General features: G+C 37.7%; 1 protein-coding gene across 17 annotated transcripts; it reads left to right on the forward strand.

The window, feature by feature from the left end:
* Window positions 1-16243: 16243 nt before the first annotated feature.
* Window positions 16244-111155, forward strand: ELF2 (E74 like ETS transcription factor 2). 17 transcript variants are annotated; one of them, XM_042983876.1, is made up of 11 exons: window positions 16244-16469; window positions 45504-45591; window positions 46986-47225; window positions 58087-58252; window positions 97971-98084; window positions 99943-100116; window positions 102639-102677; window positions 103031-103117; window positions 107369-107561; window positions 108179-108526; window positions 108903-111155. In XM_042983876.1, exons 3-11 carry the CDS (start codon window positions 47154-47156, stop codon window positions 109528-109530), a joined length of 1821 nt encoding a protein of 606 aa, XP_042839810.1. In that variant the 5' UTR covers window positions 16244-16469; window positions 45504-45591; window positions 46986-47153; the 3' UTR covers window positions 109531-111155. The 17 variants fall into 17 exon arrangements, with proteins under 17 accessions (XP_042839810.1, XP_042839815.1, XP_042839819.1 ...); XM_042983881.1 differs by having other exon boundaries at window positions 99979-100116; XM_042983879.1 differs by lacking the exon at window positions 16244-16469 and adding an exon at window positions 17775-17887.
* Window positions 111156-115759: the final 4604 nt, after the last annotated feature.

Consider the following 115759-nt stretch of genomic DNA (forward strand, 5'->3'; position numbering starts at 1 on the left):
CTCCCTCTCTCTCTGTTCCTCCCCTGCTCTCACTCTGTCTCACTCTCTCTCTCTCAAAAATAAATAAAGAATAAAAAACATTTTTTTAAATAAAAAAGTCATCACTTGAAAGCTGCACCAGTTGCACCCTATAAATTCATAATCCTACCCATTCACCTAGCACATTTAGAGACATATAGAGCCTTAGTAGTTAGTGCCCTCTCTCTACAAAGCTCCCTTCAATTCAATGCTCTGAGTCCACAAAAGACTTGCTATCCCTCTCCAGGAAGAAGTGGCCTATGCTCTGTGTGTTGTTTTTTCCATTTTCCCTCTCTTTTGAACATCGCTTTGGAAGGAATGTTTATCTTATTTTTTATTTAGGGTCATCAAAGATATTCAGATTTATTGTTTATTTGTAGGTTGTAAGGAAACGAGAAGCTTCAACATCCTGATCAGGAACTGACATGACATAAAGATCCCTTAGCTGGGATCTTGTGTAGTGGTTAGGCAAGGACACTTTTGGAATTGTCTGTATAGGAAGGGTATGTTATGTGTATGAGTGTGTGTGGTGGGGTAGGCAGTAGCCAAAGAATGAACGATACTGAAATTTTTTTTCTCCCAACATTTTTCTATTCTTACGGAAATAGCACTCCTATTTTTGGTAAGAATTAGTCCATTATGCCCAGGGACACTGAGGATGTGAGCCTGAAGGCTATAATATCTCTAATGTAGCAAGCTGGCTTAGAGAATAAACCCAAACCACTAAAAGAAGCAGAGAAGAAAGATGGGGAGTGGGCAACCTGCAAGTGAGAGACTTTGTTACAATCGTCCTTGCCTGTCTCATAGGTTGCATATGTGAGCCAATAAATGTATTGCCATATTTGGCTTAGCTGGCTCAAGTCGGTTTTTGTTGTTAACCTTGAATATAAAAACTACCAGTTATTTTACCAGCAAAAATGGGCTTATGCACAAATAAAAGAGGATTGCGATGCAGGCCAAAAACCTGCTGGCCAAACCATATAGGTGAGTCTGGAGAATGAAGGAGAGGTATGCCTTTTTTAATGGAGAAAAGGAGCAAGTTGGGAAGACTGTTATAAACAGTCCACTGGAATAAACTGGGAGTTCCAAGTGTAATGGCTTCTCATTGGCTGAGCTGTGGAGGTGAGGGGGGATAGCCATATAGGATCAACTTGCAAGGTCAAGTCTGTGTAAGGTCAAATCCATCTGTTCCCGTTGTGTGTGCAATTGAGTAGGAATGGTAGGGCAGGAGAGCTCCCCCTGCTGAAACCTCCCAGCTCCATTTTAGTGAGGTTTCTTATAATGATTTTCACATTGTCACATGCCATCAAGAGTCCTGATAATTCAATGGGTAAAACCCAAAATTCTTTCTCCTTTTATCCCAAAGATGCAATGTCAGTTGTATAACTTTCACCACGAATTCACTCTCAGCATATGCCATTTACTTCAGAGATACTACTGAGGATGATCTTTGCATTCCAGGGAGGCTAGAGATCAATCTACTTTATAATTTAAAAAGGCATGGGGGTGCCCGGTTGGCTCAGTTAGTGAAGCATGTCACCCTTGATCTCGGGATCATGAGTTTGAGCTCCACACAGAGATTACTTGAAAACTAAACTGAAATAATTTATTTTAAAAATAATTTATTTTTTATTATTTTATTTTATTATTTAAAATTTTTTTTAATGTTTATTTACTTTTGAGAGAGAGAGAGAGAGAGGGAGCGCACATGCGTGCACGAGCGGGGGAGGGGCAGAGAGAGAGACAGACACAGAACCCGAAACAGGCTCCAGGCTCCAAGCTGTCAGCACAGAGCCTGACACAGGTCTTGAACTCACAAGTGGGGCTTGAACTCACAAACCGTGAGATCATGACCTGAGCCGAAGCCAGGTGCTCAACCGACTGAGCCACCCAGGCGCCCCTAAAATAAGTTTTTTTTAAAGGCATTGATTTAGTCTCTTAAAATTTTTAAAAATTCATTTTGAGAGAGAGAGGGAGAGTGCACATGTGCGAGCAAGCAGGGGAAGAGCAGAGGGACCGGGAGAGAATCCCAAGTAGGCTCTGGGCATTTAGAAAGGATCCTGACTGGGCTGAAAGTCATGAACCATGAGATCATAGCCTGAGCCTAAATCAAGAGACAGACACTTAACCAACTGAGCCATCCAGGTGCTCCTACTCTTTCAAATTTTAAAACTTTCCAAAATGGCCGCATGATGCTTTTATAATGAGAAGAAAAGGCCAACTTTATTCTTAAAAAGTTAAATCTTCAGGGGGCACCTGGGTGGCTCAGTTGGTTAACTGTCTGAATCTTGATTTTGGCTCAGGTCATGATCCCATGGTTCATGGGATAAAGCCCTACAGTCAAATTGCACTTCGTGTTGGGGATGGGAGGTTTGTTGGGAAATTAGGGAAAAGTATACGAAGGAGAGGATATTTGAGATAGACTCTGAAGGATATGTAGCTCTGACAGCCAGAGCAAGAGAGGGAGTTATATGTAGGAGGAGAATCCTGAGCAAAGGCACATGGGTGGGAAAGCTCAGGGCATGATGAGTGAGAGCTACCATGGCTGTTGTCACGACTCCATTAAGGCAAGTGGTGGAAAGTAAGCCTGGAAAGATAGGCAGTGGGCCACTTTACAGAGGCCTTTGTTGTTGTTGCTGCTGTTTTTATGTTTGTTTATTTATTTATTTTGATAGGGAGAGAGAGAGAAAGAGCAGGGAGGGGCAGACGGAGAGGGAGAGACAGAATCTCAAGCAGGCTCCACGCTGTCAGCACAGAGCCCGATGCGGGGCTCAATCTCATGAATCATGAGATCATGACCTGAGCTGAAATCCAAGACGCTTAACCAACTGAGCCACCCAGGCGCCCCTTACAGAGGCCTTTGTAGGGGAGGAAAAAGTTTTCCTTTATCCTCTTAGGGTTCCTAGCTGTATCTGAAAAGTAAACTGACAAAGACTGATTAGCAGGAGAAAAGCATAAACATTTATTTAATATAAGTTTTATATGACATGGGAATCTTCGTGCAGAAGTGAAGATCCAAAGAAACAGACCTATGATCTTTTATGCTAGCATTGATGAAGAGAGGACAGTCATGGAAGAATATGATAGGTTAAGGATTATGATGTAATTGTAATAAACTGGGGGAAACTTTGCAAGGCCTGTTCATTAGGATTCTTCTTGGTGTTCCTTTGTCTTCAGAGGTAAGGATGCTCCTTTCCTCTGGGTATAGAGAGGACGCTTCTCATAGGAGCATTTTATGGGACAGGGGGTAGGAGGTCAGAGTGACCCTCCTGCTTCTGCTGTTTTATCAAACTCCTTCAGCTTAAAATATTTAAGGTGTCAAGATGCCATATTTTGGTGCAGTGTGTCCTAAACCCCATCACTTTCATTTATTTATTTATTTATTTATTTATTTAAGTTTATTTATTTATTTTGAGAGAGAGAGAGTGTGTGCACGCATGCATATGCATGAGCCCGGAGGGGCAGAAAGAGGGGGAGAGAGAGAATCCCAGACAGGCTCTGCACTCTGTGCTGAGCTTGAGGAGGACTTGGGGCTGGATCCCACCACCGTGATATCATGACCTGAGCTGAAACCAAGAGTGGGATGCTCAACCAACTGAGCCACTCAGGCGTCCCCCTGAAATCCCATTACTTTTAACGCCAAGTTGGGGAGTATGTACTCAGAGATTCTGAGGAATGACATCATCAGAGTTAAGCTTTAGGAAGATTAATCTGGCAGGGATGTATGAAACTGGAATCGGGAACAGTGTGATGCATACCAATTACAGGGGCACCTGGCTGGCTCAGTTGGTGTAGCATGGGACTCTCGATCTCGGGGTCCTGAGTTTGAGCCCCCATGTTGAATACAGAACTTACTTTAAAAAAAAAAAAAAAAAGAAAGCATACCAGCTACAGGTCTAATGTAGTGGTCTGAGAAAAATATAATAGAGTCTTGTACGAGACACTGGTTTGCAAAACATGGGAACCAACCTGATGTAGCCTAAGTCAAAAAGGAGAGTATTTTTATAGGGGAACTGAGGTGATTCAGAAAGCCCTAGGGCAGGTTGGGCCCCAGGTTAATAAAATTTAACTTCAGGGTTTCTTGCTTAAGCTGATTGCTGTAGAGTACCTGGGATGGGCCCCACCAATATATACTTACAGTGGTGAAGTGTTTTTGTAAAATTTGTAAAAGTGAGACATTTTAACCACAGTTGGTTAAGATCACCTCTCCATTCACTTATTCTTGGAGTCTGTGCCACCACTGGCTGTTTTTCCTGTTTGGAAGGGATTGGAACTGGGGAAAGCTGTCTCCACAATGCCCCTATTTGTAGACTACTTCAGTATTTTGCAGCAGTTACATGTTTTCTTTTTAGATCATGGTTTAGATGAAGCATTTCCAATTTTTAGTTGCAGCATTTAAACACACCTGCCAATTTGTATTTCTCTGTAGGGCCTACAAATAACAAGATGGTCTGTCCATTGTAAAACTATCCTATCCTTGGAGTGCCTGGATAGCTCAGTCGAAGAACATGTGACTCTTGATCTCATGGTCATGAGTTTGAGCCCGATGTTGACAGTAGTAGAGATTACTAGACTAAATAAATTAAAAAAAAAAAAAAAAAAACTGTTCAAGCTTTGCTACATGGGTACAATGACAAATTGAAGATTCTCAATCTTTTGGAGATTCAGAAGAGAAACTAATAAAAGCAAGATGCAAAATATTTACTCAAAAAGTTGATAAACCTTGAACGTGCATTTTAACTGTAATTTTAAAGACATTTTGATGGGCACCTGGGTGGCTCAGTTGGTTGAGCATCCAACTCTTGACTTTGTCTCAGGTTGTGGTCTCACTCATGGTCATGGGATCAAGCCCTGCACCTGACTCTGTGCTGAGTGTGGAGCCTGCTTAGGATTCTCTCTCTCTCTCTCTCTCTCTCTCTCTCTCCCTCTGCCCCTCTCCTCTGCTCATGCTCTCTCTCTCTCAAAAATAAAAAATAAGTTAAAAAAAAAGACACTTTAGAACATTTCAAGAAAACAAAGAACTAGACTTCTGATTTGGAAGGATATGAGGAGTACCTTCTTTTATCATTTAAAAAGTTATTTATTTTTGAACATATATTTAAAATTTCATTAAAATTGAAATTTAGATGGGAATGCAAGCTGGTGCAGCCACTCTGGAAAACAGTATGGAGGTTCCTCAAAAAACTAAAAATAGAACTACCCTACGACCCAGCAATTGCACTGCTAGGCATTTATCCAAGGGATACAGGTGTGCTGTTTTGAAGGGGCACATGCACCCCCATGTTTATAGCAGGACTGTCAACAATAGCCAAAGTATGGAAAGACCCCAAATGTCCATCGATGGATGAATGGATAAAGATGTGGTGTACATATACAATGGAGTATTACTCGGCAATCATAAAGAATGAAATTTTGCCATTTGCAACTACGTGGATGGAACTGGAGGGTATTATGCTAAGAGATAACATAAAACTCATACTCACTACTCACTGAACATCAAATAGCAATTTAGTAAGTGTTTTCAGTTCAAAGAATATTTAAGATTAGTTACTGCTATGTGTTACTGGAATGTGGTAAAATCCTACTTCTACATGAAAAATATGTAATGGAAATTTCCTTAAATTGAGAACAATCTTTTTGTTTTTTAAGATTTATTTATTTTTGAGAGAGAAAGAGAGCAAGCAGGGAAGGGGTAGAGAGAGAGGGAGACAGAGGATCTGAAGCAGGCTCCATGCTGACCGTGGCAAGTCTAATGAGGAGCTGGAATCCATGAACAGTGAGATCATGACCTGAGCCAAAGTTGGACGCTCAACTAACTGAGCCACCCAGGCACCCCAAATTGAGAACAATCTTAAAAACTTACATGACATTATCAACCACAAGATATGAGGCTTTTAGAAACTTTTCTAAATTATCAGTAATAAAAACCAAATTTAATCAAGCTACACAAAAAATTTAATTATCTTTCTATTCTTTCCATTGAAAATAATATTTGCAAACTCATCACAGTCAGAAGCAATGAAAGAATATGTAGCCAGTGTATATCATACAATTACTTTAGAGGTATGTCAGGCAGTTGATTAATAAAAATTAATAAATATATCATATAATTCACTTTTCTGGGGTTTTATAATATTTGGGATACTGCTCAGCTTTTAAAAATATGTCATTTTTTTGTGATTTATTTTTCATTCTAAATAATATGCTTGGCCACACCTAATTCTGTATTCATAATTTTCTATTTTTTTCAAAGAGGACTCCCAAATTATAGGCCCCACAAAAGTTGGATTCACCCCCAGCCACTGGAATGGAGTGGATCCAGACCAGGAACCCACACACTTCTCTGTTGCTGTCTCTTGTCTGCTTCTGCTTGTGGCTGAGCCACAGCTGAAGGCTTTCCCTGCTCTGAGTTTTCATATGGGAGACTATGGCTCTCCCACAGCTACTAACATACATATACACGAGGTTCCAGACACGTTAAGAGACTGTAAATGGCTTTTTGGTCCCAGTTCTAAATTCCTGAAAGAACCCTCTCTCTCTCTCTCTGCCCCTCCCTGGCTTGTGCTCTCTCGCTCAAAAATAAATAAACATTAAAAAACAAAAATAAAGAGTTGGATGCTTACCAACTGAGCCACCCAGGTGCCCCAACCGTGAGGACATTTTTAAAGAAACATTTCATCTCTTTATAGCTCATCAGGAAGATTTTCATACACTACTCTTATAATAATCATTTCAGATTGATGTTAATTTTAGAAGTTCTAACATTAAAGAAAAAAAAGAACATGAAGTGTTTGTCACCTAGCATACTGAATGACCTTAGGTCCTGGATTTACCATAATTTCTTTTCTCTCTTTTTTTTTTTTTTAATTTTTTAATATTTATTCATTTTTGAGAGACAGAGACAGAGCACAAGTGGGGGAGGGGCAGAGAGAGAGGGAGACACAGAATCCGAAGCAGCCTCCAGGTTCTGAGCTGTCAGCACAGAGCCCGATGTGGGGCTCGAACTCACAAACCTCGACATCATGACCTGAGCGGAAGTCGAACGCTTACCCGACTGAGCCACCCAGGTGCCCCTCTTTTCTCTTTTTTTCTTGCATTTGTTTTTAATCTTTATTTTTGAGAGAGAGACAGCTTGTGAGCAGGGAGTAGCAGAGAGAGAGGGAGACACAGAATCCAAAGCACGTTCCAGGCTCTGAGCTGTCAGCACAGAGTCTGCTGTGGGGCTCAAACTCATGAACTGTGAGATCATGACCTGAGCCAAAGTCAGACGCTTAACCGACTGAGCCACACAGGCGCCCCATCTTGCATTTTTTTAATTTAAAAATTTTTAAAATTTTAATTATGATTAAAAAATGTTTTAAGAGAGAGAGAGAGAGTGCACGAACTGGGGAGAGGGCAGAGGTAGAGAGAGAGAGAATTTTAAGCAGGTTTCATGCTCATCAAGGAGCACAATGCAGGGCTTGATCTCATGACCCTGGGATCATGACCTGAGCTGAAATCAAGAGTCAGATGCTCCACCGACTGAGCCACTCATGAGCCCCACCCCCAATCGCTTTTTTTGAATAAGATTTTATTTTTATGTAATCTTACACCCAACTTGAGGCTCAAACTTCACCACAAGAGCAAGAGTCACATACTGTACCAACTGAGCCAGCCAGGTGCCCCTCTTGCATTAGATCTTTGAAACATTTTTCCTACAAGAATAGAAACAACTAGTATACCTGGAGTACACAAAAGACTCTTGATTTCTTATATTACTTTTCATACCTTTACCCCGTTCATTTATCTCACCCCAAAAAACCTGCTATGGGAAAACAGGGTTCCAGCGAATTTATTTTTGTTGGGGGAGGGTTTCACAAAGTCAATCACATGCACCATTGTCCTGTGGACTACTCATTAATCCCCTTTCAAGATATCTAGACCATTTACAGAAGCACCTGCTGTTGCCATTTTAAAATTTTACACTCAACGGGCACCTGGGTGGCTCAGTTGGTTAAGTGTCCGACTTCAGCTCAGGTCATGATCTCACGGTTTGTGAGTTCGAGCCCTGCATTGGGCTGTGTGCTGACAGCTCAGAGCCTGGAGCCTGCTTTGGATTCTGTGTCTCCCTCTCTCTGTTCCTACCCTGCTCACGCTCGGTCTCAAAAATAAATAAAGATTAAAAAAAAATTAAAAAATTTTACACTTAAAAAAGACTCAGTGCTACTCATTTGGTCTAAAAACCAGATGTGTAACTCACTTCAATACAAATTTGTCCCTTGCTTTTCTCAACCACTGTTATTTGGAAGTTCAGTATATCTAGTTCCTGTCTAATTCAAAAAGGACTATATGAGTGATTGAAGGGCTTTTTGGGTTAATGGTAAATAAGAAATACTAAAGACTGAAATATCACATGTGTATATGTGTATATGTGAACAATATACACATGATTAAGCTTTCCATCATATGTGTTGGGAAAAACACCAAAATTGGCTTATAATAAATGTGGACCACCTGAATAAAAATATACAGGACACCCTGAGGAAAACTGAAAAGCAAAATAATTTTGAACAAAAGGGTATGGCTAGCTATGGACACAACTGTAAAATAGATAACTGTCTACATGTGAGTCCACAGTTTACTTAATCAATTTCGTTCTTTCCTGAGATTTGCCTTGGCTCCTTAATTTCCCAACTCTTTCCCGGTGCCTCACCAGATTGAAGCCTGTCTCTGTCATTCTACACTTGACTTTTATTCCGTCCCTCCCTTTCTTGCTCAGCCGGACAAAGTCAGTGAGAGGGAGGTTATTATTGCTAAACTTCCCCCATTAGGCTCAAGGGCATCATTTCCAAAGACCTTCCTGTTCTTCAACTTTCACTTCAGTGATCTCAAAAAGGGAGTTTGTAAAAATAAGAAAACCTGGATTCAAATTCCAACTCTGCTCACCTGTGTTAACAAAAGTAAGTAACTTATTTTTAGGCCGTAGTGTTCTCAACATAGAATGATTGGCTCAGAGTAAATATATAATAGTTCTCACAGATATAGAAGACTAAAAGCTGGAGGTTGGAGACTCCAACCTTGTCTCTTCTACCTGTCAAAACTTACTTCTCTAGCTTATACTGATCACAAAGGGATGTACTTGCTCCTCAGACACACCGGGTAGTAATATAATTAGTCCTTGTTAACATATTAATTTTCTTTCTCCACCCAGGTAACCAAATAAAAACGCAGACTTAGTAAGTGGGCTCTGAAAATATTCTGCTGGTAGAATATAATCCACTTTGAGGCTTGCTGAATTGTGAACTGGGCCCCTTCACCAGTCAAATCACATGTCAGAGCAGAGGTATTGGCTTATTCTTCAGGAGAAGCTGGACAGGATAGGGAGAAGCTGGCCTGGTCTCTCCTTCAACCCTGGAGAGGACAATGCAGAGGAGGAGGAAGCTGAGCAGAGTGCTGGGAGCATGGAGTCTGGAGCCAGCCTGCTTGGATTTCTTGCCTGGCACCATTACTCACTTGCTGGTGGTCTTGAGAAAGTTGCTCACTCCTTCAGTCACGTCAGTGTCATAATCTGCAAAATGATAACAGTACTTTTCTAATTCGGTTGTTAAGAGGTTTAAAAGAAAAGATTAAAAACATTTTTTTAACGTTTATTTATTTTTGAGACAGAGAGAGACAGAGCATGAATGGGGGAGAGTCAGAGAGAGAGGGAGACACAGAATCTGAAGCAGGCTCCAGGCTCTGAGCTGTCAGCACAGAGCACAACGCGGGTCTCGGACTCATGGACCGCGAGATCATGACCTGAGCCGAAGTCGGATGCTCAACCGACTGAGCCACCCAGGCGCCCCTAAAAGATTAAAAGAAAGTACACATTCAATCAAAACTGTTAAGATGATGCAAAATTTCAAAAGTATTTTGTTGGTATTTAGGACTCTGACCATATATAAGTACAGATATTATCAATTACTATACCTATCACGAACTTTTGAATATCAATGATAGAATTATTCTTATTTTCCTCTTCTCCTTCACATTACGGGAATTTCCAGTCATTCATATAGATTCACGGTATTTTAAAACTCTCAACCCATCTTCCCATTTACTCCATTTTCTTCTGTCTGGCATTCACAGTTTAATTATAGTTCTTCTGAATTATAGTGACCCTTCCATCCTCCAGATTGATTGGCTTCTTATCCTGACCCTAATTTCTCTTTTTGCCTAGCAGTCAGTGTCATCAGCAGATACGGGAGACACAATGAAGCAGACAGGAAGAACAGGAAACAGGAGCTGGAGTAGAGGTAATATATTGGCAACCAGCGGAGGAAGGAGTGTCTGGAGAGAGGGAAATAGGGAAGACGGCCAGAAACACTCAACCATCTGCAGTAGTATCTGCTATGTTAGGCAGAACAGGGCCCCAAGCAGAGGTGAGTAGGACTGCAAGGTGGTATCCAAGCCCAGGGAATTTGGGGACTAGGGCTTGAGGCTGGTGTCAAAGCTGAAACAGAGGGCAATACCTTTTGTCCTTGATGTTTGGTCATGAACAGTTAAAATATGCCTGCACTTCAGAAGTGCTAGTGGTTAAGAGGACAGGCTCTGGAGGATTCAATAGCCAACTCTATTGTCAACTGTGTGTAACTTTGAATGAGTGGCTTAACCTTTCTTGCCTTCAGTGTGAATTGTGACATGGAGATGCCCCTAAGAGCATGTAAGGTACCTAGCAGTATACTAACGGTGGCCAATATTATTGTTATTATTGTTTGTTTAATGTTCATTTATTTTTGTGAGAGAAAAGGGGGAGGGGCAGTCGGAGAGGGACAGACCATCTGAAGCAGGCTCTGCACTGACAGCAGAGAGCCTGATGCAGGGCTCAAACTCACAAACCGTGAGATCGGGTCTTGAGATGAAGTCAGACGCTTAACCAACTGAGCCACCCAGGAGCCCCTGTTATTGTTGTTATTATTTACTATTGCTAAAATAGTGTCACTCACTCTGACTCGCTGGCCAGTAGGAAAAAAACTGCAGAGAAGAGAGCAAATAAATGGTGGAAAAAACAAAGCTTTTGGTTTGCTTTTCTATTCTTTAGAGTGATCCAGGAAATGAATGGAAAGGAAAATTTCTATTAATCCATTTTAACTTAGTATCATGGAGGAAACAGTTAAATGCCCTTGAAAACTAGTCAGCTCACAAATATGGAAATTTATTTCAGAACTTTCCCCATGGAATATATTTATCTTTGTGTTTTAATTAACTACTATGGCATTTATCCTGAATTTTATTAAGAAACCAATTTCATTCAGAGATTAATATGATCTTAAATCACTAATAAAATGTCTTCATGTACATTTCATTTGGATTTTTAATTTTTATAATAAAGTAGGCAAATCTGCTTACAAAAATTGGTTTTATCATGGAAAATATTAGAAATTCTAACTAGAATAAAATATAATCCATCTTCAAAACTTCAGATATTTTTTAATGTTTATTTTTTTGAGAGAGAGAAAGAGAGAGAGAGAGAGAGAGAGAGAGACAGAGCATAAGTGGGGGAGGGGCAGAGAGAGACAGAGACACAGAATCCAAAGCAGGCTCCAGGCTCTGAGCTGTCAGCACAGAGCCCCCCCACCCCGTGGGGCTCGAACTCATGATCATGACCTGAGGTGAGATCATGACCTGAGGTGAAGTTGAATCCTCAACCGACTGAGCCACCTTGGTGCCCTGACACTTCAAATTATTTTAATAAAGCAATAAAATGTATGCTAAAAGTAATTTATTTGTTAATAGAATTAATAAAATGCTTCCAAGTAAAGTACTATCTTAAAGAGAAGGCTGCTTTAAAAATATATCAAGAACTCAAAGTATGAAATGACTGTAAGTACTTATTTTATTAGAAAACATTCCATGGTAAAATTATATGTGCAACTCATGTAGATTTAACCTCTCTTCCATATTCAAAACTTGGTACTTTCTGATGGCATTTGATGATGCAAATTTCATTTTCAAGAATTGTTTCATTGGATTCTGGAAACTTAACATGTCCCCCCTGAAATTATTTTGTTTTTGACCATTCTCTGAAGAAAGCCTCTTATAACTTGTTTAACATATGACGTCTAAGAGATTCTGATTCATACAAGGCAAAATGATACCTCAAACAAAAGTGAGTCTGGAGACGGAGTCCCTTTCAGAACCAGAGTATGGGAGAGTTATGAATAATATTTTCGTAGAAGCCCAGAAAGGGGTGGTGGGAGGGATGGATATAGTGGCTTATAAATAAGGTAGGCTAATACCAGAATACAACTTGGACAATAGCGCCCAGACCACTCATTCTTTAGGGAGAAGCAAAAGAAGAGATTTTTCTGGTTGTTCTTGAAAGTCTACATAATTGGTGGTAACCTGGGGATTTGCCCATCTGTAAAGAGGGAATCCAACAGGTTTAAAGGCTGTACCAGTAATTCAAAATTTACTACTGCAGAATGCCCTTGTAGTAGCTCACTTCCAACGTGGCCCCAGGGATCTTCACTGGTGGTAAGGCACAGGTGTGCACGTGCGTGTGTGTGACTCCTGAGGCTAGGTCAGAAAACATAGCACAGAATCCCCTTCTCTTGGACTACTCACTTCGAAATGTTGTAAGAGAATATAACATTATTTAATCAGCTGTAACGCAAAGTGTCCAAGGATTATCTCAAGAAAGAGAATTTCCAGTTTGGGAAGGGCAATGATTTACTGGCTACCAGTAGGAGAATTTAGTTTTCTTCGGTGTTCCTCATGATACCACTCCCATCCCTAAACTGGCCCTAAAAGGTCCTTTTCCCATTTAACATTCTGATATAAAAGGGGGAAAACCTCTTCTCTTGGTTAATCTACCATACTAAAGCCAGGCTGGAACTTTAAAAATACTTTCTTAGGTAAATAAGAGAGAATAAAGGGTAAATAAACAGAAAAGAAGTACAGAAGCATTCTATCTAATACACATATTATACCATTTGATTTATAGTTAGTCTACATAATTGCATGTATATGTATATAAATGCATGGAAAATGTCAGGAAGCTGAAATGCTAAACTATCATTTATGGTTACCTGTGGAAGGGTAGAGGTGTGTAATGACTGGTATGTGTGAAGGGTGAGGAGTAGAAAGGGAAATCGAGAAGGAAATGAGGAGACTTGGTTTTTAAAAAGTCTGTTTTGTATTATTTGAAAATTGATGATGAGAATGTATTAATGAGACACTTGCATAATTAAAAAATAAATTGTATAATAAAAAAAAAAAACAGAGGCAAGAGCAATTGAGTTATAACCTGGAGACCTCTTATTCTATGATCATTAACTAGGACTACTGACCACATCACCCCTTTCCTACTGAACCTGAGGTCTTCAGAATGCTTTGCTACAAACTTTTTCAGTTTCTTACTTGGCTAGCTTCCATAAAGGATGTGTCTTTCCAAGACCCACTCTCAAAGAGCTAACCCCAAAGACCTAAGTTTGGCACCTTCAAGGCCAGTACTAAGAAAGCAGATTGCTCCATCTCCTATTCCACTAGTCAATGATTGGAAAACTAATTCTGGGTAAAAAAAACCACTCCAAAACACAGTGTTTAAAACAAGGCTTTTTTTTCGGCAGGTCACTGGCTCCAAGTTGGGGATGGTTCTAGACCACCTCATGTCTCTCATTCTTCTTGTCCCAGCAGACTACCATGACTATGTTCTTCACATTGTGAAAGGCAAGTGTGGGAGGGAGGCAAGCAGAAACATGCAAAATCTCCTAAGAACAGGCTCAGAACTGTTATGCTGTCACTTCTGCCCATATTCCTTCAGCCAAAAGCAAGTGGAATAATCTAAGCCCGACATCAGTGGGGTGGAGAAACTTTCTATCTCCAATCAGAAGAAATGCAAAGCCACATTTCAAAGAACATGCATGGAAGGAGCATTGAAGAATTGGAAACAATGATGTTATTTACCATTGTTATCTGCCTGGGACTTTCCAGTTTACTTCCAATTGGCAATTGGAGAGATAACGTTTCTTCTCATGGTAGCTGAAAACTGGAATGATTTCACCCAGCAGGTGAGATCTGTTCCTAACTATAGGAATTAGGCTTTGTCCTTGCATGCTCCTTATATGACATGTTAATGTCATAGACATTCAGTAGTATTATTAGTTCCTTACAAATATCCAGTGGACAACGGTTCCCTAATTTTGGAAATAGAAGATTAGAAATACTGCCCTAGGAAGGGTGCTAGGTTTGTAGTATTCTGTTGTTTTGTGTGTGTGTGTGTGTGTGTTAAAGTTTTGAATTCTTTAGTTCAAAAGAATGCTGAGTCGCCATGTTTTAGAACTCAGGAATTCATAAAACTTCATCAGAGTTCAGAAGATCTCTTTGACTAACCCTATTTGCTATCCAGTCTCCCCCTACATTTCAAAGTAAAGATCTATGAAGGAGTCACCAGAGTTGCTTTTTCAGATAGGAAAGGAAGAATCCCACTCCCACCTCCGCACCCCCAGTAAATAAAAAGGCATTAATAGCTTTAAAAAAGAAAGAGATCATTAAATTCTTAGGTTCTTCAAAGACAAATGAGTGGGGCCTCCTGTGGTCCTCTGACATTTGAGACCTGCTTTAAGGTTATTTCCATGGTTCCCACGTTACTTTCAAGAACAGCTATCACTTGTATTCCTCAGGGTTTTTTTTTTTTTTTTTTTTTCTCTCCTGACTGGTTCTGGAACTGCAAAAAGACTAAGGGTGGAGCCCAGAAATGAACCTGGCGAATACTGCGCCAGGTCTATCGGAGTGGGGCTGCAGGAGCCCGAGAGAGGGCTAGAATTAGTCCCTCCGCGCACCGGGACAGTCATCACTCTTTGTTAAAGAAACAAATACAAGAAAATGCGGCGGCGGCGGCGGCGAAGCGTGGTGGTGGGGGAATAGATTGTGCCACAACTTTGCGTTTGTAGGCTTAACTGTGCGTAAGAAAGATCATTAGTGAGGCGCTCCAAACGCAGGACAGTCCAGGACACCGTGTCATTGGCTTTTATGCATTTGAAGGCGCGTGAGTGCCCTGCTCAGAGGTTCCCCTTTGTGTGAAAGTGGGGAAACCAGAAGCGTGCAGCTACTGCTGGGTTTTCATTTTCGAATTCGTTAGGCATTGCGACCAAAATACCCCCGCACCAACACACTCCCGCATTCTCGCACCAACAATACTCGGACTTGAGTTACTCAACCGAGCTGACCGAGCGAGGAGCGACAATGGCTTGGTGCGGGCGCCCGCAGCTCGGGGGGCAGCGCCAAGGGGCCGCCCGCCGCGCTCCGCAGCTGCGCGCTGAGCCCCGCCACCCGACCGTCAGCAAACGCGGGCACCAACCGCCGCGCGGCCCGGCCGTTGGGCGGGTGGTAATTTCTGGGAATGGGGCGGGGTCGCGGGTGTACAAGGCCGGGCGCCTGCGAGCGAGGAGGAGGAGCGGGCGGCGCCGAGGGCGCGAGGTTGGAGGGGCGGTGCGCCACAAGCGTCACTGACCGAGGAGGGGCCGGGGCGGGGCTGGCGGCGCGCTCGCGCCCCCACCTTTTACTTAGCCCAGGCTGAGTGGAGAGTGGAAAGGGCTAGGAGTTTCTCCAGCCCCCGGCCCCCGGTAACTGTCAGACTGCCCGAGTGCGGAACAGTCCCTGGAGAAGGGCGGGAGTCCAGGGCTGGGGATGGAGTGACAGCCAGGGCCCGCGGAGGCTTCTGAGAGTGGCGAGGGTGTGTGCGTGCGGTCCCGGCCAGCTGGGAGAAGCGGGCGGGCGCTGCAGGTGCACGCGCGGCCCCGCCACCCCCACGCGCCTGCCCGCGTCTTGGGGCTCCGGCACCAGTCCGGGGTTGGAGAGTGGGATGGGGGAGCCCAGAGCAGGGCGCGGGACAAGTGCCCAGAGTCTTTACCTGAGAAGGCGGGTTTGGTAGAAGTTGGGGGATAAGGGGCGGGCGAGAGTCGAGACAGCCACCGAAGCAGGTTGGCCGGCTAGGGGGCCGGTGGGGCCCTGCCGGGTATAAATAGCCAGCCCTGGTTTGACAGACGCAGCGGTGACTGGCTGTGCTGCCCCCCCCCTCCCTCGCCGCGTGGGGAGGGGAGGAGCGCTCGGAGCGGGCGGGGTGGGGGAGGCGGACTCGAGTGTCCTGGTGGCGGCGGTAGGAGGCCGAGGGGGAGGAGCTGAAGCGGGGGGTGGAGGGAGGGGGCCGGGAGCGGGGCGAGGGCGGGGGCCACCATTGCTCCCCGCGCCGGGCTCTGTGTCGCCGCCGTCGCCTCGGCGGTTGGGGATCCGTGGGGCGGCGCGGGCGGGGGGCGCTGCGCGGGCCGGCTCGCCGCTGTTTTGTTTCCTCTTCTCCCACTGGAGCGGCTCGGGCTGCCGGGGAGGCCCCGGCTCCCTCGGGACGCCCGGCCAGCGGCGGCGGCGGTGCTAGTCCTCGGCCCTGCCGGGAGGGAAAGCGACGCCGTGGTCTTCCCGGGCGACGCGGAGAGCAGGTAAGAGCGCGGGCAGCCGAGGCTGGTGGGAGGGAGCGCGGAGGGCGCGGCGATAAAGCCTCGCCGTCCCGAGTGCCGCCTCCTCCCTCCGCACCCCCGCCCCGCGCCTGTGTTGTTTGCTCCGGGGTTTGCCGAGGGTTTTCCGGAGGCTGTGGCGGTGACAACGGCTAGGAACTGGGGAAGGGGGCTCAGTGCCCCCAGGCAACGGTCGGGAAGCGGGACTTGGAGAAAGGGGAAGGCGCGCTGCGCGCCTGCCCGCGGGGAGCACAGGGCGCGGGGCAGGGCTGAGGGAAGAGGTTACGGACCCCGGCGGAGGGGGGGGGGGGATGGGCCGAGCGCAGCTGGTCTCGCTGTGTTTACATCTCCGCGCGAGTCACCTCTGCCGAGAAGCGGACTGAACTGACCCGCCTTATCCCGCGGGGAGGCCAGGGCGGGGGTCCGGCTCCGGAGGAAGCGCGTCCTGGGAGGGTCGGGTAGGGCGGGAGGCTGCGGCCGGCGCCGGGGCAGGGCAGCGAGATCGGGGCGGGTCCTGGAAGGCTCGGGCCGCTCGGGGTGGCGTGGAGGGCTGGAAACCAGTTTCCTTCCCCGTCCGGCCTTATCGCCGCCTCTTACCTTTCCTTCTCTCCGCGGCTAGCTTGCCTGGCAGGTTGTACTCTGTTCTTCTTTTATTCTCACTTTCCACTCCGGCCCCCTGCTGCCACTTCCCCCAATTCCCCTGGGGGTAGGGAGGTTTGGCTGTGATAGGAATCTGTTTTTTAAACCAAACAAAAACGGGCTCGGTAACACGCGCGTCCAATGACCGCCTTCTGGATCCTCTGTTGGGGAAGCTGTCCCCTTGGGACCGTGCTACTGGATGTTTGGGGGCGCGGGAAAGGAACGGTTAGGGCTCTGCTAGGGTTGGTGCTGACTGACGGAGCAGCTTTGAGAGCAGGGTAGCCTAGGCGCCCCCCCCCCCCCCCGACCTCCGACCCCCGACCCCGCTCCATTGGGCATTTTTATTCCACGTCGATAAAGGACAGAGAAAATATTCCATAAGGCCAAGAGTAATCCCGATTGCAGTTTCTTATGTGCCAGCATCCTGGGCTCTCTTTCTAGGAGCTAGATTAGCTGCAGAACAGCCTTTAAGTTCTTAGTACTTGTTTAAATGCGGGGGGGGGGGGGGGACTCTTCATTCTAAAACTAAAATTTCCCCCGTTCATGAACATTTTACTTTAGCTGTGTGGCTTTAATTTTAATCCAGTGATGATAAAACAGTAATCTTGCCTTTGGTAATCAGATTTGCTTTTCTTTTTACCAATGAGTCAGTATGGAGAGGCAAATTATGCACTTTCTATAGTGCCAGAATCACAGAAGAATGTACAGTTTACCAACGTAGAATTGGATATTTTCGTATCAGAGTTTCTTCCTCTCTTCGAAAGGTAGAATGATTTTATATAAGCCTGGAAATTATTGAATTTCATTTAAGGAATTAAGGAATGATTGAACTTTACATATATATGTGTATACATACACATATATAGGTAGGGCAATCCAGTTTATGCAGGGCATTCATATGACTGTCAATGAACTATCTCCTAGGAAACACATGAAGTAGAAAATTGAAGTATCTTGGGCATTTGAAATCTGAATATTTAAGGTCAAATTTATTTTTTAAGGTTAGTAACTTAACTAATTACTTTGATTAATCATTGCTTCTTATTTCAGATATATACTCATTTACAAAATAATCAGTATGATTGGAAGGTATTTGTAACTTTGAGATTTTTTTGTCCTAAATAAATAGATTGGTAACTTTGGCTGTGGTAGTCCTACCAGTGTTGATGGCTTTACCTACTCATAGATTGTACACCAAGTGGGTTTTTTTTTTTTTGTAGCAGTTTTATTGAGATATAATTCATATACCATTCAGTTCACCAATTTAAAGTGTACAGTAATTTTGAATATATTCACAGAGTTGTGCAACCATCACCATAATCAGTTTTGGAACATTTTCATTATGGGAAAAGGAGCTCTGTACCGTTCAGTGGTTACTCCCCCCACCCCCAAGATTCCCAGCTCTAGGCAACCACTCATCTGTCTCTATAGGTTTGCTTATTCTGAGCATTTTATATAAATGGAGTCATACAATATGTGATTTTTCATGACTGGTTTCTTTCACTTAGCATAAAGTTTTCAAAGTTCACATGTTGTAGCATGTGTCATTATTTTTATTGCTGAGTAATAGTATTATATGGATGTACCACATTATTAATCTATTAGTTGGACATTTGAGTTTCCACTTTTTAGCTGTTATAAACAATGCCACTGTGAACATTTTTGTATTAGTTTTTGTGTGGCTGTGTTTTCATTTCTCTTAGGTATGTACACAGCATAGAAAATTAATATGCACAAGTCTGTTGCATTTCCATACACTAATAATGAACTATCAGAAAGAGAGATTAAGAAAACAATCCCATTCACAATTGCATCAAAAAGATTAAGATACTGGGGTGCCTGGTTGGCTCAGTCAGTTGAGCGACTGAGTCAGGTCATGATCTTGTGGTTTGTGAATTCGAGCCCTGTGTCAGGCTCTGTGCTGACTGTGGAGCCTGGAGCCTGCTTCAGATTCTGTGTCTTCCTCTCTCTTTGCCCCTCCCCCATGCATGCACACTCTCTTTGTCTCTCTCCCTCTCTCTCAAAAATAAACATTAAAAAAAAATTTTTTTTAAAAGAATAAAATACCAAGGAGTAAATTTAACCAAGGAGTTAAAAGACATTACTCTGGAAACCGTAAAACATTGATGAAAGAAATTAAAGATAATACAGACAAATGGAAAGATAAACCATACTCATGGATTATAAGAATTAATATTGTTAAAATGTCCATATTATCCAAAGCAATCTACAGATTCAGTGTAATCTCTATCAAAATTCCAATGGCATTTTTTTGTAGAAGTAGAACAGATAATCCTAAAATTTGTATAGAACCACAAAAGACCCCATATAGCCCAAGCAGTCTTGTGAAAGAAGAACAAACCTAAAGATACCAGGCTCCCTGATTTCAAACTATACTACAAAGCTATAGTAGTCAAAATGGTATGGTACTTGCACAAAAACAGACACCTAGATCAATAGAACAGAGTAGAGTCCAGAAACAAACCCATGCTTATAAAGTTAATTAATCTTCAGCAGAGGAGGCCAGAAGCTACCACAGGGAAAAGACAGTCTCTTCAATACATGGTGCTGGGAAAACTGGACAACTACATGGCAAAAGAATGAAACTGGACCACTTTATTATTTTATTGCTTATTTAATTTAAAATTTTTTAAATGTTTTATTTTTGAGAGAGAGAGACAGAGACAGTGTGAGCAGGAAAGGGGCAGAGAGAGAGGGAAACACAGAATCTGAAGCAGGCTTCAGGCTCTGAGCTGTCAGCACAGAGCCTGACAGGGGGCCTGAGCTCACAAACTGTGAGATCATGACCTGAGCTGCAGTCGGATGCTTAACCGACTGAGGCACCCCGGTGCTCTATTTTTTATTTTTTAAGTAAGTTCTACATCCAGTGTGAAGCCTGAACTCATTACCCTGAGATCAAGAGCTGAATCCTCCACAGATTGAGCCATCCAGGTGCCCCTGGACCACTTTCTTATATAGGAAAATAAACTCAAAGTGGATTAAAGACTTAAACGTAAAACCAAAAACCATAAAAATCCTGGAAGCAAACATAAACAGTAAGCTTTTGGACATGTGCCTGAGCAGTATTTTTTTGCATCTATCTCCTCAGGTAAGGGCAGCAAAAGAAAAGTAAGTAGGACTACATCAGACTGAAAAGCTGATGAAGGGGCACCTGGGTGGCTCAGTCGGTTGAGCGTCTGACTTTGGCTCAGGTCACGATCTCACGGCTGACAGGTTCGAGCCCCACGTCGGGCTCTGTGCTGACAACTCAGAGCCCGGAGCCTGCTTTGGATTCTGTGTCTCCCTCTCTCTCTGCCCCTCCCTCATTCATGCTCTGTCTCAAAAATAAATAAACATTAAAAAACATTTTTTTAAATAAAAAAAAAAGCTGATGAAACTATTAGTGAAGGAGACCATCAACAGAATGAAAAGGCAACCTCCTGAATGGGAGATGATACTTGTAAATGATGTAACTGATAAGGGGTCAATATTCCGAAATATAGAAAGAACTTACAACTCAATATATTAAAAAGTCCAATTATAAAATGGGCAGAGGACCCAAATAGACATTTCTCCAAAAAGACGTACAGGTGGCAAACAGGCACACGAAAAGGTGCTCAACATCCCTAATCATCAAGGAAATGCAGGTCAAAACAACAATGAGATATCACTTCACACATGTTAGAATGGCTACTATCAAAAAGACAAGAAATAACAAGGGTTGGCAAGGATGTGGAGGAAAGAGAGCTCTTGTGTAGTGTTCATGGGAATGCAAAATGGTGTAGCTACTATGGAAAACACTATGGAGTTTCTGCAAAATAAAAGTAGGACTATCGTACAGTCCGGCAAATCCACTTCTGGTTATTTGAAGAAAATGAAAATACTAATTTTAAAAGATATACGCACCCTGTGTTCATAGCAGCATTACTTAGTATGGGCAAGATATGGAAGCAACCTGAGTGTCCATCGATACATGGATGGATAAAGATGTGGTATATAGACAGTAGAATATTACTTAACCATAAAAAAGAGTGAAATCTTGCCATTTGCAACAACGTGAATGGATCTAGGAGGTATTATACTATGTGAAATAAGTCAGAGGCAAATACTGTATGATATTATATCAAATGAACAGCAAAACAAATGAACAACAAAATGGAAACAGGCCCATAGATACACAGAACAATTTGGTGGTTGCCAGAGGGGAGGGGGGACAAGGGGATGGAAAAAATAGGGGAAGGAGTTAAAAGGTACCAACTTCCAGTTGTAAAATAAATTAAGACATAAATATTCAATGTAGAGCACAAGAAATATAATTAATCTGTAACAACCTTGTATGGTGGTGATAGATGGTAGCTAGATTTATTGTGATGATTGCTCTGTAATCTGTATAAATGTTAAATTTCTATGTCATACACTTGAAACTAATATGTCAACTACACTTCAATTTAAAAAATTAGTATCTTGAGTTATTTAATGCCCAAAATGAATCCATTTTGAGTGCACAATTCAGTTAATTTTATTTTTATTTTTATTTGTTTTTCCCAAACTAGAATGATATACTACCTTACACCTGTCAGAATGGCTAAAATTAACAACACAGGAAACAACAGATGTTGGTGAGGATGCAGAGAAAGAGGAACCCTCTTTTGCTGTTGGTGGGAATGCAAACTGGTACAGCCACTCTGGAAAACTTTTTGAGGTTCCTCAAAAAGTTAAAAATAGAACTACCCTACTACCCAGCAATTGCACTAGTAGGTATTTACCCAAAGGATACAAAAATACTGATTCGAAGGGGTACATGTACCCCAATGTTTATAGCAGCAGTATCAACAATAGCCACATTATGGAAAGAGGCCAAATTTCCATCGACTGATGAATAGATAAAGAATATGTGGTATAGGGGTGCCTGGGTGGCTCAGTCAGTCAGACGCCCGACTCTTGATTTCAGCTCAAGTTTTCATCTCACGGTTCTTGAGATTGAGCCCTGCATCGGGCTCTCGGCTGACAGCACGGACCTGCTTTGTATTCTCTGTCTCCCTCTCTCTTTGCCCTTCCGTCTCTTGTGTGTGCACGTGCGCTCTCTCTCAAAATAAATAAACATTAAAAAAAGAAAATGCAGTGTATAAATATATATACACAATGCAATATTATTCAGCCATAAAAACAATTCAGTTATTTTTAGTAAACATATAGAATTGTTATACTGTCATTATAAGCCAGTTTTCTTTTCTTTTATTCTTTCTCTCTTTCTTTCTTTCTTTCTTTCTTTCTTTCTTTCTTTCTTTCTTTCTTTCTTTCTTTCTTTCTTTCTTCTTACAGACTTTAATTCAGCAAAGAAAGGTCTGTAAGAGAGGACTGGGGAGATGACACTCCCCTGGGACTCCCCAGAATCAGGGGAGGGAGCCTGGTGGCCCAGCCAGCCAGGGGGAGGGCCCAGGGTCTTCTCAGGCCACCAGGTCCTGCTTGGTGATCAGGGACAGAGCTTTATGTGTGTGAAGTTGCTGGACTCAGCACTGGGCCAATGGGAGGCCAGGGAGGCCAGCTCCAGGTGGTCTATCCTAGGGATGGAGAAGTGGAGCTCATCTTCAACATGGTGGGAGACAGTGATGGCAGAGACTGAGTGGGGTGCACAGTATCTGACTCCCACAGACTGACAGCAGGACTGGTTTAAGCTTACAAGCCAGTTTCAGAACATTTTTGTCCCCTCCCCAAAATTACCTCTAGTCTGTTTGCATTTACCCTCAATCCCCCACCCCCATCCCAGGCAACCACTGACTTGTGTTTTGTCTCTATAGATTTGCCTTTTCTGGGTAGTTCATAGGAATGGAATCACACAAGAAACACTGGGCTTCTTTCACTTAGCATAATGTTTTTTGGGGTTTATCAATATTGTAGCATGTACCAGTATTTTGTTCCTTTTTATTGCTGAATAGTATTCTACTGTATGGATATACCACATCTTGTTTATTATTGACCAGTTGATAGGCATTTGGATGGTTTCCAGTTTTGACTGTGGCAAATAATGCAGCTTGAACATTTGAATACAAGTCTTTACGTGAATATATGCTTTCATTCTCTTGGGTAGATGCTAGGAATAGAATTGCTGGCTTATCTATTTAACTGTTAAAGAACCTGCCAAACTGTTTTCTAAAGTGGCCATATGTTTACGTTTCTAACAGCAGTGTAAGAGAGTTCCAGTTTCTTCACATCCTTGTCAACACTAGTTATTGTCTGTCTTTTTTGTTATAGCTATTCTAGTAGGTATGAAGTGGTTAACTTATTGTGGTTTAAATTCACATTTTCTTAAAGACTCAAGGCATTGAGCATTTCATGTAATTATTCATTCATATATCCCTTTTGTTGAAATAGCCATTCAAATCTTTTGCCTGTTTTTAAAAAATTTTATTATAGAGTTGTAAAAGTTATATATTCTGGATGCAAGTCCTTTATTAGGTACATGATTTGCACATATTTTCTCCTCATCTTTTCATTTTTTTATTGGAGGCCTTTGAAGTGCAATAATTAAACTTTTTTTTTAGAGTTTTAATTTTTTCAGATTTTTAATGTTCATTTTTGAGAGAGAGAGAGCAGGACAGGGGCAGAAAGAGATGGAGACAGAGAATCTGAAGCAGGCTCCATACTGTCAGCACAAAGCCTGACATGGGGCTCCAACCCACAAACCGCGAGATGATAAACTGAGCTGAAGTCAGACACTCAACTGACTGAGCCACCCAGGTACCCCTAGAGTTTTTATTCTTTAAGTAAGCTCTAGGCCCAGTGTGGGGCTTGAACTCATGACCTCACAGTCAAGAGTCATATGCTCTACTGACTGAGCCAGCCAGGAGCCCCCTTCCCCCAAATTTTAATTTTGATGGGAGTTTAATTTCCCACTTTTTTTCTTTTATAGATCATTAAAAAATTTTTTTTAATGTTTATTAGTTTTTTGAGAGAGAGAGAGAGAGAGAGAGAGAGAGAGAGGCAGAGAGAGAGGGAGACACAGAGTCCGAAGCAGGCTCCATCCAGTCTCTGAGCTATCAGCACAGAGTGCGACATGGGGCTCAAACCCACAAGCTGTGAGATCATGACCTGAGCTGAAGTCAGACACTTAACTGACTGAGCCACCCACATGCCCCTATAGATCATTCTTTTGTTGTAAGAACTCTTTGCCTAATCCAAGATATTGAGGATTTTCTCTTTTGTTTTCTTCTAGATCTTTTATAATTTTTGCTCTTAGATTTTGGATCTATTTTCAGTTAATTTTTATGTATGGCATGAAGGGTCTAAATTCATCTGTTGTATATGGATTCTCTTAGCACAGTTTGTTGAAAAGACAACGTATCTATGTTGAAAAAATATCATTTCTCCACTGATTATAAATGTGGCACTCAATTCGGTTCCATTATCTATGTCTGTCTTTTTTTTAAATTCATTTTTAAATTTTTACAGCCTTTTAAGTTTATTTATTTTTGAGAGAGAGAGAGAGAGCATGAGTTGGGGAGGAACAGAAAGAAAGGGAGAAAGAGAGAATCCCAAACAGACTCCACACTGTCAGCACAGAGCCTGATGCGGGGCTCAAACCCACACACCATGAGACCATGACCTGAGCCAAAACCAAGAGTAGGATGCTCAACCAACTGAGCCACCCACGCTCCCCTCTATATGTCTATCTTTATGTTTTTACTACTGTGACTTGATTTTTGTGCTCTATGGTAACTTATGAAACCAGGTAATATAAGCCCTCCAATTTTGTTCTTCTTTTCTTCTTTTTATTTTTATTTTTTAAAAATTTTTGTTTTTAACGTTTATTTATTTTTGAGACAGAGAGAGACAGAGCATGAACGGGGGAGGGTCAGAGAGAGGGAGACACAGAATCCGAAACAGGCTCCAGGCTCTGAGCTGTCAGCACAGAACCCGACCCGAGGCTTGAACTCACTGACCGTGAGATCATGACCTGAGCCAAAGTCGGCCGCTTAACCGACTGAGCCACCCAGGCGCCCCCTTTTCTTCTTTTTAAAAGTTATGGCTCTTCTAGGCCCTATATACAAATTTTAGGATCATATTGTGGAAAGAGCCCAAATGTCCATATAACTGATGAATGGATAAAGAAGATGTGGTACACACACACACACACACACACACACACACATACACACACACACACACACACACACAGTGGAATATTACTCAGCAATCAAAAAGAATGAAATCTTGCCATTTTCAACAACACTGATGGAACTGGAGGGTATTATGCTAAGTGAAATAAGTCAGTCAGAGAAAGACAGATATCATATGATTTAATTTGTATGTGGAATTTAAGAAATAAAAGAACATAAGGGGAAGGGAAGGAACAATAAGATAAAACAGAGGGAGGCAAACTCTAAGAGAACTCTTACATACAGAGAACAAATTAAGCGTTGCTGGAGAGGAGGTGGTTGGGGGGATGGGCTAAATGGGGATGGGTACTAAGGAAGGCACTTGGGATGAGCACTGCATGTTAATATGTAAGTGATGAATCACTAAATTCTGATCCTGAAATTGTTATTACACTATACGGTAACTAACTTTGACTTAAATAAAATTAAAAAAAATTTTAGAATCAGCTTGTTAATGTCTGCAAAACAGGCTTGGAATTTTGATGAGAATGCACTGGATCTGTGGATCAGTTGGAGGAGAGTTGCAAATCTTGTAATAATTGAGTTTTCTAGTATATGAACTTGAAAATTTCTCTTGATTTAATGATCTTTAATTTTTCTCAGTGATATTTTATAATATCAGTGCATAAATCTTATACTTAAATTTTTATTTCATTTTGGTAAGAACACTTAACATGAGATCTATTTTCTAAACTTTTTAAGTGTACAGTACAGTATTGTTTACTGTAGGCACAATGTTGTATAGCAGATCTCTACATTTGGTAAGGGATTCCTTTTTAATCCCAGTTTGTTCCTGAGTTTTTATCATGAATGGTTATGGGATTTTGTCAAATGCTTTTTCTTCATCTGTTAGCATGACCAACTGTCACCTTTTGCCTAAGACCGTTCTGGTTTTAGCACTGAAATTCCTTCATCTTGGGAAACCCCTCTGTTCTGGACAAACTAGTATGGTTGGTCACCTTAGTGTCTGAGATGATCATGTGGTTTCTGTCTTTTATTCCATTAATATGGTGTATTATATTAATTGATTCTCAGATACTACAGCAGCCTTAGTCCTAGGATAAATCTCACTTTGTCATGGTATATAATTCTTACTATATGTTGCTGGCTTTGGTTTGCTAATGTTTAGTTGAACATTTTTGTGTCTATATTTATGGAAGATACTGGTCTGTAGTTTTTTTTCCTTGGGATGTCTTTGGATTTTGTGACATAGTAGTACTAGCCTCATAGAATGAATTGAGAGGTGTTTGTTCTTTGATTTTCTGTAAGAGTGTGTGCATGATTGGTTATTATTACCCCCTTGAATACATTTGATAGAATTGACCAGTGAAAGCATCTGGGCCTGGATTTTTTTCCTTTGGAAAAATTTTAAACTGTTAATTCAATTTATTTATTTGTTATAGGTCTCTTCAGATGTTTTGCTTATTCTTGAGTTAGTTTCAGTAATTGTATTCCTTATGATTTGTCCATTTCATCTAAGCTATTTAATATTTTTGGCATATAGTTCATAGTATTCCTATATGTGCTTTTAATTTTACTAGTGTAGTTTGTGGTGTTCCTCTTTCATTATTAATTTTAGTAGCATGTGTATTCTCTCTTTTTTACTTGGTCATTCTAGCTAAATGTCAATTTTGTTGCTACTTTCAAAAAAAAGTTTTAGTTTAATTGATTTTTTTTTCCATTTTCTGCTTTCTGTTTCACTGCTTTCTATTTAATTTTTATAATTTTCATCATTCTGCTTATTTTGGGCTTAGTGTGCCTTTTTCTAGCTTCTTAAGGTAGAAGTGTAGGTTATTGATTTGAGGTCTTTTTTTTTTTTTTTTTTTTAAATAAGCAGCAACTTTAATGTGGGTACAGCTTTTTTTTTTTTTTTTTTTTTTTAATCCTATAACTGGGTGGGTGTAAGCAGATCAGTAGTTCTTTTTTTTTAAATGTTTATTTACTTTTGAGACAGAGAGAGACACTGCATGAGCAGGGAAGGGACAGAGAGAGAGGGAGACACAGAATGTGAAGCAGGCTCCAGGCTCTAAGCTGTCAGCACAGTGCCCGACGCGGGGCTTGAACTCACGAACTGTGAGATCATGACCTGAGCTGAAGTCGGACGCTTAACCGACTGAGCCACCCAGGCGCCCCTTGATTTGAGGTCTTTACTGAGCAGGCATTTAAAGCTCTAAATTTCCTTTCAAACACTGGGGTAGCTGCATCCTGTACATTTTTAAATTTCTGCGTTTTAAAATTTGTATTCACTTCTAAATATTTTTAAATTTCTTGTGATGTCTTGACTTCTGGGTTATTTAGAAATGTATTATTTGATTTCCAATTATTTGGGGATTCCCCAAATTACATTGTTCTTGATTTTTTATTTAATTCCCCTGTAGTAGTAGAACATACTTTGTATGATTTTCTCATTTTAAATTTTTTGAGACATTTTTATGGCCTAGTATGTAATCCTTTCTGAAAAATGTTCCCTGTGTGCTAGAAAAGAATATGTGTTCTGCTGTTGTTGGGAGGAATGTTTTGTAGGTGACAGGTCAAGTTGGGTGATAGTTTTCAAGCCTTCAATGTCTGTGCTGATTTTCTGTCTAGCCATACTATCAATTATTGAGAGATTAAAAGCCCTATTATTACTGGAGTGTCTATTTTTCCTTTCAGTTCTGTCAATTTTTGCTTCATGTTTTGGGGGCACTGCTATTAAGAAGACCTTTTATCATTATGAAAGATTCCTCTTTGTCTAGTTGTATTTCATCTGGTATTGGTGGAGCCACTCCAGCTCTCTTATACTTACTGTTTGTGTTGCAGATTTTTTTCTATACTTCGGTTTTCAACCCATTTGTGTTTTGAGTCTAAAGTGTATCTTACAGACAGCATGTAGTTAAAATGCTTTGTTTTTTTAAGTAGTGTGATCATTTCTGCTTTTGTCTTTTTCATTTCTGCCTTTTGATTGGAGGGTTTACTCTGTCCACATTTTATATAATCATTGATAGTCAGATTTATATCTGCAATCATATGTCTCATTTCTTTTTTATTTCTTTGTTCATCTTTTTCTTCTGGAGTTAGTGGATATTTTCCAGAGTATCATTTGAATTCCTTTGTTAGTGTTTTAACTAGATTTTTGGGATATTTTCTTTGCTCTAGGGAATACAGTATGTATCTTTGTCACATTGTACTTCAGATTAACCAGTTTAATTATGGTAAAATATAGAAACTTTGCTCCATTTCCTCCCCTAGCCTATCTGGTGGTATTATCATACATATTAAGTTTTTATATGTTAGGAGCCCAACAGGACCATTTTATATTCTTTATGCAATTGTATGTGTTTTACAACAAGTACAAGAGGAAAAAAATGCTTACGCAGTCTTTTATACTTAACACATATGTTGACCTTTTATGGTGCTCCTTATTTCTTTTTGTGTAGTTGGGTTATGGGCTGGTTATTTTCTTTCAGTCGGATGGACTTTTAGGATTTCTCATAAGCAGGTTTGTCATAAATGAATTATTTTAATCTTTGTTTTTTGGGATTGTTTTTATTTTGCCTTTATTTTATTATTATTATTAGTTTAATGCTTATTTTTGAGAGAGAGAGAGAGAGAGAGAGAGAGAGAGAACGAGCAGGGGAGAAGGGGTAGGGAGAGAGAAGGGGACACAGAATCTGAAGTCGGCTACAGGCTCTGAGTTGTCAGCACAGAGCCTGATGCAGGGCTCGAACCCACAGACTGTGAGATCATGACCTGAGCTGAGGTCGACCACTTAACCAACTGAGCCTCCCAGATGCCCCTGTTTTTGCCCTTATTTTTGAGGAATAGTTTTGCTGGACATAGAATTCTTTGTTACAGAAATTTTTTCATTCAGCACCTTGAATATGTTGTCTCTTGCTTTCTGACCTCAATTGTTTACAATGAGTTATTCTTTGTGCTGTCAAGACTTTCTCTGTCGTTGGCTTTCAATAATGGTACATCTAAGTGTGGATCTCTTTGTGTTTATTCTGCTTTGGATTCATTAAACTTGAATCTATGGATGAATATTTTTTCAAAAGTTTCGTAAGTTTTGACCATAATTTCTTCAAATATTTTTTCTGTTCTCCTTCTCTGTTCCTTTTTGGACCTCGCATTACACGTAGATTGGATGCTTGATGGTGTCCCATAAATCTCGGAGGCTCTGTTCATTTTTTTTAAATTCTTTTTTTCTGTTCTTCAGAATTGGTAATTTCTATTAATATATCTCCAAGTTCACGGACTCTTCTGTCATCTCAAATCTGCTATTGAGCTCTGTTAGTGAATTTTTAATTTTGGTTGTAGTTTCCAACTCTTGAATTATACTTTTCATCTCCAGAATTTCCATATTTTCCTATTTTTTAAAATAGTGCCTGTATCTTTATTGAGATTGCTCATTTTTTGAGTTACAGTTGTCATACTCTCCTTTAATTCTTTAAACTTGGTTTCTTTAATTGCAGATAAAATTAAATTTTAGATAGAAGATGATATCTAAACTGTGTGTTAAATCCTAAAATGATATTTGTTGTATTTCTAAATTATGTTCAATAATTCTCATCTATATTTCATGATGTGCGTGAATGTAATTGCTCATAAATGCTAAATTTCATCTGATAGTTTTTATTTAAACATAACTAACAATTTACTTAAAATTACTAATGTTTATTGATACATAGGATCAGTGTACAATTGGAAAGATATGCCGTTATCTGAAACCTTGGCTCAGTTTCTGAACTGATTATACAGTATAACATATATTTGCTTGTCCATATTTTTTATAGTTAACCAGTTCTCTCATGGTTAAGTACTAATGGGTAGAAAAAAATGGAAGAAGCCTAAAAGAGCGATATGTGTGAGAATGGTTACAAAATATCAAAATGTTCCTATCAGCCAGCACATTTAATAATAATAATATTAATTCATTTTAGGTCCTTGAAAGATTGCAGTAAACAAGATAAATGCAGTACTTGTTCTTATGGAACTTACATTTTAGTGGAGGAGACAAGCATTAAACATACAAACAAAAAAAGGGGGGCACCTGGGTGGCTCAGTTGGTTAAGCATCTAACTCTTGATTTGGGCTCAGGTCATGATCTCAGAGTTGTAACGTAGAGCCCCATGTTGGGCACCGTGCTGGGCACGGGGCCTGCTTAAGATTCTCTCTCTCCCTCTCACTGTGCCCCTTCCTTGCTCGTGTGCACGCTGTTTCTCTCAAAAAAATAAGAAGCAAAGACATATAAACGAGTAGGATAATTTTAGGATAATTTTTATAAATATAATGAAGAAACAAAATAGGGTAATGTGATATCAAATAGAGACTGATAGGGAAGCTACATGGAATTGGAATATAATTGGAAGGGGGGGAATCATGATGGAAATGTCTTTGTGAAGGGGTGGGACTTGAGGTGATATCTGCATGATAAGTGAGGAAGATTCTGTCTGTGGATGATCTGAAAGAACCTGTGATCTGAGAATAGGAGGTGCATAAGCTTAGTGTGTTATAGGAACAGGGCCACTGTAGTTGGAGCTCAGCAAGCCAGTGAAGAAGAGATGAGAGATGAATGAGGTCAGAGAATTGGGGTGGGCTAGCCCTGGGTTGATCTTTACATAGACCATGTTGAGTTTAGATTTTTTCCTTTTTTTTTTTTTTAAGTTTATTTATTTATTTATTTATTTATTTATTTTTTTTTAAATTTTTTTTTTAATGTTTATCCATTTTTGAGAGACAGAGCACAGGCAGGGGTGGGGCGGAGAGAGAGGAGGACGCAGAATCTGAAGCCATCTCCAGGCTCCGAGCTGTCAGCACAGAGCCTGATGTGGGGCTCGAACTCACGAGCTGGGAGATCATGACCTGAGCCAAAGTCAGACGCTCAACCGACTGAGCCACCCAGGCGCCCCTATTTATTTATTTTGAGAGAGAGAGAGCAAGCTGGTTATCGGGGAAGGGTCAGAGAGAGAGGGAAAGAGAGAGAATCCCAAGCACTGGCAGTGCAGAGTCCGACCCAGGGCTCGAACTCACAAACCGTGAAATCATGACCTGAGCCAAAACCCAAAGTCAGACGTTTAACTAACTGAGCCACACAGGTACCCCTAGGTTTTTTTTTTTCTACATGTGGTGGGAACCCACTGGAGAAATACTTCAGTGACCTTCATTCTGGATGAAGGAGTTAATTGACAGCCCGGTTGTAACTTTATTCTTTAACAGTTTTTGACTGTGAGTAAACATATGCAGAATTTTTTCTAAATGATTTTAGCTTCATAAAGAACAGCAGGGAAAATAGCTTTCCAGATGTTTCTTAGTTGAAATTTAGCTACCTAAAACTAAAATAAAATACCATACTATGAAACTTTAAATTTGTAATACAATTATAACAATGGCAGGCATTCTTATAACAATTTTAATTAATTCATGTTAGTATTATAAAATTAGATTTTCAACTGTTCATAATTATAGGCAAAAAATATACAGATAACATGATGTAGTTAGTTGTTTGATGACTGACTTTCTAAATAATTCGGTATATAACTTTTACCCCCCTACTTCACTAGCAAAAACAGTCGATTATTTTTGTTTGGCTAACTAATATTAACACAAAATAATTATGACCTCAAATTACTTCAGATTAAACAGTGTGGAGTATAGTCCTCCAAAGTTTTATGTGAATGACATTTTTGAAGATAAACTACCTCTTCAAAGTACCACTATTTGTTATTAAAAAAAAGTGAGCTATAGTTTTTATAAAGTGAATAGTAACCTTCAATATCTCTAATATTTCCCTTTATAATTGTCATGTATTTTTTGATATTTAAAATGCACTTTTCTGTAATATTTAAGATATACATTTTTAGTACAGTAAAACTTTAGATTTTGAGTAACTTGTTCTGCGAGTGTTCTGCAAGATGAACAAATATTTCTGATAAATTTTAACTTGATAAACAAGCGATGTCTTGCAATAGGAGTAGTACGGGACGCCGAACATCACGTGATCACAACTGAGCCAATGTTTCTTCTCTCTCTTTCTCTCCCTCTCTCTCTCTGTGTCCCTCCCTTGCTTGCTCTCTCTCTCTCTCTCTCTTTCACTGCAGAATTGTGGGTGATTGTCTGCCATGTTCAGATGCTTCAGTCTCAGGCCATGGTGTTTGGTAGAAATCAGTGATTTTTCAGAATGTTGGAAGGTGCCCACAACTGGCACTAGTGTATTTTTTTGTCATTTCAAAGCACCTATGGACAGTCCTTTGCTTTCCCATACAAGAGTAAGCTTGGGAATACTTTGCTTCATTCTAGGTCAGGCTGCCTGCAGATATAGAACCTGTCCTCTGCTGCCTTATTGCTAGTTACATTAAATACAGTGTATGACCAGGGTTTATTAATACTGCACCGTAGTCAACATCCATGTGAGTGTATATAAGGGCCCCTATGCAGAAAAAGATTCCACTGAGCCAATAGAGAGCAGTGATTCCATTAGTGATAGCAGTGAAAGTTGTCCTACACAGTAGCCCTCCTCTCTCGTCTCCCTTGCACCAGCCACAAAGATTTTCAAGGGTAAGTGCAGGTTAATCTGTTTATTATTTTTTTTATGTTTTATGTTTTCTTTATTGTTTTATATTACAGTATCATCGTCATTTTTATATGAATAGTTTTGGGTTATGGAACGAATCATCTGAATTTCCATTATTTCTTATGGGAAATTTGCTTTGGTATACAAGTGCTTTGGATTACAAGCGCGTTTCCAGAATGAATTATGCTCCAAACCAAGGTTTTACTGTATTGAAAATGTATTGAAAATATATTTCAAATAAGCTAACTATATAAAAAAAACCTCAGATATGCCATAATTTGGAAGGTATTTTTAAATTACTCTAATTTTGTGTTAATAATTGACTTATAGTGTGTATCTGAATGTTTATTTCTTCGCCCCTTTAATCACTATCCACTTACTCTGACTATATTCAGTATTGTATATATAGTTGTTAAAAGGTGCTCACTTTTTTCCCAAAATGATTTAAAGTGGCTTAACAAAGGACACATGTGTGTATGTATTAGAGATAGTAAAATAGAAAAAGGAAGCCAAGAACAAGAAAAGTTGAGTTGGGAGTTAAAATTGTTGTCTGTTATGTGCTACGCACTATTTCTGAGAGATATATATGCAATGCTGATTAAAATAGCTATGGCTCAGCTCTAATGGAGCTTTTATTCTAGTTTGTGTTGGTAAGGTGGGTAGAAAGATTTACAATAAGCATGTAAGAAAATACCTTCACCTTTTACTTCATTATAGGGAGGTGACAAAAAGATGACTTGGGACAGGATAAAATCCGGACAATTAGAAAACATTCTTTAGTATCCTTGATATGATTCATTTAAAATAGAATAAAGTGGGTGTGCCTGGGTGGCTCAGTCGGTTGAGTGTCCCACTTTGGCTCAGGTCATGATCTCGCAGTTTGTGGGTTCAAGCCCCGCGTGGGGCTTTGTGCTGACAGCCTAGAGCCTGGAGCCTGCTTTGGATTCTTTGTCTCCTTCTCTCTGTGCTCCTCCACTCACGCTCTGTCTCTCTCTCTCTCTCTCACAAATAAGTAAGCACTAAAAATTTAAAAAAATAAAATAGAATAAAGCTAATTTGTTTTGGTTCCCAAGTTAGCATATGCTAATTTGCATTATTTTGGGGATTATAAATTTGGCCAAAGAACAGAACCAAAAAATTTCTCTAATCCAGTAATTTATAATGGTCTATAGTTTTCTACTTAGCCATAATTAGCGATAATAAGAAAACTTAGAGGGACATTGTGGTAGATTGATTATAGGGTTAAACTTGATAAATAATGTAAGACAAGGGATGCCTGGGCATCTCAGCCAGTTGAGTGTTGGACGCTGGCTCAGGTCATGATCTTGCGGTTCGTGCTTTTGAGTCCCTGCTTCAGGCTCTATGCTGACAGCTCAGAGCCTGGAGTCTGCTTCAGATTCTGTGTCTCCCTCTCTCTCTGCCCCTCCCCCACTTGCACTCTGTCTCTCTCTCTCTCTCTCAAAAATTAAAAAAAAATTTTTTTTAGGGGCGCCTGGGTGGCTCAGTTGATTGACTGTCTGACTTCGGCTCAGGTCATGATATCACAGTTCATGAGTTCGAGCCCTGTGTCAGGCTCTGTGCTGACAGCTCAGAGCCTGGAGCCTGCTTCAGATTCTGTGTCTCCCTCTCTCTGCCCCTCTCCTGCTCATGCTCTGTCTCTCTCTTTCTGAAAACTGAACATTAAAAAATAATTAAAAATGTAAGAAAAAAGTTAAATTCATGAATTAGGGATAAAACAAGCAAATAATATAGTGATTTCAGAATAAATATTAAACCTCAGAATCTTTTGGATTCTTATCTATACTTGAAGGCCAAAGTTTCAATGTTTTCATGAACAAACTGCCCGATTTGAGTAATGTTATATATAATCTTGCAGTGGATACCATTTAGATACATGAATTAAAAAATAGGTTTTCTTTATAAATCTCAATTCTATGTTAAACATATACCATTCTAAATCTAAATTTAATGATTATCTTAATTTTAGGTGATAATTAGTAAGAAACAGTATATTCATTTTAAAAGGATTAGTGAATTGTTTCCTCTTTCTTTTTCGTTCTCTAATAGTGTGCTTTAAATAAACTTCCAGGGCAAGCTCATGTTTTATTTCATAATCTGGATGAGTTGAGAATGTTCCAGGAACTCTGCCTTCATGAATTTTTACTTAATTTTTGGAAGTGGAGATGCTATTCTATGTCCTATCCAAGCATTTAAACTCATTCATAATATCATTCTATAATAAAATAATCCTCCCATATCTTTTACAGGAGAAAGGTGGGGTTTATGTCCTCTTCATTCCAGATCATTATGGTTTTTATCCTCCTCTAAAAGTTGCTGCTGGGTTAAAGATTAAGTTTTAAGTTGAAGTTTTACATTACTATAACTTTCTGTAGTCCTCCTCATCATTATCAAGTGATCTTTATGAAGTCTTGCCATCATACTGGAGACTAATACCACTGTAATAATCATGTTAGCCGTGAAGTAGTTTCTGTTATTTTTTTCCTTTTTACAGATGAGTCTGAGACTTTAAGAAGTTAAATAACTTTAACATAGTAGGTCTGAGACTACTCTCCTTAGAAAGATCTGTTTGCAAGGTTGGCTCATAGCTGACATCTGGGAACTTGACTCTCAGAGCGTTTCCAGTAACTGATAAGGATGATTCACTGTGCCTAGACTGTTTGTGCAAACAATATGGTTTATGTTGAACATCTGCTTTCCTCCTAGGCGTCTAGAATTTGAGTATACCTGAGGTAGAGGGTGCCCATGTGAGCAACCCTCAATAAAACTTTGGGTGCTGAGTCTCTGATGGGCTTCTCTGGACAGAAACATTGCGTATGTACATTGGTGTATTTAGTATATCCATGAATACAACTATATGCTGAGATATGTGAGACTCCTGATATACCTCTGCAAGAGTAAAAGAAATTCTCTGCAGAATCTAAAGATTTGTGTTTTAACCTCTGGGGATGAAGTGTATTTACCTTTGCTTGGTGATTAGAGTCCTAGGTACAATGGAAGAGATGATATTTAGTCCTTCAAATAAAAATAAGCATGCATTTGTTCATAACATCCATGCATTATGCATCCTATAGGCCCATATGTACCCATGTTCCAGGCCCTGAGGAGGGAGCTGTAAACCTTACTTAGCATAATTAGGTAACCTTGTAAATAGTTTAGGCCTCAAAGTGAGAGTAGGTGTACTTTTTCCCCTAGTTGCATCTGCAGGCAGCTTATTGATTGATTTATAAAATTTTATTTTTAAATAACCTCTACACCCAGCATGGGGTTCAAATTTATAACCCTGAGATCAAGAGTCACATGCTCCACCTGCTGAGCCAGCCAGGTGCCCTTGCAGGGGCCTTATTATTTAGCATTACGAAAATGTTTATACTTTGGTTCCAGGTTCTTTTACTTGAAATATGGGTAAACTTGAATCAGCATATAAGGCTTATATCTGAGAATCTTTGTTTGCTGATAATTCAGAATTCCAGGCCAACATTTCTTTCTAAAAACAAACTCAACCCTGAAGAGAGCAAAGTAGAAAAAATTTCTAATGCTGTCACTTTCTCCCTAAGGCCTATAGAATTTATATGAGAGGATTTATGAGTTAAAGAATTCATCTTCCTGCCCTCCCCCCCGCCCCCACTTTTTTGGAAAAGAGAAAAAAAAAATCTATCTACTTATGTAGACAAGATATGTGTAACATCCACTTAACGTGTTTTAAGCCTTTTAATTAGCCCATGTTATAAGCCAATTAAGAAAGTAGATAGAAAAATCTCCCAGGGTGGGGTGGGAAAGATGCTCTGTGATTCTTTCATAGTTTTAGTAAAACAAAACCAAAAATACTTGTATAATCATAAGGCAGAAAAACTTAAGATTCTGGAGCCCTACTACTTAGGTTGATATTGTGACTCACTTGCCTCTTGCTTGACCTTGGATAAGTTATTTGAATTTCCTCATGTCTCAAGTCTTCCCCAATATAAAATGGGACTGATAATACCTGTTTTGTAGGATTGTATCGATTAAATCAATTGATAATATAATGAATTTAAAATAATGCCTGGCATGATGTAAGTGCTGTATGAATGTTACCTGTAATTATCCCATTATTGTTTGGAAAATGAAGGAAAAAATACCCTAAACTAAGCTAGTTGTTGACTTTCGTCCAGGATAAATTCACTTTAATGGATTCATATCCTATCAAATCAGAATATTAAAAAGATTCTTGTATAAGGCAGTTTTATTTCCTTTTTAAATCATGAAAGTGCAGAAGTTGGCTAAGGTTTTAGAATTATTTGCACTAAGTTAGGATCGCAGTTGCTAGGCTGGCAATTTGTCCCTCCTTAAAAAAGGAAAATTCCTTTTTTGCTTTCTGGAATAGAACCTAACTAGATTTTAGGCTTTCTTTGCACAAAGCCCGACGCGGGGCTCGAACTCACGAACCGTGAGATCATGACCTTAGCCGAAGTTGGAGGCTTAACTGACTGAGCCACGCAGGTGCCCCTGAAACAAGTCTTTTAAGACTTTTATGTATCTCTTTTTGATATACAAGGGGCTATTGTGACCAGACTTGAGACTTTTCAAACATCTGAGCAAAGTCAGGACATAAGCCATGACTTTGATTGTTACTTTTTCCCTAACTAAACGTCCTAGTACCTGTCCTTTTTTCTGGTTCTTACTTGATTTGGAAATTGGCTAAACACATTTATTCCCACAATTTACTATTTCTTACAAATAGTTCATGAAGTAAATCTGGGAATGAATAGTCATATAAGTTTAAGGTTATTGATAAATAATCAGATCTTTGTTGCTTATCTTCAGCCTCAAGATAGGTTGGGTTGTAAAAGGTGCTTCCTTCGTATACTTATTCTGACCCTTATTATTGCTGCCCTAGAATTTGAGCATTATGCAAAATGGTAGCAGATTAGGAGGATAATAATATTAAAGGAGTGTAGCTAGGCAGCAATATCATTTTTATTTCCAGTGGTGACTGTAGGCAGCTAAGTCAGGTTGATTTTGTCTTGTCTCTTTACTCACCAATTCTTTAAATAACTGTGAAGTTTGATTATTCAGAGTATGTTTATTTTTTTTATTAAGATATCTGTATTCAGAGTGGTTTTAGATGATACTTCTCTGTTAGAGTTTAATCATCATAAAATAGGTTGAACAAGTTAACATTAATTAGGTTATGTCCAGGAATCTGGCCATTGTAATTATTTTGTTGAAGAAACCAACAAAACATGCTTGTAAGAAAAGCATCAAAATATCTTATATGGAATTTAGATGAAGTCACAGATTATCGAAATTCACTCCTTATCTATATATCATTCATATATAGTTCACATGAGAATCTATAAGATTAAGAACATGTGTCTTAATTGGATAACAATGTCAGGGCCATGAGTAAATGAGGATGTTAAGATACTGTTATCCATGGTGTGGGACTCTTGAAATGCAAAACTGCTTTTATGGTTGGCAAGTTATTTCACTGGGTTTTTCAATTAGCGTCTTCCGTGTGTTTTTTCTTCTGTAAAATGAGCACTAAGATCTCTTCCAGATTAAAAGGGCTTTTCTGCAATTTCTTTTATCCTATAAATTTCTAACATCCAATTTTAAATATCTGGATCTATCACCTTGCCCTAAAGTAGGTCCCATGACATGAACTGTTGCTGCCAAAATTATTTCTGGTTCTGACTTACGGGCCCGAATATTTCTAAACTGTATACTCCTTAGACTTAGTTCCCTCCAAATGATCTCATTCCCATTTTCACAAGGGAATCTTTTTAAAAGATTCATTAGTTTATTTTTTATCCCTTTATTTTTAAGAGTTTGTTTGTTTTTGAGTAATCTCTATACCCAACATGGTGCTCAAACTCGCAACCCCAAGGCCAAGAGTTGCATGCTCTTCCAACTGAGCCACGCAGGTGCCTCTACTTTTTATCCCTTTAAAATGTTGTACTAAGAAAAAAAAATGCTGTACTATTTTTTTGTTTTGTTTTTTAAAGTTAATTTCTTTATTTTAAGAGAGAGAGCAAGCCAAGGAGGGGCAGAGAGAGAGGGTAAGAGAGAATTGCAAGCAGGTTCCCCACTTTCAGAGCAGAGTCTGACACGGGGTTCAGACTCAGGAACTGTGAGATCATAACCTGAGCCAAAACCAAGAGTTGGATACTCAACTGACTGAGCCACCCAGGCGCCCCCTAATTTTTGTTTTAACAAATTATAAAAATGAACATCCCCGTTTTGCGTGAGGAACAATTAGGTTTTAGGAATTATCATCTATTCTGCTACTGCTTTATTCTTACGTGAAGCTTTAGCAATGTGATTCAGTTCTGACAGATTCTACAAAGACATAATAATAAATTGACATTCAATGTTCATAGTGTGCCAGACACTATATGTAAAGAATGAAAATATGGGCACCTGGGTTGCTCAGTGGGTTAAGCCTCTGACTCTTAATTTCAGCTCAGGTCATGATCTCAGGGTTTGTGAGTTTGAGCCCTGCACTGTGCTTGGGATTCTCTCTCTTCTCTCTCTCTGCCCCTCTTCCCGCTCACATGTATGCTCATGCACACTCACTCTCCTTCTCTCTCAAAGTAAATAAATAAACTGGGGCGCCTGGGTGGCTCAGTCGGTTGAGCGTCCGACTTCAGCTCAGGTCGCGATCTCACGCACCGTGAGTTTGAGTCCCGCGTGGGGCTCTGGGCTGATGGCTCAGCGCCTGGAGCCTGCTTCCAGTTCTGTGTCTCCCTCTCTCTCTGCCCCTCCCCCGTTCATGCTCTGTCACTCTCTGTCTCAAAAATAAATAAACGTTAAAAAAAAAAAAAGTAAATAAATAAACATTAAAAAAAAAAAGCAATTAGATCAGAAGCAATTAACATAACCTGTTAAAATGAAAAAAAAGAGAATTTGCCAGAGGATTAGTAAATATTTTTTCAAATTGCATGACATATTTAAAGGGAACCAGTTGAGTTTTTCACACTTTGGATGGGAAACTAATAAAATTAATATGGTTTTAAACCCCCTTCCTTGGACCCCAGTTATATAAAATCATATGAATCATAGTCCTTGATTCACGACATACTTAAATAATTAGCCCAAGCATAACTTTTTGTTTATGAAACACACAAGAATCCATAATTCAACATGAAAACTGGAACCTTAACAAGAATTCACATCACATTTACTCATGTGTATATTAATGTAGATTGTATAAAAATCTTTAATAGAATTTTTAAAGTTTATTTATTTTGAGAGAGAATGAGAGTGAGAGTGTGAGTGGGGGAGGGGCAGAGAGAGAGGGAAAGAGAGAATCCCAAGCAGGATCCATGCTGTCAGCCCAGAGCTTGACAGGGGCTTGATCTCCTGAACCATGAGATCATGTCCTGAGCCAAAACCCCGAGTGGGATGCTCAACCAACTGAGCCACCCAGGCGCCCCTAAAGGCCATCTTTATATCTGTTTTTGTAAATTGTATATTTATGTGTTTTCTTTATTTTTTCTTTGTTTTTTTGGTCCTTTATTCCTCTATTTTAAGCATTCTTTGTATATTAGTTATACTAGCCTGTTGTAATATAGTATCCTATTTCTAATATTATAGTTGTAGTGTTCCTTGTTTTTGTACTTTATATGAAGTCATACACTTAAACAATTTTTTGATGAGAGTGTGATTTGTACTCTAAGGAACTAAATTATAGTTTGAGCAGAGATTTCCTGAGTGATACTTAAATTTTTATCATTTTTCACAGTTTCTTTTCAATCCTGAGACTAGCATTTATTATTCAAAGTTCTTTCTCTTCTTATTGCTGTGCCAATATCTATCTGGCTTAAAGTATCAGAGCAAATGGTGGTTCCTTTCTGAAGTCTCTCCAGAACTCTCCAAGGTCGACTTGGATTTTTTTTTTTTTTTTTTTATGTTTCCACTATACTTTGTAGTTTCTTTAATGGCATTTACATGATTGTAATTGTTTCTGTATTATTGAAAGAACTGGTGTAGTAAGAGATAAGAAAGAGGTTACTGAGTTGTGGGGAAAAAGTTGTCCTTGAGGGATAGGTGGAATTTGAATAACCAAAGAAGAGGACCTTCCTGGTAAGAGAAGAGTACTAGCAGAGGGATAGGGATGGGGATGAGCATGGTATGTGAACAGTGAAGATACTTGTTTCATTGGAACGTGTTTGTTTATTCTTGTATTCATCACATCTTTACTGTGTATCTACTGTATGAAAGGCCCTGGTTAGGTGATATAAACCACAGATTTTTAAAACTTGTTACTTCGGGGGAAAGTAGTTCCAAGTAAGACTAGGAAGGTAAAGAGGAGCAGGGTTTTAGAGGGCACTGAGACAAAGGCATAGGTGTTGGGCTTGATACAGATGATAGGAGGTGGCAAGTGAAGGATCTACTGGAAGCTGTTATTTCCCTGATGTTTTTGTGAAGGAGGCACATGGTGTGGACGGGGAAGGAGAGTCCTAGAAAATGATATTGAGCCTATCATGATTTCATGCGTATGTGGAATTTAAGAAACAAAACAGATAAACATAGGGGAAGAGGAGGAAACATAAGGTAAAAAGAGAGAGGGAGGTAGACCGTAAGAGAATCTTAAATACAGAGAACAAACTGGGGGTTGCTGGAGGGGTGTTGGGTGGGGGGATGGGCTAAATGAGTGATGGGCATTAAGGAAGGCACTTGTTGGGATGAGCACTGGGTGTTATATGTAAGTGATGAATCACTAAATTTACTCCTGGAACCATTATTACACTATATGTTAACTAACTTGGATTTAAATAATATTTAAAAATTAAAAAAAAAATGATATTGAGCCTGAGGGGATGAGGGTACTTACAACTTGAGACCTGTACGACAGCTAGGAATTGGCCAGATGGGCAAGCAAAAGGAAGGATGTTCACAGAAAGAGAGAAAAGAATATAGAGAACTATAAACAATTGTGGTTTAAGGTTAGATAAAGGGAGAAATGGAAGATGAGACTGGACAAGTGAGTGTGGATTAGATTTGTGATTTTCATACCTGAGCATATCAGAATGAACATTTCATAACTTCTGAGAAATAGACCTATACCCCTTGCTTGTTCCTATTAAATTAGGATGTTTCCAAAGAAGCTGAGAGTTTCTCCCGTGATGAGAAACTATTGAAGAATTTTGAGAGGGGCTTAACATTATTCCATCTTGGATCATCCTGATATTGCAGTAGATGGAGTTGAAGGGTGGGAAAATTAGAGATGAGGAGGCAAATTCTGAGGCCATTAAAACAATACAGAGAAATGATAATAAGACCTCAGCTGTGGCAGAGGATATGAGATTATAGAAATGGGGTGAAGAGTGAGAAACTATGATAGTGTCGATGGAACTCTGTTTTTCAGGAACTCTGAACTTCAGGCACTCTTCATGTTAGATTGTTTGTGTGGGCGTTAGGGTAGCTTACTTAGCTAAGCATAGTTTCCTCTGTCAGGAAAACGTGTTTAGTTTGGGACATGTACTTCTCCTGCTGCACTTTTCCCTATCCCATTTAATGGCTATTCCTGTGTACTCTGACTGCTATCTTTGGATTCATTCTTGATTCTTTATCTCACATCCACATCCAAATTGCTATTAAATCTTGTCCATTTACCTTTAGAATATATCCAACAGTTGGCCACTTTTCACTCTCTCCAGAACCTACCACTTTGGTCCTAACCACTATCATTTCTCACCTAAGTATTATAGTAGCTTCCTAACTGATCTCCCTGTTTCTGCCCTTGTCCCCTTGTCTGTTCTCAACCCAGCTTCTTTTTTTTTTTTTAATTTTCTTTTTTCTTTTTTAAAATTTACATCCAAATTAGTTAGCATATCGTGCAAGAATGATTTCAGGAGTAGATTTCTTAGTGCCCCTTACCCATTTATCCCATCCCTCCTCCCACAACCCCTCCCGTAACCCTCAGTTTGTTCTCCATATTTATGAGTCTCTTCTGTTTTGTCCCCCTCCCTGTTTTTATATTATTTTTGTTTCCCTTCCCTTATGTTCATCTGTTTTGCCTCTTAAAGTCCTCATATGAACAAAGTCATATGATTTTTGTCTTTCTCTGACTAATTTCACTTAGCATAATATCCTCCAGTTCCATCCATGTAGTTGCAAATGGCAATCAACCCAGCTTCTTAATGATTCTTGTAATAATCAAGTCATCTCTCTGTATAAAACTCTCCTTCTCCCTGGAGTAAAAGTCACAGTCCTCAAAGAGGGCCTACATAGCCCCCTCCCCTTAACTCTCTATCATCTTCTGTTCTTTCTTCCTCTTGCTCATTTCACTCCAGCCATATTGGCCTCCTTGAACTAGTGAGGCATACTCCGCCCTGAAGATACTGCATTTCCCTTTCCTTCAACTACAGGACTCTTCCCCCAGTCATTGTCACAGCTTACTTCCTACTTTCAGGTCTTTATTCATGTCAGTTTTCTAGTGAATTCTTTTTTGACCACCTAACTTGGAATTATAGTTCTCTTCCCTGCTGAATATTCTTTCTCTTTGGTTCATTTGTCTCCTTAGCCTTTATCACTATCTATGTGCATGCTAAACATATTTTGTTTATTTTCATCTTTTCCTGCTGGAATTTAAGACCCATAAGAATGAGGACTTTTCCTTTATTCACCGCTACACCTCTAACCCTGAAAACTGATAATATAATAGGTGCTCAGTATTTACTGAACGACTGGATCAATTAATGGAGTGCCTGGGATATCCTGGAACAGATGCTTACTGTTTATTTACACCCTACTTAATTTCACAAAGAAGTAGAGGCAAGGAAGTGTCTAGTAGACAAACTGGAGCCCATAAAATAGTTTAGATTGGAAGAGAGATTTTCGTGAAGTCATAGCAGTATATGAGGTAGTAAGAAAGAGTATAAAGAATCAGAAGAAAATTAGGGATGAGATCCTGAAAACACCTCCACGTAAGGGCTGACCAGAGAAGTAACACTGTTGTTTGACTTCACAAAGCAGGAACCCTGCTCCAGGCCCTGTGCTTTAGAGGTCCAAATCTAGCCTTTGTCCAGCTATAACCCTTCTGGTAGAATGAGGATTTGGTGGGCAGGGGTGGGGGAGGGGGAACGCGCAAGGGAACTAGTCCATCTGGTACCCATTTCTAGATTAAGCTCTGAGTATTTGAACCCCAGAATTCCCTGCCCATGTGGCCCTTCAGAAGCTTCTTTCCTGATTCTCTCCTCTCTTGACTGAACACATGTATGGGGTTCTTTAGGCCCAAGGGATGACCAAGCTGCAGCTGTTTGCAGGCATGTGGCCAGAATTTGGACATGTGGGATGGGATGTCTACATGTGTGTGTATGTATATATGTATGTGTACATATATACATATATATATACATACACATACATATATACATATATATATGTACACATACATATATATGTATATATATGTATATATATATATATGTATATGTATATATGTGTATATATATATATGAATGAGTGATTCCCATGCTCCTGTAGAACTTCAGGGAGAATTCCAAATCAGAATTCCAAATCAACCTTTTAGGTTGTTATAGAAGTATTTATGTAAATATAGGAGGATAGAATAATAATTTACCAGCTTGTTAGCTTGATTTATAACTTTAAAATATTTAGGCATGTGGACTATAGGCTTCCATTTGTACTCTTGCTCCGAGCCCCTTGAAAATTAGGGGTGGGCCTACAGAAGGGAATTGAAAAAGAGTAGCTAGAGAGGGAGAAGATAAATTCCAGATGGAGTTTCAAGGATGGAATGATCAATAGTATCAAATACTTCAGAGACATTAAGTCCTATGAAAACAGAAATGTATCCATTGGATTTGAATGACAATTAGAGTTTAGAGTAAAACTTTCAGTTGGTGGTGATGGATGCCAAACCTCCATAAAAGGAGGAATACCTGAGGAATTAGGAAGTAGAGACAGAAGATAGATGTTTTTTTCTAGAACCGTCTCTGAGAAAAGAAGGAACTAGAATAGTAGGTGGAGGGGTATGCAGAGTCATGGAGGAGGACTTTTCTATGTTTAAGATGAAAGAGTCTTACAGATGTTTAGATATTGAGGGAAAGGACCCAAAGTTAAGTAAGAGAAGGTTAAGGAAAAGGAGGGAATAATCGATGGAGCAAGGCCTAACATCTAGTGCATAGGTCCAGAGATTAGCCTTTGAAGGGAAGAGGGCTATTTGAGAAGGCTTGGGTTGTTTGGAAGTGTATGCAAGCTAAATTTGGAGGGTGAGAGAACAGGAAAGTGACTTATTAGGCAATATGATATATCATTAGTGTTGTTTTACAGTAGTTTTCTGGGTTAGTCTTTTTAAACTTGATTTTAAACTCCTGGGCATCAAGGGTTATACCTGCAGCCATGTGTTAAAATCCTATTGGTTTATTGAAATATAGCCCATAATATGAGGCATAGGCCACACATGTTGGATCTGTCATTATTCAGTAATTTGACACTTTAGTGGTGAATTAAAATTTTAAGTTTGATAAACACTTTTGATTCTCAATAGCCTAGAAATAACTTCTTTATTATGTCCATTATATAATGTGTGTTATCAGGATTTGCAGATGGTTTGTTGTAATAAGTACATATTGTCTGAATCATACCTGTTTTGAGCAAAATATTTTTAAATAGAATTATATTAATACTGTCTTCTTTCCCCCCAAATAGTAGTTCCAAAGAACTGCTGGTTTGTATTTTAGCTCTTGCCAAGTTGTGAAAATAGTGAAGGATGCTTAGACTACTTAACATTCAAATTGTAAGTAAACTTTATTTCTGCCAATATTACCTATATGTTAAGAAAAAAGAAATTGAAAATAGTTGTTACCTTATAATAATGAGCTTTAGTGTGATGTATACTGTGGATTTTTACTAATTTTTGTTAAGATACATATATGTCCTATCCCATTTTCTGTTGATAAGATCAAAAAGAATACTCATAGTCCTGAATGAATCTTAGGAGGTAGGGTGAAATTTTTTTCCAGGTATTTCTTTTATTGTATAAATTTATAGAAATTCTTTATTATTTTATTTCCATATCTGTATGGTAGCAGTAGTCAAAATTAATGTAGGACATAATATTAATGGAATGATTTATTAGAAATATATGTTCATTTCTCTTTAAATATGCTTAATTTCTCTGAATTATTTAATTGTTATGTGAAAAAATTCTTTAAGAAGTAAATCTTACAAGGTGCCTGGGTGGTTCAGTTGGTTAAGCATCAGACTCTTGATCTCAGCTCAGGTCTTGATTTTAGGGTCTTGAGTTTGAGCCCTGCGTTGGGCTTCACCTGGGCATGGAGTCTACTTAAAAAAAAAAAAAAAAAAAAAAAAAAAGCTTTAATTTAACATACATAAAATCAAGTAAAATATAAGCTTTTAGAAATAATCTAAAGCATAAATCTGGATGATGTATATATTGACAGTCATCTCTACTAGGGGAAAAAAAGCTTGGATTATGTGTCCTTGAAACCATTTGCTATATTGAATATTTAACCAGTAGCAAAAAAAAATATTGATGAAAGAATGATAGAATGATAAAGTAATACTAAAGGCATTATAAGTGATTTACTACTTTATTTTTAAACTATTTGAAAGTATAAACAACTCAAATTAATCTGTTTTTAGTCCTAGTATTCAAAATGTGAACACAGAATAAGATTGCTACGATAAGCAAAAGACAAGTCTAATTATATTATTTAGGTAAATAAACCAAATGAGCCAAAGAAGAAGAATGAAATATTTGCAAACCAGTAAATCTTTTAATTTGTTAAACAGGAATATAATTTTACTTTATTTTGTATATTTTGTTACCAACGCATAAAAGGTTTTAAAAATGTCTACTAAAATATTTCAGGAATAAAAGTACATCTTCATAAAAGGAGAAAGTTATAACATTTTCTCTCTTAAAATAAGAAACAAATATCATAAGGTCATCCATGTGCAATAGCTTGGTTGTAATAGATTGCTTATGAGCTTGACATTTCTGAGAAGTAGAATGCTCATTACTGCCCTCTTTTGACACAGGGCTGTATAAGCCAAGTTCCTTTTTCTTAGTTTACAAAAATGTCAAAGATTAGATTGTAAAATAGGTTGTGCTTTATATCCTTCCTGTGTATTTTTAATAATTTTTCAAATTCTTCCTCTTTTTAGGCTCTCTGGTTAATCATCTTTAGAAGACTGGATTTCTGGATATCTACTTCACTCCATGTTTATTGACTTTTAAAACATGATAATGCAAATCTATAACATTGGCAATCATCCATGAACCTTTACATTATATTGGTTAATAGCGTTTGAAGCTTCCTCAGGGAATAAACAATGACATCAGCAGTGGTTGACAGTGGAGGTTCTGTTTTGGAGCTTTCCAGCAATGGAGTAGAAAATCAAGAGGTTAGGCATCCAATGTATATTACATTTCTGTTTTGTTCATAGAAATCAATACGTGAAATAATTTTGAAATTAATGGGAAACAGGTATTTGAGGGTATAAATGTACAATGCATGAAACTGTACATGTATGTGTCATGTGCCCTTATATAATTTAGGTAATAGAAGGTTGAGATAATTACTGCCAGGCTCACCTCAGTTGTTGGAACATGCATATATTGGAATGAACTGTGAGGAAGAAATTGAAAGGAAGAACACAAAGTATTAGAGATAGCTTTTAATTCCTGATAAAATCCATTGTTTTGGATTACAGAATTTATAGATATATAATGTACCTAAATACATAAATTAAATTCATCTTAAATTAGAATTTTGTATTTCCTTTAGTTGTCATCTTTGCTTCCTTTGTTATTCTATCATTTCTAATTCAGCAGGGGGATCTATTATATTTTAATCCTATATGTATACTTAAGAATTTGGATGATTTGTAAATCAGAAAAGAAAGGTTTTGAAATTTTATACATATAGAACTCTGTAGCATATTTGGTTATTTTCTTGTTATGATAACATTAAAGAATAGGAGATAGGAGTAGAAAAATTACAGTACCAGAAACATATGGACTTCCATGGCCTGGCTTCTGGTCCCGCCATTCAGTAAAGACTGAATACTGAAAAGGATCTAAATTATAATTTGTCACAATATTTGGTCAGAGATGAGGTGGACAAATGGAGAGTTGACTGTCTTTAAAAAATCTGTTTTCTCTGTATTCTATGAAAGATATTGCTGTTACTGGTCCTTAGTAGCAGCATAGTGGTGTAGTGATGGGACCAAGAAACAAGTTAGGATATCAGGCTGTGTGTTCTAGAGTCTGCCTCTTTTTCTTGCTTGTTTGTGTCTGTTTAGTCTTCCAAGGTAGCTATGGTTAAATTCAGTGGGAAGGGGATAAAATGAAGGTACTGCTTTTCCTTTGTTCTCAGTGGACTTGGTAACCAGAATGTTCCTGTTATATTTGAATCTAAAACTGGTTCAAAGCCCATTAAGAGAAGCCCCAGCTACAGAACAATCGATGTCTACTTCTTCCTTGAAGATTCACTTTCTGTATGATCACTTCTAGGTGTGATTCACCAAAGAGTTCAGGGACTCGGGGGACTTCTATCCCCTCCACATCACCCAGGCCAACTATTGCTTCTTTTTACAATGCTTTCCCTTTGTTGTATAGTCTTCCTTTGTTATGTTTAACCCTAAGAAGGGAGCCACCAAGAACAATAGGCAGAATATATTTACCTTGTGTTGGTTTGGTATCATTATTATTTGGGAAAAAGAATACAACAGTTTGTTTCTGGAAGACTCTTTATTTTTCTTCTTTTATGTGGAACCCAGGCGTTCATGGCCTGGAGAACTGATTATTATGGAAGAAAGAATCTGATAAGTGAAATCATTTTGCCAAGGCATTACTAATGATTTATGTGGTAGCGTTATGGGTAGTCACAGGCATTTTAGGTAATATGGCACCAGAAAGGGGGAAATTATTCTTGGGGAACTTTTTCTTCAAATTATGCTATGTAGAAACCCACTTACTTTCATTCATTTGTTCCTTCAGCAAATATTAATTGACCACTTACTGCCAATTGTCAAGTACGTTTCTAGGCACTGGGAATAAATTATGTCAGAATGGCTATAAAGAATAAGTCAGGGCTGGATTTTAGTAAACAAAGAGATGTGCTTTGTACTTGGATAGGAGAATGGAAAGAGTCAATATTGTGGAGGATGTCAGTTTCTTCCAGTTAATCTATATATTCCACCTCTATAAAATGTTAGGGCAAGTTTGGGGGGAAATTGATTATATGACCTAAAGATTGTATGGAAGAGTATACATTCAGGAATAGCCAGAGCAGTTTTCTGAAACAGAAATGTAGAACAGGTAAGTCTCATAGAAATGAGAATTAATGCAGGAAAAAATTAAAAGAGGATTTAAATAGAGTTTAAAAAAAATTGTTTTTTGATGTTTATTTATTTTTGAAGGAGAGAGAGAGCGTGAGCATGGGAGGGGAGCAGAGAGAGGGAGACACAGAATCCGAAGCAGGCTCCAGGCTCTGAGCTGTCAGCACAGAGCCCGACGCGGGGCTCAAATCCATAAACCATGGGATCATGACCTGAGCCGAAGTTGGAGGCTTAACCGACTCAGCCACCCAGGAGCCCCTAAATAGAGTTTTTAAAACACAGCAAATACGGTTTTAGAGAGCATCTTCTTTCAGACAAACAAAGTTAGGAGTTCTTCTACTTCAGATTGTGATGGGATAACTGAGACCAGATTTTTAAAAAAAATTTTTTTAAGTTTATTTATTTTTGAGAGAGAGAGAGAGAGACAGAGCATGAGAAGGGGAGAGACAGAGAGAGAGAGAGAGAGAGAGAGAGAGAGGGAGACACAGAATCTGAAGCAGGTTCCAGGCTGAGCTGTCATCACAGACCCTGATGTGGGGCTTGCACCCATGAAGCATAAGATCATGACCTGAGCTGAAGTCGGATGCTCAACAGACTGAGCTAGTCAGGTGTGCCTATACATCTCAATACTTTTTAAAGGATTGAAATCATACAGAGAAAGCTGTGTGACAAAAGCAGAAATATGTTAGAAATTAACAACAAAAAACACTTTCAGAATCCTCAAACATTTGGATATTAAACAGCTCATTTTATATAACTCATGGATTAAAAAGAAATCACAAGAGAAATTAGAGAATATCCTAACTGAATGAAAATGAAAATACAATATATCAAAATTTGAAGGATGCAGCTAAAACAGTGCTTAAAGGTAAATTTATAGTTTCAAATACTTATGTTAGAAAAGTCTAAAATCATTTGAGCTTTCAATAAACTAGAATATGAAGATCAAATTAAATCCAAAGTAGAAGGAAGGAAGTAAAAAAAATAAGTCAGTGAAGTAAAAAGTAGACAAATAGAAATTATCTGCTAGCTGGTCCTTTGAAAAGATTAAGAAAATTGATAAATCTCTCAGTAGACTGCACAAGAAAAAAAACCACAGAAGGCAAAAATTACTAATATAAGGAATGAAAGGGTTGAACAACTTTATGCCAATAAGTTGGCAACTCAGATGAAGTGGACAAAATCCTTGAAAGTCATTCTAAGAGGAATAGAAAATCTGAATAGCACTGTATCTTAAAATAAATTGAATTCCTAGTCAAAATCTTTTCCACAAAGAAACCTCCAGGGCTAAGTGGCATTATTGATGATCTAACAAACATTGAGGAAAGAAATAATACTAATTTTACATAACTCTTTCAGAAAATAGACAAGGTAGCATGTCCTAACTCATTTTGAGGCCAGCATTATCTTGATACCAAGACCAGACAGAGATATGTAGGAAAAGAAATCCTCAAACAATATCCTTCACGGGCATAGGTAAAAACATTCTTGATTAAATACTAGCAATTAAATCCAGTAATGTATAAAAGGGATCATATGACCCAAATAAGGTTTATCCCAGGAAGGTAGGTTTAATCAATCAATGTAATTCATCACAGTAACAAAATAAAAAGAAAAAAAATCATTTGATCCTATCAATGACTACAGAAAACCCATTTGCCAAAATTCAACACCTATTTATTATACAAGTTCCCTAAATTAGGAATAAGGGCATCTTCTTCAACCTAATAAGTACATCTGTGAAAAACTCACAGGCAACATCATGTTTAAAGGTGACAAAGGGAATGTTTTCCTTTCAAGGTTGGTAGTAAAGCAAAGATGTCTGCTCTAACCACTTCTGTTCAACATTGCACTGGAAACATTGCTACAGGGTAAGAAAAATAAAAAGACGTATGGATTGGAAAAGAGGTCGTAAAACTATTTCTAAATGATACAATCATGTTTATAGAAATTCCCAAGAAATCTACACAACTGTTAGAACTAACAAATTTAGAACAAGTGACTATGTAAAAATTAGTTGTATTTATATATCTTAGCAAAATAGGAAATTTAGCAAAATAGGAAATTTAAAAAGCAGTACTGTTGAGCAGCATCAAAATGACACAGGGGTATGTTTAATGAAGTAAATAAAAGATGTATATGCAAACACAGCATCTTATGAGAAATTAAAGACCTGAATAAATGAAGAGTTATACCATGTTTATGGATTAGAGAATTTATGTTAAAACAGAGTTGGAGGGCCTACGCACCTGATTTAAAGACTTACCGTGAAGTTCCAGTAATTAAGACAGTGTGGAATTGATATGCCAACAGACATGTAGATCAGTGGAACATAATATAGATCCATCTGAGGCTAATTAATTTTCTTTTTTAACGTTTATTTTGAGAGAGAAAGCACTCGTGCATGCACACAAGTGCGGGGGGGGGGGGGGCGGGGAGAAGAGAGAATCCCAAGCAGGCTCCATGCTGTCAGCACGGAGCCCAACGCAGAGCTCAATCTCATGACTGTGAGATCATGACCTGAGCCAAAATCAAGAGTTGGACACTTAACCAATTGAGCCACCCAGGCACCCCAAGGCTGATTAATTTTCAGTAATGGTGGTAATGTAATTCGGTGGAGAAAGGATAGTCTTTTAAACAAATAATGGTGGAATAACTGGATATCATATGCAAATGAACTCAGTCCTTTCTCACATCATACATAATGAATAACTCAAAATTGATCATAGAAAATTTTTCAATCTTAAAATAGGCCATGGTTTCTTAGATTGAACACAAAAGCATGACAACACTTTAAAAGAAAAAAAATGATGAATTGAAGTTCATTTAAATTAAAAACTGTTCTTGAAAAAAAATTCCATTAAGAAAATGAAAAGATGAAGCAAAGATTGGAAAAAAACCTTTACAATACATATACTGACAAAGAATTTATATCCAGAATATATAAAATAATAAATTGGAGATAATCCATTAAAATAGGAAAAAGATTTGAACAGATAATAAAATGAATGGCCAATAAGTGCATATAAAAATGCCCAACGGGGCACCTGGGTGGCTCAGTCGGTTAGCGTCTGACTCTTGGTTTTGGCTCGGGTCACGATCTCCGGGTTGGTGAGTTTGAGCCCTGCATGGGGTTCTGTGCTGATGATGTGAAGCCTGCTTGGGATTTTCTCTCTCTCTGCCCACCAAATAAATCAGTGAACTTTAAAAAATGCCCACTATTACTCACCATCAGGGAAACACAAAACCACAGAGAGATACTACTACATACTTACGCAGAATGGCAAATAAGAGGGATACCATGTGTTGGAAAGGATGCAGAGCAGTGGAACTCTCATACACTTATAGTGGGAATGTAAAATAATATAATTTGATAGTCCTTTTAAGATGAAGTGCACAGTTACTGGGTGTTCTGGTAAATTGACTCCTAGGCAAACATGGAATAGAATAGAACAGAAGGGGGAGGAAGAGCAGGGACAGTAACAGGAATATTATAGCCTAGTTTATGAGTTTATGATAATTTGTGACAGCAGCTCCAAGAAATTAATATACCACCTTTGCAGCCTTATTTCCTACATTACCTCACATAGCTCTTAATTGCTTTGCCCCTCATTCCCAAATGTGAGAGTCTCCATGAGTTTTGTTCATGTTCATTTTGTACCTGAAATTGCCTTCCACATCTGTCCAAATCCTTTTCATCCATTCAGGGCCCAGTTCTAGGAAGTCTTCTGTAGTTCCTCAGTCTGAATCAATTCAATACCTAACAGGGTTGAGGGTTATATTTCAAAGAGTCTTAAAAATCATTGTTTAGTATGTTCAGTTTTCCTTTTAGACAAATGGGGAGTCATGAAAGCTTTTTGTACAAAGAAGTAATACAGATAATTCTGATTGTAGTGTGAAGACATGCCCTCCTCACTCACTGAGTATTTACTCCTTTCTAAACACTGTACTAAGTAACTCCGTTACTCATTGAGTATTTACTTCATTCTAAACACTGTACTAAGTACTTTGTGGATATTTAATTTTCAAGGGAATTTGAGAGATATAAACATTTATAATCTCTCTTTTTTTGTTAAATATGAAGACACGTGTAGAGAAGAACACAGGGTGAGGGCACAGGGAAAGATGTTAATAATTTGTTCCATTTAAACACGTTAAGCTCAGAGTATTAGCTGATTATTCCTGTAGTGATGTTAAATTGGTAGTTTAAAAGTTGGTTCTGGAGTTCAGAAGGTGCTCGGAGAAGAAGGCAAATATTTAGTAATCATCAGCATAGAGGTGCTGTTTTTAACCATAACAATGGGTGGCATTGCCAGGGAAGGTAATATAGAGTAAAAAGGAAATGCTGAGAACAGAACCTTAGTAGGTTGGCTATATTTCTGACACTGGAGATGGAGGAAGAGTCAAAGGATATACTTAAAAGTAGATTGGTAGAAAGAGAAAAAAAAGATTGAAGAAGCAATTTTTTAAATGAGGGAACTGTGTGTAAGTATATGAGTCTGCAGAAGGATAAAGGAGGAAGAAAACTGAAATAGAGTTTAATCCTTACTGACATTTAAGAGAATAGTTTCATTGGAGTGGTAGAATCCAGATTACAAGGTATATGTAGATAATGAGTCAAAGAGTTAGACTATCTTTTGAGAATGTATACAGGTATAAGATGCAAAGATCTGGAGTTCACTTGAAAGAAGAGTTGAATTTTTTAAATAAAGATTTTGGCTTTTTTATAGTTAATAAGAAGGAGCCGTTGAAATATTAAAACTCAGCTAAGGTATACAAGAGAGAAGAGTGGGTCGAGAATCCTAATTGGTGGGGGGAAGAGACTATAGATGGGGGAATTGGCCTTGTCCAGAATTCTACATCTAAAGTATTTCATAGTTTAGAAAATTTGAATTATTTCCTACTGGTAAGATGGAGGTGGAGAGTTCACAGTATAAAATAATTTCAGGTTAATGTTACTATTAAAGATACTATTAGATTTCAGAGGAATGAAAGAAGTTATCAGTCCTTTGGGTTCTGTATAAATAAGGTATTTACTGCTTGGGTCAGTACCAGCTCAAATGCCACTTACGATGTTGCTTTCTTAATTTATGAGTGGGGACCTCATCAGTCTTTACCTATCGCATGCTTCTCATTAACATCTATTTTATAGCTAGGTGATGTTGCCTGTAGGTTGTGGTTATAAAGCTGAGCAAGAAGAATGGAGATTCAACTGTTAGTATATCTAATTTGTGGGGAAGGATTTTTTTTTTTCTTCACGCATGCAGAGAGGGAGGAAGAGAGGATCCCAAGCAGGGCTCCATGTGCAGTTGGAGCCGGCCAGGGTGCTCAATCCCATAACTGTGAGATCATGACCCCAGCCGAAATCAAAAGTCAGCCACCCAACTGACAGCCACCCACGTGGCCCAAGGATATTTTTTTTTAACGTTAAAAATGTTTTGCCTTATACAGAGTAGGAAATTCAGTGTTACTGTTCAGCATGTGCTTGCTTGTTTTCCTTTTCTTTTTCTTTTTTTTAATTTTAATTTTTTTTTTTTTTTAATTTAGAGAGAGTGTGTGTGTGTGAGCAGGGGAAAGGGGCAGAGGGAGAGAGAATGTTAAGTAGTCTCCACTCTCAGCCCGATGAAGGGATCCATCCCACGACCCTGGGATCACGACCTGAGCTGAAATCAAGAATCAGAGGCTCAACTGACTGAGCCACCCAGACACCCTTATGCTTTCTTATTTTTAATTTATCATGCCTTTGTTTTGTAATTTATTTAAAGGGCTTTTTTTGTGCAGTATTTGATACAATATGAAGACTGCGTTTATATATATGTGTGTACATATGTGTGTATATATATATATATATACACATATATATTAGTTTAAGAACAACAAAAAGAATAAATATTACCTATGAACCAGGTTAAAAAATATAAATTACTAGTATTTTACAATATTAACTGTGCCCCTCTCTTACTACCCCAGAGGTGCCATTATCCTGACTTATGGGGTAATATTTCTTTACTTTTCTTTATTGTTTTATTGTTTGTGGATATATTCATAAACAACACGGTGTTTACTTTGAAAATATGAATAATGTCCCAAGCTAACTGAGTTAGGGAAGGATAGCATTACCATAGTTAGATTAAAGCTTCCAGGAAAAGGAGGACTAGTTTGGCATCAAGTTCACTGCATTTCAAGAAGTTCTACTCAGGCAATCAATAAGCAATGTCATGAGTTGGTTCTTGGAAACATAGGGCCATCTTGGTCAGGTTTCAGGCAGTGGTATGACCTGGTGATGCAGGTTTGTTCAGCAGGTACATATATATATATATACAGTCCCATGGAGAGAATGCTGTTCTTCTTGTTTTTGTTTCTTAACTTTTTGTGGTTTTCTTTCAACACTTGAGAGTAGATCAAAGCAGAACACATCTGGGAGGTGAAAGGAGTGTTCTTAGCTAATCCAGGTAGCAAGGCAAGGTGGAGTGAATAGGTACATCAAAGCAAGCCAGATATCAGATATGAATAAAAACCTGGAATAGGCTTATCTGGACACTCTGTCCTTAGGAACCATGCCAGGGGTTGTCTTGGTGACAGTTTATCGTGCTGTCTCAGGAGTCCTGGTCGTATAATCCAGACTGGTTGCCCTTTAAATCCAGTGTGTAGCTGGCATCCTGGAATCTCTCTTGCCAATCCTCCCAAAGATTACTATTGTCTCTTTCCCATGGTGGGTCTCCTATATTCTGTATCCTAAGTTGTGGTCTTTATTAAAATTTTACTTTTGATGAAATCAAAATTTGCTTCTTGAGAAAGGATGTATGCAAAGTAAATGTTTTGAGATCTTTCATATCTGAGAAAACTCCTTATTTTCTTAAGTTGATTTGACTAGCTAAAGCATTCTAGGTTAGAAATGATGTTCCTTTATAATTTGAAGAAATGGCTCCCTTGTCATTTTCCTTCTAATGTGACTGTTGAGAAGACTGAAGTCTGAATCCATTTCTTTGTATGTGACCTGTATTTTCTCTCTAGAAACTTGCAGAATCTTCCGTTTTATCTCCAGTATTGTGATATTTCACAATGGTGTGCCTCAGCTTAGGTCTCCCTTAATTTTTTATATTAAATATCTGGTAGGTCCTTTCAAATGGGCAGCTCATATCCTTCAACTCTAGAAAATTTTCTGGAACTCTTTCATTTCTTTCCAATCTGTTTTTTCCCCCTCCCCTATTTTGTTCTTCTGGAACTTTATTATTCAGATGTTGGACCTCCTGGACTGGTTCTCTAGTATTATTCTATTTTCTCTCCTATTTTTTATAACCTCATCTTTTTTTCTCTGGTTTCTGGAAGACTGCCTCAATTTTATCTTCCAAGCCTCTTTTTTTTTTTTTTTTTTTTTTTTTAATTTCAGCTATCATGTTTTTAACTTTTTTTTTTCCTCTTTTTTTTCTTTTTTTTCTTTTAATTTTTTTTTTAACGTTTATTTATTTTTGAGACAGAGAGAGACAGAGCATGAACAGGGGAGGGGCAGAGAGAGAGGGAGACACAGAATCTGAAACAGGCTCCAGGCTTTGAGCTGTCAGCAGAGAGCCCGACGCGGGGCTCAAACTCACGGACCGTGAGATCATGACCTGAGCCGAAGTCGGACGCTTAACCGACCAAGCCACTCAGGCGCCCCACATGTTTTTAACTTCTAAGAACTCTTTATTTTTAAATGTCTTTATTAAATTGTATTCTGTTCTTGTTATGGATATAATATCCCTGAGGAATAGGACTATAGATGTATGTATGTATGTATGTATGTGTGTATATGTATGTATTCTGTGTTAAAGGCTTTTCTGTAAATTATTAGTAATACTTGACTGTTAGCTTATGATTAAAAGTGGAGGACTAAAAAGCTGATTGAACAATCTATTTTGGGGCGGTGCCTCGGTGGCTCAGTTGGTTAAGCCACCGCTCTTGATTTTGGTTCAGGTTATGATCTCATAGTTGTAGGATCAGGCTCCATGTCGGGCTCTGCACTGAGTGTGGAACCTGCTTGGAATTCTCTCTCTCTCTCTCTCTCTCTCTCTTTCTCTTTCTGCCCCTCCCCTGCTTGTGCATGCTCTCTCTCAAAATAAATAAATGTTAAAAAAAAAACCCTCTATTTTTGGTACATTATCAATACTAACAAATATGCCTAATATACCTTGAAAATGCTCCTGTTATTCCCTCACCAGAAAGTTAATTCTCCAGTCTTCTGCTGAAATGAGGGCCAGTTGCTTAACATAATGGAGGAGGAACAGGTCTAGGAATCAGAGTGCTTTTCAAACAGCTTTGATGGAATTTTCCTGTTTGAACCCCTCCTCTTTCTGTACCACCTGCTACTCCATTTTCAGGGGTAATGGGTACTGCCTTCTGTGGGTTTTCCAGTGTAAGGTGTGTTGTTTCTCAGCTTCTTTTTGCTGCCAGGTTGATTTGGCTTTCCTGGATCTCCTTAACAACTTCATAACACTTACCCATCCACTTTTAATCTTCTAAGATTTTGTTGCTCTTATCTCTTCTCCTTTGTTGCACTTATCTCTTCTCCTTATGGGTTTGTGTTGAAAAGTCTTTTACTTCGGTTTAGTGGGTTTCATGAGATAGTGCAATTATATGCATGGTTTTAATTTGTCATTTTAATCCTGAAGCCGATTATTTAAAAAGTTTAATCTAAGACTCACTTCCTGAGACTTGAAAACATTATTAAAGTTCCCTTTTCATCTCTTGTTTTAGTTTTTATGTTCATATTTATATGTAATCCATGAAACTCATTATGTAATATACATAAAACTCATTGTGTAATATGTGAAACTCATTGTGTAATACATGAAACCCCTTGAGACTATGTGAACTCAAGTATTTAGGAGTAAATCCAGAATTTGTGAATAAAAAAGTTGATTGTTTTCTAAATTTTCTCTTGCAGGAAAGTGAAAAGGTTTCTGAGTATCCAGCAGTGATTGTGGAGCCGGTCCCAAGTGCCAGATTAGAGCAGGGCTATGCAGCCCAGGTTCTGGTGTATGATGATGAGACTTACATGATGCACGATGTGGCAGAGGAACAAGAAGTTGAGACCGAGAATGTGGAAACAGGTAGACATCTCACAAAATGTTCATTATTTGTGACTTTCTCATTTTATAAGTGTCAATGTTACTATTGCCAACTGAATGATACATACGAAAGAACCTCTTTTTGCTTAGAAACCAGTGAAACATCTCTTATTTACGGGACTTTAGTATATATATACTATATATATATATATATATATATAGTATATATATACACAAAGTCCTACATCACAGTTCTTTGAAGTATAACAGGTCTCATACAATGGACCCTAAGGACAAAATTACAGGCCTGCAATAATAGAATTATCTTTAGCATTTTTTTTTTTTTTTGAGAGTGTGACTAGTTATTTAGATATAGAAGTCCATAGGCTAGTATATGAGGGTAACTTTTTAATTCAAAAATCTGTAGAGTACTCTCATTTTATAACAGATTCAGAGTTTCTTTGAATCAATATTGGTGGAGCAGTATGATTCCTTTTTTCTTAGGTCAGACGCGTCTTTGTAGCAGTCGGTCAGCATCTTCTTCCCTTTTTGTCTTCTGAGGAATTTTGGTGTTTGAGTCTGTCTGCATTTAATTGGAGATTAATAATATGCAATCCTTGGAAACCTTTTCATTTTTGCCATTGACCATAAAGAGAATAGAGTATTTCACCAGAAAGATGGTATGACTGTTGTGTAATAATAAACGTTAAAATTTATCTTTAGCTCTTAATGGAGAAAAAAATCCTTATACTTGGCTTGCAATTCTCATAAACTTTCTTACATATTTAGATAAATTTCTACAAATGTAGTTACATCTCATGATTAACATTTTTGAATATTCTGTTGAGGCCCACTAGCACCCCTCAGACCACTAGCTCCTTCTAGCTTAAGGCTGTTCTTCCTCCAGTTTTATTTCTTACTGAGCCGAAGGATTAAAAGTTACCTTGCTCTTCAGAGCAGTGATGGCAACAAGGCCAGCAAACTCTGCTTGAAGTGATAATTCCTTCTCTCAAAATAGGTAGTTAAGCACTTCATACAGGCTTCGTGACCTTGGACTGAAGTCGTACTTGATTTACACAGTAGATAATGCAAGTGGCAGGAAGATACATGTGTGGTTTTTTGAGGGTTTTGGAGAATTTTCCAGTCTGAAGCGAGACGCATGGGGGCAGAGATTAATTTTCTTCTTGAGAAAAAGAATAGGCAGAACAGCAGGATGATAGTTTGAAGTAGATATTGTAACTGATTTTATTACAGGAGCATAACTAAGCAGAAAACTAATGGCACAAGAAAAAAAGTATGATAGCTTAAGTTGAATGGAAAAAAACAAAAAAAAGAACCTGTTTGAAATTCCTGGAAATTGTTTTGATCAAAAAAATAAGGAAGACACACTATCTGCTAACTAATTTGGATGTAAATTTAAAAAATAAAAAATAAAATTAAAAAAATAAGGAAGACTATGATTTTGGTAGCAAATCGGAAACTTTGTAAACTATGAAAACTACAGTGCCAAATTTGCATAAGTAGAAAATTATGGATATTTATCACATTAAAATACCACAGCAGATCAGCCAGATCTTATTGGTTGTATAATTGATGATTGCTGCTTCATTAATTTCAATTACTCAGGTAAAAACAATTCCAAATAGGAAGTGGATATAATCTGTTCAAGGGATTTTATTTTCTTAGTCATCTTAAACTCTGAGGGTGATGATAATCATTTATAGGGCAGAGATATGAACGATCGTGATATTGGAAAAGGGAATATACATAGTCTGGGTAAAAGAACATTTATTTTTGTGATATTTTGAAAGCAGTTTTTGACTAGCTGATAATATTTTTTAGATTTTTTTTTTCTTCAACATGAAAAGGAAGTATTAGTAAATAACTTGTATTATCCTAAAATAGTCTAAAAGTACCAGAGAAGTTCATCTTAAACATTTTTAATTCTATTCTGGCTCATGTTTCTGTTTTTTTTTTAAATCTATGCTTGCTCTATTACTTCAAAAAATAAAGAATAGTATCATATAGCTATTTTTGTCTCTCACAGAATAACACAGTAAAACTTAGAATTCATTTATAACTCTTTTAAAGGCAATGCCAAATTGAGACTGAAAACTGCTGGCTCATACATCTTATACATCTATAATTAGAACAATTTAAAACACTCCAATTTATTCATCATAAGGCATGCAGAACTTGAAACTACAACATACTAAGTTATTTGAAAATACTATGGCTCATGGGTTTTTAATGTAACTTTATAAGAATTGTTAATATATATACATTAGTTTAGAATCAGCTAATCCAAACCTAATTTTGTTTTTATTTAAGGAATAAAACGCATTGTTAAAAAGATTTTATTTTTAAGTAATCCCTACACCCAACATGGGGCTCGAACTTAAAACCCTGAGATCAAGAGTCCCATGCTTTACCTACTGAGCCAGCCAGGTGCCCCAATAAAGAATAAAATGCATTTTTTTAAGTTTATTTATTTATTTTGAGAGAGAGAGAAAGAGAGCAGGGGAGGGGCCGAGAGAGAGGAAGAGAGAGAAAGAGAAAGAGACAGAGTCCCAAGCAGGCTCCTCACTGTGAGCACAGAGCCTGACGTTAACCAAGAGATCGTGTGTGACCTGAGCCAAAATCAAGAGTCGGACGCTTAATTGACTGAGCCACCCAGGTGCCCCAAGAATAAAATGCATTTTTAAACAAGTAAAAATATGAATAAATTTTCATTCTTCTGATACCTAGAACATATACAGATAAATAAAGTTGTTATGACTTATCCTAATGTATGTTTCCTTTTAGGTAGTGGATTAAGATCAGGTTCATTTTGTAGTGCTATAAATTTTTAACTTAAATTCCAGAAATGTGTAGGTTTTGGAGAAGAAGTTGGGAAAAAAGGGAAAGGAATATTTATGTCTACAGAGGTTTTCATTTGGTGAATTGGTGGAAATGAGATCTGTATAGAATAAGATTTCCTTTTGTACATCTAGGAAATACTTTCTGGAATGCTCCTATGTTATAACTTAGGTTATATTCATAATTCATAATTCAGTATTCATATATTCATATTCATATATTCATAATTCAATATTCATAATTATTCATATTTATTGACCTGATATAGCAATTCTCTGCATGTGTACATTAAAGTTTTTCTTTTATTGCTATATAACCATATGTATATGTTTATACCAGAAACCATGTTCATGATGAAATCTAGGCAGGAGTACTAAAATTATATAGTGAAGTACAGTTAGCCATCTTAATTATTTTGTGTATAAAATGATTTCTCATTTTGTTAGTAGTAACCATAGGCTATTTTGCTTCACCTTTTTATAGACAAAAAAAGTCTACATTTCTCTCAAAGAGCTTATGTGCAATAGTAATCCTCTCTTAAATTTTATAGGAAAAGCCAAATATATGTTTTGAGACTTTAAAAATAGGCATATTCATCTAAACCTATAAATTGCCTTTTGATGATAACTGGAGATCAGTAATCATAAGGAGTCTTTGGGGAATAGTAATGAAGTATGAGTGCCGTCTTGAGTCTGGCAGGCTGGAAATACCGTTGCCAGTGGCTGCAGACTCCACTCCACTCCAGTTCTGGGGGCCTGCTAGGTAGACTGATGTGGCACATTGGGGATGGAAAGGGGTCTCTGGGATTCCCTACTGAGATTTGAGGTAGATAGATAGATAGGTAGATAGAGAACACATGAATTTTAAAAGGTTATTACAGATTACCATTTAAAAAGTAACAAGTTTATACCAATACAATCAATAGCAGATAAGTTTTGATAGAAATCTTTTAAGGCTCGGCTGAGAAGATTGAACTGTTTAGGATCTGCTTCTTCATCTTGCACCTTAACTCTATTTATCCTCTTAACCTTCCACTTTAATTTATGAGAATATATTACAGATACTTTGCATTTCTTACGTGCAAAGGTACTGCTTTCAACATGTTTCTTTCCCTCAAGGGGTTAATCATTTAGTTTTAACATATATAATATATACTGTATTGGAAATGTAAAGCAGTATAGAATCAATTGGGTGCTGCTTACAAGTTCAAAGAGATTTTCAGAAGAACGTTCAATTTACAGGATTAGGGAATGTTTAGAGAAAGTAAAGAAGGAGGACAGATGGTAGGATTTGGATGGGCAGATAGGAGGTAAGTGAAAGACACTGTAGACTGAGGACAATATAATTAATAATGGGTAGAATATTGAAGTTCAAGGCATGTTTAGAAGATATTGTGAGTAAACGAGACCTTGACAGGAGGTCCCATTAAGAGTTGTGACTATATTATGATTTGAACCCGAGAGTGAGTGATAAGGCTTGTAAGAAGCAGAAAAATTTGGAAGGTTTTGAGTAGAAAGTACTATGTAATTAGTATCTCAGGATCTGATGTTTGTAGAGGAAGGGATGAGGCAGGCAGACTCGTTGTTGTGGTTATGAGTTAAGGGTTGACTTGAGAACTATTAAAACAAGGTAGAAGCAACAGGAACAGAAGGGGCTTATGTAAGCAATACTACTATGCAAGATCTAACAATACTTGACATGGCAAATTAGGGGGAGAGGCATAGTTAGGGAAGATATTACTCGGTTTTTTTGACCCTAACTTGATGGCCGTAATATACAAGAATTCGAAGAAGGCAAGACTGTTTTGGGAAACAGGTAAGTTTGGTAGTAGGTGTGTTGATTTTGAGTTGAAGCAGAGCAGATCTGAAGAGAAATATTTGGGTATTTAAAGATGTACAAATGTGTAGTCAGGGTCCCACTGCAAAAGTGATGGCATATTCAAATTAGGATAATTTTTAGAATGTTTTAATAAATGGCTAGTTACAAATGTGTGGGCAAGCATAGGGTGCCCATAAGAAATAGGGCAGTAGTCCAGAGGTGGCAGCAGCAGAGCTCCTTCTGTCCTTTGGTCTGAGGCCCAAAGGGAGGGCATGGTTACTGGAACCCAGAAGAAGAGAGCCCTGGAAAGAGGGTCACCTTGGGAGAATCTGGGACCTTTGGTCAAAGGATGCAGCTGGCTTGAGGGTGATGCTACAGGGAAGGAGCCAGGGAATAAGGACCCTGATTTTGTTCTCCTTCTTCCCTCTAATTCCCTGCCAAGGCTCTCCACTGATCAAATGCAATCTAAAGCTATGGGAGTCCTGTTGAAGTCAGCCTTCTGGGACAGAGAGCAGCATTAAGAAGGGTGGAGAATAGACCTGGAGGGGCAAAGGGAACATATCTAGTACAGTTGAAGCTTATAAAAGAAAGATCAAGGAGAGACTGATTTGGGAATCATCATCATCGATGCCATGGAAACATATGGAATCTCCAGAAGGAAAGGTGTTTGAGAGATTTCTCTAAGGGAGAAGGTATTTATATTCTGTGTTTGTCTTCCTGTGATCAAGAACAAAGGACACAGAATTAAAGAATTGACCTTAGGGAATGTTTACATTAAAAAAACTTTTTTTCTAATGTTTATTCATTTTTGAGAGATGGAGAGAGACAGAGCATGAGTGGGGGAGGGACAGAGAGAGAGGGAGACACAGAATTAGAAGCAGGCTCCAGGCTGGGAGCTGTCAGCACAGAGCCTTCGGGGCTCGAAACCATGGACCGTGAGATCATGACCTGAGTTGAAGTCGGATGCTCAACTGACTGAGCAACTCAGGTGCCCCCGGGGAATGTTTACATTTTGAGAAACCTGAAGAAGAGCCAAGAGTAATCAATTAATGATAGAAAATCCTATTCCTGAGATTAATATTTTTTTTCTTCTAGCCTTTTAAGTAGTTCTCTTTAGTAGAAAAAGGAAGAATATTGATTGGGTTAGTTAGTCTTGGTTTCAGACTTCTAATTTATCACTTACTTATCAGTATTTAACTTTTTGGGGGCCTGTTTCACTGTCATGAAATAGTAATGTGAGGACTACATAAAATAAATATATAAAACACAGTGCTTGTGATGTAGTAAGTGCTCCGTAAGTATCCCTTTAACTTCATTAGGTCCTTTCCCGTGCCTTCAAATATATAGAAGGTCTTTTATACATTAAAACAACATTTGTTTACTTTTCCATTGTGTTTTTCTCTTTCCTTTCACTTCACTTTTTGTAAAAAAACAAGTGCTCTATACCTTCAGTGTGTACTTTTTCCTTGTCATTCCTTCCTTAGCTTACTGTGCTTTGGCACCTACCTTTATCATTCTCCAGAAGCTCTTTGTTTATCAGATTTCAAAAGACACTTCTCTGCGAAATTCAGTGACCCACAGAATCATCCAGAAGTAGGTCCTTCCTGTTCTGTCCTTCTTATCTACTGAAACATTATACTCTAGCTGTTTTCCTTATTGCCCCTTGCATGGACTGTTTATGCTTCTGAACTTTTGCTCAAATACATTTTTCTATCAACCTGTGTTCAGGTATTATCCATTTTTTTAAGGCCCAGCTACACGAAACTTTCCTCAGTGATTCTGGCCTGCATTAAATGCTCCCTTTCCTGATCTTCTGTTAGACCATCTGGACTTAGGCACTTGATCATTGCTTTCTTATACTGTTCTTGTGTGTATACATATTCCTTTTGTTTTCAAAGTAAACATTAGAAGTCCCTTGAAGACATACTTTTTTATTTTGTTGAATACAGTGTACAATATAGTATTTAACACATAACTGTTAGGAAATACAGATTGAAACAAATTGAGTTTTGACTTAGTATTGCAGTGTAATCAAGAACCATCTATGTAAAATCTTAAATATATTTTCTTTTTTTGGTACCGAATTAAATGTTGAATACCTTAGGGTTATTTAAAATATAAAAAGGTAGTCATCCAAAAACATAAATATGGCTATCCAAAATATATCAAAGCCCATAATGTTGTCATACTAGATTAACTTCATCTTAAAATCACAGTAGGTTTTATGTGATTACACCTAAATTTGATTTTTTTTACAATAAAATCAATACATTCCCATTGGAGAAATTGGGAAGTATTGCAAAGAGAAACAGTGAAAATCACTCATAATCTTACCAGCAAGGGAACAGTAACTATTGCTTTTTATATATCCTGCTGGCCTTGTTTAAATGTTATGTAATACAAGTGGATTTATTAATCTTTACTAACAAACTGGCTGAAAGCAGTCTGGTAGCTTCTTACTCCTCTCTTCTGATCATTGGGAGCAGGACTTTGGTTTTTAACTAGGTATCAAAACATAAAAATTTTGTGTTAATAAAGAAATGATCAGGAAAAATTAGAAAACTTAGGCATCTACATTTATGAACAAAATTGTGTTTAGGGGTTAGTTGAAAAGATAGACGAATGATCAGAATTTTTACATAACTCAACAAGAAAGCGCTGCTTTTAAAAAAAATACATGGAAGTTTAGCTTTTTTAAATGCAGTTTAAAAGAAGAAATGAGATTTCTGTCTTGAAAAATAAGTTCAGGAGCCAAATTTCTTTTCTTGAAAAGTCTCAAGACTAGGTTGACTTCATGATGAGCTGTGATAACTTTTGTATTTGTTATACCATCAGAAATCCTCCCTGTGGCACAAAAGGACTCTTTTAATTAGAAAATATTGTTGCCACAGGGAGGTAGAAGATCGACATGAAAAACTGGGGATCTGAAAAGGAGCCCCTATCCTAGGATTACCTGAAGGTGAAACAGATTGAGCCAGAAGGAAGACAATGCTGGTAGGTTGGTTTTTCATTTACTAAGAATGTTTACAATTTTCCATTTAATTACAATTATTTCAATATACCTATACCATATTTTTGTTTCAAGAGTGACAATGATTTCTCCTTAAGGAGGGAGAAATAATGTAACAGTATCTTTCCTCCTAAACAATTTGTTACCTGTGCTAACCCCTGCCATGTTCCTAATATTTGTTTCTTTTTATAGATTAAGCTCTAGGGCTGTTTCATGCCTCCACTTACTTAGATGCTACTACTGATCAACATCTTCCAGTCCTTTTTTCTGCATTTCTGTTATTTCTGTTGCTTCTAATCTAGACTTTTCCTATATTTTTTTAAAGAAGTGTTTTCTTCCAGTTATCCATTTTGTTGAGTTTAGCCTAGTCACTAGTTTTCTAAAAAGGTAAAATGTGAATCTGAAGTTCCTTTCGTTTTTATTCTAGAACTGTTTGAATTATAATTGTACTGTGATTTGGATCAGTTAGAAAGCATTATTAGAGAAAAGTTTTTAATATTTTAGTAAGTATATTTCATTTAGCCTAAGATGCCATCTATTGTAAGAAACATTTTTAGATCACTAAAAGAAAAAAACGCTGCCAATTATAAATTTTAGGATACCATCAATTGTAAGATACATCCTAGTTTCAGAGATGTTAAAATGTGAAAAAGCGTACATCTTAGAATTAATGAAATATGGTATCATGCAATTATTAATCTTCCTGAAATTCCCATTTACTGGGCATTGGACATTAAAATATCAGGTTTTTAAAAACTGGAGGTGAGTTGTGGTTGTGGAAGTCCCTAAATGTGTTGAGTAAGGTCTCTAAGTAGAGGGTGTTTAAGTGGAAAATCATTTAACTGTATTGTTTAAAAGTATACAAAGTAGCTAGAAGGTATTAAATTATGAAGAGTATAGAAGATGAAAAGTTTTAATATGACACATTTACTTAAATCAATAAATAGAGTTTTATCATAATTGTTACTTTATAATTGGACTTTATGATCCAAAAGGAAAATGAAGTGAAGCTTCTGCTTTCTAAACTGTTATTTTATTTTTTTAATGTTTATTTTATTTTCGCGCGCGCGTGCGCGAGAGAGAGCGAGAGAGAGAGAGAGAGAGAGAGTGTCCACATAGGGGAGGGGCAGAGTGAGAGAGGGAGACACAGAATCCGAAGCAGGCTCCAGGCTCTGAGCTGTCAGCACAGAGCCCAATGTGGGGCTCGAACCCACGTACCATGAGATCATGACCGGAGCCAAAGTTGGTTGCTTAATGACTGAGCCACCCAGGTGTCCCTTTAAGGGCTCTTTAAAATATCTGCCAATTTTTAGTTCGCTCGAATGTATGTTTTACAGATTATTACGTGAAGGAAAAAATAGTGGCCAAAAGTAAAGAACTACCCTGTCAGTTAATAAAGGAGAAATGAAAAGGAATGATTTTAAATGGTATTTGTATGCTGTAAGAAACATTTTATATAAACAGAAAGAGAAGTATATCTAGAAAGTAGATCATTAAAGGATGCTTACTTTTGGAAACTAGTAGCATTCATTCCTTTGCACTCAAACTTTTTACGTTTTAATTTTTAATTTTCAAACTTTTATTATTTTTTTATAAGTTTTTAAATGCTTATTTATTTTGAGAAAGAGCAGAGGAGGGGCAGACAGTGAGAGAGAGAATCTTAAGCAGGCTCTGCACTATCAGCATGGACATGACCACAAGGTCATGACCTGAGCTGAAATCCAGAGTTGGATGCACTTAACCGACTGAACCGTCCAGGTGCCTCCAAATTTTTAATTTTTTAAAGCACTAGTTAACTTTCAATTTTGCTGTATAACAATGTGTCTGAGTAATAAATTTTTTAATTTTTATTTTGTAATAGTTTTTTATTTTTTTATGTTAGCAAGAGAGAAGGAGAACATGAGCAGGGGAGAGGGGCAGAGAGAGAGAGAATCTTAAGCAAGCCACATACTCAGTGCAGAGCCTGATGTGGGACTCGATCTCACCATCATGGGATCATGACCTGAGCCAAAATCAAGAGTCAGATGCTCAAAAGAACTGAGCCACTCAGGCACCCCAGTAATAAATTTTAGACTGAGGAGAGGGCTAAATTTGGATTGTATAGAATTTTAAATGAGTGAGGCACCTGGGTGGCTCAGTTGGTTAAGTGTCCAATTTCAGCTCAGGTCATGATCTCACAGCTTGTGAGTTCGAGCCCTGTGTCGGGCGCTGTGCTGACAGCTCAGAGCCTGGAGCCTGCTTAGGATTCTGTCTTTCTCCCCTCCCGCACTTATGTTCTGTCTCTCTGTTCTCAAAAACAAAAAAAAAAACATTAAAAAAAAAAAAAAGAATTTTAAATGAGTAGCACACAAGGTTATGAATGTTGCCAAGTAGGGATAGCTGAAGGTTCTTAACTGTAGGAATGCTTTAAAACATCTCTGGATAAATTCATCCTCTACCAGCTCTTCCTAAGGGCTGATGCATGTTGGGCTCAGAGCCGAGTATCTTGTGGTAAACAAGACCTTGTCTTTGCTCTCACCATGCTTTCAGCTTTGTGGGCAATGAACAGTTAAACATATTATTATAACTAACTGTGATGGCTGTTATGATAGGATTAATGAAAAGTTTAGGGAGTATACAGCTAGGGAATGCCTAGGAGGACAGAGAATGCCTCCCTGAGAAGTGACATCTGAACAGATTTGAAGGGTTTGAAGTAATTAGCCAGGCAGAGAATAGCGTGGTTGAAAGTCTGGGAGGAAGGAGAACATAGCCTATTTGAGTTGCAGAAGGGAATTCAGTATGGCTAGAATATGGATTATGAAAGGGAAAGGGAATTAAAATGAAGCTAATGAGGTAAAAAAAATCTTATTGCTGAGGACTTTGTAAAGACTGTATCTTGTAAGGCTGAGGACTTTGTAAGATTTGTATCTGTTTGTTGGGCCTTACCTAAAGCCCAATAGGAAGCCTTTTAAGACTTTTTTAAAAAGTATGTTTTTTTATACAAATTTAGTTGTTTCCCAAACAGTACTGTAAATGAGAAGTAAAACAAGACAATCAAAGCATTACCGAAAATGACGAAAATGACGTCTGAACTCCGTAGCTTCTCATTCGGAGCTCCCTAATAGTTAGCTATTTTTATTCACCTGCCACTAAATTGTCTGCCTCTGTAGATTTGAGCTTTAGGTGTGCTCATCGCCTATACTAAGCTAAAAATTACAGAGATTAAAGTAGTTGCACATCTAGCCTTTCTTTTTGGAATTCAAAGCTGGGTGCTTTGGTACAATGCTGTTTCAGGAGGAGGAATCATTGTCCCTTGTGCATCCTCCATGACCATTTGTAAACTGGGAAAGAGACCCATGAGTTTTCTCAGGTTCATGAAGGCGCCCATCATTGAAAGGAGGTCAAGAACATTTTCAACGCAACTATTAACTTTTATAGAGTTGTTTCATCTTGTGTCATATACCTCTTTGATCACATGGTAAATTCAGCCTGTGGACCTTCTCACGGAACAACTTTTTAAAATATATAAAATACAATAACTAGGATTACAAAGGAAACAAATATATTAAAATATAGCTTTTGAACTATTTTTAATTGTGATATATTAATGCATATGGTTCTTTAATAATGAATCATAAAATGAGATCTGGTGGCAGATCTAATTTATGTCGATAGATAGTTTTGACCATAAATTACATTTTGAGATATCTGTAACAACTATAATATGAAAATATTTATGATATTTATTGGCCATGAAGTCACAAAACTGCCCAAACTATTGTGATTTGTGCCATTATTTAAAATTAAAATGCTTAATTTCAGTTAAAATCTAAAAAACAGTTTTTCTAGGTTTCATCCATATATTATTATTTTAGCTGTCATCTACCTTTTTCTCATCCTTTCTTGCCTATATTCTGCCCTACTGCTATTCTCTTTTTCCTAACAAGTCATAGTGGGGATCTGGAAGCCATTTTATTATTTTTTTTAATATTTTTTGTAAATTTTTTTAATGTTTATTTATTTTTGAGAGAGAGAGAGAAGGAGAACGGGGGAGGGACAGAGAAAGAGGGAGACACAGAATTAAGATCAGGCTCCAGGCTCTGAGACGTCAGCACAGAGCCCAACGCAGGGGTCAAACTCACGAACCATGAGATCATGAGCTGAGTTGAAGTCGGACACTTAATCGACTGGGCTACCCAGGCACCCCTGAAAGCCATTGAATACACTTTTATGATCCTTGTTAAGAAAAAAAAAAAAGCCTCTCAACTATGTAGTGGTTGATTGATTGACCTAATTTAACTTATTCTAAAACATTCTAATATTTGAGCATTTAGTATATTTCTTTAAAGGCTCATTTAATATTTTATGACCTATTTGTCAGTTTGAGATCCATCTATTTCTGTGACAAAAATTTCTGTGGCCAGTGGTTCTCAAACTTGACCATACATCAGAATCATCTGAAGCACTTGTTAAAATACAGATTGCTAGGCCCACCTCCAGAATTTCTGATTCAGTGGATCAGGGATGGGACTTGAGAATTTGCATGTTTCACAAGTTCACAGGTGATGCTGATGCTGATGCTGTTGGCCCAGGGATCATACTTTGAGAACCATTATCTAAACTATTGGGAATGACAGCACTGAAGGAGAGCTTCTGCCATTGTGAAAACCCAGTTAATACAGTAGCTTCTTACCATGTTGTGTTATTTCCATCACAGAAGATTGATATTGGGGGTGAAAAGATACCAAAATTCTTTCAGGTCTATATGAGATGATGTAATGAATTACTATTAATTAATTCATCAATAAATATTCATGGAGCACCTACCATATGCCAGGCACTATTTTAGGCATGGGCTAGCCGGGTAGACAAGACAGGCAATGTATCTACATTCCTAGTGCTTAGAATTTAGTGAAGAAAGCATGTAAGTTTGCCGTACTGTAAAACTGTTTTGTCACAAATCAGATTATACAAATTAACATCTCCCAAACTGGTTTTTTGTAGATTTAATATTTGCAATTAAGCTAAGATCATTTCTTTTCAAGCATTTGAAGCAGCAGATAAATTCTCCCTCTTCCACCTTCATGTGACAGTTATTAAATACAGGTGAGATACTGGTAAACTTAACATTTATCATGCACAAAGTACCTATTATATACAAACAACATCATGGCTCCTAGGGAGTAAGTGATTCAAAGTCGAAAAAGACATGGTGCCTGGCCTTAAGGAAGCTTACCACCTAAATTGAGGAAAACTAGCATTCAAGGAAATAATACCGTGGTGTAGGTACAGTTGCGGAAAGGTGAGGAAGCACAAAGAATTGCCAAGTATGGTAGCTAATCTAAAAGTTCCAGATTGCATTATAGCTATATGGTGGTTCATTTTAAATTTCATCATAAAGGCATAGCTGACAGTTAAGGCCTCTGGCTTTAGGGGCAGAGGAGCAGGTCAAATGGAATTAAGCATTCCTAAATCTCACCATTTTAATTTTTTTATGTGTGGAAATAGTACCACAAAACACGAGTGACTTCTTTTTTCCCATTTTTATTTTTCCCATTCATAAATCAGGGGACATTGAAAGAACCCAGCCTGTTTGCTTAGCTACAATTTAGGAATGGGATTAGGAAATGGGATGGTACTAATTGTTATTTAAAAAAATTTTGTATGTTTCTATAATTTTTTTCATCAATATACCAGGGAAGAAAGAATGTAGCCCATTTCCTCTCTTTTGCTTAGGCATTATTAAGATGTAATGCCAGTTTTTATAAGAGATAACCCATATTCTCCTAATTTAAGGTCGGTGTTTGATCATAACCGGATGTTTGATTTCTTTTCACTTTGTAAATCAGTCAAAATACATATCCTACTTGAATGAACAGTTAAATTTTAAAATTTAACTGAAAATATTTTTCATATGTTTTATATTAGGTGGGTGGTGATCATAGGTAGTTATTCTCCAGGATAACTTATTTATTATTTTCTTCTTATTATTTATTTAAGAATATATTCAAACAAAACAAATTACTTGTTAGAACTTGGGAGAGATTTTCTTAAAACTAGACGACCTTGCAAAAGATCACTCTAGGAAGTTTTACATCAAAAAGGAAAGAGTTATAGCTCTAATTTAGTTAGTGAAAAGGTACTTCTTATACATGATGTTTGACAAGACTTTTAGGAAAACCAGAATTCTTTTGCTTCTTCTATATTACCTTTTTTTTTTACAACTTAATTCTCAGAAAATAGATAGAATAATAAGTTAGAATGAAAAAATTCTTTTCAAAGGAAACCAAGAATTCGTCTAAGAGGAAAAATAAATGGAAAGGTGCTGATTTCTTCCTGAGACATTTGCTTGCTTTTTTTTTTAAAAATTTTTAATGTTTATTTATTTTAAAGACAGAGAGAGAGCGTGAGTGAGGTAGGGGCAGAGAGAGAGAGAGAGAGGAAGACACAGAATCTGAAGCAGGCTCCAGGCTCTGAGCTGTCAGCCCAGAGCCTGATATGGGGCTCAAACCCACAAACTGTGAAATCATGACCTGAGCCGAAATTGGACGCTTAACCGACAGCCACCCAGGCGCCCCCAGGCTGAATTCTTATACCTCCTAAAGGAAGTAAAAGAGCATGAGGACCTGAGACCATTTGTGGAGTTATCTGAGATGGCCTGTTGTACACAGAGCATATTTGTGTGTGTGTGTGTGTGTGTGTGTGTGTGTGTGTGTGTGTGTGTGTTTGTTTGTGTGTTTGTGTGTGTGTGGCTAGAATAAGAAATTAGATATGGCCCTAACTGTAAAGGATGTTGCTTTTTATTGGGGAAAATATATAAGAAAACAACTCTTTAGGAGTGCCTGGGTGGCTTAGTCAGCTAAGCGGCCGCCTTTGGCTCAGGTCATGATCTCATGGTCTATGAGTTTGAGCCTTGTGTCAGGCTCTGTGCTGACAGCTCAGAGCCTGGAGCCTGCTTCTGTTTCTGTGTCTCCCTCTCTCTCTGCCCCTCCCCCACTCGCACTCTGTCTCTGTTTCTGTCTCTGTCTTTCAAAAATAAACATTTAAAAAAGAAAAGAAAAGAAAAGAAAACTCTTTATAACCGAAGGTTCAAAGAAAATCTGTGTTGTAAGAATGAGAGAGAGAGCTATTATTTATTTTGATGGAAAGTTCATATTTTAGCTGAGCCTGGGAGAATAAAATTTCATTTGAGAAATGTTAAAGAAAAAAAATCAATGATACTTGTTAAAGCACCATAAGGAAGACTTTATTCAAGAGGGGGGTACTATTATGATAAGGATAGAGACCACTGTTACATGATTTTGCAGTGAGGGAGAGAGAGAGTGGGCTCAACTCTGAATACAGCGTAAGCAAGTGGTAATTTATAGCCAAGGAGCAGAGTCATTGGATGGAAAATTTCTAAGAGAAAAGATCAGGAATGGAGGGGTGGGGGTTCTGGTTAAACAGATTCTTGCTAAAGACAGGCCAGGATGATCACACATTACCTGGGGATTTGGGAAGGATGAGGAACCCGATTAGATATGGAGAGTAATCAGATATGGAGGATGGGGGATTCTAAACAGACTAGCTAAACTGACTTAGAGTTCTTGTTAGAATGGGATTTTACAAGGAAGTACACAGACAGGCCTAGGAGAAGGTTCAGGAAGGAGCCTGACTAAAGAAAGTTTGGTAGACAAAGAATCTTTGTTCAGCAGCAAAAGATTTTCTGGTTGAGAAGTCATCATTTATACCTTCTTCTACCTTACCTCCTAGCCCAAAACCAGATCATGTCAGTTTTCAATTTTGCCTCCAAAATGTATCTTGAATCTACCAATTTCTTTCCATCGTCATTGCTCCTAGCCTAGACTAATCTGTAGTTATTTTATGTGAGTTATGACCATGGCCATTGGCCTTCTAACTGGTGTTCTTATTTTCACTCTTGGCCCTTCTCCCTTTTACTCCAAAGAATCCATTCTTTATATAGTAACCAAAGTGATTTAAAATATATATTTATAAATTTAATCATTACATTCCCTTCCCTAAAACCTTGTAGTGGGTTCTAATTGCACTTAGGATAATATTCATAATTTTTAACATGGCCTTCAAGACACTGAATATTTTGTCTGCTCTCATCCATCTAGAAACAATAACAACAATAAGAGCAACAAAAACAAAACCATAACATTTAAAATGTATTTGCCATATTGCCAGGAATAGTTCTTAGGTCTTTACATATTAATATATTTAATACTTTCAACAACCCTAGGCTGAATAACTTTTCCAAGGTTGGACAGCTATTTAAGTGGTGGAGCAAGGATTTAAATTCAGATTGTAAGCCCAAGCTCTGAAGCATTTATACTCTGATGAATTATATACATCCCCCTCCCCCCATTCGCACACTGTTGTCTTTTATATATATACACACATATATACACTGTTGTCTTTTTGCATTTCCATTAATCTAAAATTTACCTTCACATGGTACTCACATACACCATTTGCTTTCTGGGACAGAGTGCTTTCCATTTTTCAGTTTCTTACTCCTGGTCATCCTTTAGATCTCAGTTTATTTATTTATTTATTTATTTTTAATTTTTTTTTTAACGTTTTTATTTATTTTTGAGACAGAGAGAGACAGAGCATGAAGGGGGGAGGGGCAGAGAGAGAAGGAGACACAGAATTGGAAGCAGGCTCCAGGCTCTGAGCCATCAGCCCAGAGCCCGACGCGGGGCTCGAACTCACGGACCGCGAGATTGTGACCTGAGCTGAAGTCGGACGCTTAACCCACTGCGCCACCCAGGCGCCCCTAGATCTCAGTTTAAATGTCACTTTCTAAGAGAAATAATTGCGTTTAGCTGATAAAAAGTCAATCTCAATTAGGACTGTTCTGTTATTTTTGTCATAGCCCCCCATTTTTCTTTTTTGGTTAGCACCTACAACTTTGATACAGTAAACTCCCACAATGTGAGGGTAAATAATTCCCAAAACCTCAAATTGCATGGAACATGGCATTATTGTGAGTTTAATAAAATGGCCCGAGACAAGCTGTGTGGAGAAAGACGTGTGTGAAAGGGGTTCCAGGACTCAGACTATGGCATCCAGATCAGTCTAAGGTCCGGCTGTGGTTTGGTGCCACCTGGTGGGTAGTTGTGTACTCCAGTGACGGTTGTTTGAGGGTAGAGTGGAAGATGGGAGCCAATTACCATGTATTCATTATTCAGTACATTACCATGTATTCATGTATTCATTAAGTTCTGTTCTATTTATATTTACTTGTTTAATGTTTCCACATGATGCTTCATAAAACCAGAGGGCTTATCCTTTGTGTTTACTGGTATTGCTCAGAGCTAGGCACCAAATAGGTTTTCAATAAATTATTTATTGATGGGTGAGTGAATGAGAAACATCATGAACCAGAACAATGCCAGGAATTTTGGATTTTATTTAGATTAGGCTTTGTAGTGGCATATGGTAGAGAGAGAGATAAGGCTAGAAAGATAGAGTGGAACCAGATTATGGTAGCCCTTGAATAAAATAGTTAGGAACTGGGTGAAACGTGAGCTGGAGAAATTGAGAAGTGAAAAGAAGGACATTTATTTTAAGCAACTAGAACATACTGAAATAATAGAAATAGAAGGTATGGCTTCCAGAATACTAAGTTGGGGGTAGGAAATAAACTAAACGTGATGAAATCTAACAAAAGGCAACAAAGGAGAAAAAATGGAAATACAAATAATAAATCAAGATAGTAGAAGTAAGTCCAAAACATCAGAAATCATATTAAAATAACCTGTTGTGATCTTAACATGAGCCTGTGTTATTTTTAACAGATAACACAAAACAAAATGATGTAAATAATATAAAAAGGATAGAAAGAAAATATTTACCTGAAAAATGCTAACCAAAGGAAGCTGGTATAATAAAATAGAATTTAGGGTGAAAATTTTTAATTGCTATGGAGACTCTTCAGACTGCTAAAAGGAACAATCCAGAAAATATAATCATCATAAACCTATGTGCATCTAACAACATAGCTTTGAAATATCATTTAAAGCAAAACCTTTCAGAATTGCAAGGAGACGTAGACATTCCTACAAAACAATGGGACTTCAGTACACCTCAGCCAAAATTGCAAAATCAAGCAGATACAAAATTAAAAATGGGATCAAAGATTTGAACCATAGGACTTACAGACTTCATAAAGTAGAGATTTATAGAACATTTTTTAAAAAGTTTATTTACTCAGAAACTGACATGGGGCTCAGTGTCACAAACCGTGAGATCACGACCTGAGTTGAAATCAAGACTTGGGCGCTCAACCAACTGAGCCACCCAGGCGTATAGAACATTGTAGCTAACCTAATAAAATACAACCCCATACACTTTTTTCCAGATATATTTAGGTCGGTTTTTAACTGTGTACTAGGTCATAGAGGAATCTCAACGATGTCCAGAAAATCCATATCATTCAAAATTTATCATGTCATCCTAATACAAGATATATTAGAAACCAACAATGAAGTGAAAATCAAAATACTTTACACTGGCAACTAAAAACTCATTAACTGATGAAAGAGAAAATGAAAATTATAAAACATTTGCAACGAAATAACAATGAAAGCGTTGCATATAGAAATTTGAGATGTAATTTAAATAGAACTCACTGGAAAATTTAGTAGCTCTAAATGCATTTATTGGAGAATATGAAAGATTGATATAGTGAGCATTTAGATGTTAATAAAAGGCCAACAGAATAAATTAAGTAAATGAAATTATAAAGATAAAAGTCGATATTAATGAAATGGAAAATAAAATAGATTATTGATGAAACCATAAGTTTTAAAAAATGGATGAACCTCTGTAAAGACAGACCAAAGAAAAATGAGCACTATGAAGAAAAAAAAAATGACCAGTAGAATAGAGTTTGGGAATCATAAGAAAGTACTATGAATGACCTATTGCCAAGGATTTTGAAAACCTATGGACAATGAAAAAAATATATATATAAATTACAATTGATTCAAGAAGAAATAGAAAACATTCAAATCAACTTTTTAAGTTCTTTAATTTTACACATGTATTCCCTCATTCAAATAAAATCCACCAGACCGAGGTCTATTACTAAAATGTCAAGGGATACATACTCCCTATTATATACAAACTATTATGGAAACAGTAAAGACGGGAAAGCTTTCCAACTCATTTATGGAGGTAGTATAACTTTACTTTAAAACTGACCCAATATAAAAACAAGAACATTTCTTGCTGAATTTATGTATGATCATAGCTACAAATATTCTAAATAAATAATAGTAAATCTAGTGCTAATTAAAAAACACATAGTGACTAACTGCATACTAGGAAGGCAAAGGCTATTAGAAAATCTGTTGAAGCACTTTGTGGCTCAGTCAGTTAAGCGTCCAACTCTTGATTTCAGCTCAGGTCATGATCTCATGGTCCTGAGATCGAACCCCACTTGGGGCTCCGTGCTGAGTGTGGAGCCTGCTTGGGGTTCTCTCTCTCCCTTGCTGTCTGCCCCTGCCCCACTCATCCTCTCTCTCTCTCTCTCTTTCTCTCAAAATAAGTAAATAAACTTAAAAAAAATTAAGAAAAAGGAAAATCTGTTAATCTGCCATATGAATAGACTAAAAGAGAAAACCCGTACAATCATTTCAGTAGGTGTAAAAGCATTTGTTAAAATTCACCATCTTCTGAGACTTTTAATCTGGATTGGGGCTTAATGAGGTATCTATATTAAAAATTATGGCAAATACCATAATTAGTAGGGGAACAGGATGCCAGCTATCATCTCTACTAACTAACATTTTTTATGGGGGTCCTAGCAAATGTAAATAAGAAAAAGAAATAAAAAGTATGAAGATCAGAAGGGAAGAAACAAATCTGGTATTCACAAATGGTTTAATTAACACATAAAATTTAAGAAAATGCATAGATTTTAAATCTGCTTCAGAGAGTTCATCAGGGTTGCTGTATACAAGAACAATAATCAGAAAATAATAAAGATGTGGTATGCATGTGTGCATGCGTGAGCACTCACACACACACACACACACACACACACACACACACACACACACACACACACACACAGGAATAATACTCAGCCAAAAAAACAGAATGAGATCTTGCCATTTGTAACAACATGGCTCTAGGATGAACTTAGAGGGTATAATATGGCTCTAGGATGGACCTAGAGGGTATAACATGCTAAAATGAAATAAGTCAGACAGAGGAAGACAAATATCATCTGGTTCCATTTATAAATGTGTGTAACTTAAGAAAACAAATAAAAACCAGAAACAGATCCATAGATACAGAGAACAAAGTGTTGGTTGATAGAGGGGAGGGAAGGTGGGGGGATGGGCAAAATAGGTGAAGGGGATCAAGAAGTAGAGACCTCCAATTATAAAATATAAATAAGTCATGAGGCTATACATGCACATAGAATATAGTGAATAATAATATTGTAAAAACATTATCTGGTGATAAATGATGACCACACTTATCCTAGTAAGCACTGAGTAATATATAGAATTGTTGAATCACTGTGTTATACACCTGAAACTGATATAACCTTGTATGTCAGCTATACTTCAATAATAAAAATTTAAAAATAAAAAAATCAAAGTGAACAAAAAGATCCCATTCATAATAGTAAAAAAAACCTTAGGTATCTAGGAATAAATCTTTTTTAAAGATGTTCATCCATTTATTTTGAGAGAGAGAGAATGTTTGTGCACACACGCAAGCAGGGCAGAGAGAGAGAGAGAGAGGGAGGGAGGGAGAGGGAGAGAGAGGGAGAGAGAGAGAGAGAGAGAGAAGAGAGGAGCCCAAGCAGGCTCCTTGTTCACAGCGTGGCTCAATCCCATGAACCAGGAGATCATGAGCTGAGCCAAAATCAAGAGTCAGACACTCAACTGACTGAGCCACCCAGGCACCCCTAGGGATAAATCTTAACAATAATACGCAATACTTCCATGAAAATAAGAATATAACTTTATTGAGGAGCATAAATAAATGAAGAGATATATAACTTAGGAGGAAATTCCTTTCGTCTTTAACCCACAAACACACATGGAAAGATGGACAAGGTAAAACTGTTAATTCTTCCCCAATCTATAAATTTAGCACAATTCCAGTCAAAATCTTAACAGGTATTGTTTTTGGTGGAGTTGATAAACTCTTAGATAAAGATCAAAAATAATCTAGACAATTCTGCTGAAGAGCAAAGTGTAGAGTACTTGCTCTCCTATCTTTAAGGAATGATTATATAGCCCTAGAAAAAATTTAAATGTGTTATTGGCCCACAGACAAATAGTTCATTAGGATAGAATAGAATAGAAACCCCAGAAACCGAGTAAGCATGTATTTATAAGCCTGGTATATAATAGACATAGATTTATAAATCGGTGGGAAAGGATGGGCTATCAATCAATTATATTAAGATAGTTGGCTTTTTACATAGAAAAAAAAAGTAAGAGGGTACTTCACACCCTCGTTTTATTGTTTCAATTGATCTATTCCTTTCTATCCTTTTTATGTGTACGACAATCACATCTCCCTTCCTTATAAGCATCGACTTTAATTTGATCAAGCCATATTTTGTAACATATTGTGTATATCCTATTGTACATATTTAACATTTATATAAATGGTATTATGTATCTGTTTGCTACATTTTTTAGTAAGTACTGTTCTTAATATCCATGCATGTTGCTTTGTGTATTTGTAATATGTTGCCACACAATATTCCAGGATAGATACCCATTACATTTTACCTTTATAAGTTAACCAGTAACGGATACCCATCACTCCTTACTTGTATCAGCTATTGTTGCATAGCAAACCAACCCCAAATTTATTGGCCTGAAACAAGAACTAGTTATTGATTTTCCTGAGACTGTGGGTTAGCTATGTGGTTCTGCTGAGATGGCTGGACTGAGATGGCTGGACCACCTATTTGTGGTCATCTGTGGATCATTTGGGAGCTTACTGGTCTAGGAGGGTCTCAGCTGTTACAACTCAGCCCTCTTCTCTTTTTTCTGCTTATCTCACATCTTTTTCTTTTCTTATAATGTCGGTAAAGAACTCTTATATGTTGAAGGGTAGTGATACTAATTGGCATCCCTGTTTTGTTCCTAATCTTGAAGGGAGTGTAGCTAAAGTTGCAATCTAAAGTATAATGTTTGTTGTAGGTTTTAGTGTATAAAGAATTCCCATCTGTGCTTTTGGTTTTATCTTTGTATTAGTTATACATAAATATGGAGTCTTATCCAATGCTTTTTCTGCATTTTTTGGTAAGTTACAATTTTTCTCCTTTAATCTTTCGATGTGGTCAGTTAATTGATGGATTCTCCATGCTCTGTTTTAAGTTTAGGACTTTTCACAAATAATATGGAGAGGAGGTTGTGGACTACATTTTAATTTCTCTACTACTTACTATTCATTTTTTCTTTATATAATTTATACAGTTTCTTTATATAATTCATCCACATTTAAGCCTAACATACAATTGTTTAGAATACTGATTTCTTATTTTCTATATCTATTGTACTTATGGTTATTTCTCCTGTTTTGTTTTATATTTGCACCTTCTTTTCTTGATGACTCTTGCTGAGGTCTATTTTATTAATCTTTTCAAAACCATCTTTTGGTTTTGTGAATCTTTTCTGTTTTTTAAAATTATTGTTCTCTATTTCATTTTTCCTACTCTTTTTTATGTCTTTCCTTCTGTTTCTTTGGTTTTGTTCTGTTGACTTTTCCATCTTTATGAGTTGAATGCTTAGCTTATTTTTAAACCTTTTCATCTCCTGACCTCTGAAGTACTGTTTTAGCTATGCCACACCTAGTTTGACACGTTATATTTTAATTGTAATTCATTTCTAAATATTTCTTAATTTATTTATGATTTCCTTTTTATTCCAGGGACTATTTAACATACATTAAAACACATATTAATTTTACTACATCAAAATGTAAAGTTTTTGTAGGACAAAGGATACTATAGACCAACCAAATTAAAAGTCAGACAGCAGGTTGGCAGAAGATATTTGCAACACATATCTGAATTATTATCTATGATATGTTGACATTCTATACCTCAGTAAGACAGAAAGTATCCTAGAAAAATGACAATGGATACGACTAGGCAATTTATAGGGGGCCAGTAAGTATATGAAAAAGTATCCCCAGTACTTATTAAGTATATGGAAATTAATACAACAATGAAAATTTTCTTGTCACCCAATAGACTTTTTAAAGTCTGATTATATCTTGTATTGACAAGAATTTGAGAAAAATGGAAACTTTTACCACATCACTGATGGGATTTTAGACTTGCATAGATACTTCGGATAGAGTAACATATAAAATTAAAAATGTACCTATTCTATTCTATAAAAATTCTATTTGTAGGTATATACAGTGAACTAACTCTAGCGTACATGTTTTTTTTTAATGTTTAGTTTTGCGAGAGAGGGAGAGAGACAGAGAGTGCAAGCCGGGGAGGGGCAGAGAGAGAGAGAGAGAGGGAGACAGAATCAGAAGCAGGCTCCAGGCTCTGAGCTGTCAGCACAGACCCTGATGCAGGGCTTGAACCCACGAACCATGAGATCATAACCTGAGCCGAAGTCGGATGTCCAACAGACTGAGCCACCCAGACACCCCTAGCATACGTGTTTAGATAAGAATTTTTTGCAGCATTGTTCATTAATGTGAAAAATGGAAATAAATTTATTTGCCTACCAGTAGATAATTTGATGAATAAAATGGGGAAAATTCATGCATTGGAATATTTTGCAGCATCTAAAAAGCATAGCAATATTTATTTATGCCGGCATGGATAGAATGTAAATCTTGAATGAAAAAAAGTAAATTTTAGAATGGTGTATATAGAATAATGTCATTTATGTACCCAAAGCATGCAAAATAATAGTATAAATTATTCTGGGACACACACACACACACACACAAAATGTAAAAAATAGACTAGAAGAATATACATAAAACTTAATGATAGTGGTTTCTTTGGAAATGAAATGGTGAATGAGAACTGAGAGTAGTACTGAAAGATGTTATCTTACCCTGTAATGTGTTATTTCTTAGGGGGAAAAAGCATCTTCAGGCATAAATAACAAAATGTTAACAGTTGTTGTTCTGGATGTTGGAAAGATAAATGTTTGTTACATTATGTTTTATAATTTCGCGTAGGTTTTGAATCCTTTTCAAAAATTGTATAATACATGAATACCTAAACTAGGATCATAGATGATGCAGATTTCTAGCCTGGGAAGATGGTAATGTTGTTGATAGGAGATTTGTAGATAAAAAATCTTTAGGGGTGCTTGGGTGGCTCAGTTGGTTAAGCGTCCATCTGACTCTTGATTTCAGCTCAGGTCATGATCTCACAGTTTGTGAGTTCGAGCCCTGCGTCCAGCTCTGTTCTGATAGTGTGGAGGAGCCTGTTTGGGATTCTCTCTCTCCTTCTCTCTCTCTCTGCCTCCCTGCCCCACCTCTCTCAAAATAAATAAATAAATATTAAAAAAAAAAAAGACCTTTAGGTACCAGTGGGTTAGCCCAATAAAGATGTTTACCATAACATTGGAAATTAGCGCCTAGAGCTAAAAAAAATAATAAGTCAGGCCTTGAGATACTGATTTTTGATCAGTAGAGAAATAATATTGAAAACACTAGTGTTGGATGGGTAATAACATTCTTGAGAGAGTGAAGAATGAAGAGAGAAGATGGTTAAGGATCACACTTTGGGAGGACAGCCACCTTTAAGGGTTGTGGAGAAATGGGTGAAATCAGTTGAAAAGAAACAAATAGGAAAAAAAACAAAGCCAGCCAGTTAATACTCATGAAAATCAAACGAAGGGAAGGATTTCGTTAAGGGGTGGCCAATAATGTCATTCATTTGGAGGACTAAAAGGAGTTGGCTGGGTTTGGCAATTAAAAGCTCAGTGTTGACCTCTGAGGAATTTTTTGGTAGGTAGCACGCAGAAGCTGTATTGTGAGAGGGGAAGAAATTAGTTAATCCGAATATTCCTTTTGGAATCACTCAAGATAGAATTTAACTTAGAGTTGCAATAGATCTTAGTTAAGAACTCCGTTGTTAATTTTTTCATAAACATGCTAAATGGGAATTATGTATTAGCTCTTAGAAAGTTTCATAAGAATTGAAAAAGATTTTTCCAGAGTATTCAAGATTCTACAAATTCTTTAATGACAATAAAGAACCCAAACCCTTGAAATCAGTTGTCATAAATGTTATCTGAAATACAGAGATCGTTAACTATTTAAACTCATTTTGCAGGGTGTCATGTACATATGGGCACTTAGTAAATGCTATTTGGAAAGAGTTGTTTCTATAATATCCATTAGAAAAAACCAGCTACAATAATCAATTGACGGTCTTCTAGGAGTGGCTTCTAAGAATCCGAAGCTGTGTGTCACCCAGTGTAAACTATAGAGTGTAGAGACAGCAAGCTCAAGGAAGAGTCGGGCCCGGGAATAACTTAAGTAAAATGCAGAAAACCTAAACCAAACCATCCGCCTTCAAAACGGTACATACTGAGTCCTTACTCACTGTAGGGTTTTCGTGGTCCTTAAATGCATACGGCAAGATAATTTATGATGAAATAACTGTTAGGAGTCATAGATTTCTTTGAGAGTCTAAAAATAGCCATGGCTCTTCTCCTTAGAAAAATGCACATTGTACTAACAAAATTTTGCCTTTGTGAACCCCTCATTAAAAATGTATGCTTTATGAAGGCTTTATACATACATATAAATAATTTAACTTTCCTGGGTGGTAGTTAAAAATGTAGTATATACTCACTCTTCCCTAATTTCATGTATAAGCAATTTTGTACATCATACTGTCTCTAAGGACTTCACCATTAGTGGGAGTTCTATGTGAATTAGGAAGGCTTAATTCTTTTCTTTTGTTAATATAACGTAGTGTTACCAGGTGTGATAATAGGTACCTATGATAGAAACTTGCTCAAAGTAAGTGCTAGATAATTATTTGTTGAATAAATGAATATGTGACTTTGAGTTCAAACGCCTTCATTTTAATAATACTTTATGGATGTTTATTTATTTATTTTGAGAGAGTGACAGAGCGTGAGCAGGGGAGGGGCAGAGAGAGAGGGAGACAGAGGATCTGAAGTGGACTCTGTGCTGACAGCATAGAGCCTGATGCGGGACTCATATTCCCCAGCCAAACTGTGAGATCACAACCTTAGCTGAAGTCAGATGTTTAACCAACTGAGCTGCCCAAGGGCCTGGGTAGTTTTTAAGGTTAAGGATTGGGGAGTGGCTTCTTCGCATGGTTCTAGCTCAGGGATTTTCGTGAGGCTGCAGTCCCCTGAAGGCTTGATTAGGGCTGGGGGGTAGGGGAGAGGGGTCTGTCTTCTAGATAGCTAAGACACCAGACTGTTGGCAAGATGCCCGTTTTCTTGCCTGAAAGGCCTCTCTGCATACTTGAGTGTACTTATGACATGGTGGTTGGGTTCCTTGGAGAGAGTGACCCAAGAGGAAGAGATCAAGCAGACAGTTTCTGAAGTTCTACATCATCACTTCAGTTTTATGCTATTTGTTATAAGTGAGTCATTAAGTCCAGCCCACACACAAAGGGAGAGGGGAATTAGGTTCCACCTTTTGAAGGGAGGAATGTAAACTAGTTTTCAGCCAAGAAAGAAAATGGACAGGTACTAAATGCATTGTAACAGATAAGAAGGCCTTGTTACTTTGGTGCTTGGGTAGCGTTTGAGAGTAAGGGCTCTTAGAGTCAGTGTTTGGGTTCAAACCCTGGCCCTGCCTCCCATTAACTCGATGACCTTGCTCACGGAACCTTAGATTCCACATCTATAAAATGAGCACAATGGTAATATACATTTCACAGAAATGTAGAGAGGAATATGTGAAAAAAGCGAAGGTAAAGCATTTATTTATTTATTTATTTATTTATTTTTATTTAAATATTAAAAAAAAATTTTTTTTTTAATGTTTATTTATTTTTGAGACAGAGAGACCGAGCATGAACAGGGGAGGGGCAGAGAGAGAGGGAGACACAGAATTGGAAGCAGGCTCCAGGCTCCGAGCCATCAGCCCAGAGCCCGACGCGGGGCTCGAACTCACGGACTGCGAGATCGTGACCTGAGCTGAAGTTGGACGCTTAACCGACTGAGCCACCCAGGTGCCCCAAAAGCATTTAGCATAGTAGCTTTTATTTCAGAGTCTGGAGTGCTAACCATTACACCATGGAACCACTAGCTTTTATTTCAATAAGAGCTATTTATCGGGGGCCTGGGGCGCCTGGATGGCTCAGTTGGTTAAGCATCCAGCTTCAGCTCAGGTCATGATGTCCCTGGTTGTGCGTTCAAGCCCTGCAGCAGGCTGTCAGGCTCTGTGCTGACAACTTATAGCTCGGAGCCTGGAGCCTGCTTTAGATTCTGTCCATCTCTCTCTCTCTCTAATATAAAAAATAAACATTAAAAAATTTTTACAAAAAAAGAGTTAGCTATTTATCTTTTTTCCCTTGCTAATATAGAGCAGTAACTTTAGTGTAGGAGATATCTTTCTGTAATGTTATTAGCAGAATGTGAATTTGCTCTAAAGTGTCTACCATGCTAACCTATCTATTCTTACTCAGTTTTTTATTCTGCTTATTAATACCTGCTTAATCTTGAAGACTTGAGAAATGCAGTTGAATGTGTGTGAATGTGTGTGTATACTATATATGTATACATACTGTATATACATACATTCACATGTACTACATGGTTTGGGTCATATTGTGTGGAACAAATATATATGTAATTAAATCTTGCCACATTTATATTTTTACTATTTTACTGTGTTGTTAAAAATTCTTCAAACGTGGCTCAGTTGGTTAGGTATCTGACTCTTGATTTCGGCTCAGGTTATGATCTCATGGTTTATGAGTCCAAGCCCTGCAACAGGCTCCGAGCTGACAGTGTGGAGAGCCTGCTTGGGATTCTGTCTCTTTCTCTCTCTCTGCCCCTCCTGTGCACGCTCTCTGTCTGTCTGTCTGTCTCTCAAAATAAGTAAACTTAAAAAAAAAAAGTACTAAATTTTAAAAAGAAAATAATAAAAAAATAAAAAATAAAAACAAATGGACCAAAAATAGTTAAGTGTTGGCAAAGATGTGGAGAAACTAGAACCTTCATACAGTGCTGGTTTGGGAATGTAAAATGGTACAGTCACCAGGAAAAACAGCTTGACAATTCCTTAAAAAAAAAAAAAAATTCTTCAAATCATTTTTAATGGAGCAATCAATCCATTGAGTGTCTTCCATTTCTTCAGGCTAGGCCCTGGAAATGAAACTCCTGGGTCAGAATACATGAACCTCTTTTAGATTCTTGATATATAATGCCACACTGCTTTCCTGAAAGTTTGTACCAATTTATATTTCCAGCAGCAGCTTTTCCTTACTTGCTATTTCCAATATAGTATTTTTAGTTTGCAAAAAATATTGGTGGCTCTTGAAAGTCTGGTTTCAGTAGCAAGGCAGAATTGCATTAAAGCCCAAGGAATTGTGTTTTTACAAGAACTTTAAATATGTAGGAATACTTTACAGTCTTTCTGAATTGATTTCTGTTATTACACACACACACACACACACACACACACACACACACACACACACACAGGAATACTGTGAAGTATTAGGTAGGAATAGATACAGCTTCTCTTCTCTTGGAACTTAAAATATAAGGCGAGGTAAATACATATAATTAAGATGTACAAAGAGTAAAATACACACTATTGACTTCTTAAGATATATCTCAGGATGCAAATCGTGAGGTAAAAGTTATATATCATACTTCAAACTGACTCTTCTGTTGTGTATTCCTCCTTGAGCCCAAGTTAACCTGTTGCCTCCAGAAAAAATAAGCTTCTCTTTCTTTTTAAATACATGAAAAACTACTGATTGGTAGGAGTAGACATTCAAATTTATTATCAATTTCAGTGATTTGCCTAAAGCCAGGAATTACTTCTTGGGTTTCCTTATCATCCCCCACCTGGAAACTGTCTCAGTTTAAGACACTGCTTATCAGTAGATGATCCTTGTTTTAAATTGACTAGAGATTTACAAAGCTACCACTCATATAGTCCCTTTTGTCCAACAGGTGAAAGTTTACCTAATGCAAGAAAGATCCTTATTGAGTTTAAGGGGAGTTGTACTCTGGAAATGGCATATAAGTTCTTTTATGGGAGGGTGGGTATCATGGTGGAAGGGCTAGGACAAAGCTCCAAGAGAATAAATGAGTATATAAATGAAAAAAAAAAAAAAGTCATGGGCTGTGCAAGTCTATTCTAAAATTGCACTGACATTTTGGGCAAACTTTTGCCAAATATTGCATTAATATTACCACTGGAAAACTTTTTTTTCCCTCGGATTATCAGCACAGTTCATTCGATTCAGATCATAAAAATTGTATCTTAAATTTGTAACTGCCAAATTTTTTTTGGTGGGTATTTAGCCAATACTTATTGAGCACTTACTCTGTAGGAGGCACTGTTTTATGTAAATTTTATGTAGAAACAACTTCAGGGCAACATTTTGTTTCAAACTTAGGTTATGAAATTTTGAAACCAGGGAAGCATTTTTTGTTGCTGTTTTAATGAAGATTCATCTGAGTCATTTTATTGGTTTGATTTTGTGCTGTCAATAGATTTAAAATCACTAAATGGCAATTTATCTCGCTCTTCTATTGTATTTTAGCATGTACTTATTTGTTTCTATGAAAAAGATTTTTAAAAGTAGATGATACAAATGAATACGTTTGTTTCCAAATGAACCAAACAGAAATGAAAGGGTAAGAAGAGAATTTCATGACTAGCAAATTGGGGAAGGATAATCTAATCTCCCAGAGGTTGGCAAATTCTGTTGTTTACTAATAAATACCTGTTTAGTGTGCTCTTTAACACTGCTGTAGAGGAAAAAAGACGAAGCCAGCCTCTTAAAGTAGTTGTAAACTACTTAACTTTCCAAGTAAAGCTTTAGAATATTTTGTAGGTATGCCTTTTTTGTTGTTGGTATTCCTGTTTTAAAGTGCAGCTTTTTGAAGTGGACGGGTTACATGTTGCATAAGCTTTGAAACGGCCAAAACAAGTTAAATAGCCACCTTTATTTACAGCTGTTGGACTAGGTATTAGATCTCTTCCAGGAAGAAAATTTGATTAATGGCTTTTTTCCAAAGTGGGGACAATTGCAGACTTTTCTTCCGCAGAGCGTGAAATGTGCCTCTTCCTGCCGAGGGGCCTTGTCCTAGCCGCGGCTACCGGGGCGGTTTCCAGCCTCAGGTGTCTCTCGCCGTGGGCCGCGGCCGCTCTCCGGGGCGGGCGTCCGGGACTTCCTGTCTGAACGCGGGGCGGAAGGATCGCGTTGCCAGCCGAGGCGGCCGCCGCCGCCGCCGCCGCCCCTGCCGTTAGGTGGTGGGGTTTCTCAGCCCCGCGGCGGGAGGCGGGCCGGCCTCGGCTTCCTGTCGGAGGACGCGCAAGGATCCGGGCGTCTGAGTGTGTGCGAGTGCGTGAGTGTGTGTCGGTCGCACGGCGTGTATCTCCGGCCGTGGGTTCCGCCTCCTCCCCTGCTGCCGCTGCTCACGGTGTAAGTCAATGTGAAGCAGCAGCTCCAGCCCCGGGATAAACATGGCGACGTCTCTGCATGAGGGACCCACGAACCAGCTGGATCTGCTCATCCGGGCTGGTAAGGACAGGGAACTTTTCTCCTGTGCATCGGTGCAGCAGGAGAGGGGGTGCACAGAAGGCGGGGTGACTCCCCTGTGGCGGTCAGTGCAGGGGGTTCAGTGTCCACCTCAGTCACCGGGGCGGCCGGGGGAAAGGGGGGTAGTGAATGAAGTAATGGAGGCGACGAATCAGGAAGTGATCACCTTGGAGAGTAACCTGCCTCGAATCTGGCGCTGTCGCTTCAGGGTGTGTTCGGCGAGCAGCGGCGGCAGCTGCCGGGCGGAGCGCTGGCAGCGGGTGCCGGAGAACCGAGCCGCAGTTAAGTTGGGGACTCGGGGGCGGACGAGTTGTGCGCTTCACCCCAGTTGCTGAGGAACCAGGAAGTGAGTGAGGCTGTTGTCTCTCGGCTGCGCCTGCCACGCTGTCTGGCCGGAGAGGCCGCTACTGCCCGCGGTCGGGGGCGGCGGGCTTCTCCGGTGAACGCTCGCCACCCCCGCTCCGTTCTCCTTTGAGACTTGGTCCACAAATCCGTGACTTCCGCGTGGACGATGCAGCCCCGGGCCACGTCCGGTAGACCGATACCCGCCAAAAAAATGCTCTGCCCCTCCTCTTCACGTCCCCACCTTGTGCAGTCTCAGGAGTAACGGTTCTGGAAAGGGTCACTGAATAATGTGGAATAGCCCGGGTTGATGTTGCTCTCAGGGGCCCGCCTCCCTTTCCTCATTTAATGGGTGGCTGTGAAGAAGTAGGCTTATGCCCCTTCCCTCGTGGGTTGTTTTTTTAGGGGTAAGAATGGGAAGGACACGGAATATATTTTGTACCCCTGACCTGGACGGTTGAGGCATCAGAGAAGAACGGTTATTTTTGTAAACAGTGGGTGAATGTGAAGGAGTGGGGCGGGCGAGAGGGAGTCTTGGCCCTAGGGAAGTCTCAGCACGGAATTGCCCCCTTTTCCCCTCCCCCCCAAACCTCCCACCATAGCGGAAGCGCCTCGGAGAGGACAGAACGGGCGGGATTGACAGGCCTTTGGTTCCAATCTGCTCTCTAAGATGTTCCAAATAAGAACGTTGATTTCTGGGGGCGGGACTCTGGGCCCGCGCTGGGCCAATGAAGATTGGGCGGGAGTGAAGCTGACAATGTACGCATGGAATTGGAGGGAAGAGGAGTGTAAACACGGAAGTGGCCGCGGGGGTGGGGGATGTGCAGCGCCACTGCTGCAGCGGAAGGGCACGGACTTAAGTTACATAGAAAAAGCAGCTTTACTTAATAGCAGACAGCGCAGTCAGGGCCCTGAATCGATGTAGCAGTGCTTGAATATTATTTACTTATGCTAACAACAAAGCATACATGTTTCTTTTCCCCGGGTTCTGTTTCATATCGCCAGCTATGGGAGTTGGAAGATGGGAAATACCAAAGACTAATGTTGCAAAAAGATGTTACCCTTTGAGAGTGTGAAATTAGTAGTTCGGTTGGGGAGAATCATGAACATAAATGCGTATCTCTAAATTTAACGGAAGGGCTTTAAGTTGAAATAAAGTCTTGAATAATATAACTGTATTGTATAACACATAAGTGACTAGCCTTTTATCCTGTAAGATGTAATACACCTATCAAAAGTCCCAAAGAAAAATCACAGTTTACTGCGTGATGATTAAAACATATTTGACAGTTATTTTCTTGTAAGAGCAAGAACCTAAGTATCAGTAAATAAGAGGCAGAGTACAGCGAGAACTTGGTTCCTTTTCTGTATGTTCAGTCCGTTAATAATATGAAGGAATGGAATTTTAGGCCTCATGTTACTGGTACTAACAATACCTGTAATTGTGGGGGTCAGTGATATTTCTGTGAGTGTTAAACATTTCGAGAAATGTTTTCAGTGATTGTGAACATACCAGGAGAACCGTAGCATAGCCCCCACAGAATTTGGAAAAACATTGTTAATGTTAGAGGGCCTAATTTTCCCAGTGGAAGGTATTTCTTTCATAAGCTTTTGGAATTAGCGGAGCTGAACGAGACCTGTAGATATTTTGTTTGGAGTGGAAACATATAGGCAGTCTGCAATTTGAAAACACAAGTTTTATCTCCTTTGATAAGAGGTTTTTAAGTTATATGTTGTTTTCTAGTCTTACTGCATTTCTTTAGTATTTATGAATCTTACAATTGAAGTTTCCTTGTGAGTATAGTATTCTGTAAAGAATATGTTCTACATATAATTGTTTTTCAGATTATTTCCTCAATAATTTTCACGTAATCTGAAGCTCTTTTTCAAGCTCTGTTTTAGAAGGAAACTTGAGATAGGTTTGCTGATTTACCCAAGGATTATTCAGTGAGTTAAAAGTTGGGGAGGAAACGTGACCCATAAAATGAAGAATCATGGATCTAAATTAATAAAAATTTAGATTGCTGCCAATTTCCAGTGATGTTGGCGGAGTAATGTTTGTGAAGTTTGCATTTGTAAAATAGAATGATACTTTTTTATTCCCTTGAGGGAAGTCATCGAGTGTTAGACATAATTCTTCCTCATAAAGATTTTACAGTCTAATTGGGGAGACAGATGTAAATCTATGCAATACATAAATGTTAATGCTATAATAGGTTGATGATTAGTGTATAATAACTGATACTAATGAAAACTTGTAGAAGGAGGTAAGCTTTAAGTTGAATATTGTTAGCAAAACTGTTGTTTCTAAGTTTATAAAGCACTTAATATTACCACTACTATATTGTTATATGTTAAGGTACTGAGGATACACTTTTGCTTTTCCTCCTTTTGAAGTTATCAACTTTAGCTATCAACTTCAGCTTTAGTTATTACCATTTATGCTGTCAGAGGAGTTTAAGAATGAAATAAATAAGCTTACTTATTAAAAATCACTTTTAACATAGAAAATATTTTTGTGGTAAAGACTTGACATACTTTATAAAACTTTCATTTACAGTGTGATGTATGAGAAAGAGCCTTGACCCTGAAGTCAGGAGATGAAGATCTGCATCTCACTGTCACTAACCTAATTGTGTGCTAGTGACTTGACTTCTCTAAGGCTTCACTTTCTGTAAGAGAACAAGACTGACTAGGGGATCTTTAATAATTTTTAAAGCTCTAAAATTATAAGTGGCTCAAATATTTAATGGACAGTGAAGGATTTTTTTGGGATTTTTTTTACATTACACCATGTGAATGAATATGTCTGTAAGGTTATTACATAATTGGGTTAATTTCTGCTAGCCAGTCTTTGTGTCACATTGGAACTTGAGGCCAGGTCTTTATGTTGAATGAGACTATGATATAGTTTAGGCTTATTTTCATGTATACATACATACATACATAGTATGTATATATACACACACATAAACGTATATAGCTAATTATAGGAAAAATAAATGTCTAGTCTATAGGAAAAATGAATGTTACTTTCTTAACATTTATGTGAAAGCACTGGGTGTGTATGGTCTATAGACTTTCTGGAAGATTTTCAATTTAAAATATTCTACCTTCTTGTTCTCAATTATACTTCCCTTGACTTGTTTCTACTTGTTTTAAGAAATTGAGAATTAAGAAATTGGAATTGAGAGATAAGGTCACCAGAACTTTTGCTCTACTTTAATGCTGTTAATAAATGGGGGGGGGGGCAGGAAGGGGGGGTTTCTGGAAATTTAGCTTAAGTATTTTCACTGACAAAACAAATCTGTCTAGTTTGTCAAAGGTTTGTGAAATTTGAACTTGAAAATCATTTCCAGTTTACTGTAAATTGAAATATCTGGTATCAATCTTGAAAAGATCAATTTGGAAACAATTTAGGATGTGAAAAACTGAAGCATGTGTTAAAATAAACCTGGAAAGATGGCATTCGTTAAAAAATTTTTATTTGGAAATGTGTTTAAGAAATTACTCTTCAGAATTCATTGCAGCATAAGTACTAAAATTCATATAAAAACTGAGTTGAAGAGTAACATCAATGTTTACTCAACCAGGATAATTTAACATAAAATCTTTAGAAACATGTGGTTGGTTGAAAAGGGCAGGCAGGAGAATGTTCTTGATAATTATTTAAACTCCCTGTGTTAATCTATAGCTTAAATGTTCATAGGGATGCAAAGAAGTATTTGTGAAAAACTTGCTAAGTCCTTTATGTGTCAGTGGACAAAATGCTGTTGTACTTACGGAAAATAGAATATAATTTTTCATCTATACACACTAGAAGCTAAAAGTTACAGAAACACTAAGATAGAATTTGGATGTTATTATGTTTGGCAACAGATTACAGTTGCAGTTCTTAAAAACTGAAATCTCTTATCTGAGGATCTGGGGAGTAACTAGGCTCAGGGAGTCTGTGAGGTCAAAGTTGTTTTCATAATAATGCTAAGACATTTGCCTTTTCACTTTCACAAGTGTTCAGAGTTTTCTAGAGGCTATGTGACTTGATATCACAACAAATTGAATGAAGAAGCAAATATGAATTCAACTGTGTTTCTATCATGTATTAACAAAAAGTTGCTACAATGTAAAACAAAGCTACTTACTGATTTTTGTTTGTGATATTTCTAAGTATTGGGTTTATTATTTTCAATGAACTTATAAATATTGTAATGTCTTCTTAATTTCAATTTCAAATAGAATAATATCTAAAAATAGGACTTGTATAGGGGCACCTGGGTGGCTCAGTGAATTAAGCAATTGACTTGGGTTCAGGTCACGATCTGATGGTCTGAGTTCGAGCCCCGCATCTGGCTCTGTGCTGACAGCTCAGAGCCTAGAGCCTGCTTTGGAGTCTGTGTATTCCTATCTCTCTGCCCCCCTCCCCCATAAATAGTAAAAAAAAAAAATTTTTTTTTTATAAAATAAATTCATAAAAATAGGACTTATATAAACAAAATCTCTTTGTGGTCTTCAGTAGTTTGAGTATAAAAGTTTCCCTTGACCAAAAAAGTTTGAGAATAGCTGTGTTACAGTTTTATTTAGTCCGCACTTTTCAGTACCATAGCCACTAGCCATATACGGCTATTGAGTACTTGAAATGTGACTGAGAAACTGAATTTTTAATTTTTTTAAATTTTAACTAATTTAAACAAACAGTGGAAAACTTTTATATTGATTTCGTGTTGAAATGACAATATATTGAATATACTGGGTTAAATGAAAGGCATTAATTTCAGTCTTACTTTTTAAAATCTGGCTGCAGGAATTTAAAAACTAAACGTGCCTCATGTTAAGTTTTCATCGAGTAGCTCTATTTTACAAAAATAATTTTAGTTCTTTTTCCCTTTTAAACTTTTAAATTGTAACTATAGTAATTAGAAAGTCAAAGAGGAACAAGAAAAGATGGAGTGTCCCAAAAGTTTTACCTTTTCCCCCCCTTTTTATTGCATTTCTTTTTATTCTTCACTCACCTGTTGACACCTTGGGGCATTAGGAGATAAGCTGTAGTAAGTCAGGTGCACAGTTGAGTGATGACCTTGTAATACTAGTTTATGGTCTTGCTTGTAGGGGCATACTACTATCATTTAAGGAAATGTTGTTGTTGTTTTTTCCCATTGCTCTCAAATTAAGTTGCTGTTAATTTTTATTTTTGACCTTAAGAACTTTCTTATGAACTAGATCCATTGCCAGCATTCTCTTCTGCAAAGCTGAGAGGTATGTCTCTTGTCAGACTTAATTACCAAGTTTGGTATTTTGTAACAGCTGTTGAGTGAGTCTGGAGTACTCTGCCATACAAACACCAGTTGATTACAAAGCTGGAAATGAAACAAGACTCTTACCAATACTAAAGGAGGGCATAAAAAAGCAAATTTGATTTTGGCACAATGATTAAAGTTGAAATTGTTTTGAAGTTTATTTGATACATTTATTTCTCCAAGAGGGATTAACCAGCAACACCACCTACTAGTCTTAGGTAGAAAATGATACCTTTCAGATTACTTTTGTCTTCATTGTTTCAATTTTTAAAATGTGTTGCTTATTTTTTTCCTCTCATTAATTTCATACACAGGTCTAGAAAGATGCCAGTAAATCAGGTTTTAAGTAAGAGATAAGGAGTTTTAAGCCCTTGCATGTAGTTTGGTTATTTGCTTACTTTGATTGTACAACACTGTTAAATTCATGTTTATCCTTAAGAATTGTGCATAATTCTAGTTTAAATTGTATTTGAATTACTGAGCTGAACCAAAGGAATTGAAAGGTTTTAAAAATTACAGAAACTTGAATAAGAGAAATATTTATTTTTTTTAAGTTTATTTTATTTATTTTGAGAGAGAAAACAGGGAAGGGAGGGAGGGAGGGAGGGAGAGAGAGAGAGAGAAAGAAAATCCCAAGCAGGCTGCTATCAGTACAGAGCCCTACACAGGGCTCAAGCCCATGAACTGGGAGCTCATGACCTGAGCTTAACCGACTGAGCCACCCAGGCACCCTGAGAAATATTTCTTAAATTTCTTTTATCAGAAACTACTTACAGACTTGTATCAACAAAAGAAAATTAAAAGGAGATAGTGCTTTCTTTTACAAAATGGTTAAGTATTCTTGGATACTGACGGGTACAATATTGCAAATTGATCTTAAGTATGAGCTCCTAGTGCTTAGAGTTATTTCAGTTAATAAAAATGACAAAAGGTAAAATTAGTAAGCATCAAAAAAAAAAAAAAAGAGAGAGAAATCAGTGTTCTACTTAATAAGCTGTTAGTTTACAGAGTAACTTTATTTTGTACTTTTCTTTAGTTTTGAAATATTTTATTTTCATTTATGTTTTTGATATTACCATTTATGTTTCTAAACTCTTAGTATAAGCTTCATGAGGCCAGAGATCTATTCACACTTGTATTTCAGATTTGTGGCACAGGATCTGGCTATGATAAGTGCTCAACAACCATTTGTTGACAGAACACAGAGTATTAGATCTTCTCTTTGATAATTCATAAAGAACATCTGCATTTTTTATATTCTTATCCTAAATTTAAAATATGAATTGGTAAATTTAATTCTTAAAGTTTGTTATGTAATGTTTTACTCTGTAAATGTAAAATATTTCTGGGAAATAATATGTTGAATTTGGGGGAGACGGGAGTTTGAGGTCAGAAATAGCAACATGACTAACATGAAATGTGCCTCAAACTGCATAAAAACTCAGAGCAGCACTATATGTAACCATTAGGCACATTTCATTGTTTATAAACTGAAAACATTAAACATTGGGTAAAATTCTGTTTCTGTATTATCAAGTGCTTTGAAGCTGTCATTTTAATATGGTAAGGTTTTTAGGGTGTGTCTTAATACAATTACATAAGGAATTAGTTTACCCAGGATAGTTTATTAATAGCACATAAGACAACACCTAAATTGCAACACAAGCAGACTCTAGAGAGAATGAAGTTCCTAGAATAAATTTTAAAAGCCTGAGAAACTGCTTTCCAAGGTTCTTTAATACATGTGAGTGTTGGGGGAGGCACTTTGAAAAAACTACTTGAGAATGGTAATATATTTTATACTTACTAAGTTTCTTAAAGTTGAGCTGGGACTGATTGAATCCTTTGCTTCAGTGAAGCTGCAGATAAAGAGTAAGCAGGGTCACCTAAAGATAGATTTACTTAGAGGTTTGGCTGCCTCTCTGGAACTGTTTAGCTTTGAGCAGATTTCCATAAATGGAAAGAGCAACTGGAGAGACTCAGTACCTTGCTTGAGAGTGTGGATGATGTGCAACAGGTGGTAAAACAGTCGCTGGATTTTTTTTTTTCCTTTAAGTAAATGCTCTCCAAATGACTACTGTTTAAGGCTAAAGCTTTAGCATTTGGTGAATTTTGAGATTAAGTGAATTTTTTTTTTCAATTCAGAGTTTCCTGAAAACAGTTTTAAAAGATTCATATCTTTAGTGTGTAGAATGTATGGATCTGTCATATGGTTTATGCAGCTTATACAAATATTTCGTTTTAGTTTTTCTATAGGACATACTGAGAAAAATCTATCAAATTAGAAACTGTTGCATATTCATGTTTCAGAAGCTCTTACCAAGTAGAATATTCAACATTTTAAGTCAGGGTGTGAAATTAATATGTCATTAATGCAAGTTTGTGCTTTGAATGGCCAATTTCCCTGTGAGGTCTGTGGGTTGTTTTTAACTTTAATATATAAAAGAAATACTTGCATGCCTGTTGTATTTAAAGTCTGTATTGGAAATTATAGCAGATATAAAGATGAATTAAGATAGCCCTCCTGACCTCAGGGAACATATAATCTTATAGGAGTGGTAAGAAATTATCATTTATTAAATACTTATCTATATGCCAGGCACTGTACATGTTTTTTATGGGTATTGCACGTCACTTAATTCTCACACCTATATGAGGTAAGTAATACACCTGTTTTGTGAAGGAGGAAACTGAGCTGGTCTAGGGTAACATATAAGTGGCAGAACCCAAGCTGTTGGACTTGAAAGCCCAAATGATTGGTGTATTATGTTTTACTGTTTCACAGGTATTTCAGTCAGCAAAGCATACAGTGCTAAAAAAGAGTTACAGAAGGTGGCAGAATTAGAAAAGGCTTCATGGGAAAACAAACACAGAAACTTTATTATTATTTTTAATGTTTGTTTATTTTTGAGAGAGACAGAGACAGAATGCGAGTGGGTTAGGGTGAGAGAGTGAGGGAGACACAGAATCCGAAGCAGGCTCCAGGCTCTGAGCCGTCAGCACAGAGCCCAACATGGGGCTCGAACTCACAAGCTGTGAGATCGTGACCTGAGCCGAAGTTGGACGCTCAGCCAACTGAGCCACCCAGGCGCCCCACAAACACAGAAACGTTAAAGACAAATTTATTGGGTAAAACCCAGAAAAGCCCAGTGAAGTCCTGAAGAAGAGACAAGGTTATTGGGAAGAAAGTTCCTAGTGTTCTGGTGCTATGTTAGAGTACTCACCTAGGAGGGTCTGTAAGAAACCAATTCATTAAACTAATGTAGAAATGTGTTTCCCACTGATTCTGCAAGGTATATCCCCTGATTTCAGTAGCAGTATGTCAAGATACAGAATTGACTTCCCCAATTGTTAAACTACAACTATCCACCCCCCTACCCCCAAGTTAGTTTTGTTCTAAAGTTGATGTAAGATTCAGATTTCAAGGGTCTGTCCTTGTTTTCCTTTCGATAAGATTCAAAAATTTCTTGGTAATTTCTAATCATTCTCAATAGTTGCTTTATAATTCAACACTTATTTTGCAAAGTATAGATACCAGATTGTTTTTTTAAATTATTTGTGTAAATAATTTATATGGACTAATATGTATCAATGACTTATTTATTCATATGAGAGTGAATTTGTTTCTCATAGACTAATATGTTTTAATTTAGTAATGTATTCAGTATATTTTTAATTGAGTAGAACTTATTTTCCCCCCAGTGGAAGCATCAGTTCATAGCAGTAATGCACACTGTACAGATAAGACCATTGAAGCTGCTGAAGCCCTGCTTCATATGGAATCTCCTACCTGCTTAAGGGATTCAAGAAGTCCTGGTATGTGAATTGTTCTGTTTTATATTAAACATGTCACATCACTCCACGTATCTAAAATAAAAGTTTCTTCTGTTTTTGTCTTTAATTAAAAAAAATTTGTTTTTATTTTGAGAGAGTGAGTGAGCAAGCAGGGAGCTGGAGAGGGGCAGAGAGGGAGGGAGAGAATCCCAAGAGTGCTCCATGCTGTCAGTGTGGAGCCTGACGCAGGGCTTGAACGCACGAACTGCGAGATCGTGATCTGAGCCAAAACCAAGAGTCGGTGGCTTAACTGACTAGGACACCCAGGTGCCCTGAAAGTTTCTTCTTAAATACATGGGGATTGTTGTTGTTCTCAAGGTTTATTATGCACGAATACCTGTGACAGCAATAATTGATCTTTGTCAAAGTTCCCAAGACTTAAATACTTGAAATACTTGATTTTTATAATAAATGATGCAGAAAATGCCCACTATAGACAGATAAATGTTCATTAAGTTTTTACTTCTCCTGTCATGTCTTATTTTCTTAGTTCTGGGTAAATTAGAGACCTTTGTAGTCCTTAAGGGAATGGCACGTGGGGTGGTGGAGTTGCCTCCCAAGACTGCTTTCTATCCTTTCTTCAGTGATAAATAGGCAGTAGCTCCAGGGAACCATCCGAGGTGGAAAGAGGAGATAGAGCTTCCACCATTTCCCCATACTCCCTCAGGCTACAAGTTTCTTTTTCTTTTGGTCCCGTTTTTTCTTTAAGACTGCCTTTGAGAGTCGTTTTGTCTTCCAATTTTAATGTCCAGGTGTTAAGTTGACTTAATACAATGATATTGGCCTTTCTTATTATAGGGATTTATAGTAAATCCTAAGAGCAAATGTCCTTTTTAATAATTGGAATCCCATGTATTATTTAGAGATGTGAGAAAAAAGTTAGGAAATGCTGGTCAATGTATTGATCCACAATAGTATGTATTAACTGTCTCCTAATTGAAATAGAAATGTCATATTCTGATTATTCATGCACATGGAAAGGAAACCAGAGCAACATTACTGTAATAGAACACCGAATGGCAGTCTGTATGTATTGGTTTAGTGACTCAAAACATCAGGACTGTTACATTAAATAAAATTTTAAATACTGAAAGATGATATTAATTGGGCTGTAATGAGGTTTTCCTTTTCCTCATATTTTGAAATGATGTGTAAGTGCTTTCTTTTCACTGCAGACACATTTATTAAATGGTTTTTAAAATATTTTTGTAACATTTTATTTTTGAGAGAGAAGAGAGCACAAGTGGGGGAGGGGCAGAGAGAGGGAGACAGACAACCTGAAGCAGGCTCTGCACTGTAAGCACAGAGCACGATGTGGGGCTTGATCTCAAGACCCGTGAGATCATGACCAGAGTCGAAATCAAGAGTTGACCGCTTAACTGACTGAGCCACCCAGGTGTCCCTTTATTAAATGTTTTTAATTTTATACCATGTGCATGTATTACCTAGTTAGAGCATAATGATGGGTACCAGGAAGGAAAGTAATTATTAAAGAACTCACTATTATATTATACTATTATTTTATTTTCAGATGTTTTCCCAATTGTCAAAATAATTCAGAGTCTTCTACAGTAAGCTCAAAAGCATGTAAAAATGTGAAGAAGGGGGGTGACCTCGTATGATCCCCACCTTTTTACCACCTTACCTTCAGCCTGATTTTCTTTGCATTCATTTCCTTACATACTTGAGATCATATTGCATATTCAGCACATTAACTTCAGGCATTTATCCTGTTTTGATGAATTGTTAATAAGTCTCACCTCTATCAAATATTGAATTGTCCGCATTAAAAAGTGTTAATGGGGGTGGGAAATTTTAATTTTTCAACTTTTCTTTATAGTGGAAGTGTTTGTCCCTCCTTGTGTATCAACTCCAGAATTTATCCATGCTGCTATGAGGCCAGATGTCATTACAGAAACTGTAGTGGAGGTGTCAACTGAAGAATCCGAACCAATGGATACCTCTCCTATTCCCACATCACCAGATAGCCATGAACCAATGAAAAAGAAAAAAGGTAGAGTATATTTATACATTTCTGGAAAAGTGGGTGAAATTTTTTCTGGTATTTTTTTTTCCCACATCAAGGGACATAGGAAATACATGCTGTAGATTTAAGATTGAAGTTATCTTTAACTAGATATTCTCAAAGAATCAACAAATTGAGATTAAAGTAGTGTTTTAACATATTCATACTGTTTAAAAGGAGTGTGTATTTGAGCTGTAAAGTAAGTTGCCTGCAAATAACAAGTGTTGGAAAACGGAAGATCAGAGATTCACTGCCTATTTGCTTTCTGTTTTTAAAAAAACTTTTATTTTCTCTATTTTTAATAATCTTATGTTCCCCTCTTTTGTGGGAATTAAAATAGAAAGCCCAATGCTATTTACCTTCTGTCTTAAAACACCAAGATTGCCAGTAAGGACTTTTAAGTGGAATAAACTCACCAATGGATAAAGAGCCTTTCTACTTACTATTTGACTCCTGCTGAAACTTCTGTTGACCTGATCTCAGTGGGTGAGGCACAAAGCCCCAGCACACCTCCAGCATCCCTAAGGGATGTGCAGCAACTGGGTCCTTTTCTTTCCTCTTCGGTCCAAAGGTAAAACTTGAAAAAAATGAAAAATCTGTATAAATGGGTACTCATCTAATTCCATTTTCTTCTGTATCTCTTCACATTTTAGAGTAGAAAAAAAGGCAAAAGTAAGAAAAACTTGTGTTAGAAATAATGGTAGCTTTTTCATCTATTAGAGGTATTTCAGATTGCTGTGATATTTATAGGTCTGTGCGCATTACTGTGAGGGACACAGTGAAGAATGAGTACCTTCAGTCATGTGTTACATGTAGATTACATGTATCTTGCGAGAGCTATGAATGAGAGAGAATTTAGAAAGAATTATTTCCTGCTGTAAATGTTTAAAAACAAAAGACATACATATAAATAGCCCTGTTTACCTACCTTCCCATTGTAGCCTTGGCTGGCTGTATTCACATGGGAGCTATTATTACAAAATACTTAAGGAATTTTTGGATTTAAAAGAAGATGGAAAAGACCATGAAAAATGGGATCATTTAGGGAACCAAAATGTGGTATGATATAAACCAGGAAATAATTTGCCAATTTAACACTAATTTTACGTATTTGAAAATAGATGGTCTTAATGACCATTTAAAATATAAATAATGTATTTGTAAATATATATACCTTGTATTTTGTGCTTAAGTTCATTTGGGACATACAGAGTTAGGTAGGGTTTTTTGTTTTTTTTTTTTTTAAGTTTATTTGTTTTGAGAGAGAGAGCACGTGCACGCACATGAGTGGGGGGGAGGGGCAGAGAGAGAGGGAGAGAGAGAATCCCAAGCATGCGGTGCTCTGTCAGCGCAGAGCTGGACACACGGGGATCAGTCTCACAAACCCATGAGATCATGACCTGTGCTGAAATCAAGTCGGATGCCTAACCAAGTGAGCCAGCCAGATGCCCCAAGTAGGTTGTTTTTTAATAACAGATCCTTCTGATATACTAATGTGTGTTATGAATCTCCAAGAGACGATTACATGCAATTCTAAAAATTAATTTGGAGAACCTTGTTTTCTACTGATGAATAAACTATTTCTTAAGGAGTATGATTTCACAAATACTACTTTATATGAAAACAAATTAAGCCTTTTTGGGCTTTTTAAATTATTATTTATTTTTAAGTAAACTCCACACCCAGCATGGAGCCCAACATGGAGTTTGACTCATGACCCTGAGATTGAGACCTGGGCTGAGATCAACAGTCGGATGCTTAACCGACTAAGGCACCCAGGCCACATCCCTGGGCTAACGTTTTGATTAAGGAAGTTGGTTTTGTTTTTTTTGTTTTTGCTTGAGACTTATTACTGATTGATTTATACATCTAAACATTATTTAAATTGAGAAATTAATCTCTGTTCTAATAAGGAGACCAGTGAACTTTCCATTTTAATTTTTGTCAGAGCAACTTCTTATTTATTAGTTTTACCATGATGAATTCTAGAATATAAAAGCTATGTAGTTTGAAATAAAACACTTTAATTTAGGTCTCTATTTAGCTCTAAATAATCCTTGCTAATGAAGAACAGAGTGACATCAGAAATCACAGATGTATGACAATCACCAAATTAGTAATATAATCTGTAAATATAGTATGCTTGGCTACTCCCAGCCTTTGTGGAGGCTTCCCCCTCATTTGCCAGAATTCTTCTGTCAGTGCTAAGGATTGGAAACAATGCATTTCAGCCTTACACGTTTAGTATAAAGTGCAGCTCTTGCTTTTCTTTCTGTTCACGGTGGATGCTAGTCTGTCTGAGAGAGCCTTATGGCAGAAGTGAGAAGCAAAAGGAAGGGCACCCTTATTAGACACACTAAATAATTATTTGGAAGGTTTTTTTTATCCTTATAATGTACCTACACGTTGAGGTGGGGAAATTTGGACACACATGCTTAAATTCTGGTGAATTGATTGGCTCAGAGCAATAGAGTGTTTAAAATAACACTTTTTACTTTTCCTCATTTGAGCTGAAAGGGCTTCGCAGATTACCACATCCTCTGCAATAGGTAGGTAAAGCTTTTTCTAACAATCCTGTAGAACAAAAAAGTGTATACTAGAATTCGTTTCCATTGCTACATTATTGGAAGAGGTTAGCAAATTGAGGCTCTGACCATATAAATAATAGGTTGGTAGTACCTGATTTGCCATATACACTGAAATTACTGCCAACTAACTGCTGTAATCTGAAATTGCAGAAGTGCTTTTAATGCTCCTTTTAAATGCAGTTTTTTATATACACTGCAGTATATTAATACACAAATTAGTGTCAATTTCATGAATAATGTGTTCTCACAGAGTCTGCTGATCGTGCTTCTGTTTTTCTTGTTTTCACTGTATGGTTTCAATCTTATTTTTTCAGTTGGCCGTAAACCAAAGACCCAGCAATCACCAATTTCCAATGGGTCTCCTGAGTTAGGTATAAAGAAGAAACCCAGAGAAGGCAAAGGTAATTTGGGGAGGGCTGTTTTGGAGGTGAGATGATTTTTTTTTTTTTTCAGTCGACATTTCTGCATTTGTAAGAAGATTATTTCTAGTACAAGCGTAAGGACAGTCTTTGGTAGTAGTTCTTAATCAGGGATGTATGAGCATCACCTGGGGAGCTTTTTTAATTTGTACCCAGTCCCTACCCCACTGAAATTCTGTAGCCATAGATAGGCTATGGGGGAGTAAAAGGCAGTAGGCATTTATGTTTGGGAAAGGTTGTCTTAAGTGCAGTCTTTGAGGGAGAGAGAATCCCAAACAGACTCTGCATCCTCAGCACAGAGCCCAGTGCAGGGCTCAAACTCGTGAACCGTGAGCTCACGACCTGAGCCGAAATCAAGAGTCGGAGCTTAACTGACTGAGCCACTCAGGTGCCCCTTAAGTGCAGCACACCCTTCTTAAGGGCCATTGTTCTTGATGGGGAGGTATGTGTAACAGCACTCATCCTCACACAGAGCCACTCAGAATTGAAAGAGTTTATAATGAAGACTTATTTCGGATACATCATTTATTAACTGATAGAGGTAATGCAAGAATTCCCAAGGCAAACTGGATTTAATTTCCTACTCAACCAATGTCAGTCCTGTCAGGAGTCAGAACAAAAACTTACCATATTTTTGCTTTAGAGTTGGCATATTTTCGTTAAAAACAAACTTTAACAAGACTTCTACATTCTGTTGTCTTAATATGTTAAGTAAGTTGATTTCAGGTAATTTTAATCATGGTTTTAGGTGTGTTCTGATTATCTGATAACCAAAATTTCTTACTTTCACGAATGTTTTCAGATCTATATTTAATAGCTGGATATATTTTGGTTTAATACATTCAAGTTTATTCCATCTTCAACAGGTGGTTTTACATCTAATTTTAAATAATTAAAGCAAAAAGTAAGTCTTTAGAAAAAAAAAAGTTCTCTAATAAGTTTGCCAGGAAATAAAGGCAAAAAAAAAAAAAATCCGTTACAAATCAAGTTACATTGAAATGTTATTTATTGAGGAACCAATAATAATTCAATTTAGGACGGATTTAGGATACTTATTTCCTTGTCTGTCTTTGGTCATTTTACATTTCTAACATCTTAGGTTTTATCTTTTAATTTATGTTGTATACAATTATTACTGTTTTTAAAATAATTCCCATCATCAGCAGTCTCCTGTACTCAAAGACCTTATGCTTAACACTGGAGAAAACCTTTGTGGTGACCTGTTTTTGCCAGTCAGAATCACTTTTTGTTAAAATTCCCATATTGTATTATTAAACTTGAGGCAGCATGGTAAATGTGAAGATTAAAGATTAAAAATCAGTTGGGAGCACCTGGCTGGCTCAGTCGGTAGAGCATGTGACTCTTGATCATGGGATTGTAAGTTTGAGTCCCACACTGGGTGTAGAGATTACTTAAAAATAAAATCTTGAGGGGCGCCTGGGTGGCTCAGTTGGTTAAGCGTCTGACTTCGGCTCAGGTCATGATCTCGCGGTTTGTGAGTTCGAGCCCCGCGTCGGGCTCTGTGCTGACCGCTCAGAGCCTGGAGCCTGCTTCGGATTCTGTGTCTCCCTCTCTCTCCGCCCACCCCTGCTTGTGCTCTGTCTCTCTCCATCTTCCAAAAATGAATAAACATTAAAAAATTTTTTTTAAATAAAAATAAAATCTTGAGATTACCTAGCAATAAAATCTTAAGGGGTGCCTGGGTGACTTTGTTGGTTAAATGTCCAACTTCAGCTCAGGTCTTGATCTCATGGTTTGTGGGTTTGAGCCCTGCATCAGGTTCTGCACTGACAGCTCAGAGCCTGGAGCCTGCTTCAGATTCTGTTCCTGTCTCTCAAAAATAAACATTAAAAAAAGATAAAAATAAAAATTTTAAGAAGTTCAGTGTTTCCTCTGTAAAATGTCATTGTAAATGCTGACAGTATGTCAGAGGCTTAATGAACTACCTTGTCTGATAAAGGCTTCCCTTTCCAAATTGTTTTCCTTAAAATGAGATGAAGACTTTTAAGTTTTAACTTGTGGTTGGGAACTGGGGTGGAGTGGTACCTAAAGGTAACCTGAGGAACGTTTATGAGTCTAGTTCAACAAACATGGAGGCACTCAAATCCCTACTATATAAAAGGCATTGTCTGTTATTCAAACATTTTTTTACAGAGTAAGTTCTCTGCACTTTTACTATATCCACTTCTGGGGCCTGATCACAAAGAAAATAAAAATGTCCCAAGTACTCATCTTGATGTGGTTGAAGGTTACCTATAGTTTATACATGTTGATGCTGGTGCAGTGGGGTTTCAGAGCCATAAATAACCTTGTAAAGTTGAAGGTTAATCTTTTCAAGTCAAGAGATGCACACTGGTCTCAACTGTGGCTTAATAAATTTATTGAATTTTCAGAGAATTCCAGAATGAAAATGAAATGCCTGAGGAAGAGCATCAGCATTTAGATTGAGTAGCAGTGGCTTAATTTGGAAGCCTCCCACCCTTAAAGGTTCTTCTCATGAAGGCTGTAATTTGGATCTAGATTTGATGAGAGTAAGGGGATAGTGAGTAGGAGCCTAGAGATGACCCAGTGACTCGTGGTGGTGTGTGTAATTTTCTTCTTCTCAGTGTTCTTTTCTGTTCTTTGATCAACTTAAGAACCTCTGGCCCTAGAGGCTTATGAGGGGAATAAAAGAAAATCAGCAGCCTGAAAAGCCTGATGATCTTATAAACACTGTCCACTACTTGTCTGCCCTCAAGAGTTCTCCAAAGGGGAAAAAAATATTGACTCTTCTTTGGGGGATTAAGTTCTTTACCTTACCTACCCAGTTTCTCTCCTTTTCCTCTATGCACATCTTAGTCATTTTCCAAGTCTTCATGCTTTATTGATCCACTTTATTTTCATTCCTGAAACCCCAGAAACTTTGTCAATTATTTGGAATATAATTATGCATTGCCTTGTGATAGATCTTAGGTCATTTCAAACCATTACTTCTTTTTTGTATTGTTAACTTGTCATTTACTTTTTCCCCCTTCCCAACTAGATTGTAAATTCCTTGAAGGACCACGTTTTAAATGCTCTTTTGTGTCCTACTATGTAGTGTGTGATGAATAAGTATTTTACTCTGCAGAAATATCCCATTTTCAAATTTTGTTAGTATATGATCAAATGTTGTATATAGTTAACATTTGATGAATACTTGACAGTTAAAGGAAATGCTAGAAATACTACTTAGTATTTCTATTTAAGGAGTTCATATTTTAAGACTGAAGCACAAATGTATTTACTAACTGAATTGTTCGTGTATAATGAAATCCTAATATACTGCTTATCTTCACTGAATCGGGTATCATCAGTAGAAAGAGATTAGCAGTTAAGGAAAAAAAACAACAACAACCCTATTTTTAGAGGCAGTAGCTCTCATTCATTGATAATCAAATCCAAATTGACTGGTAGTCCAGAGGAGTGATAAAAGAATGTTTAAAGGGTCATGGGTAATTTATACTTTATAAGACATGTACTTCAGAGTTCATGCATAAAGGTGAACCAAAGAAAAATATGTTTCGGGGAGCTTGGCTGGCTTAGGCAGTGGAGCATGCGACTCCTGATCTCAGGGTTGTGGGTTTGAGCCTCATGTTGGGTGTGCCATTATATAGCATATAGTATAGATCTTATAAAAGTATATATATAGATCTTATAAAAAGATCCTTGGACTAATGTCTAAAAGTTTTGCATATTTCATTGTGTACTACTTGCCTTTCCAGTAAATAAGTGCCTTTTGATGAATTTTGATCACGGAATTTGGGCTTATATGATAAACATACTGGTGCAAATTTATTCATGGTTTAAATCTATAAATAGATTAAATTAGATTATGTTTAATTCAGGTTCACTTTGTGCTATGCATTACGCATTTGCCTTTACTGAACTCAAAATTTAGGATAGGGTGATGTATAATAGTACAAAACCCAGGACCTCTATTATAGGAGTATCATAACTATAAATAGGATATTATTTTTGAAAACCAGCAAACAAGTGTATGTAGGACTTTTATAATGAAAGATAGTTTATATGTAATTGGGCGACACAATTTGACACTGTATAAGTGATTGCTCATATAGTCAAGTACTTATTGACAGACTCTTAGTACATTTGTTTTACCAGTAATAAATGAATTTTTATTCAGCATAATTAAATATTTGCTTTTAGTTATATTAAAGAATTTTTCACCAATGTCTTATCACTTTTTCAAAGGAAACACAACCTATTTGTGGGAGTTTCTCTTAGATCTACTTCAAGATAAAAATACTTGTCCTCGGTATATTAAGTGGACTCAGAGAGAAAAAGGCATATTCAAGCTTGTGGATTCCAAGGCTGTCTCTAAGCTTTGGGGGAAGCATAAGAATAAGCCAGATATGAACTATGAAACTATGGGACGAGCTCTGAGGTAAGAACACAAGAGTGAATTTTTAAACAAAACGTAATACCTCTGAACATTGTCTTAGTGGTTTAAAAAAGAGCTCTAGAAGCCCCTTATTATAACAATTTGGGGGATATTCTAGAGCAGTTTCTTGGATTTGGAGGTAGATAGGGAGAAAGATTTTGGTCTAGATGTCTAAAATTGCAGCATCACTGGAAACCCATCTTTGCAGAAAAATGTGCTTAATTTTAGGACCATTCTTTAATAGAAAAGTTGAAGACCTTTAAGAAAATTAAACGCAAACAAAATGGTTTCCAAATCGTTAATTTACTTTTTAGTTCCTGTGAATTTGTTACAATGGATTTATCTTAATATGAAAATTTCCCCTAAGTTTTGTCAATTTGGGAAACCCATAAAACTTTTCAGTATACATGCCTTCTTGTAATTAGGGGTGTTTGTAAATGGACATATAGTTTACGTGACAGTATTCACATACTCCAGATTCAGCCTTTTAAAGGAGTTCCTTCTGGTCTCTAACAGGAACAAGTGAATGTTTCTGTTACTATTCATTCTACATGGTGTTTCTTGGGGGGTAAAAAAAAAATGTAATGCACTTGATTCATGTAGTACTGTTTCCCTTACAGATATTATTACCAAAGGGGTATTCTTGCAAAGGTTGAAGGACAGAGGCTTGTATATCAGTTCAAGGATATGCCCAAAAACATAGTGGTCATAGACGACGACAAAAGTGAAACTTGTAATGAAGACTTAGCAGCAGCTACTGATGAAAAATCATTAGAACGAGTGTCACTGTCTGCAGAAAGTCTCCTAAAAGCAGCAACCTCTGTTCGTGGTGGGAAAAACTCCTCTCTAAACTGCTCCAGAGCAGAGAAGGGTGTAGCTAGAGTTGTGAATATCACTTCCCCTGGTCACGATGCTCCATCCAGGTCCCCTACTACTACCACATCTGTGTCAGCAACGGCAGCTCCAAGGTCAGTGAAGGAAACCATTACTCGTATTTATTTTAGAAAGTGCCTTAGCAAAAATATGTCCCCTTTTTAATGTTAGCAGCCTAAGAACCCACTGTCATCAAGACTTGGAAAATTGCCTGATCTTTTTTAAATGTGTTTTGTTGCTGTTAAAGTAGATGTCTCAACTAACTTGACTTGGTTTTTATGGTTTTGTAGATGGAACTTAGTGTGGGCTTTTGTTTTTAAAATGTATTTATTTCATGCTATTTCATACTGTAAATTGTCAGTACACCTGTAGAGTTTGAGAGCAATAGTTTTGTACATTTTAGATTTGCATTCATCTTTTTGCTCAAGAAACCTATTGTCTAACATTAAATCAATTTTTTTAATCTACTAGGACAGTTCGTGTCGCGATGCAAGTACCTGTTGTAATGACATCGTTGGGTCAGAAAATTTCAACTGTGGCAGTTCAGTCAGTTAATGCAGGTGCACCGTTAATAACCAGCACTAGTCCAACAACAGCAACCTCTCCAAAGGTAGTTATTCAGACAATCCCTACTGTGATGCCAGCCTCTTCTGAAAATGGAGACAAAATCACCATGCAGCCTGCCAAAATTATTACCATCCCAGCTACACAACTTGCACAGTGTCAACTTCAGACAAAGTCAAATCTGACTGGATCGGGAAGCATTAACATTGTTGGAACCCCGCTGGCTGTGAGAGCACTTACTCCTGTTTCCATAGCCCATGGTACACCTGTAATGAGACTATCGGTGCCTACTCAGCAGGCATCTGGCCAGACTCCTCCCCGAGTTATCAGTGCGGTCATAAAAGGGCCAGAGGTAAAATCGGAAGCAGTGGCAAAAAAGCAGGAACATGACGTGAAAACTTTGCAGCTGGTACAAGAAGAAAAACCAGCAGATGGAAATAAGACAGTGACCCACGTAGTGGTTGTCAGTGCACCTTCAGCTATTGCCCTTCCCGTAACTATGAAAACGGAAGGACTAGTGACGTGTGAGAAATAAAATAGCAGCCCTACCACGGACTTAAGACTGTTAGTAATAGTACTAACATAAATACTTGCAAGGGAGGTCATCAAGAAGAGTCAAAAGAAGACTTTAAAACATTTTTAATGCATATAAGAAAACAATCAAACTTACTGGAAGTAAATTACCTATCCCATGTTTCAGTGGGAAATGAACTACATACGGAGATGCTGACAGAAAACTGCCTCTTACAGTAGGAAACAACTGAACCCATCAATAAGAAAAAGGATTGAAAAGGGACCAAGCAACTCACTACAATATCAAGTTACACTAAGACTTGGAACACTAACATTCTGTAAGAGGTTATATAGTTTTCAGTGGGGAGGGGTTGGGATGGGTGATCTCATTGTTACATACAGCAATTTTTGATGCATTTTATATGCATACCAGCAATTATTACTGTGTTCACACAGAACTCACTTAACTGGTGCTACGTGAAGACTGCTAATATAGGTATTTTAGAATGTGAATTGAAAATGGATCCAAAAGCTTTTCAGAAAGATAGCAAAAAAGATCTAGTGCGATTTTTTTTTTTATATCATATAGCTTAAGCTGATTTAAAACAAAGGCCTTAGACTAATTTTCAGTTTTCTTTATCGAAATAAGCTAATGGCTTGTTTGTGTAAAGCTTTTTTATTAAAAGAAAAATTTTAAAAATCTTGTACCTAGCACAGTATTGTTATAGAATTTACATGTAACATTTTATATGGTAGTTTAAGTCTGTCAGTTTCCTAATTGTGGACAAATTAACAGTTGCTCTGGCCTTTTGCTGTAACCTGCCTGTGTCACTCACTTAGCCCTGGCATCTGTGCAGACATATCAGTTCCAGTTCTACTGTCACTTGGAAGTTCAGGCTCAGCATGAATTTTTGTCAGGTAGCTCTAATACCTGGTGTTTTTGTTTTTTTCCTTCCTTTCTTTTCTTTCTTTTTTTTTAGTTGAAGTTTAAGAGGGAAAGTACCAGTGTTCAGATTTGAACTATAATAGTTTGTATATTCAACATTTGAAGTATATTCTATTTTGTTGTACTCTTGTTTCAAAGTGTATTCAAGTAGGTTTTCTGAAATATAGAAATGAAATTTATGTTGTGGTTTGGTGTCTGGTGATATTTATAATATTCAAAAGCTAGTATAGAGACACTTTTAGTTAAGTAGTAGAAGTCTTATTTCTAGTTAAGTAGTAGGAGTCTTATTTCTCCTTCCCAACTACCGTGTGAAGAAATATTCCTTCTGTTTTGTTTCATTACATTAATATTTGCAAATATCTGCATGTTGCCACTTAATTTCTAATTACTGTCATGAACTATAATGTTCTACTTACCGTGATGAGTTTATTATTTTAATGTTGGCCACACGTAAAGAATTTCTATTTCAAATCAGACCAGTTATTTCTCAAACAGACCTTTTGAGGGTTAGGATGAACAAGTAATACTCTTGCCCTTTTGCAAATTAGGAAATGGAGGTAGGTACCAGAGGGATTACAGGAGTTTCCTAATTTCACACCAAACTAGGTCCTAGGACTCCACATCTTCATGTTCTTTCTACTACAAAGAAAAGTTGTCTATTTTTACATCTTTTAGAAATTTAAATAAACTGATACTTAATATTTTGTGGCCTTTAATTGTGCTTTTGATCAGATACTACTTAGGTCAACAAAGATTTTTATAACCGAACCCTTTGTAAGCATTGATCTTTTCCATAAATATACCTGATGGTACTTTTTTTAAAAATTTTTTTAACGTTTATTTATTTTTGAGACAGAGACAGAGCGTGAACGGGGGAGGGTCCGAGAGAGAGAGAGAGGGAAACACAGAATCTGAAACAGGCTCCAGGCTCTGAGCTGTCAGCACAGAGCCCGATGCGGGGCTCGAACTCACGGACTGCGAGATCATGACCTGAGCCGAAGTCGGACGCTTAGCCGACTGAGCCACCCAGGCGCCCCTACCTGATGGTACTTTTTAATAAAAGCTGAAAGAAAAACTCGCTTCTTATCCCATTTGGGAGTTAAGCTCAAATTCTGCCTACTTTTAAAACATTTCCTAAGTATTTCAGTTTTCTTTGGCACTTTCTTTTTTGCACTATAGTTTCATTTGTTGAGTCCTATCTTCTATATTTTTTGAGGGCAAAGAGTACATATATAGCTTATACCATACCTTCACCACTCCCAAAGTGCTAAGCATATTGGACACTCAGACACGTATTGGTTTTGGTAACACATTTGCTAAGAATCTAAGTCATGTACTGTGAATGACAGATAAGACTTAAATTTTCAACGAATAATATACCCCCCTCCCCGCTATATTATTAATTGGTTCTAACTGGGTCAAACCAGAACTACCTAGCTTATCTCTACCATTCTGCCTAGACATTTTTCTAGCTCTTTCAGAACAAGTACACCTAAGGTCTAGATCTGAAAACCTGTATGTAGACAGTATTACTGATCAGAATGTTTCTGCTGATTAAAATCACCAGTGGTATGGCTTTTAATCTCAACCCTTCCAAACTGTAACCTACATTTGTTTTTTGTGTCTGGTATATTGAGGAACCACATAACAATAGCTTGATGCCACTATGTTTTCCAGCCTCACTAGGGCTTTTGAACAATAATCAGCCGTCTGTCGTGAGCTGTGAACTCCCTCCATATCTGGATCCTTTGCTTTAAGAGTATCTACTTATACGGGCATCCTTCCTCACCCACCTGTCTCAAGGAGGTGGCAGGTGTGCCCTCCTCCTGGACTCTGCCTCTCCTCTCCTTTCACACCTCCTTGGTCTCCTTGTTCCAGCAGTTTAATAGCCTATCATTCTGTCTCTTTTTCTTCAGTGGCTGAATTCTGGCTTAGAAACAGTTCTCACTGGGGTCCAATAATACAGCAGTAAAATCAAACACACTTCATTTTTTTCATGTGACCTTGTGCCTTAGCCTGCTTCTTAAAAATTCTTTTGGTTTTCCATGACAACCTTCTACCTGACCAGTCAGTCCTCTTAGTCTGCTTTGCTGTCCTTCAGTTTTCCCATTTAGTGTTAACACTAAGGTTCTGTCAATGGGGCTCTTTTCTTCAGAGTAGTTGCAAGAATTAAATGAATTAATTTGTTAGAGTCAGTGCCTGGCATCTAGCAAGCACTCTAGTAAGTGCTTACTATTACGATTTTACTTCAACTGAATTGTAAGATAATTTCATCCATGCCTGTTGTTTTTACTGCCAAATGTGTTCTGGCCTAGAGTTTTCAGGCTCAGTTGGGTTTATCTAAATGCCTACGATTTACTCCTTGAATGTCCAGCTGAGCTCTGTTCTGAAATCTATTCTCAGCTCAGTAAATGACATAACCAGCAGCCCATTACTCAGGCCAGAAGAAACCATTCCAGACACCTTACTTCCTACCTCCAGCCGTTCACCAAATCCTCTTGACAGTACCTTGTAAGTAGCTTCCTTTCCCATCCTCCCTACCTTTACTGCTCATCTTGCCAAGCCTCTCTGTAGTCCATTTCTCTTGCTACTGCTTTAAATTCTTCAATGGCATCTCTTCCTGAAAACATAAAAGTTCAAAGCAGAACATTTAAGTCCTTTGATCTGGCCTCTGCCTACCTTCCCAAGCCTTATTCTCTTGCTTCTCTTTTGGTCATCTCTGGACTACAAACTTTCCAGGCACCGGTACCTCACTAGGCCCTTCCACAGATGGCTGCTCTCTAGACCTCCCTCTGCATTCACCCACATAGGAGTTCACTTTATTTATGGAGTTAGAAGTGACAGATATCAAAATAAAAATCTCTGAAATAGGCTGGGAAACCACCCAGGTTGGGAAGTGGTCTACTCTGAGTGAATTCTGAGGATAAAGACGGAAATGTGTAATGTATATAAAGACCAGGGTTAGGGGAGAGGAAAAAGAATAAGCAGTGGAAATGAAAGATGGTTCACAGAGAATTAAAAGGACGGATGAGGGAACATTTCCAGATATGGTGGGCAACACTATCAAGTGTAGCAGAAAGGGCTAAGCATAGGTGGCCAAAGAAAAAGCCAGAGATTGTTGATACAGTAAAAATAAAAGGGCAGTTCTAGTAGGCGGTGGCCTTGAAGGCAGAAAATAAGGGATGGGGCACCTGAGACGTTACCAGTGGCCTCCCTCTGACAACCTGGCAATTACTTCACTACAGAGAAGGCATCTCTGATCACTGTGTATAAATCCGTCGTGTGTAATAATTAGACTTACACAGGAAGACAATTTTATTGTCTTTGGGGTTATTTACAGAGTATATCCTATGCTACTTTTACTTGAAGTCACCTGGCCTACTCCGAGGGCATGGACACAGCACATTGTTTTGGGGAGGCAAGAATAACCCTACTTTATTTTAGTTCCATAGCTGTCACTGTAACTTTTCCCTGTATTACAGCTTTTAACCATTCACAACCCAAGCCCTCTGTGGTTGTGATTTATTTGTACTTCAGCCCCTATGTTACAATCACCATACAATCTCCGTAATTAACACTTACAATATTCTGTAGGAAGTCGTACACAGTGATACATTCCTAAAGAGAATGAGAAGATACTATGCAACCCTTTGCAAGTGCACTGGTTTGCTTCCTTTGCGCATCACGCCTCCAAAGCCTTGAAAACTCAAGTCCTGCAAGGGAGACTGATCTGATTTGATTTTTATCTAGTTCTCGTTTTAAGCAACCGTAACTATCTTTTTGAACACTGCAACTCAGCAGTAATGTTGGGAGTTCAGGACTTAAACACAATATATCACAACTTCCACAGTGAGAACTTACAAACAACAAGACTGTTTAATACTTCTGTATCAAAAACAAAATAAAACTGAACTATAAATAGGCTGTAAAATAACAGTTGTCGTCTTCTCCCAAGAGATTTCTTCCCATCCCCTTATAGTAATATGTTTAACTTTGAGAAAGTGTTGTCTATTTCAGAAGACTTAAGTGACACCATCGCTATCATAACAGATGAAGTACTATTTACATAACCTGCAAATTATTTCTGAGTTACAGGATATTAATTCACTGTAACATGTACCTTTGCTGCCCATTAGAATCACTTGGGAAGACTGAACAATCCTGTTGCCCAGGTCACACTCCATACCAATTCAGTTACAACGTATGGCAGCGGGAGCCAGGCATCAGTATTAACTATGTCTAGGAGACTTCATTGTTGCTGCTGGCAAGTTGTATGGATACAATCAAAGAAAGCTTTATATTCAGGGATCTGCTCTATCTCAAGCTTTTCTAAATGTTCAGTAGAAAAAGGTAGTTTGACATAGGTGTATTAAGTATTACAACGGGCTTTTGAGGCACCTGGGTGGCTTAGTCGGTTGAGCGTCCAGTTTCAGCTCAGGTTATGATCTTCCGGTTCATGAGTTCAAGCCCCACATCAGGTTCACTGTTGTCAGCACAAAGCCTGCTTCAAATCCTCTGTCCCCCCTCTCTCTATCCCTCCACCATTTGCGTTCTCTCAAAAATAAATAGAACATTTTTTTAAAAGTATTAGAACAGGCTTTTGAAAAGCCTACATACTATATATTTCATCAATTCCAAAGCCTTTCTCATATTTAACAGCTCTTTAATTAAGGTGAGAAAGTCTTACAAAACAGTATATTATGTTAACGTGCCTTGTCCCTTCAAAGAAATTGTTTTGGAAAGCTATATACTAATGCCAACAATGCTACCATTGTTCGAAAAAAAAAATTTTTTTTTTTTTCCTAATTGCTTCCTGGAGCAGGGCCTAAAATTTAAAACATAATTAATAGAGGCAAGTTTTCTGAGGAAGATTTTAGTTTTAGAAACTGCCAAGTCACTTGAGGTAGATAAACTGATGTGAATCAAGCTAGGTAATGCCGTATTTGGTTCAAAACGAGACGTGGCTATAAAATTCACAGTACTTTTCTGGAGAGCACCCTAAAACTGGATATGGAAGCAGTTCCAAGAAATTGCAAAAATATTTTGTTTTAAAGGGACTTTTTTTAATTTTATTTAGAGAGAGGGAGAGAATCCCAAGCAGGCTCTGTACTGTCAGTGCAGAGCCAGATGTGGGGCTGAGACTCACGAACTGTGAGATCATGACCTGAGCCAAAACCAAGAGTCAGAGGCCCCCCTGCAAAAACAGTTTTGAGCAGTGTGAATAGAAACTCAAATTTTGTGGAGGTACCAGAGTTCAATGTTTTGAGAAACCTTAGAGATTTTCTGATCTATTGCCCGTGTTACA

The sequence above is a fragment of the Panthera tigris genome, chromosome B1 (genome assembly GCF_018350195.1).
Source record: "Panthera tigris isolate Pti1 chromosome B1, P.tigris_Pti1_mat1.1, whole genome shotgun sequence".
Lineage (NCBI taxonomy): Eukaryota > Metazoa > Chordata > Mammalia > Carnivora > Felidae > Panthera > Panthera tigris.

What these genes read in the sequence shown, in the direction of transcription:
- ELF2 (XM_042983876.1), top strand. Translation starts at nt 47,154, where the DNA reads ATGACATCAGCAGTGGTTGACAGTGGAGGTTCTGTTTTGGAGCTTTCC. An exon ending in GACCGAGAATGTGGAAACAG is followed by an intron (nt 58,253 to 97,970) that starts GTAGACATCTCA and finishes TTTTCCCCCCAG; the next exon opens with TGGAAGCATCAGTTCATAGC. An exon ending in GAAACCCAGAGAAGGCAAAG is followed by an intron (nt 103,118 to 107,368) that starts GTAATTTGGGGA and finishes ACTTTTTCAAAG; the next exon opens with GAAACACAACCTATTTGTGG.